The 120,558-nt window shown below is 39.9% G+C and overlaps 2 protein-coding genes across 5 annotated transcripts; one reads left to right on the top strand and one right to left on the bottom strand.

Moving 5' to 3' along the window:
• Positions 1 to 10,104: 10,104 nt before the first annotated feature.
• Positions 10,105 to 93,427, bottom strand: APLP2 (amyloid beta precursor like protein 2). 4 transcript variants are annotated; one of them, XM_033097342.1, is made up of 18 exons: positions 93,230 to 93,426; positions 45,420 to 45,593; positions 44,433 to 44,556; positions 33,572 to 33,684; positions 32,591 to 32,787; positions 31,960 to 32,204; positions 30,604 to 30,771; positions 27,385 to 27,515; positions 26,322 to 26,396; positions 24,628 to 24,786; positions 23,636 to 23,764; positions 20,614 to 20,713; positions 18,887 to 19,039; positions 17,339 to 17,374; positions 14,352 to 14,437; positions 13,214 to 13,288; positions 12,688 to 12,843; positions 10,105 to 11,552 (listed from the first exon to the last, which is right to left on the bottom strand). In XM_033097342.1, the coding sequence occupies exons 1-18, from the start codon at positions 93,323 to 93,325 to the stop codon at positions 11,451 to 11,453; spliced, it is 2,319 nt and encodes a 772-aa protein (XP_032953233.1). In that variant the 5' UTR covers positions 93,326 to 93,426; the 3' UTR covers positions 10,105 to 11,450. The 4 variants fall into 4 exon arrangements, with proteins under 4 accessions (XP_032953233.1, XP_032953235.1, XP_032953234.1 ...); XM_033097344.1 differs by lacking the exon at positions 30,604 to 30,771 and having other exon boundaries at positions 93,230 to 93,427; XM_033097343.1 differs by lacking the exon at positions 17,339 to 17,374 and having other exon boundaries at positions 93,230 to 93,425.
• Positions 93,428 to 115,296: 21,869 nt separating this feature from the next.
• LOC117017225 (plasminogen activator inhibitor 1 RNA-binding protein-like) lies at positions 115,297 to 117,387 on the top strand. The gene has a single exon (XM_033097190.1). It carries the CDS (start codon positions 115,311 to 115,313, stop codon positions 116,487 to 116,489), a length of 1,179 nt encoding a protein of 392 aa, XP_032953081.1. The 5' UTR covers positions 115,297 to 115,310; the 3' UTR covers positions 116,490 to 117,387.
• Positions 117,388 to 120,558: the final 3,171 nt, after the last annotated feature.

Below are 120,558 nucleotides of genomic sequence, written 5' to 3'. Positions count from 1 at the left end.
TTTGATGGAGAAACTAAGGCACAGAGCAGTTAAATAACTTCCCTCAAGGTCACCAGCTAGTAAGTGGTCAAATTAAAAAAAAGAACCAGGAAGGATGGTTTGGGAGCAGAGCCAGGAGTGCAGTTTCCAGGCTCTCGGCCTCACGTGGAAAGGTGCTGGCTCAGGTAGTAAATGGCCATCAACTGTGATTGGATGGCCATCAGCTGTGGCTAGTTGGCCATCAGCTGTAACCAGTGAGCCATTGGCCACTAATATAACTGTCATGGCTATGCTAGCAGGAAATGGGGGCTAGCAAGACGATGGTGGCTGGCAAGTGCGGATTGCAGTTAGCACGGCGGAGTGTGGATTGTGGATCTTGTGGCTCCTGCTTCCTGTGTCTCCAACCCAGCTGCCAGCGAGACTATAGTGGTATGACTCCCCTATCTATGGCTCTGTGGGTGTTCCTTTTTGGCCTCACCACATCCTGCATTCTTGTGTGGGGAGTGGGAGCTGAATCCCTGCATTACACATGGCACAGTGAGCAGGTATGTGCCGGCCAAAGCTCTCCGAAGGGCAGTGGAGCAGTTTGTGCGTGTGGACATTCAGTCTCAGGAAGCCCATGAGGAGCGGCGCCGGAAGCAGGAAATATGATCTGCCAGGGAGAAACATGACCCCTTGGTGAACTGATGGTCCTCTTGAGCCTCCGGATGGCACACCACCCTATTGGCCATAGCAGGCATCGCCTGCCTTTTGGCAATCCGCTGCTGCCATAGGCTCCTCGAGTTGTGGGTATCTTACACCAGGGCCCACCCACTCAGATACCTAGTGAGGCAAGCAAGATTCTGGCCAGGTAAGAGTGATGTCTGACTCTGGGCGGGAGGACATGTGGTCCCCACACAGTGTGTGGTACCCAGTAGCCACTGTTCTCAGGAGTTGGACCCCCGAGGAGGGGTGAGAAGACATGGATGGCTCTCCTGCCCACATAGAAAGGGTCCTGCAGGTTTTAACTGAGCAGTTGCCGGAGAAGGCGAGAAGCACAGCCAGCCGTGTGGGCTGGATGTTCCTCACCGCGTTGCGTCGTAGCACGGAGGAAGCGCTTACTGAAGCAGTCCAGGTATGGGACTTGCAGTCCCAGGGGGACACACTGGAAGCTTGGGTCTGTCTGTTAGAGGAGGAGCCCCACAGTGGAGACTCTGAGGCAGAGGTGGACGATGCAAGTGGAAGCAATGGAGCTCCCCACCTTCACACCCGGCCCATCGTGCAGCAAAAGGTAAAGCACGAGCAGCCTTTGGGCCCCAGGGGCATTACTGCCACCAACCCAGCAGTGACTGAGTTCACAACCTACACCCCTTATGCTCCCATTGAGTTGCAGGAGCTGTGGAGGCAGTGCCGACAGCGCCCTGGAGAGCCGCTCCCAGCTTGGCTACTATGTTTATGGGATGAGGGGGCAGACAGCATTCTCTGCTCCCCAGGAGAAATGGAAAAGCTAGCCTCTGTGACGGTGCATCCAATTACAGAACTGTCGTAGCTTAAGGCCAAGGCAATCACACTCTAATGGAGTGGCTCACCGCTGCGGTGAGCACAGTGTGGGGAGAGGCTGGCAAGCTGTCAGACACTGTGAGTAAATGGCAATCATATGCTGAACTTGCTGAAATCATCTGTGAAATGGGTATGAGACATGCTATGTTCAACCCTAATATGCGGGGTCTGAATGATGAGCGTTTTACAGCCAGCATAAGAGATCTGGTTTTGGATACTGCCCCTGCAAATGCTTTTGGATCCTTGGTTGCCATTCTTATGTCCTATGTGGGGCGGTGGATCCATGAAGTTAAACCATCGCCATGGCAACCCTGGGGGATGTTGAAAGCCTGCTGCAGGGGAAGTTAATACGCGAGGTCCAAGAAGCCAAGACCAGGAAACCCAAATCAGAAGCAAGGGGGCGAGGTCGTGAGGGTCAGAAAGTAAGGTGTACACAGATGTGGTATGATCTCGTGGCAGCAGGGGTTGATCGGGAAAAAATAGACTGACAACCCAATGCACTCTTGTTGGAACTTTGGAAACAGTTGTGTCCGGAACAGCAATTCCTGCGAAGCCTAAAGGAGAAGTCTGGGCAAGCTCGACCCGTGTCCCTCCAGGACGTCATGCAGCCACTTGAGGCCGACTCCTTTCAGCTTGATTAGGGGCGGGGCCAAGGTACCCGGTCAGAGGGGACGAGCAGGGACCCGAGGCCCCACGTGGAACTGTCCATACATTGGTCCCCTTCTAATGTGCAGAGGGTTTTGGCCCTAGTTGACACTGGCGCAGACTGCAGTCTTGTTTATGGGAACCCAGAACTGTTCCCCGGACCAGCAATCTGCATTGATGGCTACGGGGGAAAGACTGTGACTATAAAAGCTGTTTCCTTACCACTGGGTATAGGAAGGCTTCCCTCTCGTACCTACAAGGTTTATGTCTCCCCGGTTCCGGAGTGTATTCTAGGGGTGGACGTGCTACATGGCCTCAGCTTACAGACATCGGTAGGAGAGTTCCATCTCCGGATCCTGGTGGTGAAAGCGGTGACACGGGGGGCATGCTCACCACCCTCCTCAAGTGTTGCCACAGCCCTGGCGCGTGGTTACAGTGCGACAGTACCACCTGCCAGGAAGGCAGGAGGAGATTGGTCGTACAATATTGGAATTAGAGAAGGCACATATTATGAGGCCAATACATAGTCCCTTTAACTCCTCAGTATGGCCTGTCAAGAAGCCAGATGGGACCTGGCGAATGACTGTGGACTATAGGGAGTTAAATAAGGTGACGCCACCTTTGCACGCTGCAGTGACTTCCATTAACGATTTGATGGATCGTCTGACTGTCTGCCTGGGAACATATCACTATGTAGTGGACTTGGCCAATGCTTTTTTCTCCATTGACATTGCACCCGAGTGTCAAGAGCAGTTTGCTTTTACTTGGGATGGGCAGCAATGGACTTTTCAAGTCCTTCCACAAGGATACATGCACAGCCCCCTATCTGCCATGGGCTTGTAGCCCAGGACTTGGCACAGTGGGATCACCCGTCCTCTGTGGCCTTGTTTCATTATGTTGATGATATTTTATTAACATCTGATTCTCTTTCAGATTTAGAGCAAGCAGGTCCCTCTCTTCTCCGCCACCTGAAGTCATGTAGCTGGGCGGTGAATGAGGAAAAGGTCCAAAGCTCTGGCTTACCTGTCAAGTTTTTGGGTGTTGTGTGGTCGGGTAAGACAAAGGTCATACCTGAAGCTGTTATTGATAAGATACAAGCATTTCCCCAGCCAACCAAGGTCTCCCAACTGCAGACGTATTTCGGTCTGCTGGGGTATTGGTGGGTGTTTATACTCCATTTAGCATAGGTAACAAGGCCCTTGTATTCCATGGTAAAAAAGGGGGTCTCATGGGATTGGACAGAGGCTATAGAGCAAGCTTTGTTGCCACAGCTTGGCCATGTCCAGCTGATGAGGATCAGCCACATACAGTGGTCACTCTTACACAGCTGTGCGCCCTCTATGGGCGCCCCAAGTCATTGAAAGTGACGGGGTATTCATTTCACGGGGCAAGAAGTGCAGCGCTAGGCTGCCAGGATGGACATACAATGGTTGTTTCATACCCTGTACAAGCAGCTGGCATGATTGAACGCTACAACGGCCTTTTGAAGCAAGGCCTCCAGGTATCGAAACATCCTCCCACGATGAGTGACTGGGCCTCAGGTCTGTGCGACATCTTGAGAATCCTGAATGAGAGACCACGGAAGGGAGGGCCCGCACCAGTAGAGGCTCTGCTATATCGAACAGCAGCTCCCATTCAATTACAAGTTACCACAAGTGAGACTCTGTTAAAGCCAGGCCATGGCAGAAATGGAAACATTTTGCTGCCAGCACCCACATGCTTGAAAACAGGGGAACGGCAGCAATGGACTTGGCCCTGGTGGGTCAAAAGCCCCCACTGTTGCTGGTTGGGCCTGATAGCCCTATAGGGGGCTGGTTTGACCCATGATTTGCAAGTGACACCAGGGGTGGTGGCTGAGTGGCCACCGTAAGTGACTGCGGTATACAGAGGTCCCAATGCCAGGATGATTTTGTGGGAAACCTATGTGCTCTCACTATGGCCTATTATGGGTTCCCCTGTTCTGTTACATGTTGAAACTACACAAGCGACCCCAAGCACTGCCATAAAGGTCTGGTACTACAAACCGGGAAAGGTGCCAGTGGCAGCGACCCTCCTTTCCCAGGACAAAAAACTAGCATGTATCCTCCCAGATGGAAGGGATTTGCCATTGTTGGGTCCTAAGACTACTATTTCTTTCCGCCAGTAGGTGCCTATGGGCTAATACACTAGTGGATTGGGCCCGTACTTTTACTGGTGTGGCGAGTCAGTCATCTTGTCAGACCAGCACGGAACTGCCCATTAGTTCAGCCCCCAGGTTGCTGTGGAAAATTCGCCACTCCAGGTAGCAACGCCTGTATGGGTGGACATTGAGGAACACCACCTGGGACATTAAACTAGACTGAAACTTTTTCTAGTGAGCTGGGTTCCTGGCATGGGGCCTCTCGCAAAAGACGCTGGTTGCGTAGGGTGTGAGGCGAGACTCTGGAGGGGTGGAGTGTAGGGGGGTTTCCAGGCTCTCCACCTCATGTGGAAAGGTGCTGGCTTGGGCAGTAGATGGCCATCCGCTGTAACCAGTTAGCCACTAGACACTAATATAACTGCCGTGGCTATGCTACCAAGCATGGATTGCGGCTAGCAAGTGCAGTTAGCAAGAGGATTGTGGATTGTGGATCATGTTGATCCTACTGCCTGTCTCGCCCGGCCGCCAGTGATCTTGGGGTGCAGGAAGACCCTTCTTTGGGGTACAGTGGATGTTTGCTTTTGTGTCTCGACCAGCCACCATCGAGAATATAGTGGTATGAACCCCCATCCATGGCTCCGTTGTTCCGTTTTGGCCTCACCATATTCTGCGTTCTTGTGAGGGGAGCGGGAGCTGAGTGCCTGCGTTACAGTTTCATAATTCCCATTTACAACATTATAGCTGACTCTTAAATTTTATTCATATTTTATGGAAAATATATTATGAAAAATTTGGGACAATTTTAATACTGATGAACTGACTACTTTGGAGTAAAGAAGTATTTCCAGATAAGATTTTGAGGCTAGTTCACATGGATACCATAAATGCACAAAATGCTAAAAAATGTCTTTGATGAAGTTATTTTGACAAGAATTAGGAACATTTAATTTTTTTTCCCCTTCTCCCCCTTAATTCCCCCCCACTCCGGTTCAAGCCATTGTTTCTCAGTCTAGTTGTGTAGGACACAGCTCCCTGGCCCATGCTGGTGTTATGAGCCTTGCGCTCCCCGCGGCTGAGGCAGGTAGTTGCCAGTCATTGGTCGGCCACTTATAGCAGCTCACGGCAGCTCTTGCTGGCTGCTGGCAGCTCACACTGGCCGCCGGCCGCTCCTGGCAGCACATGGTAGCCCATGGCAGTACACAGCAGCCCAGCCAACCTCCGGCTGCTCATGGCAGCCCAGCTCCAGGGAGAGCTGTTGTTCACAATCTTAGTTATAGAGGGTGCAGCTCACTGGCCCATGTGGGAATCGAACCGGCGACCTCAGCGTTAGGAGGATGGCGCTCCAACTACCTGAGCCACCGGGCAGGCTCTAATATTTTTAGTAAGATTGTAAGTGACCAAGAAAACATTTTATACCACACGGAGATTCATCTGGTGACAGTATTTAAAGAGTTGTTGAGCTTAAAGATGTTACTCGTGTGTTTTTTATTTCAAGCCAAAAAAAAAAACAAAAAACAAAAAACACCTGTTCTGTTTTCTAAAGAAACGCATGTTATGGAGAAATTTTAAAACAAGTCTGGAAAGACTTCCATTTCTGGGTAATCTTGCTGTCAAAAGTGATGTCTCAACTGAAAGACCTATTTGTATATTTAAATTTAGAAGTAGAATTGGTAAAGACGATGGGAAATGTAGTATTGTACTATAATAGGCACAGCCAATAAGGCGCTTCTTCCGTTCCAGCCTGTTTTTGCAAGATGTCCCTTCTAGGTTTTTTTTTTAAACACCTTTATTGAGGTATAATTGACATATAAAACTGCACATATTGAAAGTGTACAATGTGACAAGTTTGACGAATATATACACCCATTAAACAATCACTACAATCAAGAACTCTTTCGGCTTTAATAGCCATTAAATACAATAATGAAACAAATAAACTTTAGAACCAGACTTTCTAACTGCTCTATTTCAGTGTTAAAACAGTTTAAAAAAAATAGTAAGTTATGGGGGAGCTTAACTCTCCACTCCGTATGTATAAGTGGCACATAGTGACCTCCTTCCAAAGAGGGAAGGGGGAGGAGGGGAAAGAACTTCACATTGGAGGGACTGAGAAACACTGCTTTCCCTCCCTTACTCCCTCAACTAAAGTCCATAAATTCATTCAGATTTCCTTAGTTTTCACTGATGTCTTTTATGTCCCAGAATACATTGTATTTAGTTGTGTCCCTTTAAGACCCTCTTGACTGTGGCAGTTTCTCCAACTTTCCTTGTTTTTGATGATTGTGACAGTTTAGAGGTACACTGGTTAGGTCTTTTGTAGGAGGCCCCTCTATTTGGGATTTGTCTGATGTTTTTCTCATAAGACCCTGGGGTTATGTGTTATTGGGGAGGAAGACACAGAGGTTAAAGTGCCATATTCACCACACCATATCAAGGGCACTTGGCTGTCACCATGACTTGTCACTGTGGATGCTGGCCTTGATCACCTGGCTGAGGCACTCTCTTTGCTTGTACTAAAACTAGTAATATTTTACTGGACCCCAGAGGCTTTGTACCCTTAATAAAATTTTTTGGGAAAAAAATTGTTTTATGCTTTCCAAGTGTCTATTTGATAGTGTATATATATATATATATATATATATATATATATATATATATATATATATATAATTTTAAAATAACTATGCACATAAGGTACAGACTAAAAATGTTTTATTGATGAAGGTGGCTGCTCTAATCAGAAAGAGCCACTGACCTCAATATTTTAAGTTCAACCAGACCTGAGTGAACTTGGCCAGAGAACTCCAGAAGACTCAAGAAAGTCATGCCCCATTCATTTCAAGGATTCTAGGGGAAAAAAATTAATTGATTATGTCTCCTGTCCCATTCTCTGGATACCGGGGCTACTCCACAGTGCAGGTGCACTAACAGTCTGCAACTGTTAAGGTCTGCTTGATACAAGTACCCAGAGGACAGACACCATCTCCCCTTTTTTCATAGTAGGTAACAAGGCAAGATACCATTCTCCTTGTTTTAAAAGTACTTAGTATCGGGCCGGCCCAGTGGCTCAGGCGGTTAGAGTTCTATGCTCCTAACTCCAAAGGCTGCTGGTTCGATTCCCACATGGGCAAGTGGGCTCTCAACCACAAGGTTGCTGGTTCGACTCCCACAAGGGATGGTGGGCTGCGCCCCCTGCAACTAGCAATGGCAACTGGACCTGGAGCTGAGCTGCGCCCTCCACAACTAAGACTGAAAGGACAACAACTTGACTTGGAAAAAAGTCCTGAAAGTACACACTGTTCCCCAATAAAGTCCTGTTCCCCTTCCCCAATAAAAACACTTAAAAAAGAAAAAAAGTGCTTAGTATCCTTAGTCCCAGAAAAAAGAACCTGTTGCACATAACAGACTTGGGCTCTATGCTGAACAGCGTGGGACTTTGTGGCCATGTTATAACTGTGAAATGAGACAAGCCATAGGGCCCCTCTAGTTCCTTCCATCCATTTTGTCCGTGTCCATCACTTCTAACAAGGAACGCAACACAGCAGGATCCATTAGAGGGACCCCTGGATCTCCCCAAATCTGAGGGACTCATCATATCCCAGTCTGAGTCTCCTAAAATATCAGTGTCACAGCAACTGAAACCGGGGCAGATTGCCAGACACCTGGTGCCGATTTATAACTGTGAGCAGACAGGGTGGTACGAGGACCTCGCACCCAAGTCAGCTGAGAGCTGTCATCATTTGAGACTGACAGCTAGGTAGGCAGGGCCACATTCCTGAGAGCACAGCTGAGTCACCAAGGCAGAAACCAGGAGCTAAGTTTCTTTCAATACCTGCTGAGGGGATGGGATGGAGCTGGTCTAGGGCGAGGCCCCCCGGCCAGTCCAAGGCTTACATAATTTCCATGACATTTTCTTTCAAAATGCAAACTATCTCTACAGAGCAACTACATCTACAGATCTGTGTCAACCCAGGGTGAGGGAGATACGGGAGCCTGGTTGCCATTACATTCAACTCTAACCCTGAATGTCTCTGTACTGACCCCATTTGGGTCATGAATGTGTAAACAGAAGCCACAGCAATTTCACCAGCCCCAAACTTCTCCCAGGCCCATCAACAGGAATGTCGGTAACAGACTCAAGTCCCAGTAGCTGACTGGCACCAGCTTGTGAGGTGACCCACTGTCTTCCACGACTGACATATACTGGACAAGGGACTGACTGTAACAGCTGGTTTGGATCTCTGCTCCATCCCTTTCCGTTAGACTAGGAAAACCTCAGCTTTCTGTCCAGTAATGCCCATGCTATAAAGGTTAAGACAACTAAATGAGACACTGCTTGTAAAGCAGCTAGCAGGCACTAAAATAAATAAGATAATGAATGCCAGATCCACACCTTTCCAGGGTCAATGGCAACACTCTTCCAAGCAGTGGCAGAAACTGGATTCAAAAAATAAAGTTTCATCTTTTCTATGACTGTTCTGGCCACGACTTGAATGGCCAATGCAGGAGGCAGAGGCAGATGGGGAAGTGCTCATCACTACAAAGAAACAGCCTGTTTAACTGGTTTGTTCCAAGGTGCTTCCTGGCCAGAGGCTCACAAAATGCGCACTCCCTATTCCAGTATCCAAGGAAGACACATCATACATGTACACACATATATGTATGTATGTGCAATGTTAATTGAGCCATACATGTAAACTGGCATTACATTAAATAAGAGTGATGACTCTGAGATTAGCCCAATTTTACTCTTATATATGTAGCCAGACATTAAAGATTTAGTCACCAGTGAAAACCTCCCCCAGAACAAAGTGGCTGTAAGCAGTTGACAGGTAAACAAACCACTTTCAATGAGAAAACATCGCCTCCTAGTGGCAGGTTGTTTAAGAAACTCAGAAATGGAGACTGCAAACATTTCTCTGAAAATTCAGCCACAAGCTCCCCTCATTGTTTCCAGTATCAAGAAGCAAAGTCTCATTAATAAATATTGGTAGCTTAAATTAAATTTTGCTAGACAAAAACTCGTGGCTGACTTTCCTTCTTATTTTATTTTTTAAGCTAACCTTGTACTTTCTTAAGTTTGATCAAACAAATGATGGCTATCCATTTACAGGAAACCAATAGCTCAAAAGGAAAACAGGTTATGTAGAGAAGGGAAGAAAACTAAAATGTTTCTTTTTTTTTTTTTCAAATTAAAGTTTATTGCGGTGACAACTGTTAGTAAAGTTACATAGACTTCAGGTGTACAATTCTGTAATACATTATCTATATCTCACATTGTGTGTTCACCACCCAGAGTCAGTTCTCTTTCTATCACCACATATTAGATGAAAACTAAAATTTCTAACGTAAAAACTCAGATTGGGTTTGCCATCATTAAAAAAGGGATGTTTAAAAAAAACAGTAAGATAAAGCAAGCAGCCCTTACAAAATTTAAAAACATGATTATAAAATTCACTAGAAATGCTGAAAGGTAAAGAAAAAGCAATCACTCAGATTACAGAATAAAACTAAAGAAAAAGAAGCCATTAGGGAGGTCCAAGGTCTAACCAATTATAATTTTAGAAAACATGCAAAATACAGTGGAGGAAAACATTAAAGACATAATGAAAGAATATTTCTCTCAGTTAATAGACACCTGCCTTCAGGTTGAAAGCACTTCCCCTGTTACTTTCATGGAATTCAAGCTCGAGTCCAACTTGTGTGAGCAGACTAATCCCCGCCTCTGCCAGCAGCTTGGCTACCCATCGTCCTGGACGTAGGAGGGTTGAAACCATCACCACTGAATAATAAACCAAGGCCAATAAAACAAGGAGTCTTGGTGGAAGTTAAAGTATTTATTGATGTGTTTAAATTCTGTACATTCTCCACAGATCAGATTAAGGAGTTTGTAGGTAAAGTTTATCTGTGCATAGTGGGAAGAGACATGGATAAGGGAAAGGAGGGGAGAAGGAAAAAAAAAAAGTCACAAGGAAATAGAAAAAAATACACCACAGGTTACCAGAACCTTCAGAATAATAAGAAACAGCTGTGAGCATCAATGCCAACTATACAAGCATTACAGAGACTCGTGTGAAGGAAACAAAATCTTCACCACTTCCCATGGTGTCTACTGACCATATCAGGTGTAACTGAGAATATTCTCCTTCCACAGAAAGCAAACCTCCCATGGTCTCTCCCCGGCCACTGGCCACCTGCAACTACAGTCTTCTCTGAGCGAACACCAACAAGGCTGGTGACGGGAGAGGGAGGGCAGAGTAGTCAAGGTACAAAGGGGGAGGGACAAGAATCAGTGCCTTCAGAGGGAAATGTCCAAAGAGGGAAAGACAGCACATTCGGACATTCCTTGGGAGGGAAGTGAGCTGTAAAAAGCTACGGTAAATAAACGGTGGACAATGAAGTTCATATACAAACTACAGGCTAATTTCTGTGGAAGAACTGGATTTAGAAGGAAAGCAGTAGTGGATGCCCTACTTTGTATACATTAGGCTTGCTTAAAGATGCTGGAACTCAAATGCTTTTAACCTCCTTGGTGACGGGACTTGTGTGGAGACACCAAGGTACCCAGCAGTGGAACACCAGACTCCAGAGATACCGGTCCTTTAAAATAATTTGGAGAGGGTATCAAGATGTGCTTCAATGGTCTTACAGTTCCCTATTTCATTTAGTTTCTCAGCAACTTTCTGAAAGCCCATTTTAAAAGGGAAGACCTTTAAAAAAAATAAAAACCAGGACAGTGAATGAGCCTTAAAGAGTTGATTTATACAATGCAACTGGAACGAACAACCTGCATATACAGTCTATCGTTGAAAATCAACATTTTCCATGTCTATAGAGAGCACGTGTGAAACAATACAATAGAAGTGGGATTCCTGATTAATTTAAAAACAGAAAACTACAGTCAAACATCTGCAATAGACCATTTTCTCATTTCATTTAAGGTTTATATATCATATATTGTTATATTAACATTTTTTTCACCCATTTAAAAGAATGGAAATTGTGATTCTACAGTAGTACTTTATAGTCTTAATGATCCAGGAGGTCTGAATGTAAGATGAAATCCTCTGGAAGTAATTGTTGGTCAGTAGTCGATCCCAAATGCTGGACCTCTCTGGCCCACCTGCACCATTGCGCTCCAACGGGGGGGCCACATGCCTTCTCCCACTTAAACCTGCATCTGCTCCAGGTATTTGTAGGTCGGGTTTTCATAACCATGGTTCTGCATCTTGTTCAGGTGACGCTCTTCGGGGGTGAGCATTGGGTCGACCTAGAGGAACAAAGACTAAGCATCACCTAAGAGCATTGGGTCAACCTAGAGGAACAAAGACTAAGGGGCACCAAAGAAAATGGCACAGGGTTCAGAAGACCTGAGCTGTTTGCTGTGCAATCACCTGGGGACCAAAACCAGCCCAGCTTCCCATTTCCACTGGGTGAACCAAATAAGAGCTGGTGGTGAGGACACAGGAGGACAAGAGAGAAAAGAGGAGGGTCCAAGAGGCAATGCTTCTGAAAGCTGGAGTCCTAAAAGCTTAGTCCAAGTCAGAGAAAACAGTGAACTGAATTTCCTAGAACCACAGTGACAAGCAAGTCCCAGCTACCTACCACCTGGGACAGCCTCGGCGAGCACCCTGTAAAACAAGGAGTGGGCCGGAGGCTCTATAGGGTCTTTTCTCGCTCTTGGAATTCTACAACTGGGTCTGTGTCCAGCGGAGATGAAACCAAATAACTAAGACATGCATCTAAACTAGTTTTCCAGTGCACGTTACATTCCTTATTGGATTCATTTTCTAGAATCAAGAGACTGGACATTTCCACCACCCATCAAAATACGAGTGAGAAGCAGTTCTAATTACAAATCAGCAAAAGATGAAACAGAAACAGCCTGCTCTGGCTCTTTCTAAATTTCTGTGGCTTTTTTCCCCATTAAAAAAGAAGAGTATTATTCCCAGTTCATCTTTTTAAAGCTTAATTCCCTCATACTCGCTACTGTTGCCTGACCTATCATATACCTGGTTTGTTCTTTATAAAACAAGTCAACAACAACAACAGAGTATTAAGAGTCCTTCATTCTCAAATATCGAACGTACCTAAAAAAGGGAAACACTAACGAAATAACTGGAGAGAACAGTTTTCATCCTCTGCAGCATAAAATGCTCTTAGTTTTCTCACATTCACAGTCAAAGCCCAAATTAATGCTGAAAGTTGGCAACAGCCCTTTGTCATGGGATCAACATCATTCAGTTGGAGCCGACTTCCATAACGTGACCTAACAATCCAGTGAGTAGTTTACGTGATGTGCAGCACCCAACAAGTACAGACATCTGAACTCCACAAAGCTCCAAACAGCAGACAGCAAGCCTTGCCAGTTCAGAGCCAAGTCGGAAAACGGCTCAGCTACTCACCTCCACGATGCCATGGCTGATGGTGCCGTACTGTCTCTTCCTCAGCATCACCAGGCTGATGACTATGACCGTAGCAATGGCCACCGCAATGACCAACAGGCCAATGAGGGCACTGCTGCTCAGACTGAAGTCCTCCCTCAGCTGCGCCACGGATTCCTAAAACAACAGGGCAGATGGGTGACAGTCCCAGTGACCATGGGCACAGCGTGAGAGATGGCAGCCAAGAGGAGAGCAAACTCAGTGAGAGCCACGCTCCTTTAGTGTGTCTCTAGAACCAACGGGAACCCCAAGAGCCTGCTTTCCAGGTAACCATCCACATGGGGAGAACTCCCACTTTTTCCAGTCTCCTTGGAGATTCTATTTTAGATTTCTTCTCCACAAGTATGGAAAAATGGGGATGAGGGCCCTTGATAAGCTAAGACACCGGGCATCTCTCCCATTTTCTACTTGAATGAGATGTCAGGAAAGAGAAATAGCTGAGATGGACATAAAAACCTGGCATTAGTTTCTGGAGTTAAACACATACCGGTTCTTCCTCGAGGCCTCCAACTCGCTCAGAATTGAAAATCATTTCCTTAACATCCAGCGTCTCATCAATGACCTGAAACAGTATGAAAATGTCAGTAACTGGGATGAAGGGGAAATGTAGTATGAACATTATTCCATTTACTATTTGGTAGAGGGAAGCAGATGTTACCTGATGGAAATATACTAATCCATCAGTTCTGTCACATTTATCTAAATCCTCTCACCAAACCCCTACATGAAGGACCAAGTGTGACTGGAAAACTATTATACAGCAGTTGGTCCTTTAAGGGCTTTCACCTCCTTTTTCCTACCGAAAACTGTTGTGGAGAGAAATTTCAGGACAGATTTCTAGGTTGAAATATCAAATTCAGGGAAGGATAATCCAGAAATTTAAGAGAAAATGCTAAAAGAATAGTTAATAGGTGGTATAAACCTAAGGCAGTATAAGGACCAAACCCAGCTCTACTCCATTTCCCCCCCTCCTTCTTCCGCCTCCCACCCCCCCGCCCCCCACCCCCGCTCCTCTTCAAGCCATTGTTTCTCAGTCTAGTGTGTAGGACACAGCTCCCTGGCCCTTGCTGGTATTAGGAGCCTTGCGCTCCCACCCCTCCCTCGCTAAGGAGGTCAGTCGGCGGCCGCTCACAGCACTCGGCAGCTCATGCCAACCTCCGGCTGCTCACGGCAGCCCAGCTCCAGGGAGACCCGTTGTTCACAGTCTTAGCTGTAGAGGGCAGTAGCTCACTAGCCCATGTGGGAATTGAACTGGCGACTTCGGCTTTAGGAGCACCGCGCTCCAACCACCTGAGCTATCAGGCTGGCCCTCTACTCCATTTTCATTATGAAATCTCTACTCACTTGAAAATGGCCTCTGATAGTTCATTCATCTCTTCAGTTGCAAATATATTTTCCCACAGTATAGTAATAATGAGCTACTGAAAAACAATTATTTATTCCTTCTCATACCCAGATGCTAAACAATACAGCAATCCCGTGGGAGCAGCTGGAGCCCACCCATCTTCTATCATATGGAAAATGAACACATGGTGGTTCATCTGGGAAGAATCTAAAACAATGTCACTTACTTTAATTATTCTCAAAATTAAAACAGGGCAGGGCAGAAGAGAGAAATGGCTCACCATATTTTCATCCACTTTATTCTTACTGTTAATCACTTTCTCCTCAGCACCAATCAGTCCTCCATCCTGCTCTCCTACTCCAGAGCCTGTGTGGAGAGAGATCATAGCTGAGTTTCCCAGGATGGGCTGACAACAGAAGCAGCAAACCCTCCTGAGGGCTGGGAGCCCCGCTGAATGCCTCCCCTTGTGACTCGATATGCTACTTGGTTCCCATTTTTGAGGACATACTATGCTCTATAAGGATGAATGAAACAGGCAATTTTCAGAGGGCCAATGGGAATAATGAAGAGAGAGTGCTTACTTGTATCCAACTTGGAAAGATGGAATACAAGCCTTTAGAAGAGAATGTTTATTGTAAGAGAAACAGAAGCTGAATCCAAAGGCATTCTAACATGGAACACATGGAGCACCCCACGAGACAGTACCGAGCACCTCCTACTATCCCACAACTCCCTCCTTCAACACCCGGGGTTCCCTCTGAATGGAACCACTGTTGTACCAGAAATGAATTTGCATGTTCGCCTCCAGCATCATATTTTGTCCCACAGGCAATTCTTTCTGCCTGAAATACCCTCCCTGACCTTAAACCCTTCCTATTTGTCCTTCAAGTTGTATCTGCTCTTAGGAGACAATCCCAGGTTATAGCACTTAAAATCTCCTGTGTCTCCAATAGGCTGTGATCCTCTCATGGCCTAGATTATACACAGTCACATCCTCAATGGTTATTAGTGAATGAACAGGAAGGAAGCATTCCACAAACAGGCGGAATCCTAACACCAGGGTGGAAGGTACCTTTCTATAAATGAAGCAAGAATAGCAACACTCTTCTTGCCAAGGTCAGACGTGGCCTGAGCCAACGTCACTTACGTGTGGCACTCCAAATGACAGTGTCTGAAGGTGCAGTGTGACTGAAGTCAGAAAAAACCCAGAAAGGAAAAGTGCGGAGCAATCCTCTTTATTTTTAGCTCCAAAGCATGTGATTTCTAGCTGTCCTAAGAGTTTCTTATTAATAGTAACATATACAGTGCTATATGAACGTCTATGATTGAAACCTTTATAAACAGCTCAACCTAACAGCATACTCGGCATTGTAAGGTGACCACCTGCAAGTGAGGACCATTCCAACATGAGTATATGCAAAGCACTGCTGTCCCTGTACTAGCCACAGGCAGGCAACGACACTGGGCCAGCCACAGCAAAGCTCTCCAGCGTACAACTAGACTCGTTCTTGATGGAGCAATTCATAACAACTACTGCAGTTGAACTTGCAGGCCAGCTAATGCAGTAGTAACTCATTAGAACGCAGCCAAAAATGGTGCATTTTTTCCCTAAAGCTTTCATTTTAAAGAAAAATCTCACAATTTAATTCTAGGGTCAGTTAAACCAGGACTGGCTTTTGTAGTCTCAAAATGACAATGAAACAGCAACACTGCACTTGAGCTATTTGAGAAAGGGGAACGGTGCTGCCGCAGCAAGGATGCTCATGCTCAAACCTAATCAACTCGAATTCTGAGCTCTGTCCGTCAATTTTGAGTTGTGTCCATCACTTTTTCTTAGGATCTCTTCCTCAAAATTTTAAAGGTCATAAGGACAGGATCCTATTTGAAAAATAATGTGGCACTGAACCCACTAATTTAAAGTCCTACTACCAGTCCAAGCTAGTCGAATACTTTTTTGGTGGTATACCCCACGTGTTTCTTAAACACTGACCAAAACCATTTTGGTTTTACAAAATGCATAAACAAGTTGACTATAATTAAAAGACCAAAAGTTAATGTTTAAATTATTCCAACTAATAACAGTTGATGTATGAGGGCAAAAGCCAGTTAACGTTCTAGAAAATTCATGTTGATCTAAAAGCATCTTAAGATGTGCTGTTCAGAGGCATGTTAACACACTGATGAAGAGGAATATCCCAGCAGAATAAAGTATTTACATAGAAGCGATTTTTAGAAGATTTAAATCACACTGTTACGTTCTGAGAATAAGCTGTGGCACAAACCACCAGCACATTCTCAGCCAGGGAACCCTAGTGGTCCATCCACAATCCATCTGCCAAAGCCAAAGGAGCAGGCTCATAGAACACACACTAAGAACACAAAACATTCTAACTGACTCAGTGACTCTAGCAATTGTGGACTACCCAACAACCTGGGGAAATCCAGCAGCCAACACTGGCATTTTATGTAACAGAAACAGCATGAGCTTTGAAGACAGAGGGAACTGGGTTCAAATTCTGGTTCCTCCACCTCTTAAATTCATGACTTTAAGCAAATCCTGTAATCTGTAAGACTTCTGCAACTGCTCAATCTATAAGAGAGCTAAAAATACAAACTACAGTGGGTTCAGAGGATTAAATGAGATCAAGTATACAAAACATTTAGCACAGTGCTTACATGTTACATTTTTCTGAAAATTGGAGATTCACTACAGCAAGAGTTCACTTGCCTCCACCTGTTTCATCCATCAGCTTCTAATATGTTTTGATTAATGCTGTAATTTAGGAGACATGAGACAACTGGCAACAGACAGTTGGGCACAGACAAAGGGCAAGGGATAGCTAAAAAGGGGAAAGATGTAAGTGGGAGGAGCAGAGAAAACAAGAGGTGAAAGAAAATGACTCTCCACCTGACCGTAAATTAAGCATATTTGTTCACATACTAGCAATTTTCAACCAATCTGTTTAAATTGGATATACTTTTAAAAATCTACCCAGATTGAAAGAATTTATGAAAAATCTATTTTGGTTACTCTGGTAGTCTCTGGACATCCAGAAGGAAAACTCAGGATGGCCACTGTGTAACCAATACCACTGACACTGGACTCTAGGTACTGAAGACAGGGCCACTCTGGCTCCACACACAGCCATGTCTGAAGAAATGAGGTGGAAAAATCGGTGATGTTATGAAACAGAACATGAGACTTCTGACACACTGGGGAAGTGACAGGAATGACGGTCTTTAAGGGAACATCTCTGACAAACCAACCTTTTTTCATTGGGTGGTACAACTCCGGCTGGGTGTCTAGCAGAAAGGAAAACAATAAAAACAAAATAGCACAAAAGGAGATTAAGAAAGAAAATGGCTACTTTCAAATGTCCTATCTTAGAATTTCTCCATAATGTGAACAAAAAGTATCCTTCCTTAAGAACCATGGCTGAGATATTCCATAAACAAACCAATGGTAAGAACTACAGCAAATGACCGGAAGGTAGGAGAGAAAGAAGTAGGTCTGTCTTGGGTATTTTGGGGGAAATTTTGTGAGATTCCCAAATTATTTAGTTTAGCCCACAAATTTCTTTTTCTTAAACAACAACAAAACCAAAAGTTAGTATCAATTGTGATTTTCTGTAAAGGAGACAAGTCCTAGTTCTGACAGGTCCAAATGCCCCGGGTCCCAAATAAGCTGTGTGGGCGTGGCCACTGTATAGCCCCCACGGAAGTGCAGGTTTTAGGAACACAGATAAACACTCTTTGTTTATCCACCTCTTTTCTCAGATTCTGTTGTATTATTGGAGGGTCAACTGTACTGAGTTGGTATTTCTGAGATAACTAGTTGAGAAGACATTTAAGGTCTGAAGGCTAAGCTGGATGCCCCCTTCTCCCCACCAGGTGCTTTTCTCAGGCCTTCATCCAGCACTAGGATATCTGGTCAGAGGTGAGGGACTGCCTAGGACTGTAGGACCAAACCAGCTTGGGTTCAAATCCTTACTCTCCACCTACAACCTACATGACCATGGGCAGATACTTCACCTCTTTCTGTCTGGGAACCCCCAAATGGAAATACTCCAGTAGAGAATTATTTTGAGGATTAAATGAGAGCATTCATGACCGATGCTTAGCTAAAGCTGGCATAGCTGTGGCCACTATTTTTTCCATCACCACCATCAGCAGCAACAGCAGCAGACAAATAAGTAGAATCTAATTCCACACCCTGGTATCAGGATACTGGTCTCAGCAGCTTGTTTGTTTCCAGTGCAGAAGCTTTTAGAGATCCCTCTAGACATCAAGAACGAGCAAGGAAATAGAAGAAAGCATGCGTGACTGGGAGGAGAAACAGCTTCTTATCCCCACCTCATATACCAGAGGTGTCACCTTGAGCGAGTCATGTCACCGCTGCCCTCTCCATTACCTACCTCCCAAGACTGTCATGAAAAGATAATGACATAATATAACATGAAAGTGCTATTTAAACTGTAAAATGACTTCCACATGTAAGGCATTACACACACTGGGGGAAGCTGATGGGACCAGGAAAATCAGTGGTATTTAAGCAAACCATCTATAAAATGGGAGAAATATTATTAACCTCATGGTGCTACTGAAACCAACTATCTGAAAGCACCCAGCATGGTGTCTACGCAGAGCAGGTGCTCAATGAGTTGAGCCTCCCTTTCTCTGCCTGTCTCTACGAGAAACACAGTCTCCCTAACACAACGCAGCTCAAAAATCTGACTTCAGTTTTCTAACTGTGTTCTTCTCCCCCCACACCCTCCACCCCCACTGCCAAGAAGTCGCACTGTCGATCATACACACCTTCATTCTCAGGTAAGGACGGGAAGGGATGGAAGGGGTGGAATGGCGGGATCTCGTCACTCTCTTCAGAGCTCACCCGGACGTCCACGGGGGTCTCTGAGATAGAAGACGTGAACTGGTCCATGTCTGCACGCTGTTCTTGAAGTAGCTCATCTGACAAAGACAGACATGGCAGGGAACCAGGTTTCCAGAAAGATCTAGTTTCTAGGCACAGGACTAACAGTCTGAACAAAGCTAATTCATGTCATCATAGAACGCGAGACCTGCCGAGGGGAGCATCTCTCCAGCTCACAACACAATCAACAACTCCCTCCCTCCTCCCGGAAATAGCTTCCCCAATTCTGTGGCATTGCAGAACCCCAGCACTGGGACCTCCAGGGCTCCAACCTGGGCACCCCTTTCTTCTCTATCAATTCATTCTGTTTAAGTTATTTCACCTAATGACACAGTTTTAAATACCACCCACATATGACTCCCAAACCTACTTGTACCTACTGCCCGACCTACGGCTCATCAATCTACTAGCCTACCTTACACCTCCACTTCGTATCCAACAGTAATTTCTGTTTAACGTGTGTAAAGGGAATGCTTTACCTCAGTAAAATTTGGCACCACCATCCACTCAATTGCTCACAATGAAAACCTGGGCATTCTTTTTTTTTGCGTTATCCTTGATACTTTTCTTTCCCTTACTCTACCATCCGACCCATGCATATCCTGTTCACCCTACTCTGAACCATTTCCTGAAGACCACCCCATCTCTGTCTCCTTTTTTTTACCATCTTAGTGCACACAACCACCCTTCTCCTGGACTTTTACAATCGCTTCCTGGGTGGTTTCCAATTTTAATCAACTCTCCACATAGCAGCCAATTATTTTTTCTTTAATTCACGTTCTTTTTAAAAAGCATAATCCAGATCTAGTCAGTCACTAGTTTAAAAGCCTCTAACAGCTTTCCATTATCCTGGAATAAAATACAAACTCCTTCATTTTGCTAAGAATTGCTTCTAACAAATTGGCCTCTGCCCACTTCCTTTGGCCTCATTTCTCCCGCTTTGATCTACTCCCATGTGCTGCCACCTGATTTAAACTTCAGGCCTCTGCAGTAGCCATGCCTATGCTAACAGTGTTTTATTCTCCTGTGGTCTCAGGTTACTATCCCTGAGACAGCCTCCCTGACCTCCCAGCCATTCTCCACAATCTCACCCTAGTTGCACCTCCCTACACAGCTCTCATCCCCTTGTAATACTTGTTTTGCTGTCTGTTTCTCTCCTACTAGGACATGCGCTCCAGGAGATACTGTCTGCATGTGCACCATTTTACTCTGTGACACAGAGCAGACACAATAAATACTTATTGAATAAACAAATATGATAGAGACTAGAAGAGGGAGAGGACGTGGCAATGTGTGTAAAATAAATGCCTTGAAATATATCAACAATCAAGGAGGGAAAGGGTAACAAGAGACTCCCCCAGTCCCTTGCAATTTCACAGCCTAGATTTTTCTTCCGGTAACAGAGTGAAGGTCAATGAAACTCAAGGCTCAGAGCCAGTACTTGACCTTGCCACATAAGCTCCAGTGAATTCCAGACTTCTGAAACGATGGTGTGCTAACACCCAACTTCATGGCATTGCTTGTGCTATTTCTCTAATCTAGCACAGCTGTCATTCTTGAGATTCAGCAAGAAGTCCCACCTGACCTCAACACAAACACAGTCAGCACCCACCAATTTCCTCTTGGATTTCTTGGGCTACATAAGGTACTTTGTAGAGCAGAGAGAGGCTTTGGTTCCTTCTTTCTTCAATCACGTGGAGATGAGTCATCACCTGGAAGTACAGTATGGCAGAGAGGCCTTGTCACCCAAACATCCGGCCAGGAGGGACATCCACACACACTTCTGCAAAGGCCAGCTGACAAGGTATGTATGCTCTCTACAATATCCAGCAAAGCTGCTGGTCAGAGGGAATGTATTAATCCCCAAACAATATTTATTGACCCCTAAAGTATAAGAATGTGTTCAGACTGTGCGATACCACTCAGTGACCTTAGAATTTATCCAAAGAGAACTCCAAGTTAAAAGAAAACTTTAAAATTTTCACAAGCCACTTGTTGATTTTTCATATGAGGAACTTACTAACTGTACTGAATGAGTTAAAAAGAACCCTAATTTGTATAATGCCAGGTACTCAATGTTTTTCTGAGTGAAAATGGGAACGAGTCGACCAATTTTTACCACTGGTCAGATCAGACGGGGTGAAAAAGGAATGATATCAAAGGCTAAAAAACAGATTCATGGATTTTGCTTAGTAAAGCAATTAACTAAAATGATTATCATGATGAATAAGAGAACTAGTTTATTCCTATTCAACTAAATTAGCTAATCTTTCAGGAATTTGCACTGAGATATAAATAAACCTGATATAAGGGGTGATAAAGGAAGACTTATCTACCACCTGTCTTCCACAGCTTACTACCTTTTCTAAATGAAAAGTTCCAAGGTTATTCACTTTAAAAAAAAGCCATGAAAGCCGGTCACTTACTTTTCAAGTTTTTCAGGGTGGAAATGAAAGGTGATTTGGGCTAACTTCCACCCAAATGGCACAGTGAGGCATATTGTAGCTCCCCCTAAGCTACTGTCCTGCCTGGTTACACTTGCAGTTGTCGAGCTCTCCCAACAGAGGGCGCTCTAAACCAATGGATTAATTATGTGGACTTGATGCCATTAACATGAAGGGTCAAAATGGAAAGAAAAAGTTAAATGGAAAGATGCTTTTATTGTAGATTGATGTCTCTCTGACCTTTAAAAGCAAGGATGAAGTAATTTAATTTTGTATTTGCCATTCTTTTAATCAAGTAAATTGATGGGAGAGCACGAGTGAGTGCCTCAGAGAAAAAATGCAAATGGAAATGAAAACATGGACCACCCACAGCCTCAGCATGTGTTGACACTGTTATACTTCTTCAGATGAATTAAGAAGCCATTTGCGAGAGGATGGCTCATAGACCCAATGAGGACACACAAACCACACGGTGGAATACTGGACGTTATATATATAGTGAACCCTTGAGCTGTATAGCATGAGGTAAAAAAGCACCACATCACTCACACCCAAGCCAAATATGCACATGTTGTAATAGGCTGAATATATTCAGGGCTCTCTAGAGTCCAGATAACAGAATGGGGGACAGATAACAGGTTAATGTAATTCAGTGGCCAAGCTTCACTAGAATTAAGGGGTCAGAGCAGACAGTAAGTATCACACAATAGAACTGGGTTCCTCCTGGCCCTGAGATTTTCTAAGGAGGGTTCTACTTGTGTGACCTAGTGTAGCACTCTGATCTTGCTTGTAGGTAACTCATTCTCTGCTTGTTAATTTAATATACTGATCAGGTCTCTCCTTTCCTTCTACTCTTAACCACACAGGACAGGCACCCCGCCCCCCCATAAAATACTATACAGTAGTCTAGTTTTTCATACACAAGGAAAAAATGATTACATTAAAAAAAAAATCAAGTAGACCTGAAAAACCTAACCTGTCAAGATGCATGCATTGTTCCACCTAAGCTTCCTGGGAGCCAATCTATGAGATTCTTGGCCTTTTCTCCTTCTCTTCTACTCCGTCTAGCTTAAAGGGAACCACCGAGCTCCAGGCCTATACCATATCCCTGCTGTGGTCCCAGATCCATCCCCTTTCTACATTCTTCCCACCCTGCAGGAGCCCGAGTTCTTTCATGTCTCCTAACATCCAAATGCTCAAGTGAACTCTGTGTGTTTAAGGACAGTTATTCTTCATCTTTATAATTAATTCTGCTTCTTAAGGGTACACAGGGATTGATTCAACTTTCTATCATGAGATGCTAGTGCAGAGTTTGGCAGGTCAACAGGAAGCACATAAACTTCTGCTCAACAAATGGAGCAACAATAACCTACTGCACTATCCCTAGACCCGTTAGGCAGATTTCCTTCCAATCATAATACAAAGCGACAAGAGGCCAGGAAGGGATGCTCCTGGGATGATGGGCAAGTACCCGCGCTTACAAGTGCCTCCCACACATCGTGGGTACTCAGTCAGCACAGTGCTGTATTTGTAACATGGGAGGAAACAAAGTAAGATCAGTTATATCGTTACGACGCCCTCTAGGAAAACTAACAGGCTGATTTATTAGACATCCTGATTCAAAAAGAAAGCTAGCAGTCCTGTAGGCAAGTTCATTTTCAATGAATACAAGACAGTAAAACTCAAGTGAATATATGGACAATATCGAATTAGAAAGAGGGTCCAGAAACAAACTTTTGTAGACTGTAAAGAAAAGCTAGAGCCAGCATAAGACAAAACCCAGGAATGTAAAAGTGTCTGTTTAAACAAAAACTATAATGTACAAAACAAAAGAAACCAATTTTTAAGATCTGCTTGATATATTTGCCAAAAAAAGATTTCAAATATTAATTCTGGTGGTACCCTAAATCAGAAGTAAACTGATAGAAAGAGACTTCAATTCAACATAATCATGCATTCCTGAACTTTCAGAAACTATTTAAGTAGAAAGTACTTAATATAAAAAAGTATGGAAAAGATATTTTAAAAATAGTAACTTTGCAGAAACCAAGTCTTGCCTAGGGTGTCTCTGGAAATCAAAAATCATTTTCTAAGGCCTGATGATATCAAGCACAACTATCAGTGCTGTCCAACTGTCAGTCAAAGCAGCCTCTCCCCACTAGAAACACTCTCCTACTATGCCTAGTGTACCTGGGATTTCATCTGGGCCGCCTTTTCGGGGTCGACAGCCAACACATGCTGGTAATGGCGGATGGTATGCAGGCGATCTTTGTTCTCAGCACGGACGTAACGCCGCAAGGCCTGGAGGATGCGATGAGGCTGCAAGAAAGAACAGTTGTTTTATACCCAAAGACCAGGGAACTGAAAACAGGCAGGAAAACAAAGCTATAAAGATTCACTTAAGAATGTAAAGCGCAGTGAGGCACAAGAATGAAAGCTGTGCTTTTAAAAGCTTTCGGCTTGTCAAGTACCAAGAAGCTACTTTTCTAAGAAAAGTACCAAAAGCTAAGTTCCAAAGTTATACTTGCTCCTTAACAAATAGTATTTTCCAGAACCTCTAGCCCACTGTCCTCTTCCAATGTGTACTCTGTCGTTGGCTCAGCCTCTAACACCTTAATTACAAGCTAGGCGGTCCCTGTGTCACCCAGAAAAGATTTTACTTGCTTACCTAAGAAGGATACAGATATTCTCCTTTTCAATACTTTTCGTCCTCCAAAGCAAGACAGGTTAGAATTAAGGGATAAAAACGTTTTGAGACCACCAGCACAAAAAGTTTTCTATATAAATTACTTTACCTCTTTCTTCATCATCTTATTTAGAATAGAAGTGGTTCAAAAGCCTTTGTCCATGGAAGGCATATTTTTATCTTTGAACCTAAGGCTGCCACAAAAATTCAGTAACTGGATAACTGCCAACCAATATCCTGAGGTTATGCTTTTTTGGTGTCAGAGACTTCCACGCCACAGGTGGCAACCGTAGGCGTAAGTATAATGCTAAGCTTACATAAGCAGATACTACAACAAATACCTTTTCCTCCTTCCTCTTTCCTTACCTCCAGCTTTGCCAGAATTTGTCATAAAAATGTCATTTTATTGACCTGTGTGTCATAACCAATGTTCTACACAAACACGACTTCAGGGCAGGCGACACTTCATCAGTGACATGCTCTCAAAATGACTCACCCGTGGCGGGTCAGACTGCAAGGCGGCCAGGTAGTTCTCCAGAGCCATTCGGCGGCGGTCGTTCAGCATCGCTTCCACTCGAGCCAAGTGGGTCTCCACCAGCTGCTGCTTCTCGCTGGCTGCTTCCTTCTCTAAAGCTTTCACCATAGCTTGGAAGTGCTAAACCCAGGAAGTAGGAACAAGATATATATAATTCATGGTACCTGGAGGAAGTCTAGGAAAACAACTTTAGAGCCCAATGCTGCCTGGGTACGCTGGTAACCAGTTCAAAGAGTGGAGCAAGGAGAAGATCTAAGTATTATATAAAGTAAGTCCTCACTTAACATCCTTGATCGCTTCTGTGACTTTAAGTGAAATGATGAATAACAAAACTAATTTTACCATAGGCTAATTGATATAAACAAGAGTTAAGTTGCTACAATGATATTGAATGAAAGGATGTGATTTGAGAACCTGGTGTACTTTATCTGATTTGTCAGGGTGAATTACTTCCTTGTCTAATGACAGCATGGTAAATCGAGTGTCAGAAGGACTCCTTAGCATTTCCATAAGTGACATTACTCGTTTCTCCACATACTCTACAAGAAAAGGAAGGCTGTTGCTTTTCACATTGTAGCAAGGTGCAGACCTCCAAATCCTGAAACCACAGCCTAATAGAAGATGTATTTTAAAACATATTCCAGGAATATGGTGGGTTCAGCTGACTCATTCACACTGAAGTCCTGAAGGGCAAGTTGTGATCTGTGAGGTGCCTGGCCACGTTTAAAGGTATAGGGATTTTTTTGTTTGTTTTGTTTTTTTTTTTAAATTTTACTGGGGAATATTGGGGAACAGTGTGTTTTTCCAGGACCCATCAGCTAAAAGTCAAGTCGTTGTTTTCAATCTTGCTGTAGAGGGTGCAGCTCACTGGCCCATGTGGGAATCGAACCAGCCAAGTTGGTGTTATCAGTACTGCGCTCCAATCACTGAGCCAACTGGCTGCCCCTAAAGATATAGGTTCAAGCTACTGAATTAATTTCCTAGCACAGGATGCACTGGCTGTCTAGAAATGAGCACTCGTAAATTTTCTAGGTGACTGATAAAAAGCTAAAGTGTTCTGATAAAGGTTATCATGAGAACAGAGATTTCAGCTAAACATAAACACCAACTGATTTAACATGTTTAAAAATTTTATGAAACCCAAATCTGTCTTGTGGATTACTATCCCTATTCCTATCAACACCCACTTCTATTCAAGGAGAATGCAGTTGCTGCTATGATTCTAAGGTTACACGCTTACAAAGTTAGAGATGAATTGGTACCAGAGAGCTTTATTTTCTGCCTTTGACTTTCCAATAAGTATGTAAAAAAGGAAGTCAGTGAGGCTAAAAAAACAAGTCGCAGCCTAAGAATGAAGATGACTGAGGACTTTTGCCAGGAAAGCAGAATTAACAAATGGAGCCCGGCTAAGGTTACTTCCTGGCATAAATTAGGTGTGCTCTGGTCCGGGATTTGTTTTCCATCTACCATAGGTGAGCTATTCTAGAGAACACCAGTTAGGGGGTGAAAAAAAAAAAAACAGGCCAGTTAAAACTTCCTTGTAACATAAGCTGTCGACTAAAAGGAGGTGTCAAACTCTAACTTCCTGGGACTCTGACTTTGACTGTACTTCAAAGGGTCAGGCTGGAGCTCTGTCCCTGGAGAATGCATCTTACCTGGATCAGAGTCTGCCTCTCTGCTTTAGGGAGGTTCTTTGCCTGAAGCTCAGCCTCTTCCCATTCCTTCTTTACCTAGAACAAAGGTCAAACCATTCTAACCAGAGAGTAATCTCTAAAACAGTCCCCCCATTTTCTAAAAACACTGCCAGGTCTTGAATCTAAAGTAGGAAACTGTGCAAAAGGAAATCACACATATGATCCCTTCATGAGCTCAGGGTTGTTTTATTCATAAAACTGTCGCCTCCTAAGAGCCTGGCCTCAAGTATCCTCAAACAGAGTCTCAATTCTCTGACCTCCTTGTGCTATAACCTTGGGTAGGTTGTTTAACAGTCTCTGTGCCTTATTCTTCTCACCAAAGAAAATGGGGGGGGGGTTAGTAAATACTTCTCAGAACTGATGTGGATAAACTACAATAATGAGCGTTTCCCAAAGTATAAACCCAGCACAGGTGATGTGTGCTATTTTACGTGGCACTCAAGACCTGGCAAGGAATTCTGTTTTTAATTTTCTTTTAACCCTTCTGAATAAGTCTAGGAGAAAGTTGCACTATAGTGCTCACGTTGTTCTAACACTTAACAGCCCTTTAAAAGAAAAGGACACATCCCTGAGACTCACAACCTTCACCAGGCAACAGGATCTAGCTAGACTATATTAATAATACATGTTTGCTTTCACTTAATATATTTTTATGGTTACTTTGTTCTAATGGTAAATGATACTAGCTTTCTGTTTACAACAGTGATATACAGTTTCCTTATTTAAAATAAAAACTTTTTAAAGCTAATTAATGGCAAAGAAAAACAACAAGAACATAATGGTTACTGGAAAAGTGTTCTGCAGAGTCTGGAACAGAGGGTAATTATGTTATCCTGGAGGTAGGAGTTGGGGGAGGGGCGGAAGCTACCCAGAAAGTAGCTCCCCTTATACGCTCACACCTCACCTGTCCTAGGTGACACGTTAGCATGACAATCTAGGGAGATGGTGTCCCTTTTCTTCAACTATGAAAACCACGTTACCCAATGCCAAACACCATGAAGATAAGGGAAGTGCATAGGTTTACCCGGTCCATCCGGTTGCGGTGCCGAATTTCTAGCTGCTCCTTAGCCTTCTGGAAGCGAGCATGCTCATTATCGTCTGCAGAGGTCTCGAAATACACATCGACATCATTGGTTGGCAGAGGAGTTGGGGGAACTGAAACAAAACGACAAAGGGTGTTCTCTTTGGGGTTCAGGCCCAATGTTGAAACTGCACTGTGCTTCAGGAAGAAAACCGAGCTCAGAACTGCAGAGCAGGCTAGTTTGTCTTGTATCACATTCAAAGTACAGGGTGCTCCTATCTGCCAAGGCCCGGCTCTGTTAGATACACTGGTCCATCTTCCTCACGTGATATTCATCCACCAGGCCAGTCCAGGCCCCCTGGTAACTGCGGCAGCAGCGAGACATCTACTTAGGACTCCAGGAGCAGAAATGGAAATCACTTCTTCTATACCATCCCTCAGTTCTTGAAGTCTTAAATCCTAAAAAATAACTACCTTATTGCTGTCACTGATAGCATCTGACCAGAGATGAGGGCTGAAATCAGACCTGTAGAGGCACTTCTACAAATCCTCCATTTTGAAAGGAATTTCAGTACTCAGTTCCTCCTTTCTTCTGGCTACTTTCAGGTCAGAACTTACTTTGGGGAACTGATTCAACTGAATGTTTTTTGTATATGATAGACTAGGTAGAGAAAGTCCAAACCGCTCTAGCTACAGTCGTTCAGTTTTCGGTTATCATTGAAGGACTCTTAGCCCCACCCCCAATAACAGAGAAACAGGGATAAAACTAAGTTGCAAGGACAAAGTTGCTATATTTGTTTGACAAGGATTTACCAGAGTGTGAAGATACCTTGGGATTTTCAATCCATGACATTCATTGGCTAACAGGCCATCACCCAGAGAACAAACCCATTAGAATAACCACTCCTCACTGATAGTCAAACATAGATTCTTATGGCTCCAAGCAAGGAAGTATCTGCACAATGGAGCTTAACCTCATCAAGGAAAGGACTGAGATGACAGGTTAACTTAGTCAACCTCTCAAGAAATATCTATGAAAATTTATTAGTCCAGTTCACTCGGGATTTCCCAAGCTAGGGAGGATGACATGCAACTTGCTGGCACAACTTGCTCTATCATGACGTAATGTTAGAGCTAAGTGCATAGCAAATGCCCACATTCAATGAATTTTAATTCAGATCCAGAATTGCGTCACTTTATGTAACTTTAAAACAACTGATTAACTGACGAATTTAACTACACATGCGCCAGCCACTCTAAAGTTTCCCATTAGAGCCTCTTTTATTTACTAAACCTATAAACTACAACTAAAATCTTCCAAAGAATATCTGGTTGCTATTATACGTACATTTAAATAGAATCTCAATAGCCAATTTGCAGATTAACTAAATTGAAATACATAGCTTCACAAACCACAATCCCCGTATACTCCAAAGTTCAGCTAGGAGAATTTCAAAGCACGGAAGTCCACCGTGACACTAAGCACATCGCCACAGGCATTGCACGTCTGCAGCTTAAAGGCTTATGTGTTGGAGACAGAGTCTTTGGTTCATATCACTAGGCTGGATGGATAAAGATAATACCAAACACAAGCTGCCTCCACCCCCTGGGAACAAAGGGGGAAAGAGGAAGTAGGCCTAGAAGTTTGGTTCTGAAGACCCGACGGGCTCAGACCTAGAACCACATCCCCTGTCCGTGTGAAAACAACCAGCTCATTCACCCATTTCATTCCCCTTCAAGGAGGAACACCAACTTGACCACGGGAACAGTGATGCTTCTGGGCTTTCAGAGCACTCCAGCCAGGGGCCCCACAAGTACGTGAACACATGCTGCTCCTTGGCACGCCTCCCCTACCGCAAATAATAGGAAACCACAATTCTGCGGACTCCATTAATGCTCTGAAGAACTGCCATTCCATAGTGTGTTGTGGCACTACCTTTCTGATCCTTTGGGAAAAGGACACCATCTGCATACTCAGCAAGATCTTCACAATCCGAGATTCCTCAGGCTTCGACACAAAACAAATGTCTTGTTGCCTCTTAATTTAAGTAATTTTATAAAGCAGGAAATACCACAACAATTTCTATCTCTACATCTTTCCTGAATAAAAAAGTTTCTGCCCAAGTTCCCTAAGAACTCATTTATTTTCCACCTTTCAGTCATCTCAAATCAAAACAGTCTTTTCACAAAGCAGCAGCTGGAGTGGAAGTGCTAAAAATATACCATATTATATTAAGATTTCAAAAATGTTTCGGTGCGGGGGAAGAAAGAGGGAACCATGAAGGTATCTGAATGAAAAGACATCAGAAGCTACAGCCAAATACCAGGAACAAGCAGCAACTCATTACTCTAATGCATTTCAGAATAGGAACCAAGAAAAGACTGCCTGGCTTGAAGATTTTCCAAACACATGGGTGGTATCAGCAAGGTAAGAGAAAGGGAGTCTTAAAAAAGAAAAGGGGTAACCATGGAGAAAAGCAAAACTTTTCCTATCTAAGTAAACCCAATTGAACTGAACCACTGAGTTTCCTTTGTGACCAAAGAACACACAAACTAAAATTCCTTCACTACCTAAAGCTCTGCATGAACCAGTGTTGCCAAAATATTGGAGAAACAGACTTACTACCACTTAGCTGCAGAGCTCACTCCCTAGAGTGCATAAAGCAAAATATTTCAGTATTTTGGACTCCCAAAAATATCCCCATTGCCACTGCTTTGGAGAGTGGGCATCATGGGGGTTAGAAACAGGTTAGTTCAAAGACGAGAATGAGAGGGAAAGCCCGGAAACAAGCCTATGCAGAACTCATGGTAGATCTGGTTACCCTTTCGTGCCTTTCAACTAAAGACAATCAAGGGCACGGCTTCCCAAACAACACAAAGCGCACTGGGAGCCTGCAGACTACACAGTGGGATGAGAAAGAACAGGACTCTGGGCACTCTGGGAGTACCAGGAAGGGAACACCACACCACCACCACCACCACCACCGCCACCACCGCCACCACCAGACCCACAGTGAGCACGGGACATGGAAAACTGAGCTTACAACTACCCACAGGAAAGCAAGTATAGATCTAGAAAGCACAAGATGAGGGAAAAACGACCGACAGCAAACACCTGAGTGGGCAGGGAGCACTACACAGATGCAGTCACGAGGACGGCTGGGAAAGACAGAACGCTGGACAGGACGATCTGCTGCACAGAGCCAGCGTGGTGGGACTTACTCATCGTTTTACACACAGCCATACAATAATCCTCAGACTCAAAATTGTTCCTGTTGCCTCCGCAGCCGCCATATATAAAGCGCACGCATTTTCCCTTGGAGAGGTCGAAGTACCAACGGGGCATCACGGCCCGGCAGGGCCCCGTCATCGCCTCCTGGGAGCAGACAGCTGTGTGGAAACGGTCAGAATGTCAGCAGGACAGAGGTAGCAGCTTCAAATGTTTCACAACACTACAGACTGCAAGGGCTGGGCCAGGTGAGGAGGAAGGACCGGGTGACACTTCACAACAGTGAAGGCTAAGGTTAGACAGAACCTGATTGCCCTGGCTGACTATCTCACCAGCTCGAGCCAGTCATTTCTGACGATGCATTCCTTTTCCATTTGGAGGCAATAGAGTCATTTATGAACTGAAAAAAACAATTTTGTGCTGTCTTCAGTCTAGATTGATGTATAGGTTGACATAGAGAATTTCCTTATTTCATAGCTCTGTGAGCCCCACATTTCTGACCAGTTAGGTGGAGATATGTGCCTGATTTGTCTGTCAGGGTGGGGTCAAGGCCCAAAGGAGACAATGCAGGTGAACAGGTTGCATCAGTAGTGATGACCATTGTAACCACTACTTAAGCACCTAGAAAGGATGAGTGCACGTTTTAAGTCCTCCAAGGCGAATCATAAACTTCTAGACTCACTAAGTAATTTCTCCCTAGTTGGTCCTAAATAATTCCTCAGATCTTAATTGGCTTCAAATATACAATCAGCAGGAGGCTCTGTGTAAATGGTTCTAGCACTGTCACAACCTTTTCTTAAAATTCACAAGATGAAAAAACTGTGGGTCCCAATTCCTTACCAATAGGCCATTAAATTCCACCCTCCCAGTTACAAACATCTTTCTAATGCATAAATAGGGCAGCCTACAAATTGGAACACACTCAGGAAAAGAAGAACCAAGAAAGTTATTTCCACTCCAGAAGGTAGGGGCTTTAGCAGTAAAGCCCCTTTAGAGGAGGCGGGGCTCCCCTTTGGGAGAGAACATTTTCAGGCTGAAGGTGGAAGAAGCCTGCCCCAGGGTAGACCATATGGTCTCTCGTACTCTCCAGTTAAGTCCTTACAATGCAAAAGACAGTTTTCTGATTCAATTCTGCATCTCTCCCTGGACGTGACAACTGGCAGACCCTGAGGTGGCCCAGCCGCCCACTGCCAAGCTGGCATCACCAGCGTGCTGGAGAGCTGACTTCCCCTTCAGTGCAAAGAGGCACCACCTCTCCTTCTGTGACTTACCTGTGATGAATGCAGTCCACAATTCTAAGTAAACAGTTACCGTACGGGTTTTACTGCCACCGCTCGACATCAGGTTACCTTTAACATCGTGAGTGATTTCCTTTTCTGAAATGGCCCCGTCGCTGCTGGGCTCTGTGGGGTTCTCTTCGGTGTAGTCATCTCCTTTAAAGGTGTCATAGTAGTAATCTCGATCTTCCACCACTTCCTCCCCTTCGTCGTCGTCCTTATCCTCGTCGTCGTCGTCATTATCCTCGTCGTCGTCATTATCCTCCTCCACAGCTGCTTCTGTGAAGTCTTCCAAATCTGCTTCGGTAGGAAACTCACTAAAGGTCACAATAAAAGAGGAAGGTTAGCCAATCCCTATGCACAAAGCACAACAATGATGCCCTTCCCTACTCTGAAACACAGAGAGAGACAGGAAGTAAGCGCAGCTCGCATTTAACTGCGCCACTAAGGCCCTCGGCCCAGCTACGTTAGCAAATAGGAAGAGTTAATGAACAGGGACACATGAACCTGTAGAAAATAATGTGGCCCAGAATAACGTAAAGCCAAAGCCACTGGTTCTCCCATGATTGGCTCCAGCTGGAATGAAATGCAGCTGGCTCAGCGCCAGCATAAACAAAGCAATGCCCACTGCATCCAGAAAGGAGAGGCCCGCAGCCCACAGCTACCAACAAAATAGCCTCACGGGCTCAGTACAAGAGTTCACCTTTTATAAATGTCGTAGTCTTCCTCTTCCTCCTCCTCATCTTCCTCCTCCTCATCTTCCTCCTCTTCTTTTGACACAGTAGATTCAATGGTCTTAGTCTGAGGGCAGCACACATATTCGGTGCCGTGGAACTGATCTACTCCGCAAGGGAGCAGCATGCCATAGCTATATAAGGTCATTCCCTGAGTCAGACAGGCCTAAAAGAAACCCACAGACCCACATCAGGACATACCCGATTCCCAGCTTCATCCAAAAGAAACCCTTTATCAAAACACTATGCAGTGCTTTCTCTGGTGGACACACAGATTTTCTGTCAAAAAGTTGTGATGTTATTACTTTAAGAAGATTGACAAATTTTGCTTAACTTGCAATGGGCAAACAACATTGCAGCCAAAAGTAATAAAAGCCCAAAGCTGGAAAAAATTAAGGGAAAGGGAGTTTCTTCTAGTAATTATCAACACCAGTTAGAGGTGGCCAGTCGTCACTTACATCCCAAACTTGTGGGGGGGACCACTGCTTCAGAAATTGACCAGCTGGACCACTGACTGGAGAACCGACTTAACTACAGAAGACAAGTGTTAAGAAAGTATGTTATTTCTCACCACTAGAAGAATGAAATGACATCTAATCCTGTCAGTGTATGTGTCCAGACACTGAGTTTCTGTAATTGGTCATTTCTTCCCTGAGGCCTGAGGGTTTAGGATGGCCTTCTTGGAAGCCCTGCTGACAGCACCCTTGCCTAACAATTTTTTTCATATCCTTAACTTTAGAGGCTGGATTGTCAACACCATACTTCTTACAAAAATATCTATTCTTCTCCCAGATTATTTTTAATTTAGAAGATACAATGATAAACTTTGAAGGGAGAAAGGGAAAAATAAAGAAAATTACTTTAAAATCGTGGTGAGATTTGGAGGAAAATGTTACTTTCTCTCCTAACAGAGAAAAACAACACTTGACTTTTTCCATCCATTCTTTTACCTCTTTGACTACTGTGTGCCAATGCTGATGATTCTCGCACACCTCCATCCGCTCTTTGTGGAAAAACTGGCACTTTTCTGGAACTAGCAGAACGTCACTTACAAATTCGCCCACTGGAAAAGAGAACCTTTGTCAGAAGCAAATCTGAATCAGAGTGAAAACGACCCTTACTGCAGATTATGACAGTTGCAGACAGGTGTACATAGGTTCAGCATCTGTCATCTGCAAAGGCCAATTGGATGTTAAAGCTCCAGGCAAGCAGCCACAAGAACTCAACTTTCCATTATAGCCACGATGCCTGGAACTTTCCTCCCTCTTCCCTGATTCCGCTCACAGTCCTGCTGCAGTGCTACCGCAGCACATGATGGGGGAGTAGGAATAGGATCCCCCCCATGACCTCCAAAACACACACAGACACTTTCCCCCCACCTCTGACTTCACATGCAACAATCCCAGCCTCTTACATCTCTATTTCTGCCCACAGTGGTGCTAATAACAAAATGCCCAGGAAACTAAGAATGGGTATTCTCTTAAACTACAGACAATCTTACTTTAGCCCTTTGTGTACCTAAAGACACCTAGCTCTAAGACCAACCATCATTGTAATGACTGATTCACATAATCATCAATGGAAAGCTAATTACAAAGGGAAACAAGTGATTTGGCAATGGAAAACTGGTGGACACGACCATAACCAGGTGACCAGCTTTATATCCCCAATCATGGACAAGGTGACATATACGATGTCCTAAGAAGAACGTATTACCTACAGTCTTTTTGCAAAAGTATATCAAATCATGATAATACAATAAGGCACAATAAGACAAATCATGGTAACACAATAATACAAATTCAAATTCAAGGATATTCGATTAAACAAATGACCTAGACTCTTTAAGAATATCACTGTCATGAAAGATTTTTTTAAAAAAATAAGGCTTAGGCACTGCTCTAGATCACATATAATGTGTGATCCCTTTTAAAACAAAGCTGTAAAGGACATTCCTTGGACATGTAGGGAAATTGTTCCAAGTATGATTGTGATTACCGTATCATAGTTATAGGAGAATGTCCTTGCTCTTAGGAAAAACAAGCTGTAGTGCCTGGAGGTGAACTATCATGATGTCTCAACTTACTTTCAAATAGTTCAACAACGAAAAGTATGTAAGACGTGCACACACACACGCATAGTGAGATGGATAAATAAGGCAAAATTGGAGAACCTATATAAAGGGTACAGAGGAATTCACTACTACATTTTTTTCTATAGGTCTAAAACTTTAAAAACAAAAATCTGGAGGAAAAATACACATAGCTGTTTAAAAAGAGAATCCTTATCTTTTAAAAAATATTTATAGGTAAAAAATGGTATCTGTGATTTGTTTCCAGATAAATCAATCAGGGGTAGATGGGAGCAGGACCATAGATAAAAAGTAGGAGTGGCTCATTAATGAATGAGTTACACACCTTGACAGCAAGGATGTGAGGATTAATGGTATTGTTTTCTATGTCCAGGTATGTTTGTAACTTCCATATGAAAAGCTACAAACTTACATATCCCCAGATTATCACCCAGAGATTCTGATTCAGTACGTCTAAGCTGGGACATAGTACTTTGCACTGAGCAAGCAAACACCCCAGGCGATTCTGGTGCATCACCGATATGCTCCCACAGGTTGTATGTGGGAGGAAAACCATGGGAAGGAGAGACATGTACTTAGCTCAGGGAGAGATGCAGTAAGTAGGGGCACGAGAAGGAAGCAGGCAAGCTAACTTCAGAGGTTTAAAAAAAAGGAAGTGTAGTAAGAAAGTCATCTGGCCTCAGAAAGGTCTTAGGGTTCTGAGCTAGTGTGAAATCTATGTAGACCCCCTCCTCAGCTTCGTCATCATTGCCTGCTCCTTCAGGACCTGTCGGCCTCATCTCCAGGCAGGAGAGGCCAGCCTTTCCACTACCCAAGTGGCAAGTAAAGGAAGTCCCTGATCTACTATAAGGGGAAGATATGCTCCTGACATTACAAGCTAGAGCAGTAAACACTGCCTCCCCATATTACACATGGGGAATGAGATTATTCATGGTAGTGAGATTTCACTGTTAGTATAGGGATTTCTGGGGCCAAACAGCTCAATTTGACACGAATGCAGGAACACAAAGGTAAGTTAGACCCATGTACACAAACTTTACCAATCAAACAGATTACAATCAAAGCTTAAAAAACCAAAAATCTCCTGGTAAACCAGGATTTGCCTCTACTGGGAGAGACACCCCTGATACTCAACGAAAGTAGAAATCACAAAAATTCTGCCATCCAACCACCCATTCTCATTGTTTAATGTGACTACTGTGTGTTGACGAGGTGATTTTTATATTTGTTAATTTATGACGAAAAGCAGCAAGAGGCAGTGTGTACGGAGTTAAATGCCGGGGTTCAGTCTCAGCACCATCATTACTAACAGAGTGGTCTTAGGCAAGTCACTTAACATTTCTGTGCCTTGGTTTCCTTATCCTGTTATGAGGGTGAAATGACAATATACACAACACGAGTACATGAAAAGCTTAGAGCAGAATCTGGTACACAGGAAGCACTGAGCACTACGTAAATGTCAGCTCTAAGTACTGATGTTAATGTTGTTCGTTTAAAGTCCTGAGTTGAGTAACTAGTCTTACACAAAGCAAACTATACAACGCACAGTTATTTTTTTAAAATCTATAGTTAGGCAACAGTTAATATAATTTGTAAAATCTCAATTTTATACATACAATTGCAACATCAGAAAAAATTAAAACACTGATTTCATTACTAGATATATATTCTACAGAAACAATAAAAAAGCTGAGTTTTTAAAAAATATAGCTGAATACTATATATCAGGTTAAAATGAATGAACTAAATCTACTTATATCACACCTTAGATAAGCCTCAAAATGATGTAAAGTAAAAGCAAGTTGTAAAGGTCAGATACAGTATACCATTAATGTAAGTTTTAAAACAAAAACAAATTGTTTATAGATGTAGTAAAAGTATAAAAATATGCATGAGAATGATACATGCTAACAATGGGGTAGTGGTTACCTCTAGAGGGAAGGAGGGAAGAGAGGAGGGGAAAGAGGTGGAATGATGAGACTTTGGAACATCTAAATCCTTTATTAAAAAATAAGATGGAAAATAAAGAAATTTAAAAAAAAATGATGGAGATAAACCAAACGGTTTATGGAGATGGCAAACTGTTGAAGAACTTAAATCAGAATGGTGAGTGCATGAGTGACCTTCAGATTGTTTTATCTTTTCAGCATGCTTGAAATATTTCAAAATCGAAAGTTTAAAATTAAACCTTTTTTTTTTCCTTTTTCAGGATTTTATTGGGGAACAGTGTGTACTTTCAGGACTTTTTTCCAAGTCAAGTTGTTGTCCTTTTCAATCTTAGTTGTGGAGGGTGACGTTCAGCTTCAAGTTGTTGTCCTTTCAGTCTTAGTTGTGGAGGGCACAGCTCAGCTCCAGGTCCAGTTGCCGTTGCTAGTTGCGGGAGGTACAGCCCACCATCCCTTGCCAGAGTCGAACCAGCAACCTTGTGGTTGAGAGACCACTGGCCCATGTGGGAATCGAACCGACAACCTTCGGAGTTAGGAGCATAGAGCTCCAAACTGCCTGAGCCACTGGGCCAGCCCAAAATTACAACTTTTTTAAAAACCAGGAATTTAATAATTAACTCCATGATTAACTGTGAAATGAAATGCCACCAATCTTTAGCTATTCCATGACTGACTTGATCTGTCTGACCTCTGAAATCCACAAAAGAATTTATACCACTGAATTTGAAAATAAACTATAAAAATAGAAAAACAAGAGTATTATGATTCAATTAATTCTAATTCTAAACATATATTCTAAGAAAATAAGCAAGTGAACAAAGATATTCATCAGTGTTAATATAAAAAAAAAACAGAACCAACTTAAATGTCCACTAATAGGGAATTAAATAATGGTACTTACGTACTGTGGAGTCATAAGAAATATGGTTTATGTCTATGTTTAAATTATTAAACAAAAGCGATAAACACACCCATGTCCCTAACTCCTCCTCCTCCTCCTTCAGCCTGGATAACTCCTGAAGTTTGTCTTTTATTCAAAGGTGTATGTATTCCTAAGAGGAGCACTAACAGATGCTCAATAAATGTCAACTTAAAAAGAAAAAAAAGCAATAAAAAGGAATGTGCATGATCCTATTTAGAAAAAAATGCATTGAAAGCACACACATTTCCTTCCACGTGTATCAAAAAGAAAAAAGTCTCATGTATACAACAAAACCTTAATCATGGTTAACTGAGTGCAGAAATTGGAAATGACTGTTTTTGCTTCCCTCCTCCCAACTTCTTTTATTGAAAAATAAACTTTTCAAGCAAGTAAACTAAAAGAGGAACACATGTCAATCCCAGCATCACTTCTGCATTTGCCACAATTATGTATCGGAAGCTCCTAGGGGAAAAAATGGCCTCGGCAGATCAGTATTACTCTATTTTAGAGAAGGACGCTGAAAATGGTATGGTCACACTTTAAAGGTTTATCCAAATTTCTAAGTCCTCAATTTAATCAGTGGAGTACAACAGATAATGGCCACAATTTCCCAAGTATATCCCAAATATAAAGTTATATTGTTTTTGCTATTTGATTGAACAAGCTGATCAACATATATGGCAACTGAGCAAAAACTGAGGAGCGTCCATGTAAGCTGCATTTATTGATTTATCGCCAATCTCTATCCATTCCCTGCGACTGTTTTTCTTTTATACCACCTCCCCATAGCAGGGCCATGGCAGACATCAGGTTTTCAGAATTGCTAGACTGTTTACCCAACAGGGGAAGCCCCCAACACCAACACTCACATTATTATAAATAAACCTACTTGCAAAAGTGCTCTCCGATTGCAAATGGTAAGACCAGGTTATGTGTGGGGCTCTTGGAAGCTGTAAGTAGGTGGGAGAAAGCCTTTCGTAATGAGAACAAACCACCCAAAGCAAGTTTTTCTGAGGTCTGGTGGCCCTCCCTAGCAGGTGTCTGAGATAAATAAGGCTCTGAGAAGTTAAAGACCCAGAATAATCCTCACAAGCAGGAACATACACCTGCACAGGTATCCACACTGGGAATAGGGTGAACTGCTGATGGACTATCATGAATTCAAAGGGCAAGATGACTTGCAAACGGACCCCTGCAGTGGTGTGCTGCTGAGATAGCAAGGTACAGCTGCTGAAGACTGCACCTCAAAGCTTTTGAGAATGAAAATTTCCTTTGGTTGTCTTCACACCACAGTAACACGACCTGTCCAAATCTTCTTCCAAAAATAACCAAACACAAAAACAGTCCTGGGCTTGCACAGCTCTCTTCTTTTAGTCCAGGATCCAGTCTATATATAAATGTCAGAGATGACTAACTCCTTCCCCTAAATACCAGCAGTTTTGCTTCTTCACACATCACCAACTCTATCCTTCTCAGATCGTCCTATTTATTTATTTAGATAAATTTTTACAGATGAACGGGAGGCAATTAGTAGTAACGTGAGATATAAAGGCTCATTTTGAGGAGAAAGGTGAACTGTAACTGCTCACCGAATACACCACGCATCAGTGAAGAGAGTCACATTGATGCGTAATTAAGCATGCTCTCAGAGGAGAGCAGAGTTGAATGACGCGAACACAGACATCTCCAGACAGTGCAACATCAGATTTGATGCAAACACTGCTAGCAACCTCAATTCATTCTCAAACTGCTTTCAAGCGTGCTAATCAAGACACATCCTTCCCCTCAACCTCGAAAAAACAACAAAAACAGTACCTGCGTACACAGATAAGGCCCCTGGAACATCCAAACCAATTCATAGAGGCACCCAACCAATACAGACACATCCTGTTTTCTCCCCAGCTCCCATCTTCTCACACTTCCGGCTTGCCTATGATTTGGGTTTGCTGGGCAGCAGTATTGAAAAGGGGTTTCAGGGATGAAGATAATTGCCTACTACCATCTCTTTCCCACAAGTATTCATTTTAATATGTATAAAAGGACTCACTATGGTTACTCTGATGAATAAAATGTATAGGACTCTCACTTTTTACTGCATTAACTTTAGTACAGTTTGTTATGTTAAAAGAATTGAGTATGGTTGCATAATTCAGTGAATGTACCATAAATCATTACACTGTATACTTTAAAATGGGTGAATTATATAGTATGTGAATTATATCTCAACATACCTAGTCACAAAGAGCAGAGACTGATTATTCACAGGGGATACTGAGAAAATTAAAAGTACATACTGAAGACACTGGAATTGGAGGTATCAACATGAGCTCATTGTTTTTAATAGATACATACAGAAATATAGACTTGTGTGTGACTGTAATATACACATACATGTGTTTCTTAGCTCTGTCTCCTGAGTGCGCCTAGAAGCACTAACATTGTAACAGCAGTAGGCAAACCTAATGCCCAGATCTTGGCAAATCTAAATACCCTCCCCCTTCATTTAGCGCAAATCTAAAGCCCTAAATGAAACCAGGGCTTCTTAGAGAAATGGTTGAATCCAGGGTTGGAGTAGGCAAAACACAGGACGAGCCTAGAGCAGGGGTGTCCAAACTGCGGCCCATGATCCATTGTTAATTGGCCCGCAGCAAATTCCAAAAACATATTTAGTTTACTTAAATAAACCAGGTGAGGCAATACGTACTTCACCTCGAGTGAGTGGCCCGGCTGTGTGGGTATTTTACCGCATATGGCCCTTGATGAAAAACGTTGAAAAAAGTTTGGACACCTCTGGCCTGGAGCATCTTTTTGTACCAGAAAGTAAGGAAGCTTTCAAAGAATGACAGGGACATAGTAAAAAGACACAAGAACTAGAATAAATGGGCTCCCACTGGCCCAATCCGAACAATGATCCCATAATGAAATAAATAAATGAATGCAGACAACATCTTAGCCAGGCGACAAACATTAACACCGGCAATAAAACAAACTGACACCATGCAACTCCTAATACCATATGAGGCAGCGAGAACACTGCTGTGACAGTACTCTGAAAAATGCATAATAGAAAGGATCATAAGACAAACTCAAACTGCAAGGCATTCTACAATGTAACTGGCTTGTACTCTGTAAAAATGTCAAGGTCATGAAAGACAAGGAAAGGCTTTGGAAAGAAATAAAAGCAACATGAGATCCTGAATTAGATTCTAGTGCTATTGGAACAACAGGCGAAACTTGAACAGGGCCTGTAGATTAGATATTGGATAGATAATTTCCTGATTTTGATGACTGCACTATGGTTATATGGAAGAATGTCCTTGTTTTTAGAAAATACAGTCAAGTATTAAGGGATAAAAGGACATCCTGGCCGGCCCGTTAGCTCAGTTGGTTGAAGTGCCATGCTCTTAACAACAAGGTTGCCAGTTCCATCCCCACATGGGCCACTGTGAGCTGCGCCCTCCACAACTAGATTGAAACAACTACTTGACTTGGAGCTAATGGGTCCTGGAAAAACACACTTAAAATAAATAAAAATTAAAGAGAAAAAAAAAAAGGCATCCTGTCTGCAACTTAAATGATTGAAAAAAAACAAAACAAAAAATTAGTGTGTGTGTGTGTGTGGGGGGGGGATGATAAGAATAATTTTACCATTATTAACCAAATGTCAACAATTAGGAAATCTGAAGGGTATACAAAAGCTCTTTGTACATTTTTGCAACCATTCTGTAAACCTGAAGTTATTTTAAAATTAATATTTCTAATTTAAAAAGGCAAAAGTAACTCTAAAAGACCATCACCAAAAGGCTTTCTAAAGAATCTATGGTAAAAAAGGAGGTGGTGCTTGCTGATTATTAACCAATGTTAGTTCTACCTGGGTACTCTACGTGGAGGTGGGGTGAGGACAGCAGGAGACATTATTAAATGACGACAAGGAAGAATTAGCAATATTGTTTCCTACGACCTCCTTTAAACTCCAGTCAGCTGGTCCCTCACTACCTTAGGCTCAGGCAAACTGTATTCATTTCAAAACACAGTTTTTAGGGTAGCTCTACTCACCGGTTAAGAAACTGTTTAAATGGATACTGGTGTAAACACAAGTAATTGTCTGAATTAAGCAACATCAAAGACTGTATAATAAAGAAAGACTGCTTTCTTTATTCAGTGACCACAATGCAAAGAAGTTACCGAATGGTTTATGGTCAAACTGTCTTTTATGCATTTAGTTAATGACAGTATCATTTCATTGTCTGGTTCTGTAACACACTGATAAATTCAAACTATAGCATTTGGAGAATAAAGTAAAATAAAATTGTTGTGTACTAGCTATGGTTGCAGTCTTGTCTTGTAATTATCATTAAGAGTGTATTCTATATTCTAGGCACTGTCATGATGCTGAGCGGACAAAAGACTAAAGCAGGTTCCTTGTTTTCAAGGCATTTACAACACAGTTGGAGAAAGATACATAAACTATCTTTTACATAAACTGAAAGAGACATCACTGTCCAGTGACAGGTGTAATGGCAACAACAAGAATTTCAGAAATCTAGATATCTAGATAGAAAATACAACCAGGAGGAAAGCTTCCTTTAAAAGAGGCATCCCCTGAGATAAGTCTTATAGGGAGAACTCCCCAAGAAAAGTAAGTAGAAGCAAGTCATTCTAAACAATGAGAACCGGATGGTAAGTGACCAGGAGCCCTGAGACGAATCTAAAGCACAGAGTGGGAGGGTGTGGGGGACTCAGTTGAGGTAAGCAAGGACCACTTTATGGAGTTTTTTTAACCCATGCTAAGCAGCTTAATTAAGCATTAGTTTTTAGGTGAAGAAGACCTACAAAAGGGTTTTACGTTCAGGAGAAACAATTCAACCTTCATTTTAGATCAGAGGGCAATAGCCTGGACAACAGCACTGAGAAACATGCATAGAGGCCGTTGTCACAACCTAGGCAGGACAAGATGGAAGGCTGAACTAGAGAAGTGGGAATCAGATGGAGGAGGATCTAAGCCACTGGTTCCCAAACTTTCTAGCCACAGCACCCTGAGTATCTCAGTAATTTTTTCACAGCACCCCCAGACCAAAAGAATACCCCCAAATTAAGTAGTTAGGTCCAACAATGTAACAAGTACTTATGTCCTAACAACTTCGTGCCTCCCGGTCCCTGTGTTATTCCCCCGACGTTGCAATTGATTGAACACCATCACCTGTATTTCTTCTACAGCGATTTTGTGTGATGCTGGCTTTTCATCTCAGGAACCACTAAAATACAGCTCCAAAAAGATATGTGGCCATAGAAAGGAATGAAATGATGTGGTGTTGAAACTGTGAATACCTCAGCTAGCAGTTCACAGGACGTCTGACAGATGTTTCCCTTGAAAATCAAAAATATCCCACGATGTCCCTGTGTGTTTGCTGCAATGTCCTGGAGTGCTTCAGTGCAGTGTGGGAACCACGGATATAAGCCATATTTAAGAGGTAAGAATCAGGCTGGCTTGAAAACTGAGTGGATGTGTAGAGACAAAGGTCTCCCAGATCTCGAGCTCAGAGTTCTGGGTGGGTAGTGGAACCAGCAAGAGACAAACACACAGAAGGGGGCAGACCAGGCTGCAAAGTCTTTAGGGATAACAGTGCAAAGGGAAGAAATGATTCCAAATACTGTTTATCTACAAATATTCAGGAATATTCTCGCTTCGTTTAATTTGAGAATTTTATAGAGAATGAATGACACCTCATACACCGAGATTTCTTTGAGCCAAATAGGAAGAACATCCTTAAACCACATCACACAAAATTTTACCAAGTCTTGTACCGCCATCGCATGGTGCTTCAATTTTAAAGTAAATGAAGGTGAGCTCATGTAGTGTCTCTCTCTACCCCTTTTAAAACAAAGTAATTGCTACATATTTTAAGTACTGTTATTCAGGTGCTGACTCTTCCTGTTATTTTGCTACATGTAAGGATGAGAAAAGCAATGTACTCCATTTTAGGAAAGGTTTTAATGAAGCGAAGGAGAGGAATAAGTTAAATTCATGGCTAAAATTAAGTACATCCATAGAACTACCCAGGATGTCTATGTTAATGCCGTATCCATATCAATCCTATCACGGATCATCTAAAATAAACTGTTTTTTGCCTTTTTAAGTTTCTATGACCAAATCTGTTCCTGAAGCACCCAGACTACAGATATGTGAGTATGCTTCAGATGTGTCAGTGATGAGTGGTTAGGATGAATACATTACCTAAAAGCATTTGAAGCAACAACTCTGTTCTGGGTAATAAAATGTTACAGTTTTACTCAAGTTGGCTCTGACTGTTAACAGCAACCACACAGAGTCCTAACACCCTTGCCAGCCCTCAGAATGGAAGGCAGCACCGGGCCTGGCCTGGGCATGCCCAAATGTCCACAGGCAGCCAAGTGACTTCTGAAAACTACCACAAGTTTCGTCTGGTTAACAAGACAGGATTTCGGTACCTTGCAAAATGTGGGTAGGATGAGATGGGGGAACAGAAGATTCTATTCCTTGGGCTGCTTCAGTACCACTCCACTGTGACTGTAAAGCAGTACTTTCAGAGTCTCCCTGGGAGGCAAAGCTGGGCTACTCTGAGGGCAGCACTCTCAGTCAGTGCCATGGAAAAGACTCATCCTTAAAAGACAGAAGGATGCTCACAGTGGCAGACGGAGAGTTAGCGACCATCGAACACAAGTCAACAACCGGTAACAGGAAGCAGCAAACATTCAAGAGAAAGCCCCACAACACACTCCTGCAGCTTCCGAACGGATGTAGGTATTTCACTGTGAGTCAAGAGGAAGTGAAATTTAAAAACGAGGGACCCCACCTCGTGAGAAGTACCCACCAAGACACTTGAAAGGGATCACAATGTGGCTTTTGCACTGCTTTTTGTCCCTCCGACACCAATTATCCACACTGACTGGCTGGTTGGCTTCCATCACATTATTGATCTGGAGCTCTGGATACATCTGCAAGGGAAAGAGCACATTCACAATTAAATGGCTTGGTCCAGAACATATGGACATTCACTCGCACGTGAGGATGAGCATCTATGCTCAACTCAGCGTCACCATTATCCTATATAAATCTCAGGTTCCACTCTGCTGCCCCTGGCTCCAGATAAACTCCTCAAGTAAGAAGATAATGTAAAGATTAGTTTTCTTGTGACAGGCAGATTTCTGACTACCTCTAATGCATTTTCTTAAAGAAAGAAAGGAATCTTTAAGGACATAGAAAAGCTGTAAGCTTTTAGCTCAATAAATCTATTATGTAGCAAGGCCACTTGTAGGGTACAGGTAAGTAGCTGAATTCATGAACTAAAACACGTTAGAGGCAACTCTATGGAAACGTCTGTTAATGAAATTATAGAATAATGCTTCAACCCTGGCCCACAATGCTAGACTTGGTTATGTAAGAAGTTTGCACATTTTATATCTTTTTCAAGGTCACGTTTTGACCCCAACCAAGTTAATCTGACCTGACATGATTACTTACAGCAAGTGGAAAACACAAGCATACACATGACATGTTTTGCTTCACATCTTCCCATAGTAAGTGGGAAGCCAAGAGAACCAGGCTGCACTTCTGCGGTGCGTGTCAGGCTTCTGCAGTATTCCTTCTTGAAAGAACTGAAGTCCACAGCACACACAGGCACAGCCTTTGAGAAGTCCTAATCATACCATACACTTAGAAACAAAAGGCCCCGTGTGCCAGTCACTAGCAACTTGGTCTTCGGTCAAGAGAAGAATGACAGAATATCCATTTCGAAGGTAAACAGGTTCAAATTTGACCCAGAAAAAAAGCAGTTTTAACTTTCTGGTAACACTCTTACCTCCTGACAGTACTGAAGAACTTCTTCTTTTGTTCCAAAGCAGCTCTTCGTGCCTGTTGGGTCAGGTTCCCATTTCCCAGTCTGAATGTTCACATGCATATTTAACTTCCCACAAAACATTGCAATCTGAGGCTCAGCAACAGCAAATCCTGTTCCAGCATTGGCTGCAAGAGCCTACCAATGGGGAAGAAAAAAACAGGTTTACTCCAAAAAGGCTGGCACAAGGGCACAGGCATTCAGAGGTTTGTGACAGTAGAACTGATCTTCAAAAAAATCTTCACTGTTTACTATTTTTCTCTTCATAAACAAATCCTTCTCCTAGACGGTAGGCCAGAATAAAAATGACCTTTGGACATATAGGATCAAAGTGAAAGGGCAATGGGAAATCTAATTCCTACTCCCCATCTGGATACTTCCAGCTTGGGAACCTATAATCCAACTATGGTCTCTTCTAATACAAGCAAATCTACTTTCCATTCCTTAATATATCAAACCACAAAAGTATAGGATGGGCAAAGTTCCAGAGAATGATCCCTACTCATTCACACAACAAAATTTTATTGAGTAACTACTATTATGCAAAGCAACAAGCTAAATACACAAGGGTAAGGAAAATGTTATGGCCCCTGCACTCATGGGGCTTATGGTCATTGCAAGAGACAATATTCACACCAAAAAAGTATGATCACATTTCCAGACACCTTAAGAAGGAAAAGAACACAGCAGTGAAGAAGCATATAAAAAGAGACTCTGCCTTAGGCTTGGTAAGATGATCAAGGAAGCTTCCAGAAGAGAATGGCATTTGCGTAGAGCTTTGAGCATTATGTGGAAAGAAGGTGGATAGAGAAGGGGAGGAAAGGCATGCAGTGACAAGACTAGACAGTCTGCACACCAAGAAAGGATTTTGATCTTTATCACTGGAAGTGTGAAGAGGTTTAAAGCCCAAAGCTAATATTTTCAAAATGTAGCTCTTATGCTTTCTCTAGTTTCAGGGTAAACAGACTGACTGCAGGGGAATGGCTCAGGAAGCTGGAGTTGCAGAGTCCTAGAGAGAGATACTGGTAGCTTGGGCTAAGGCAGGGTGGGTGATGAGGAAGATGTCACGTCTGGCTTTGATGATGTCAGTCATGGAAACAGAACACTGAAAGGGATTTCATGAACAATTTTATTTCGTGTTAGGTAAAAATAATCAATGCACAGTATGTCTTTGACTAGTATTCGCTTCTTTGAGAAAAACTGTAGCTATTAACAGGTCACAAGTTACAGGTGAGAACTAATATCTAGGCATGATGACAGTAAGGCTCCCGCAGGGTGTCTTACACTAGAAAAAACACAGGCATCCCCGCATCCAGAAATATGCCAACACATGGTTGCATCCACAGGGGAGTTTTGTGGTCTGCCCTAATGTAAAAGTTCTTTCAAAATAAAAATTAAACAGCTTTTTTTTTTTTAAATGTTAAAACTTGGGGGGGAGGCAGGGTTCGATTGTGTGGTCTCTTATATTGTTCTTTTTAAAAAGAGCAATGAACATAAAATGGTTTTCCTATGCCAGCAAGAGTAGATTTAACTTAAAATATATGGGTTCTAAGCAACTCTTATTGATCTATGCTGATGGCCAACACAGATATGAATGATCCTTCCAATCAGGAGGCTACATTTGATTTTGAAATGCATTATGATCCTTTTCCTGGGCAAATGTACCACCTACACAGGTTTTGTTTTGAAACTTATAAAAATTAGCCTGCTTTCTACTAGTACAAGAGAAGGAAGCATAAACACTTGTTGGATAGCTGGGAGAAAACTAATTTGGAAGTAAAATGCTGCCTAGATCAATCCAGGCTGAAAAACACCAATTAAATCCAATGAGGAGAATAATTAGCAACTTTATTAACTAGAATCGATTGTAGCCCTGCTGTAATAGCAATAATCATTTATTAAAGTAAAAGGCAGATTCTAAGCCTTCAGTATAACTGCACATGAAGCTACAGATTGGGGTGAAATCCTGTCTCCCCCAAAGTAAGAAAAAAACATTTAAAGGTATCTTCGGAAAGGAACACACACTTGTTTATAGGTAGTAGTCTAACGGTGTTTCAGCAAAAGGCAAGAGGATGCTCAAGACCACTATGTTAACTCTCACAACGACATGAAGACATGAGCCAAGATGCCTCCTGTGTCGGCCATTCTTCTTTTGGGAGCCGTATCTAAGTATCATGGCTAGAAACTCTGGCTATGATACGGAGGAAAACAGGCATTCATAGAATGGGTACACAGAGAGACAAAGGCAAGGAAACCGCAGGGACATTTTTGTGTATTGAAACCAGTGCTCTCCCCAAATTCTTTCCTTCCTACTTCAAAAGCCCAGACAGAAGTAAATGAGGAAAATGCAGGAAGACATGATAAATACGTAAGCAAGAAAGCTGAATTTACAGGTCAGAAAGGAAGTGTTTCCTAAACCAGCTACATGTGAACTAAGACAGTCAAATCTGAAAGATGCTGAGCAGTATTTCCTAAATTCTCTGTGGCCTTGTATTATTTTAACATTAAAGGCTGCCCTTACACAGTAGAATTTCAGGTGTGGTGTTTAATTTTTCAGAAGCACGGGGGGGGGGGGGGGAGGAGGATGGGGACATTTTACTTCTTAAATTCCAAAAAATGAATACAGGTAGGGCACAGGGTCAGTAAGTTATGTGAGGTCACTCAAGCCACAGCTGTGGAGTGCTCAAAACTGCACAGGCAGCCATTTATCAGCACCAAAGATTATGTTCCACATGTTACTCATTATGGCTGTTGGCTAAAAGACCACAGAGCTCCAACTGTATAAATGTTCAGTTTATGGGTGAACCACTGAGGTCAATACAGCCGTGGTAAGTGCACTTGATCTCTGTGCCGAGATGGTCAGCGTTACCTTCCCTAAAGAGAATCTAAAATACCAGAGGTTAAAGCAACAGGAAGAGGCCACTAAGCGGCGGCGGACAGCTCCTCACATCAGTTACCACCAAGAAAAAGGCGAGTAGCTGGAATCGTTCCAGACAGCTCATGTGCGATAGTGATTCACTTCTGAGTTCAGAAAGATTAATCCTTGTGGTCATAAAAGACTCTCAAGAAGGTATCATCTGAAACATAAAAAGCCTCTGCGGACCATGTCTAGGAACCAACTAATCAAACATACCCCAACCTTATCTAGAGTACAACAGGATCTTTTTTCCTGTTATGTTTGTACTGCTTTACTTTGAAAATGCTCTTATTTAATGTGCTCTCCATTCTCTTAAGCAGACACTCTGCCTTGATCCATTACATCAATGTATAAATCAATCTGTTTGCTAACGGAACATGCTACAAATGGGATTTCACTGCCAACTCAGCATTTCTGATATCCTGTGAACCTGGAGTCCGCTCTGAAAGAAAATGAATGCCCCATGCTTTGGCACTGAAGCCAGTCCTTGTGATCTATGCGCATGCAGCGCTTTGAAGGCTTTGAAAACAAATTGCATCGACTGCTTTTCCAGCCCAGTGCTTCCATTTTACTTAATATTAATAATTCATTCTTAATAAGAAATTCCATCTCATTAATTTGGCTCTAAGAAGAGTTTAGCTATCTAAGGACAAATTCAACTTGGTAAAAAGTGCTTCTAGTAACTTGGTTGAAAACCTGAAATGGCTTAAAGCAATAAATAGATATCTCTCTGAACCTAACCCAGGCCCTTTAATCCTCACCGAGAGACAACTCCTGGGCCCACCTAAGCCCTAGCTCCTTTCACAAAGCCACTCTGGCCCAATGCAGCCTCCAATCCAAGTAAACATGTAGGCCCGTTACTCCTTCCTCACTGAAGCTACTGCCCCAGAATCGAACCTGGCTCCAGAGTTTGTGAAAGTGTCTGCAGGGGAGGGAGCTGCTTCCAAAGAGGATTTTACCCTATTACTAAGTGAATCCTGTTTCCTTGGATAGGAAGGTGCTGCATTACAGCCACTCAACTGCCCAAGCTTCATGCTGGGCAGGCAAGTTAACCCAGTTCTAGTTCTAATAAACACTGAACCAGCAGCTAGTTACCTCCTGAACGGCAGAGATATCGGAAGACAACAGCACTCTTATTCAAAGACCCTTTTTAAAAACTGTCAAGTCTGTAAAATGACAACCTATTAATGGATGTAAAAACCCTCTATACTAATGCATGCCTGTTTGTTCAAAGTGCTAAATGCTACTTCACAATTCATAAATTCAAATGACTTCTGTGTCCACAAACCTGCACCTAAGGTTTACTTGACTGAACCAAGTTTTAAAAATCCATAGTTTCACAGTAGCTCCCCCCAAGGTATTTATTAACTACGAAAGGTAGGACAAATTATTTCACAGTGAAGGCACCCACATTACCCTCACCAGGAAAAAGACATGTAAGAGTACCGATGGGGAAGGACCGAGCGACTATTACAGGCCGGAAAAGGCTAAGGAGAAATGACGAGTAAATGCAAAGTGGGGGCCTGGGGACAAGATCGTGGAACAGGAGAAGGACATTAATGGGAAAACTGGCTCAATTATTGGAATAAGGTCTGCAAATCCATTAATAGTGCTGTACCAATGTTAATTCCCCCAGTTTTGATACCTGCACTGTGGTTATATCAGATGTTAATATTAAGGAAGGAGGTCTACGGGTATGGGGAACTCTCTGTAGTAGTTTTGCAACTTTTTTTTAAACTCTATAATTAGTTCAAAATAAAGTGGTTTTGGTTTTTAATCCTGTTCATTACCTGCCTTAATTTCAATTGTGATTGCATGGTTCCAATCTGTCAAAAAGAGAAGACACTCTTTTAGGTAGGGCAACTAGTAAGTATCATCAAAGCAGGCCCAATACATGAAAAACTTACTATTTATTCTGAACACGTGGGTATGCATCGTAATGTAGTAAAACCCCCTGTGCACAAATATTACATTTGTTATCTCTCCAATGGAATGACTATAGCAATTCTGCCCAGAGTCTAAGATAAAAGAAAGTCCAGTCCACTTTTGTTACTGTCAAAGCGTGACTATAGTTTGGATGGAGGCTTTAGAGCAGGGGTGTCAAACTTTTTTCAACGGTTTTCACCAAGGGCCATATGGGGTAAAATACACAAACAGCCGGTCCATTCACTCGAGGTGAAGTACGCATTACCTCACCTGGTTTATTTAAGTAAACTGAATATATTTTTGGAATTTGCTGCGGGCCAATTAACAATGGATTGCGGGCCGCGGCTGGCCTGCGCAGTGTTGACACCCCTGCTTTAGAGTATCTTCATCAACAGTACAAAAGTGAAGCTTTCAATTTTAAAAAGTCCAAGCTTCAAACATTTCAAATCACTATCATGATTATTAAACATTTCCCAGTTTTAACAGCAAACAGAAAACCTGTCCTTAAAAGCGAGTTTGCATTACACCAGTTGAAAATCCTTGGTCTTTTTTTACATTTGAACTTAATTCTGACTAGAAGCTGGTGAATTGGGTTTAGGAGGGAAAAAACTCCAAATGTAAATAGGCCATTATCCTTCCACTGACATATACCAGCTGTTAGGTATTATTTTCATAGGCAGTAATTTATACAAATAATCCCTACTAGTATTAGAGCTCTAAATATTAAAGTATAAATGAGGTATCATTTTCAAGACTGGAAACAGTTTAGACTGTCTCCAAGGCTTTTTATACGGGTAGGATCGTGGTAATTTGTCCATCTGGATTACACTGGTAAGGATCCAAGCACCAATATTTAAGACGGGTCTTTCTGTATGTGTGTCCAAGATGACAGCAGGAAGTCTTTTGTAAATGAAGTTATTAAAAATACATAAAATACTTTTATGTAAAAAAAAAAAAAGATGCAGAACAGTGTTTATGGACTAAAATTCTCAAGTGAACAGCTTCTTTACTGGCTCATATCTTTCCAATTTCCCACAAGAAAATAGGAATTCTAAGAAACTGATTTCCACAGGTATGCAGACACTAGGGATATGCCTTGTCCAATCACTGGTCTTCTGCTCATTTCACTCCAGACCTCAGAGGAAGAGCAAGATGCTAACAGCATGGGCGTTAAGAGGCAGACAAACTGTGACTGAGTTCCAGCCCCATCGCTGACTAGCTTGCCACCTTTGGCAGGTCACCTAACCAATCTGGACCTCCGTTTCCTCACCTATAAAATGATGACAATAGTAACTGCACACCACAGTGTTGTTTTGAGGTTTAAATGAGTTAACACGTGTAAAGTGCTTGACATAGTGCTCGTTACATCGAAGTTCTTCAAGTGTTGGTGGCTATTATTACCAGGCTTTAAATTTCTTTGTCTGCAAAACAGGGCTACTAACATACATATTCCTCTCGGGCTTGTTCTGGGGATTAAATTACAATAATGCACTAAGCATAATGCTGGCCTCAGAGCAAGCACTCAGATGGTAGCATCATTATCACAGGGCTGGCTCCTAAAGATTTAATTCTCTGGCTACAATTACAAAGAACTGGGGCTTAAATCATGGGCACACAGGGAAAAACATGAAATCCTCACGTGACCAGTCATCCTCCCCAAATCCAGGATGGCATGAAATGGGCTTAGAAGACTGCACTTTTTTTCTTTTTTTTGCCTATTAAATTGGACATGCCTAAAGCAGGCTGCAATAATACTCTGTATTTTATTTTGTGGGAATTCAGTCACCAAATGCTTACATGAACAATTTAATACTGCCCTACTATTTAAAGGAAAATCACCGGGAGCTGCTGGCTTCCTGGCTCTGGTCCGGCTTCCGTCTGGCACGGAAGTGAGTGCAACATGAATCTGCAGTTACTACTGAGACACTGTTATGATCAAAAGAGCACTATGTACGTTATTTCTCTAAATGCATTTTCCTGAGGGATACTCCCCTACTTACTAGCTATGCAACCTCCTGGAAGTTATTTACTCACTCTCTCAACATTAGTTGTCGCTTGTGTGCAACATAAATATGGCACTACCCAAACTTTACCTATTACAATAAATGACACCCACAATATTAACTTTGTATTTTGGTTCACATAATACCAGATAGAACTCTCCTTTCCTAAAACTCCTGATGCCTGAGAAACACGGCTTAGAAACAAAAAGACAACATCCTCACTGAATAAGAATCTGCAAGATTCCAAAGCTAAGCAGTAACATGTCATACTTTGAAGGCCTGCTAACTGCTGGTCAGAGAGCCAAGAGGCTTAAACATTAATATAGGATGATCTCAATGGTGTGAACTTGGGCTTAACCTTTGAACTCACTGGCCAGTATCACGTAGGCAGTTATTTACTAAGGGTGTGCTAAATAGTGTGTGCAAGGTTATGGGGAATGTATAGAGATATGTTTCCTAAATCTTCAAAAGGTGAAATGATTCCAGTAACAAACAAACACCCAGAAGTACTACTACTAAATATTAATCGTTAAATACCTTCATTCTAAATCATTTTTACTGATTTGCAGAAGACAGAAATAATTCAAATGATGGGAGGTTTTCTGCAGAATATCCAAGCACAAACCTGGCCATAGTCTCAGAAATTATAAGCATACTTCTGGTTGATCCGAAGCTCTATGATATTGCATTTAGTATTTGAAATGCAGTGTCACAATCCTTAAATACTAGGTATTTCTTTACCATATTTCATGTACTTGAAATGTAATAATTTACACCTTTTAAAGAAGTATTCTATTCTTCAGATAGATCCATTTCACTAAAATAAATATTCAATCTAGTGATTTTTACCAAGGTTAAGGTGGGAAAGTATCCAACACATCCACTTTGGCTGAAATGTTGACTTCAAGATGCTACAACCACAAACATGAAAGGCCAATGTCAGAACTCTGACATTTATTCCACTGGATCTCTTTACCTCTAATATATCCAGGAAAAGAAAACAAATCCATGCAGCTGAAAATATTCATGTTTTAGTATGTAGGATGGTTTTTACTACTGTTTTAAAGCAAGGGTTCCCTAACACTCACTAGGGGGCTAATCAGGTCTACAACAGATTTTAAGTGACCTGAAAAATAAGAAAAGTCTAGAGTGCACATGTATGTGCACACATGGCTATGAGTGTCAGGGTATAGAGCCGCTAACTGTTCTCTCGAGAAATGACTGTCCTGAATTCTAAGATTACTTTCTTTCCACCTTTTGTTTTAAAATATTTTTCATAAAACGATGGCAAAAGTAAGTAGGTAGTCTTTTTAAAAAATATTCTGTAATATTAAGAATTGACAACCTTATCTATCTAAAAAATTTTTCTTAGTGTTTATAGCCCATGAAAACCTTTATTTATAAGGGTCTGTGATGCCGAAAGGCAAGAAAGGGCAAAAATTCTTAGGTGAATAATCCTTATCTCTGTTTATAAATAGAAAATAAGACAATTTGCCAAAATGACTTTCACAGAGCAGGGAGAGGCAAATTCACATTTTAAAATACAAACAGCAATTTCCATATGCTATTCTGCTAAACATTTTACTATGTTTACTAGGTACAAGCAATATTCAGATACCAATCTTGATGTAACGACTCACTTTTAATTTCTAATATCCATTAAAACAACTGTGAAGGTAACAAAAATATGAAAGCGTTCCACCCTCTCCAAGTTCAAAGCAAGTCAAAAGGCATCTTTCCTATGATTTATGAAGCATTTAAATTTGAAAGTAAACAGAGGCTGTAGTATCAACTCACACCAGATCTGCTTGCAGACAATAATTCTTCCGGTCTGGGACCCACGCCCATGTGCATTATTGTAATTATCAGCAATTTAAAAAAATAAAGTAATAAAGCCAGTTTGAGCCTTTAGTTAGTATGTTTACTGCAAGCTGCCACGGCCATTAATTAGCCTTCCTGGGTTCAAGCCACCTAACTACTAAATAAGCACATAAAAGAGAGCAAAAAAAGTAAAAAGAATGAATAAAAAGAACGTAAACGTGTGAGCGCGCGCTCACACAGACACACACACACACACACACACACACACACACACACAGTGGGAAGTATAACAGCACTATTGTTCTCCTTGTCAGGTGGGCCTCTGGGGAGCTGTGCCCACACTCCTGCCCTCCATGATCCGTTCTCCCCACAGCATTCTAAATCATCTTAGAACACATCACTCTTTGGTTCCAAGAGATCCCCACTCTTTAACAGGACTCCTGCCGCACCCCATCACCCAACCTGTGCTCAGCACCACCCTCTTTGTGTCCCTGTGTCCACACACCAGCCAGGGTCTTTCTAGCCTCAAGGCTCTCCACCTGGAACTCCCTTCCCCTGTTCTTCCCTAAGCAGGTACATTCTCACCTTTCAAGACTCTCAAAGGTCAAATGTGCATCCTCTGAGCGGCCTTCCTGAGGACAGTCCCCAACCCATTGCTGTTTTACTTCCCCCTCAAGCAATCTGAAACTACTTGTTCACTCACCTGCGCTTTCCAACTCCCTCCATGAGAATGTAAGTCCCTAAGGGGAGACCCTCATGTTTTTCTAACCACAGTATCTGGAAACAGCACCCAGAATATACAGGGAATCATTTCCACTAAAGTGACCGTCCGACTCTAAAGCCTGTGTTCCTCCTGGTTTTTATCAAGACATTTAGTTAAAGTAGCATCAATTAGCAGGTATCACTCAGCGGCAATTTCTAAATGATTAACACTGTGCTAGTCTTCATATAACTAGATCGATAATGAGTGACAAATTAAAAAGGAACTTATGCAGTATGGAAAGTTTTTATTTTCATTTATTTCGGTATTTTTTTGCCAAGTGAACCCACGTAAACAGCTTGAAAAGCCACATAACACAAGGCTCTTGGAGGAGGAGCAGTCCTCCAGCCCAGGTGAGCACACTTGTCAAGGGAGCACCACTTCTGGCCCTTTCATATGCTATCTACCTCCACATTTCGAAACATGCTGTATTTCTGTATCTTTTCAGTCCAGACATTATCAACTTCCTATTAGAAAAGGATTTAACTCTTAAACCACAATACCCTATGTTCATCCGCCCACTTCCTCTTGCTCCAATTTACATTATTATAACATAAAAATGTACTGATTACAGTGCCTTTCTTAGGAATCTACAAGGTCTGACAATTAAGTTTGCGAACTCATCCTAGAAAAAGTGCTACATACCTCATTGCTGAATAGCACTACAGTCACCTTCCAAGTACTCCCCTTGGGAAGTTATGCACTGACACCAGCGCCTAGTCCACCCTTCAAAGCAATTTTGGAACGCTTTTTCTGGAATGGCCCTCAGAGATGCAGTCGTATTACCCTTGATGTCCTGAATATCATCAACATGTCTTCCTTTCAATATTTCCTTTGTTTTCAGGTAAAGAAAGAGGTCACTGGGGACCAAATCAGGTGAGTAGGGAGGGTGTTCCAATACAGTTATTTGTTTACTGGCTAAAAACTCCCTTACAGACAGTGTCATGTGAGCTGCTGCATTGTCGTGATGCAAGAGCCATGAATTGTTGGCGAAAAGTTCAGGTCATCTAACTTTTTCACGCAGCCTTTTCAGCACTTCCAAATAGTCAACTTGGGTAACTGTTTGTTCAAGCGGTACAAATTCATAATGAATAATCTCTCTGGTATCAAAAAAGGTTAGCAATGTCGTCGTAACAAGTTCGTGAACTTAATTGTCAGACCTTGTCTTTTCCCATTTTGAGTCCACAACTGAGTCTTTGCTTGGTTTCACAAGTACTGATCATTAACACTCAAGACTGTCAAAAAGATCTGTGAGGTTCCTTTCAATGCAGTCATATGTGTTAGGTAATCTAACAGTTTCGATTCCTTCTTTTCTCCCTCAACCCACCATTTTCCTGCTTCACCTACACAGAGGCTTGAGCACAGTGATCATTCCTGGGACTTTGATTATAACCATCCTGAAAATTCCTTCAACTTTTCTCCTGTTTTCTGACCCAAGACCTTCCTCTTTCTTGACTCACTGCCAATTTTAGTGGCTTACATCTTCCTGAGAAAAGATATGTGAATAGTTAAGTTTCAAACATGACAGATTCTCAAAACAAGTTTCTATTTTATGCACAGAGTTTATTGGTAATTTGGTTAAGCACTAAATTGTAAGCTGGACAAAATTTTCCCTCAGAATTCAAGATATGGAGATACAGTCTTCTAGCTTCCAGCACTGCTGCTGATAAATCTAAGGCCCATTGATCCCTGATTTCTAATCCTTTAGTTCTGTTTTCCCCCCCATATGGAAGTAAATTCTAAGATCTTACAATTTCCGGCATTCTGAAATTTGAATATAAGGTGCCTTACTCTGGGTTTTTGTCATGTGCGTACCTAAGCTCTCAGTGGGGCCACATCAACCTGGACACACTCAGTCGTGTGTTTCCTCTGTTCTCGGTATGAAACTTTTATCAACTGCATCTTGGGGACCTCCTATATCTATCAATCCTCTCTCTCTCTTATCTTTTCTAGTTTCTTTTCATTCCCTCTTTCAGAAAGATTTCTATATTTTTAAATTTCTGGTGTCATGTTTCTAATCTCCAAGAACTCTACCTTGTTATCTGAGAGCCACATTTTATTGTGAACTATTATTTCACTGATGCAGTACCTTCTCCTCTTTGAGGGATATATCAAAAACTTATCTGAACTTATTTATCTGTTCCTTGCATTGTCTTCAAGTTGCCTTTCCCCCATCTGTTTTGTTCTTGTTCATGTTCAAGGCGTTCCTGAAATAGCTGGTGATGCTAAACCACCTAATCCATTAACTACGACTAAAAAGGGGACACTGAAAAGCTGGTTAGAAGTTTTCTGTACATGGATTTGTCAACGAGTGACTCTCATTCCCCTCCCCAGAGAAGAATCCTACACCCAGACTGGGGCCCATGAGCCTGGCTGTCAGGGACCTGAGGGCCTAGTTAGGGAGATTTTCACCTCTCACTGCCTCATCTTCTGCTGGGCCTGCCATTGGGAGTAAATCTTAAGTCTTCCTGGGGTGAAGAGTGGGGGAGGGGTGTTGAGGGGATCATCACTCACATTTAGTTTAAACCCCTTCCCTGTTACTGGCCTTACCCACTCAGAGCCCTGATGCTTTCCATCCTTCATTTAAGTTCTGCGCTGCAAATTAGTTTGCTTTTAGTTACCTTTTCCCTCTGCATATAGCTGTCAGCTTTTTCTGGTCTACTAGCTCACTTACTCAGATCTATCTGCTTTCCATCTTCAAGATTCTTGTGGCCATCTTTCCTTCTCTCCTCTTCTCTGTATTTGTTAGTTTATTCATATGTTAAATGGATGGAAAACAAAGCAGCATTCTCTCATCAGGACAGAGCTAGGACAACGAGAATCCTATGCCTGCATCGTTTGAGGTGCAACAATTCAAAGCTACTATGAATATATTTGAAAACTAGAGATGGAAAAGTATTAACAAGATCACAAGCTTTTATTTTTTATTATTTAAACATAATGCCACTTAAGAAAATAAAATTGTTATTTTTACTCAGATTATTTCATTCTATCACTTTACAATTATGTTACAGTCAACATGCTAGTCACTGGGCATTATGGGTTAAATTGTGTGCCCCCAAAATTCGTATGTTGAAGCCCTAAACCCCACTACCACCAAATGTGACCCCATTTAGAAATAAGGTCATCACAGATGTAATTATTTAAGATGAGGTTATATTGGAGTAGGGTGGGCCCATAATCCAGTATGACTGGTATCCCTATAAAAACGAGAAATGTGAAGACAGACACACACACACAGGGAGACCACCACATGAAAACTGGAGTTAAGAAACTACCAAAAGCCAAGAAACTTCCAGTAGCTAAGAGAGGCCTGGAACAGATCCTTCTTTAGCACCTTCAGAGAGAGCATGGCCCTACTAACACCTTGATATTGGACTTGTAGCCTCCAGAACAGAACAGGAAGACAATAAATTTCTGTTGCTTGAGTCACTCAGTTGGTGGCACTTCATTACAGCAGCCCTAGCAAATGAATATACAGGGTAAACTAGTAAGACTCAATGTATATATTGGGGGAGCTCATAGTCTTTAGAGACAGGATCCAGACATAGAGAAACCCAGAACTACAGTAAAACACATACATTATGAATGAGAGGTGCGGAAGTGAAAACTGAGAGCACTGTAAGCTGAGAAGAGCTACAACAGAGGTAGGCACAGGGCTTAGCACAGAAGAGAAACAACTATGGGGCGAGGTTCAGGACAAAGTCTTCATGACCTCTTCTCCACAGAAACTGTGCTTGGGCTCTCTTCCCGCATGAGTTATGTATGACCTTGCTAGGCATATTTTTTGGGGGGGGCAATTATGGAGAGACAAGGAGGCCAGTTAGGAAGGCAATGAATTCATCCAGGAGAAAGGTGATGAAGAAAAAGGCATCAGTGGGAAAAGGACAGACTGGAGAGATGCTGATAGGATTTGTACAGGGGACAAGAAAGGTCACAGTGATTCCAACTTTCTAATTCTGACAACTAGGGGAGTAGTGGAATTAACAACCAGCAGAGAAACTGCAGAGGATTGGTAGGGAGGGGACAGGGGATGGGAGATGGACAGATTTCAGATTTGGATGCGGTGTATTTGAAGTACTCAAAGGTTACCCAAGTGGCAATAGTGGGGGTTACTAGACAAAAACTGGCAAGTAATCTGGGCTGGAATGATGAATTTGCACTTCAATGACAGGCTGAACCAATTTTAAACCCAGAGATTAGGTAGGATCACCCGGGGAGACTGCAGATGAAAAGGAGAAAACAGAACCATAAGAAATATCAACATTTAATGGGCATCTAGAAGGAAAGTCCTTGACGGGAGGGAGAAGAACCAGGAAAGGTGAATCAGAAGCCACTGAAAGTCAGCCCAAGATTTCAGTGGTTATAAGAGCTCTAGTCACTTCAAGGTGGAGGGAGTGACATAAACAAGACCTTGTGAGCCCAAGGAGGCACATGAGACGTAAGGAAATATAGTCTGTGTAAACAAAGAATGTAAGTCTACTTTTCCAACTGTCTATTTTATGAAATCTAAATAACAGGTATTTCCTATGAAGACTAGCATCCAAACTGAGATGTAGCTGTAAATATAAAACATATGCAGAACTTCAAAGACTTAGTATGCAAATTTTTTAAAAGTAAAATATCTCATTAATTTTATTACATGTCAGCTTTATAAATGACTATCCATGCTAAAATAATATCTCATCAGCTATACTGGGTTAAATAAAATATACTGTTAAAACTAATTTCACCTATTTCTGCTTTTTAAAAAAATGTCAATTAGGAAAATTTACATTACACATATGCCTTGTATTTATTTCTATTGTACAGTGCTGTGTTAAACATTCAGTTAACATTATGCTATGAAAGACGTAATCTGAATGACTTTTCTTCTTTCACCTGTAGATTCCATTTAAATACACTTTCCTTTCTTCCATTATGAAGGCTAGCTAGAGTTTCTGTTAATTTCAAGAATGGGGTACTTGCATGGCTCCTTGAGAAATCCTCAAGCTGCCAAGAGTTAAATAGGTAACAGCCACAAAGCTTCTCTGAAGAGGCCAGGCTAGTTCAAGAGACAAGTGGTTACAAGTAAAATAACGAACAGAAATTAGACAGGAAAAGGGATTTCAAGACATTTCTTCTTAAAAGGGATTTTCTATGGGTTATATGTAAGTGGGTCAAGTGCCAAGAGCCAAATGTCTTATTTTATTCAGTTGCTGGGACACACACACAAACACACACACTATGCTCTCCTCCATCCCCCCGACTCTTTAGATCTACATATGTGTATGTCTGGTTGAAACAAACCAACCCTCTCCCAAGCTTCAACCACAGAACAAAATCCAAACGTCTTCCAAAGATAAAAACAAAAACAAAAAACCCAGAACAGATAAAGCATATATGATATGATGTTCGTATCACACAGGAATTGCTGATTTAATTATTTTTGTTTTAAGTCAATAAACATTTGTAAGGGCCTTATGAGAGTAGGCTCCTCAGATAAACAAAATGAATGAGTCACAAGTCCTCAACTGTGTGGAGGCTTGGCCTGGTAGGGGAAGACAGCATGTAAACAAAACAATGCTAATAAAAATGGAAAGATTCTCAAACTCTTGTCATATAAGAGATGCCCAGTCACATCTGACCGTTTCCTAAATGGCAGCCAAAACTTAAGCCCCAATCAAAGGTACAATGATGGTATCCATTTTCTATAGGCATAATATTATAAATCGGGAGTCTGTTCCTAAACAAACATGAAAATAAAGAGAAAAAAGAGCAGACACTAATGTTGTTATAAACTTAAGTATATCAATCATGAAAGTTCTTTTCAATTGTTTCCTTTATGGGTGAGAGTGGTTGAAGCTTCTTAAAATATTTAAATCTCATGAAGTACAGAAAGAAGATGACTTCTTTCCCTTGAAAACTTCCTGGAGCAAGCATTAGTATCTTCCGCTGCTCTCAGCACCTTGTGTTTCCTTCAAGTTTGCATGCCTGGATGATTTTCATGGCCAATTCATTGTAGTACCTGAATGCCTCAGTCATGTCAAGGAGGGAGCCAGGCATTCTCCCAAAGACACATGTTCAGTGACCTCTTATTCCCAATTTCAGCTAATTTTTCTGGAAAACTTTGCGATGTTTCTGTACCAGTGCTTGTAGCCTTCCCCTGAACCATGATTTTCTTAAAATCCATCTAATCTATTTTTTTTTAATAGAACAATCAATTAAACCATCCTTTCCTTGTGCTAAAACTTTCTTCCTTTGATGATTTACAGACATTGTGCAGACCAAGTTTAATCAATTATTCTGTATAACATGTTAATCTGAATTCAGGCACTCCTTAAAAGCAAATCAATAAAAGGCAGATGAGATGAGAGCATGGCAACCATCAGCAAATTCCAAACTATTATATTTTGAAAGAAAAAATGACAACCATCTTACTAAATTGATTTTATATATTTTATAATTAAAAATTCCCAAATGGTCTTTATTCTTCATTTTAATATATCATTAAAATACACAACCATACATATGTACGTGTATATATATATGTGTTTGTGTGTGTGTGTGTGTATATATATATGTATATATATATATAGAAGACTTTTTCTTGAAAATTTCCTAGAGCAAGCATTAGTATCTTTTGTCTGTGTGTATGTGTATATATGTGTTTATGTGTATATATATGTAATATATATTTTATATACATATTATATATATACATGTATATATTTTAATACATTTTCTTCATTTCTTAAAATGTGTATATATATTTTTTGGCACCCTCTGTATATATGTGTGAAAACTGTATTAAAATTGTAATACTCAATATATATCAATAACAAAAGATGAACACAAGTCATGTGTATACACTTTTTTGGCAACCCCAGTACATATATGTGTATGTGTATATGTATATGTGTACACAAGTACACACACACAAATTCAGTAATTCTTAAAAATTCACCCCATGAGAATTGAATATGGTTTGAGAACACCAACAACCAAACCCGTTAATAAAAAATTAGCTCTACTAAAAGCAAAGTGTTTAAAGTCCTTGGTAGCAGATTACCCTCTAAATGATGTATCAACAGACACATTGTAGGGAAAAAGGAGAAATTATTTCTGCCAGTATACATATACAGTGACTTTATAGAAAACAAAAAAGCACTGTGGTATTCAAGCATTGTGGTAAATTTCAACAGCTATGAGAACCTGTGAAGCACACACATTTTGTTTAGAAAAATCCCTCCTTGCTTTTCTTTTAAATAGTCTTACAAAGTCATTAGAACTAGTTCACCTTGAACCCTTCAAAGACTGGCAGGTCAAACAGCTACTTAGGTCTACCGTGTTTCCCCGAAAATAAGACCTAGCTGGACCATCAGCTCTAATGCAAAAATTAATATAATATCCAGTCTTATTACTATAAGACCCGGTCTTATTTTATAAGTAATGTAAGATATAGTATAGTATATATAACATAATGTAATATAATATAAGACCGGGTCTTATATTAATTTTTGCTCCAAAAGACGCATTAGAGCTCATGGTCCGGCTGGGTCTTCTTTTCGGGAGAGTATTAATATAATACTATCTGGCCACTTACTACCAAGCCAACTTTGGGCAATTCACGTTGGCTTTGTATTAGAATGATTCTCCTTCACCCTCCTCATCTCTTGGGACAGCTATTAACAAGCTCAATGGAAACACTTTTCTAACTTATTTCTAACACTTATTGCCAGGATGAAAACAACTGTTCATATTAGGTTAAAGTGACTTCTTTGGCCCTGTGGAAAAACTGGTTTCAAACATTTCCAAACACATGTTTAAGACTAACAGGTACCTACATAACATCACAAAAGCTTTATCTTAGTCTCAGTAATATTTAACATGATAATATTATATTTTACTTGGCCAACAATGAACTTTTCCTATGCTGGTATAAAATGATCTAATCTAATCTATGTTTGTATAAGACACTCTACCTTTCTGATCACTTCTTTGTCTCTTTACTCTCTTCCAGACATTTTTTCCATATAACTCCAAAATGTCCCAAATACTGATGTGATATCCAAAAGAAATTTACCTTCACAATTACCAAGTAGAAAGAATGCTAAAAATGGTGTATCTATAACTTGATCTTCATGATAAAGTTTACTGAAGCAACCTTCATTATTACCTCAAACTTGACTAGGAGTTTATATTTTATTTTATTTTCTTCAGCTTTTCAGAGACAGACATAGATGCTGCTTACAGAATTATCAGATCACCACAGGGACATTTTAATAACTATCCATTCATCCAAAGGGATCAGTACTGGTGCAATATGCCTTCCACCATTCTGTGACAAGTTCAGTTTCTTCACTGACTACATATTCACATGTAAAACCACATATAATGTCTCAGCTTGTCTGGGAGCTTATCAGGTTTGAGTCTGTGCTTTGCATTTAATCTTTTAAAATCAATACTTAAAACATTTTAATCTGCTTTTAATCTGTCCTGACTAGTTCCAGTGTTTAAAATCAACACTAGCCAACGTTCAGTCTCAAAAACTTGTATCAATTCGCAAGATTAATCTTTCAAAATAATAGCCCAGAAGAGTATTTTATTAATATAGATCCTGTGGAAGCTAATCAAGATTCAAATAATCATTTTCTTAAGAGTTGCCATGGTGGGGGAACAGTTTCTATAAAGAAGAACATTTCATAGAGCATTAAGCAGAAATCCTCTTCAAAACGGGATGGGGCCAGGGCAGAATCTAACCAGCCAATCAAAAAACATTAAGTTATGAGATGTGGTTTTTAGTTCACTTGAAATATGCCATGAATAATAAATATTTATTACAAGAGGTGATTTCAAGCCAACTTTCTCTTTCTCCTCTTTTCAACAAAGGCTGAAACTGTAACAGGAGCATACAGGGGTATAAAACAAAAATGGCAACAGGAGCATACAGAGGTATAAAACAAAAATGGCAACCCACATTCAACCTCCCTCAAGGAGACCAAAGTCTCTGACAACTAAAGGGGCCTGCTGCTACTTCAGTATTACTGCCAGATCTTCCAATTTCTTCAAAAAAGTGGAAAGGAATTTATATATTAAAATGCATGTCATTTGGAAATGGTGATGTTTAATTTAAATTTAAAATACAATGAAGCCATACAATGGTGAGAGCATGCAAGGTTTTCAATCTCTGCTTTAGTTTATGTACCAAGCATCAGTTAGGAGGGATGGCAGTTAATTTTAAAAGTGTAAAATTCATCAAACACCTAACACCCAGAAGTCATAGTACAAACTAAAATTAATCATATTCTGTCAATTTTAAGAAATTTGATTACAATAATTTACTTTAAAGACCTAAATGGTATTTGAAGATTGGAAGACTTAACATTATTACAATGACAATATGAGACAAAGCAATATGCTAATTCAATGCAATACTCATAAAAATCTCAAAAGCACCTTTCACAGAAATTTTAAAAACCATCCTAAAATTCACGTGAAATCTCACAATCTTGAAAAAGAACAAAGTTGGAAGATTCACACTTCTTGATTTCAAAACTTATCACAAAGCTACAGTGATCAAAACAGTGTTACTGGCATAAAAAACACATACAATAAAACATACATATAGGACATCTCAGAAATAAAGTCTCACATGTATATAGTAAAATGATTTTTGATAAGGGTGCCAAAACCGTTCAACAGGAAAAGGAAAGTCTTTTCAACAAATATTGCTGTTAAAACTGGATAATCACCTGCAAAAAATGAAGTCGGACCCTTATGTTAAATCATACACAAAAATTAACTCAAAGTGAACCACAGATCTAAACCTAAGAACTGCAGAGATCAAACTCCTTCTACTATAGAAGAAAACAAAGAAAAGTCTCCATGACATCTGATTTGGAATTAATGTCTTAGATATGACACCAAAAGCACAGTCAACAAAAGAAAAATAGCTAAATTGGACTTCATCAATTAAAAACCTATGTGCATCAAAGGATACTATCAAGGGAGTGAAGCCAACCCACAGGATGGGTGGAAATATTTGCAAATCATGTATCTGATAAGGGATCAATATCCAGAATATATAAAGAACTCCTACAACTGAACAACCACCCTCACAAAAACTCTATTCAAAAATGGGCAAAGACTTGAATAGACACTCCTCCAAAGAAGATATACAAATGGTCAACATGAAAGATGCTCAGCATCACTAATCATTATGCAAATGCAAATCAAAACCACAATGAGATACCATGTCACACCCACACTAGGACGATGGATGGATGGATGGATGGATGGATGAATGGATGAAAAGAAGGAAGGAAGAAAGGAAGGGAAAAAGAAAGGAAGGAAACAGTGTTGGCGAGGATGTGGAGAAACTGGAACCTTTGCACATTGATAGTGAGAATTAAAAGGGTACAGTCACTATGGAAAACAGTTTGGCAGTTCTCAAAAAGTTAATCATGTTATTACCATACGATCCAGCAATTCCACTTTTCACTACATACCCAAAGGAACTGGAAGAAGGAACTCAAACAGATACATACATGTCCAACAATGTTCACAGTAGTATTCTTCACGATAGACAAAAGGTGGAAACATCCCAAATGTCCATTAACAGATGAATGGATAAACAAAATGTGGAACATATACACACAATGGAATGTTATTCAGCTTTAAAAAAAGGGAAAACATTCTGATACATGAATCTTGAAAACATGCTAGGCAAAATAAGCCAAACACAAAAGGACAAACATTGTGTGTTTCTCCTTACACGAGGTATCTGGAACAGACAAATTCACTGAGAGGTTTCCATAGGCTGAGAGGGAAGAGGACAGGGAGTTATTTTTTAATGGGTACAACGTTTCCATTTTAAATGATGAAAAATTCTGGGAATGGAGAGTTGATGGTTGCATGACATTGTGAATGTACTTAATGACACTGAACTGCACACTTAAAAATGGTTAAAATGTTTATTTTTGTGTGTGTATATTTTATCACACACACACACACACACACACACACAAATCTATGGAATTTGAGTTGTACAATTTAGAGAAATTTATATCTCGTGGCTGACAACGTAAACCGTCTGGAAGTAAACACTATAAAAAAAGGTTTAAAAAAACATAAGCTAAAGTAATTTATTTTAAATGACTAGAGAAGTGTTGACTATCATTTTTCCAACAATAGAAAAGGTTTCTTTCATTTATCATTTTAGGAACCTTATGTTGCCATCAGCTAGTTATTAGTCCTGTACAATGCCTTGCTTAGAGCAATCTAATAAATGTGTCTATGATGATGACTATGAAGAACTTCAAATAAACCAATTACCACAGAAAATCTTCAACTTTTAAACAAGTTATATCCAAGGGTTCTTTTAAATGTCAACTTAAGATACAGCAAATGGATACAAAAGGTATAGCCATTAATATCGTTTACATTAGAGAAAAATTAAAACATAAATATCGAATGATAAAGGAATGAATTAAATATAGAACAGGAAGACCCTTGCTCTTACATATAATGTATTCCAGAAAAGATGAACAAGTTTAAAGATACGCATGGTATTTAGGGGTTCTGCTACTAGAAAGATAATAATTTGTAGAAATCTCAACTATTCCTAGTGTTTTAGGGGAAAAAAATCCTCGAAAACTTAATGCTACTACTTTATAAACATTCCTTAACTTTTCCTACATAATTGAGCCCACTGCATATTCACCCAAATTTAAAGACTCTCAACCTAGAAAGCACTAAATAAGCACTAACTCCATCAAAATATATGCTTCAAATCAATAAAATAAGCACTTTTCCCATTTTTTCACCATTATTACAAAATAAAGGCAAAATGCAATCAAATATTCAAATTAGTTTCAATGCTGCTGGCAAATATCCAACCACTAGGTAGGCAGCACCCTTATGCACGAACTCAAAATATGCATCAACTTAAGTAACTCCAAATTTAGTGCATGGAAGGCAACTTAGAGTGGTACATATTGCACATTTAAAAATGCAGGGAGTGGAGGAGGACGGGTGGCTCAGTTGGTTAGAGCGTGAGCTCTGGGCTGCCGGTTCGATTCCCACATGGGCCAGCGAGCTGCACCCTCCGCAACTAGAATGAAGTCAATGAGTTGCCGCTCAGCTCCCGGGTGGCCAGATGGCTCGGATGGAGGGTGGGCTCTCAACCACAGGGTTGCCGGTTCGACTCCCACCAAGGGATGGTGGGCTGCACCCCCTAACTATGGCAACTGGACCTGGAGCTGAGCTGCACCCTCCACAACTGTGATTGAAAAGACAACAAACAACTTGACTTGGAAGAGTCCCAGAAGTACACACTGTTCCCCAATCAAGTCTTGTTCCCCCTCCTCAATAAAATCTAAAAAACAAAAAGTGCAGGGAAAGGCCGGCCCGGTGGCTGAGGTGTCTGGAGCGCCATGCTCCTAATGCCATGATCGCCGGTTCGATTCCCACATGGGCCAGTGAGCTGCGCCCTCTACAGTTAAGACTGTGGAACAACAGCTCTCCCTGGAGCTGGACTGCCGTGAGCAATGGGAGGTTGGCCTAAGGACTACGGTGGGCTACCTGTGAGCAGCTGTGAGCAGCTGACCAACTGCCTGGGGTGGGGTGGGGTGGGGGGCGTAAGGCTCATAACACCAGCATGGGCCACGTAGCTGTCTCCTAGACTGAGAAACAACGTCTTGAACCGGAGGAGGCAGGGAAGGCGGAAGAAGGGGGAAAAAGATAAAAATAAATACGTAAATAAATAAAAATCCAAGGAATTCAAAAGCCCCAAACCATAAACGGCGACTGAACTAAAAGTGATGCTGTAAAATACTTAATGGCTTGGAAAGTTATTCAATATGTCAAACAGGAGGTGGATGATAGGTTATAAACACATCAAGGGAAATTCACTCTTTAAAAAAAATAAAGATGTACAGAACACAAAATTAGAAAAATAAAAAAAATTACTTACCTGGATAGTAAATTAGTTAATTTCTTTTTTGAGGGGGGGCACTATACTTTTATTTTTCTAGCTTTTTCACAATGACCTCATACTTCTTTAATACATGATACACACCATAATAATTTATAAAGAGTCAGTTTAGAATCTCATGGTCACTTTTAATGCAAGATTATAAGAAGTACCAAAGAGGTCCCTTAGATTATACACGTTCAAGTCATAATGTACAATTACTGTAAATCTAAACCCCATGACGTGATAGTGGGTTGGTAGTGAACACTGAGAAACAACCTCAGAAGAGTTTTCTCTTTCCTTTCTAATTACTAAGAATCAACTGCAAATGTTTGCTTAAATATTGACTGGTAACCTTCTCCACAGACCTTTGGTGCCCCCATGCCATCCTAGGATATCTCTTCCCCAGGCATCTGACTCAGGCCACTTGGTCTACCAGTGAGTATAAACTTGAAAGTCAGTTCATCACATACTGACCTGTGACTTTGGTCAAGTTACTTTATCTGTACATGCCCCAGTTCCTACATCTATAAAACAAGGATAACCATAGTTCCTGTTTAAGGCTTCAATGAATACATGGAGAAAACTATACATAGTAATTGTACCATAAATATAACTTATTATATTCCAACCACCACAGACTCTTCCTCTGTTGCTGCTTGTCTATTCTTCCTTAATTACTTAGTCACTAGGCTTTCTCTATAAACTCTTAGTAAATATCTAATTTCGAGGAAACCAGCTTCCAATTACAGCCAACTAGGTAATTTAGACCGACTCTCCTAATAAGGACAACTAGAAAAGCAATACAAAATACTTTAAAAGCAAGTGCTTAAAGGCAGTAGGAATCTTAAAAGACAGTGAAAATTTACTAGGTCAGTGCACAGGGGTGGATGGAAGCCCAAGAAGGTGAGTACAGCATGCAGGGCTTTTTTCCTTCTGATGCTGAAAGATTCTGAAGAGAAGAGCTTAACTACTGCTTTTGATAGCATGGAAAGACTAAAGGAAAAGGGACTGGAGTCAGGGTGGGAAGGAGCAGATAAAGGAACATACTTGTTTGGAAAGGATATCCCAAAGCAGGCTGAACTTAGAAGGGTAACCCAGAAATTGACAGGACTTCACAGAGACTGCAGCTCAGCTTCCAATCCTCTCAATCCATGAAATGAGAACGAGATCCTGGATTACTAGTGTCTTCAAGCTCCAGGTCTTCAAGCAAAGCATATGCTCTCTAGAGCATAACACTGGCCTAGGCCTCAAATTAATCTTTAAGCATCTGTGTAAATAAAATGTCTGGCACAAAATAAAAAATAACTTGACAAACATAAAGACAAAATAACATGAATTAAAACCAGTTGAAACAGACAATAGAAAAAGACCCACAGGAGGACCAGAGACTGAAATTCAGACAGACTTCAAGCATGCTTATCATGTCCAAGGACATAAAAGACAAAAATCAAGAATTTTAAATGCGATCTAGAAACAACTGTAAAAGCCAATTTTAAATTAAAAAATTGAAAACTACAATAACTGAAATTAAGAATTCAATGCATAGAGTACATCGTGGATTAGTTATAGCTGAAGAAATTATTAGTAAGCACAAAGACAGGTCAAAAGAAAACCTACCAAATGAGACATGGAGAGACAGAGAGGATACAGTGACAATGTCTAAGATGTTTGTTTTTGGAGTCCCAGAGAAAAAGAGAATTAGGCAGAAGCAACATTTAAACAGATACTTAAATAGACAATAGCTGAGAATTTTTCTAAAACAACACCAAACTACAGATTCAAGGAGCTCTACAAGCAGCATACAGTTGATCAATGAACACAGGTTTGAACTGCATGGATCCATTTATACGTGGATTTTTTTCAATAAATACCTGTATTGTTCTCAATCCATGGCTGGGAGTCCATGAATATAGAGGGCCAACTGTGCACTGATCTACATCATTTCATATAGGGATTTCAGTATGCATAGTGGTCCTGGAAACCAATCCCCCATGGATACTGAGGGTACTTAAAAGTTTTGGGGGAGTTAAAAGCTGTATGTGGATTTTGGGCTGCATGGGGTGGGGGTGCCAACACCCCTAACCATGTTGTTCAGGGTCAACACCGCTAACCCCCATGTTTTTCAAGGTCAACGTTTTTTTTTTAATCCATATCTAGCTATACAACAGTAAAATTACTGAAAACCAGATTCAAAGAGAAAAAGCTTAAAAGTAGCCAGAGAGAAGGGACACGTTACCTCTAAAGGAGCAACAATTACAGTGTTATTGATAACATTCAACATAACAATATGGATAACATTAAATACAAGCAATAAAGATCTTTAAAATGATGGAAGAAATTCTATTCCCAATGAACTTATCTTACAAGAAAGACAGTGAAACAAAATGTCCCCAAACACCCTACCCTTAAGAAAATTCTGAAGAGCGTTTTGGAAGACAAAAAATTACCCCAGAAAGGTCAAAAATACAAGAGGCCTGAAGAATAACAAAGAGAATATGTAAATCTAAATGAGAGACTCTCAATCTCATTGAAAATTTGACTTCCCCGGGGAGTTTATAAGAAATAGTCATGCACTGCTTAACAATGGGGATCAGGTCAAGAAGGGTGTGTTAAACAATTTTGCCGATGTGTGAACATCCTGCATGGAGTGCACTTACACAAACCCAGATGGCACAGCCCACTACTACACACCTACGCTGTATGGTACAGCCTATTGCTCCTAGTCTACAAGCCTATGTAGTATGTTACTGTACTGAAAACAGGCAATTGTAACAATTGTAAGTTGTTACATAATTCTAAGTACACTACTTTTATAGGCCTGGCAGTGCAGCAGGTTTGTTTACCCCAACATCACCACAAACAAGTGAGTAATGCATTGCACTATTAGGACCTGGTCCCCAGGAAGGTGTCTGAGGTCCTGGGGGAGGTATGTGCCTTCCTGTTTGCAGGCAGCTGGCTCCTCTCCAACTTCACCGAGAGCCATGTGCAGTGTGGAAGGGACTGATGGAGGACAAGGGGGAGGGAGAGGGAAGAAGGAGGGAGGGAGAAGAGGTGGGTCCTACAGGCAGGATGCATACCAGGCAGCAGGCCACCTCAAAGACACTCTGGATCCCACTGGTGTTACAATGTTAGGACAGCTACATCACCAAGCGATAGGAATTTTTCAGCTCTATTATAATCTTATGGGATTACAACGGTTATCAACCAAAACGTCGTTATGTGACTGTATGCCTGACCCTCTCCCCAAGAGACCCAAAAGTAATTTGACTGAATTGAAATCCAGGCATCCGTGTTTTGTCAAAGTTCCCCAGATGATACCAGTGTGCCTCCAGAGGTGATAACCACTGATTTAAATTCATGTGACTGTATAAAACATAGCTACTATAACGTCTCCTGGGGTTTAAAGTGAAGTTAACATATATGACAACAGTGGCAAAAGTATTGAAAAGGGAGTTAAATAGATTTCAAGTGTCGTAAGGTCTTTCAATTGTCCAGGAAAAGGGTAAAAATACCAATATACTTAAGACATTCGTAAGTGCAAGTTATTGAAATGTCTAAAATAACCACTAGAGGAATTTACACACACACACACACACACACACACACACACGAGGTCTAAAAATTAAGTTCATGAACTCAACCTAGACAAAGTGCTCCATACCTCACTGCTGAATACCACCACAGTCACCTTCCAAGTACTCCCCTTGGGAAGCTATGGACTGACACCAGTGCCTAGTCCACGCTTCAAACCAATTTTGGAATTCTTTTTCTGGAATGACCATCAGAGATGTACTCATATTACCCTTGATGTCCTGAATGGCATCAAAATGTGTTCCTTTCAGTATTTCCTTTATCTTCTAAAGAAAGAAGTCATTGGGGGCCAGATCAGGTGATGGAGGATGTTCCAATATAGTTATTTGTTTACTGGCTAAAAACTCCCTCACAGACAGTGCCGTGTGAGCTGGTGCATTGTCATGATGCAAGAGCCATGAATCGTTGGTGAAAAGTTCAGGTTGTCTAACTTTTTCACACAGCCTTTTCAGCACTTCCAGTTAAACTTGGTTAACTGTTTGTCCAGTTGGTACGAATTCATAATTAATAATCCCTCTGATAGCAAAAAAGATTAGTAACATCGTTGCAACAAGTTTGCAAACTTAATTGTCAGACCTTGTGTGTGTGTGTGTGTGTATCCCCAAGGAATAAGAGGAATAAAATAATAACCACTACCAAAGGAGTTATGTAAAGAGACAAGCACAACCTAAGCATCAACCAATTGTTGGATGAAATGGGTAAAGAAAATATGGTATATATACACACATACACATATACATATACAGAATGGAATACTATTCAGCCATTAAAAAAAAACCCTGCCATTTGCAACAATATGGATGGACCTTGCAGGCATTATGCTAAGTGAAATAAATCAGATATAGAAAGATCAACACTGTATACTCTCATTTGTATGTAGAATCTTAAAAACACCAAACAGACACAGAGAACAGATTGATGGTTGCCAGAGATGGGAGATGGAGGTTGACAAAATGCGTGAAGGGGGGCAAAAGATACAAACTTCCAGTCATAAATAAGTTCTGGGGATGTAACATATAGCATAGTGACTACAGTTAATACTACTGCATTGTAAATTTGAAAATTGCTGAGAGTAAATCTTAAAAATTTTCATAAGAAAAAAAATGTAACTGTGTGGTGATGGATATTAACTACCGTGTTTCCCCGAAAATAAGACCAGATCTTATAATTTTTGCTCCAAAAAACGCATTAGGGCTTATGTTCAGGGGATGTCATGCTGAAAAATCATGCTAGGGCTTATTTTCCGGTTAGGTCTTAATTTCGGGGAAACAGAACAGATTTTATTGGGGTGATCATTTCACAACATATACAAATATCAAATCATTAAGCGGTATCTCTAAAAGTAATGTTATGTCAATTATATTTCAATTCAAGAAAAAGCAACAAAACTGGCAGAACTAACAAAAAGCCCTAAAGAAGGTAAATGAAATCTCAAGTACCTTAGCAATCACATTAAATAAATGTAAATGGACCAAATATTGCAGTTAAAAGGCCAATATTGTCTGCTAAATTAACAACCAAAAAAACCCAACCATAAACACATTTAAAACATAAAGACAGAAATATTACACAAAGTACTAATAAAGACAACTATAAAGAGGGAAACTATATGAGAGGTTCAATACTTCCAGAAGAGAGAGCAATTTTAAATTTGTATGCACCTAATAACACAGCCACAAAATAAGGATAGCAAAAATTGTTAGAACTACAAAAAGAAAAAAGACACAGTGGGAGATTTTTAACATACCTTTCTCAGTAACTCAAAGAAAAAAAGGAAATTTTAAAATCATTAAGAACAGGCCATAAGCTGAGGTCATTGGATCTGAAATATTTACAGTGGATAGAAAACTGTTTCAGCAATACAAACAATTAAGTGTGTTGTTGTGGGTGATGGTGCGATTCGTAAAACATGTCTCCTGATATCCTATATAACAAACAAATGTCCATCTGAGTAGGTACCATTTTTGACAACTATGCAGTCACAGTTATGAGTGGTAGAGAGCCAAATACTCTTGGACTTTTTGATACTACAGGACAAGAGTATTATGACAGATTACGACCACTGAGTTACCCACAAACAAATGTATTTCTAGTCTGTTTTTCAGTGGTCTCTCCATCCTCATGTGAAAATGTGAAAGAAAAGTGGGTGCCTGAGGTAACTCAACACTACCCAAAGACTCCTTTCTTGCTTGTTGGGACCCAAATTGATCTAAGAGATGACGCCTCTACAACTGAGAAACTTGCCAAGAACAAACAGAAACCTGTCACTCCAGAGACTGCTAAAAAGCTGGCTGGGGACATGAAGGCTGTAAAGTATATGGAGTGTTCTGCACTCATACAGAAAGGCCTAAAAATGTACTTGACGAAGCAATACTGGCTGCCCTAGAGCCTCCAAACCAAGGAAGAGTCACAGGTGTGTACTGCTACGAACATCTCTTCAGAGTCCTTTCTGCACACCTGGTGTTGACATCATACTAAAAGCAATGTTTAAATCAAACTAAAGATTAAAAATTAAAATTTGTTTTTGCAATAATGACAAATGCCCTGCACCTACCGTCATGCACTCATGTGAGACGAGGCCCATATGTATGGCTCCTTCCCCCCGCCATACTAGTTCATTTTAAGTAATTGTGTATTGTCACAAAAGTGACCAGTATTAGTTTTTGTTTTGTTGTTTCAATTTTTTATTGTTGCTTTTTGTTTAAAAGCAAGGCATGCTTGTGATGACTCTGTAACAGACTTATTTGGGCTGTTGAAGCTGCTCCCCGGTTCCACTCTGGAGAGTAATTTGGGACATCTAGTGTTTTGTTTTTTTGTGGGGTGGGGAGTGTGTGTGGGGTTTGTTTTTATTTAGTCATTTTTTAAAAAAAATTCACTAACCATTAGATAGCCCCTTAAGGAGAGGAGGATGGAGTGATTCCACATTCCACTTCCTAGGTCTAGTTTTAAAAAAAAAAGTCACAATGGAAAATCTATTTTTTTATTTGAATGATAATGAAAATATTACATATCAAAACTTGTATGTTATTTAAGGATATGAATTTACAACTAGTAGACAAATTTCTGGAGATCTAATGCACTGCATAGTGAGTATAGTAAACAATACTGTATTATAAACTTCAAAGCTGCTAAGAGACTAGGTCTGAATTGTTCTCACCACAAAAAAGAAATGACACTTACGGGAAGTGATCTGGTATTAGCAAAGAGTATGGAGTAAACATATTGCAACACATAAATGTGTCAAATCAACACACTGTACAACTTAAAACTTATAAAATGTTATGTTAATTATAACTCAATTTTTAAGAAATAAATAGAAAGCTTTAAAAAAATCTTATTAACTGCAGCCAAAGCCCTACTGAGAGCAAATTTCATAGCTTTGGGTAAATATATTAGTAAACAAGGGTGAAAAAAGTTGAATTAAAGCAGTCATCTCAAATTGTTAGAAAAAGAACAAATCAATGAAAAGTAGAAAGGAGGAAATAATGAGAAAGAAATAAAATGTAAAATAAACAATAAAGAAGATCAACAAAATGCAAAGTTGATTATTTAAAAAGACTGTTAGGAGGTCCAAGATGGCGGCAGCGCCGGAGGATGCTGAACTGAACCCCTCCCATAAGCAAACTCAAATATACACGTACCGTGTTTCCCCGAAAATAAGACCTAGATGGACAACCAGCTCTATTGCACCTTTTGGGGTAAAAATTAATATAAGACCCAATCTTATTTTACTATTATATAAAACCGGGTCTTTATAATATAATACAATGTAATATATACCTGGTCTTATTTTACTATAAGACCGAGTCTTATATAACATAATAAAATATATGACTGGGTCTTATATTAATTTTTGCTCCAAAAGACTCATTAGAGCTGATTGTCCACCTAGGTTTTATTTTCGGGGAAACACGGCATATATAGAGCAATTACTCCTGTGAGAAAACTGAGGGCCAAATGAACAGCTTCTGGAAAACAAACGAGAAAAAACAATTAGAGAAGGTGGGAAACTGCAGGAACTCTCCTGCAGCTGTGGAAACTCTCCAGGAGGAGCCAGTGAGCACCACTGCTCCCTCCACTTCGAGCACTATGCAATTTGCGAGCACTGTGTAATTTGTATGCTTTGGAACTTCCTGCACGGTAAACTGGAGGGCAATTCCGAGCTACAATGCCCAGAACCTTTTTCCTCCTAACAAAGGGAGCAAACAGGGTATGGGTGTGGGGGGAGGGGTAAGGGACTAAGAGGTACAAATTGGCAGCTACAAAATAGTCATGGGGATGTAAAGTAGAGCATGGGGAATATAGTTAGCAGTATTATAATAACTATGCATGGTGTCAGATGGGAACTGGATTTATTGGGTGATAACTTCGTAAGTTTATAAATGCCCAATCACTGTGTTGTACACCTAGACCTGATATAATATTGTGTGTCAACTGTAATTGAAAAGTTACCAAAAATTTTTAAAGAGAGCAAACAGGAAAAGCAGGGACCTGGACTTCCTACCCAGAGCTGCTTTGGCTCAATAGGCCCGTGTCACGGACAGCTTAGGCACCCACTCAGGCCCTACCAGCCGGCCGAAATCACCGGGCACACACTGCCTACACAGAGATTGTTTCTACACAAAGCCACTTTTTTAAGACTGGAAGAGACAGCTGTTTTATCTAATTGACATAAACAAACATAGAAAATTAACCAAAATAAAAAGACAGACAAAAATCTCAAATGATGGGCCAGCCCGGTGGCTCAGGTGGTTAGAGCTCTATGCTCCTAACTCCGAAGGCTGCCGGTTCGATTCCCACATGGGCCAGTGGGCTTTCAACCACAAGGCTGCCAGTTCAATTCCTCGAGTCCTGCAAGGGATGGTGGGAGTGCCCCCTGCAACTAAGACTGAACACAGCACCTTGAGCTGAGCTGCTACTGAGCTCCCGGATGGCTTAGTTGGTTGGAGCACATCCTCTCAACCACAAGGCTGCCAGTTCGATTCCTCAATTCCCACAAGGGATGGTGGGCTGCGCCCCCTGCAACTAGCAACCGCAACTGGACCTGGAGCTGAGCTGTGCCCTCCGTAAGTAAGACTGAAAGGACAACAACTTGAAGCTGAATGGCACCCTCCACAACTAAGATTGAAAGGACAACAACTTGACTTGGAAAAAAGTCCTGGAATTACACACTGTTCCCCAATAAAGTCCTGTTCTCCTTCCCCAATAAAATCTTTAAAAAAAAAAAAAAAAAAAACTCAAATGAAAGAACAAGAAAAGTCCCCAGGGGGCAAAAAACCCTAAGGAAATAGATAAGTAATGAGCCTGATAAAGAATTCAAAACAATGGTCAAAGGGTGCACATCATACTTGAGAGTGCAATAGAGGAACTCAGAGAGAGAACTTCAACTAAGTTAAGAAAATATTTAAGAAGAAACAAACATACCGGAAGAATGCAATAACTGCAATGAAAAATACATTAGAAGGAATCAATTGCACATTAGCTAATATAGAAGATCAGATCAGTGAACTGGAAGACTAGTGGAAATCAACCAATCAGAACAGCAAAAAGAAAAAATAATTTAAATAAATGAGGATAGTTTAAGGGATGTCTGGTATAATATCAAGCACTCAAACATTCACATTACAGGATTCCAGAAGGAAAAGAAAGAAACAAAAACTTTATTTAAATAAATAATGGCTAAAAACTCTCCTAACCTGGGAAAGGAAACAGACTTCCAGTTCCAGGAAGCACAGAGTTCCCAAAACGATGAACTCAAAGAGACCCAAACCAAGACATATTGTAATTAAAAGTTAAAGAGACAAAAGTTAAAGAGGCAAAAGTTAAAGAGACAATCCTGAAGGAAGCAAGAGGAAAACAATGAGTCACATACAAACAAAGCCCCATAAGGTTATCATCTGATTTCTCATCAGCAACTTTGCAAGCAAGAAAGTGGCAGGACATCTTTAAAGTACTTAAAGAAAGGAACCTACAATCTAGAATAATTTACCCAGCGAGATTACTAATCAGAATTGAGGAGAGAGAAAATGTATTCTGGGTAAGCAAAAACTAAATGACTGCATCGCCATTAAGCCAATTTTACCAGAAATGTTAAAGGGTCTTCTTTAAGCAGAAAAGGAAAGGCCATAACCAGAAATAATAAGAAAAAAAAATCTCACAGGTAACACCAAATATTTAACGCAGCAAACAAACATTTAAAAAGCTAGTATGAAGGTCAAAAAAAAAAATATCAAACTCAACTCAAAGTACAAGGGGGGGGTTAGGAGATACACAAGACAAAAAGATCTAAAACATGACATCAAAACCAAAGTGTGGATGGGGGAGTAAAAATGTAGTCCTTACATAACATATTCAACATTAAATAAATGTCTGTCAGTTTAAAATAGACTGCTATAAACAATGGTATGCATAAACCTCATGGCAACCAAAACCAAAAACCTACAAAATATACACACAAAAGAAAGAGGAACTCAAACAAAACACTAAAGAAAACCGGCAAACCACAAGGGAAGAGTTCAAGAGAAGAATAAAGGAACAAAGAATATAACAATAGTTAACAGAATGGCAATATCTACATACTTATCAATAAATGTAAATGAATTAAATGCTCCAATAATAAGACATAGGGTGACTGAATGGATTAAAAAATATGACCCCCATCCATATTCTGCTTATAAGAGATTCACTTCAAATCAAAAGACTGAAAGTAAACAAATGCAAAAAGATATTCCATGAAAATAGAAATGAAAAGAAACCACCTGGGGTAACATACTCATGTCACATAAAATACTTTAAAAAAAAAATAAGACATTATATAATTATAAAGGGCGTCAATCCAAGAAAATGATACAAAAATTTTTGTAAGTATCTGTATACCCAACATACTGTGTTTCCCCGAAAATGAGACCTAGCCGGACAATCAGCTCTAATGCGTCTTCTCGAGCAAAAATTAATATAAGACCCGGTATTATATTATTATTATATTATATTATATTATATTATATTATATTATATTATATTATATTATATTATATTATATTATATTATAAGACCCAGTCTTACAGTAAAAGAAGACCGGGTCTTACATTAATTTTTGCTCCAAAAGACACATTAGAGCTGACTGACTGGCTATTTTCGGAGAAACACAGTAGGTGCACCTGAGTATATAAAGCAAGTATTAACGGCCATAAAGTGAGAAATTCACAGTTAATACAATAATAGTAGATTTTAATATCCCACTCACATCAATGGATAGATCATGCAGACAGAAAATTAAGGAATAGGCATTAGACCACATCTAGTTATAGACATTTTTGAAACATTTCATCCAAAAACTGCGGAATACACATTTTTTTAACTGCACATGGAATATTCTCCAGGATAGATCACATATTGGGCCACAAAATAAGCCTCAATAAATTCAAGAAGACTGAAATCACATCAATCATCTTTTCTGACCACAACAGTATGAAACTAAAAATCAACTAAAGGAAGAAAACTGGAAAAAACACAAACACATGGAGACTAAACAACATGCTACTAAACAACCAATGGATCAAAGAGGAAATCAAACAGGAAATCAAAAACTCTCTTGGAACAAATGAAAATGAAAACATATCTTTTCAAAATGTCTAGGATGCAGCAAAAGCAGTCCTAAGAGATAAGTTCATGGTTATAAAGGCCTACCTCAAGAAGGAAGAAAAATCCCAAATAAACACTAACTCTACATCGAAATGAAAGGAAAATAAAAAAGAACAAACAAAACTCAAAATAGAGAGAACAAAGGAAACAGGTTAAGATCAGAGCAGAAATAAAGTTCAATGAAACTAAACGTTAGTTCTTGAAAAAGATAAAATTGACAAACCTTTACCCAAACTCACCAAGAAAAAAAGCCTACCCTGTTTTATGATTAAATAAAATCATAAATGAAAGAGAAGTTACAATAAAAACCACAGAAATACAAAGCATCATTTAAAAAAGCTATGAACAATTATACACCAACATATTTGGCAATTTGGAAGAAATGGATTAGTTTCTAGGAAGATATAACCTTCCAAGGCTGAACTAGAAAGAAATACAAAATTTAAACACACCAAATACTAGCAATGACATTGAAGCAGTAATCAAAAAACTCCCAACAAATAAAAGTTCTCGACCAGACGGCTTCACAGGTGAATTCAACAAAACATTCAAAGAATTACCGTGTTTCTCTGAAAATAAGACATAGCCAGACAATCAACTCTAATGCATCTTTTGGAGCAAAAATTACTATAAGACCTTGTGGGGACAGAGTCCCAGAGAGCAGTTTCCAGGCTCTCGGCGTCGTGTGGAAAGGTGCTGACTCGGGTAGCAGATGGCCTTCAGCTGTGGCTAATTGACCATCAGCTGTAACCAGTTAGCCAATTAGCCACTGATGTAACTGCTGCGGCTGCGTTGGTTGGTCAGTCGGTCAGTTGGCAGGCAGAGGAGCGGACAGCAGGTTGCAGGTCGTGTGGATCCAGGCTCCAGTGAAACTATAGTGCTGCCAGTTAGACGATAGTGGTATGACTCCCCTATCTATGGCTCCATGGGTATTCCTTTTTGGCCTAGACATATCCTGCATTCTTATGTGGGGAGTGGGACAGGAGGCCCCGCAGGCTGCCCCGCACGACAAACAGTGCAGCGAGCAGGGTCTCCCGCACAACAGACCCAGTCTTATAGTGTATTATATAAGATCGGTCTTATAGTAAAATAAGACCGGGTATTATACTATATTATGTTACATTATATTATGTCATGTTATATTATATTATATCTCATTTTACTGTAACACCGGGTCTTATATTAATTTTTGCTCCGAAAGACGCATTAGAGGGCCAGCCCGGTGGCTCAGGCGGTTGGAGTTCTGTGCTCATAATGCCGAAAGCTGCCAATTCGATTCCCACATGGGCCAGTGGGCTCTCAACCACAAGGTTGCCGGTTCGATTCCTTGACTCCCGCAAGGGATGGTGGGCTGCACCCCCTGCAACTAAGATTGAACACGGCACCTTGAGCTGAGCTGCCGCTGAGCTTCCAGATGGCTCAGTGGGTTGGAGCGCGTCCTTTCAACCACAAGGTTGCCAGTTCAACTCCCACAAGGGATGGTGGGCTGTGCCCCCTGCAACAAGGGCAATTGGACCTGGAGCTGAACTGCGCCCTCCACAACTAAGATTGAAAGGACAACAACTTGACTAGTAAAAAGTCCTGGAAGTACACACTGTTCCCCAATAAACTCCTGTTCCCCTTCCCAATAAAAATCTTTAAAAAAAAAAAAAAAAAAAGACGCTTTGGAGCTGATTGCCCAGCTAGGTCTTATTTTTGGGGAAACAGGGTATACTACAAAGCTACAATAATCAAAACAATGTGGTACTGGCATAAAAACAGACACATAGATCAATGAAACAGAATAGAGAACCCAGAAATAAACCCACATCTATATGATCAACTAATATATCACAAAGGAAACGAGAATAAAGAGTCTCTTCAATAAATGGTGTTGGGAAAACTGGATAGGTATGTGCAAAAGAATGAAAATGGTTCACTTTCTTACACCATATACAAGGATAAACTCAAAATGGATTAAAGACTTAAGTGTAAGACCTGAAACCATAAAACTCCTAGAAGAAAACATAGGCAGTAAACTCTTTGACATCACCCTTAGTAATATTTTTTGGATATGTCTCCTCAGACAGGAGAAGTTAGAAAAACTAAACTAATGAGACTACATCAAACTAAAACGTTTTTGTACAGCGGAGGAAACCATCAACAAAAGAACCTACTGAATGGGAGAAAATATTTGCCAATGATACATCATCCAATAAGGGGTCAATATCCAAAATATAAAAGGAACTTATACACCAACACCAGAAAAAAAAAATCTGATTAAAAAATGGTCAGAGGAACTACAGAGGCATTTCTCCAAAGAAGACACAGATGGCCAACAGATACAGGTGTATGAAGAGATGCTCAACATCACTGATCATCAGGGAAATGCAAATTCAAATAATAAGGTATCACCTTGCACCTGTCAGAATAACTATCTTTAATAAATCAACAAATAACAAGTGCTGAGAAGGATATAGAGAAAGGAGAACTCTCGTGCACTGTTGGTGGGATTGTAAATTAATGCAGCTAGTATAGAAAACAGTATGGAGACTCCTCAAAAAATTAAAAACAGAGCTGCCTTTTGATCCAACAATTCCACTTCTGGTTATTTACCCAAAGAAAACAAAAACACTAATGTGAAAAGATATATGTAACTCTATGTTCTGCAGCATTACTAGTTCATAGCCCAGATATGAAAGCAACCTTGATGCCCATCAATAGATGAATGGATAAAAATATGGGGTGTGTACACAAACACACACACATACACACAATACAGTACAATTCAGCAATAAAAAAAGAATGAAATCTTGCCATTTGTGACAACATGGATAGACCTACATGGTATTACGCTAAGTGAAATAAGTCAGACAGAGAAAGACAAATACCGCATGATTTCACTTATATGTGGAATCTAAAAAGACAAAACAAATGATCACAAAACAGAAACAGACCCCTATATAGACACACAGAACAAGGTGATGGTTGCCAAAGGGGAGGAGGAAAATAAGAAGAAAAGACTATTAACACCTTGCTGATTAAAAAAGACAAAAATAACCAAAGTCAGGAATGAAAAGGGGGACATCACGGCAGATTCTACTAACATTACAAAGACAATAAACATATTATAAACAACTTCAATCAAATAGTCAATTTAAATAGTCCGATGAAATAAATTACAAGAGAAACTTAACCAAACTTACATAAGAAGGTATGAATAATCCCACAATTAGTAAGTAAATTTAATCTATAATTAGAAACCTTACCAAAGAAAACTCCAGATGGCTTCACTGTTAAGTTTTTACCAAACATTTAAGGAAAAGATAAAATATTCCAGAGAATTGACAAATGATTGTTAGATTTATCATGCTGATCATTTAGAATATTTATAAATGCTAAATAACTATGCTATACACCTGAAACTCTATGTCTACAATACTTGAATAAAAGAAGTAAAAAGTATTCCAGAAAATACAAAAAGAGGCAATGCCCCTCCAACTCCTTTTGATACATATATTATAAAAGAGAAAAATTATAGGTCAAACCCACTTTTGAGCACAAAAGCAAAAATTCTGAACAAAAATTTAACCAATAGTGAACACACAATGTGATATATAGATGATGTATTACAGAATTGTACACCCGAAATCTATATAACTTTACTAACAATAGTCACCCCAATAAACTTTAAATTAAAAAATTAACAAACCAAATCCAAAAAAACAAACAAACTAAGTTTGGTTTATTTCAGGAATGCAAAGTTGTTTTCATATTTTTAAAATTAATATATTTCACACTATCAAAATTAAAGAGAATGGGGGAGGAGGGTTATCACTTTGTGAGGGGTGTAAATGTCTATTACATTGTTTTGTACACCTGAAACTAACTTTAAAAGAATTTAAAGAGAAAAACCATATGATCATCTTAAGAGTTGGAAAAAAAAAGTACTTCCAAAAAATTCAGCATTTATTCATGACAAGAATCTTCCAGGAACTTAGAATAAAAGAGCTCTTCCTTAATCTGATAAAGGGTAAGGCATCTACAGGACACCTACAAGTATCACATGAATAGTGAAATACAGTTTTCCTCTGAGATCAGGAGTTAAGACAAAGATACAACCAGCTAATACCACTTCTCTTGAATATTTTACGAGAGTCCTAGCAAATGCAGCAAAGAAAAATAAATAAAAACCACAAGGGTTGGAAGGAAAAAGAAAAACCTCACACTTCACAGAAATTTTCAAAATTACTGATAAATTATTAGAATTATACACAAGCTTAACTACCGGATACAAGGTCAATTTGGAAATATCAACAGCATTTCTATATCCATAACAAAATGACAACCAATAAGTTTTTTAAAGATGCCATTTTCAACAGCATTTTAAAAAATCAAATGTCTATTAAAAAATCTAACACCACATGTACAAGATCTCCATGCAGAAAGTTATAAAAATATTGAGGGTAATTAGAGAGGACCCAAATAATGGTATAAACCATGTTTCTAGATTGGAAGACTCAATATTTGAAAAATGTAAATTTTCTCCAAATAAACTACAGGCTCAACGCAATCCCAATCAAAATTGCAACAAGTGGTTGCTTTGGGTCAAATGTGGCAAGTATATATGGAAAGAAAAGGGTTAAGGGATAGTCAAGACACTACTGAAGACAACCAAGGACTTGCTCTAGTAGATATAAAACCACATAATCATTAAGACAATGCGGACTTTTACTAGGATAAAAAACAACAACAATGGATTGAGAGACCAGAAACACACTCACCCATATAGATAATATAGATATTATTATCTATATTATCCATATAGATAATATTATCCATATAGGTAACAACAAAGGTGTCATGGAAGAAAAGAAGAGAAAGAGAGAATGACTGTGGGGACAGAGTCCCAGAGAGCAAGACGTTCTCGGCCTCACGCAGAAAGGTGCTGGCTCCGGTAGTAGATGGCCATCAGCTGTGACTGGGTGGCCATCAGCTGTAACCAGTTAGCCAATTAACCACTGATATAACTGCCATGACTGCGTTGGTTGGTTGGTTGGCAGGCAGAGAAGCAGATGGCAGGTTGTGGATCAGGTGGATCCTACTTCCTGTGTCTCGACCGGCCACCAGAGAGACTGGGGTGCAGGAAGACCCCCTGTTGGGGTACTGACGGATATTTGCTTCCTGTATCTCCAACCCAGCCACCAGCGAGAATACAGTGGTATGACTCCCCTATCTATGGCTCCGTTGATGTTCCTTTTTGGCCTCACCATATCCTGCATTCTTATGCGGGGAGCGGGACCAGAGTCCCTGCATGACAACGACCTTGACAACAAATGGTGCAAGCTGGATAACCATATGGTATAGACTAGATATTCATATGGAAAAGATAAAAATTAAAAGACTGATACTTCATAACTACACACAAATCTGTTCCAGGTTAACTGTAGCTCTAAATGAGACGGGGCAAAACAAAGCTCCTAATCCACAAAACAGAAGAATAACTGTTATATCCTCAGGGTAGGAAAAGACTTCTCAAACAGGACACAAAAGCACCTACCATCATTTTAAATAATTTTAATAGTTTTAGGAGAGAAAACTGATAAATTAGACATTAAAATCAAGAACTTCTTCAAAAAAACATTATTAAGAGTGAAAAGGCAAGCCACAGAGAGAACAGCATTATCTCAATAACCTCAAACTGGAAAACACACCAAATGTCCATCAACAGAACAAATTGTGGTTTCTCCATACAATGGAATACTACATAGCAAAGGAAACAAATGAACCACAGCTACACTCAACAATACAAATGACTCTCAAAAACATGTTTAGTAAAAGGGGCCAAACTGTATTTCAGTAAAAATACAAACTGAAGGATTTCATTTACACAAAGCTAGAGAACAGGAGAAATTAAACTATAGTGTTTAAGAATGAATTTGGGCAGTAAAACTACAAAGAAAAGCAAGAAGTAATTATATACAATAAAAATCCAGGTAACAGTGACTGGGGGTGGTGTGTATTTCTTGACCTTGGCGGTGGTTACACAAATATCTGATTTATAAAAACACACTGAGCTATATATTTTTTTCTTTTGTGTACTTTTAAATTTTAAAAACTCAAAAATACTCAAGGGCATCTAATGTTGGGTAGGGAGGGCTGCAATGGTGCCTTGTATGCTTGGCACCTTCAGAAATATGGGGCTATCTTTACTTACAGTTCCAGTATCTTAAGCACACTTACCTTCTAAAATCATTATAAAAAACTGTGAAACAATTGAACACATTGCCCTGATAAACAAATATTGATTAGAACTCTAAGAGCCAGAGCAAGTTTCTTTGGAATCCAAAGAGATGAAAGGGGTCTGTCTCTCTCAGCATGAAAACATGAATGGAAATGCTAAATTCCCAACTCAAAATTAAGAGTTACTTCTGGAAAGGAAGGTTAATGAGATAGGGAAAAGTTTGAAGGCCTTTCTATTGTAATGTTTATATTTCAGTTCTTCCAAAAAAAAAAAAAAAGGCTAAGGCAAACGTGATAAAATTTACCAAAATGAGGTGGTGGATACATGAGTATCTCTTATATGTTTACTATACTATGTTGGAAATATTCATAATTAAAGGAAGTAAAATAAAAGAAGGTCCTATACTCTTTTATCAGCTCATTTTCCAGGTAAAAATTCTGCTTCAGCCTAAGCAAATCATCTCTTCAGCCTTCCAGAGACAAAGTACAAAATATTCTAAAATATTTGCTCTTTACCACCTCCACTAAATTACTCGTTTTCTTCTTCTCTAGGCCAAATATTTACCTTATAGTTCATCCAATTTCATGTCAAATTTTTCATATACTTCACCATGCCAGCCATTTTATTCTGGATGGCAATATCCCTCAAAATGAAGAACCACGATCCTAATAATTGCACTGCATGAGAGGTTCCTCCCATCTCATTTTCGCCAGCCAACTTTTAACTCATGGATAATTCTGGTAAGAATAAATCAGTTCTTTCTCTTTCCAGCTTGTCTGGCTATTATATAACCTCCCAAATGGAGAATGCCCCTGTACCAGACATTGGGTTATTATCTGCCGAACATCCATAGCGCTCTTTTCCAACAGAACCCAACCTGAAGTCTAAGCTGATCAGGGAGGGACCATTCCCCTGCCTATGTCTTGTTTGGCTAGAAGCATCTGATACAATTCTGTCTGATAAGACTCGAGGTGTCTTGTGCTGGTTGGGTTTGAGAAAGGTTTCTTTACTCTTAAAAGGAGATATACAAGAAAAGATAGTTTCTTCTTCCCCTGGAGTTATCACATCAGAGCATGTCCTCTGAAACTACACCACCATGCTGCAACCACCAGGCAACAGGCTGAGGAAGGCGCAGTACAAAGAGGGTGCTGAGCTGCTCAATTACCCGACCCTCCAGGTACCCCACTCCAAATTCTGATTATCTTTTTTCTGGACTACAGTCTTATCCCAGTCATACTGGTTACTGAGTCAACCTTTTTCTAATGTTTTCTGGTGCCAGCAGCCTCTTCTCTTCCAAATAATCCCATATCCTGATTTTCGTTTGTTTGTTTCAGGTGTACAAAACAACGTAATAGACATTTACACCCCTCACAAAGTGATAACTCCCTCCCCCAACCTACTACCCCTCTGATATCATATACAGCTGTTACAACTCCATTGACTCTATTCCCTATGCTGTACTCCACATCCTGTGACTATATATATGTGTATATACACATACACATATATATACACATACATATATATGTATATATAAAATTATATATATACATCTACATCATCCCTGAAGTGGTCTCCCTAACAAGACCATCTGACCCCCTACAAAATCTTTACAACATTACTGATTATGTTCCCCAAACTGTATTTCATATCGTCGTGGCTATATTGTGATTACTAATTTGTACTTTTTGTGTCCTGTTTGAGAAGTCTTTTCCTACCCTGAGAATATAACAGTTATTCTTGAGGAATATTGGGGAACAGTGTGTTTCCCCAGGGCCCATCAGCTCCATGTTGTTGTCCTTCAATCTAGTTGTGGAGGGCGCAGCTCAGCTCCAAGTCGTTGCAGTTTTCAATCTTTAGTTGCAGGGGGCGTGGACCACCATCCCATGCGGGAACTGAACCGGCAACCTTGTTGTTGAGAGCTCCCGCTCTAACCAGCTGAGCCAACCGGCCACCCCACTAATTTGTACTTTCTAATCCCTTTACCTTCTCCCCCAGTCCTAACCCCCTCCCACCTAGCAACCCTCAGTTTTTCTTTTCCCTATATCTCTGAGACTTATTTCTGTTTTGTTTATTCATTTATTCTGTTCTTTAGATTCCACATGTAAATGAGATCAGTATTTGTCTTTCTCTGACTTATTTCACTTAGCATAATATTCTCTAGGTCCATCCATGTCACTGCAAAGGGCATATTTCATTCTTCTTTATGGCCGAGTAATACTCCATTGCATAAATGAAGTACCAGTTTCTTTATCCAATAGTCTACCATATCCTGATTTTTATAAGCCTCCCCACAGGGGGTCACATTTTCTTAAATTTTTTGTCAGAATACAAAGATAAAACAAGCTGACTATTAAAAAATAAAAAAGAACTTACATATTATATTAAAAGGCATTAAAAGTTTTTAAAAGTCCATAGAAAATGTAAAAACACAAAGTCATCTGTAATTATATCCATCAAACAACTGTTAGCAGTTTGGTATATTATGTTGTAGCTTCTATGAAATTAGTTTCTTTTAAGGAAAATATTCCTGTCAGGGTTTTCTGGTAGTGAGGAAGATACATGCATGAAAAGAAAACTGCAATCAAAAGGGAAACATTATGAAACACCCTGATAGAGGAAAGAAAGAGCAACAGATGTAGAATAGCACATACTGATTCATACCCTCGGCACTGATGCATGACTTTAAACCCTTGACCTCTAAAGACCTCTAAAGTAGGTAGGGATAAGAATACCTACTTCACCAGACTGTTTGGGAACTTATATAAGATAATGTACCCAAATGAGTTCTGTTGGGACTTTTTTGTTTGCTGGAGTTATGTTTTGTTTTTCTCCACTTGAATATAAGAATCACCTGGGAGCATTTGAAAATGAGAATCCCATATGTACTCGATGAGAATCTCTGGGAGTGGGGCCTGGAAATCACATGCAAGTACATTTAGTAGAGTAAAAAGCACTACGCATTATTTGTTTTTAGCACTATACTGTTTAGAGTCTAACACCAGTAGGATGAATAACAAATAAAAACTCGTATTTTAAAAAGATTACAGTTACGTTTAAAAAGAACTCATTTACAAAGACTTCATGATACTACTTATGTAAGAAAAATTCTCTTAACAAAAGTAATTATTGTTATATTTGATACAAAGGATTGGAACTCATTTTTACTTGAATGCGCCTCCATGGTTCGACTTCTATCCCAGGCCATAAATCAACTACAATAAATTTAATTAAAACATCAGAGTAATCTAGTTTATCTCACAAAAAAAAAAACTCATGAAAATTGCATTGTGGGCGATTTCAAATTCTCTCAAATGGCCCCCTCCACAGAAACTACAATTACTGTACAAATATTTAACTCTTTTTTTAAAACTTTTATTAATTTTAAGTGTGTTTTTCCAGGACCCATCAGCTCCAAGTCTAGTTGTGGAGGGCGCAGCTCATAGTGGCACATGTGGGGATCAAACTGACACCTTGTTTTTAAGAGCACTGTGCTCTAACCAAACTAAGCTAACCAGCCGGCCCATATTTATCCCTATGTTTCATCACACAGAAAACTTTTATTTTCTTTCAGTAGTTCATTTTAAGACAATTCAAAATAATTGTTAGATGCCAGCTTCAATATGCAATCTATGCCACTTTTATAAAATGCATTACTGATTGATCTATAAGGATATACATCACCAAAATGTTTCCATTGAGGTTTCCTTGTATAATATGATTTCAGATTACCTTTCATTCCTTGTGTTTACATGTATTTTTTATTTTTACAATGAACATGTACTACCTATATAGTATTTCTTCTATTATTTAAAAAGAAAATGCAAAAGCCCGGGCCGGCCTGGTGGCTCAGGCGGTTGGAGCTCCGTGCTCCTAATGCCAAAGGCTGCCGGTTTGATTTCCACATGGGCCAGTGGTCTCTCAACCACAAGGTTACCAGTTCAACTCCCGCAAGGGATGGTGGGCTGCGCCCCCTGCAACTATTAACGGCAACTGCACCTGGACCTGGAGCTGAGCTGCGCCCTCCACAACCAAAATTGAAAGGATAACTTGACCTGGTAAAAGTCCTGGAAGTACACACTGTTCCCCAATAAAGTCCTCTAATAAAGTCCTGTTCCCCTTCCCCAATAAAATCTTAAAAAAAAAAAAAAATGTAGAAGCCCAAGAATTCAGTAAGGGTAAATAACATAAAGAATCTTAAAAGATTTTCCAAAGTCAAACAATATCATGTTGCCTGACAACATATAAGTTTAAAAATCTGATTTTTATATTTGGAAATAATTAATAACCCTTCACATATTACTGCCAAGAATTCCAAGCTCTTCAGCTTTAAAAATAACTATGTTTTGAAATGCTATAAAAGATATTACCAGGTCAGCAGACAAACTGGAATATAGACAGTATTTGATTTGATCATTCTATCACCATTATATTTTCTTAGGTTGATAACTGTACTAAGGTTATGTAAAACAATGTCCTTGGTTCTTAAGAAACACTGGTACACACCATTCTTAAGAAATACTCATACACACTGAAGTTTTCAGGGGTAAAGGGGCATGATGTCTGCAACTTACTTTCAAATAGCTCAGCAAAAAATGCATAATAATAGAACGAATAACAACGCAAATGCTAAACAGGGGAAATGTTAACTGGTGAATCTGGGTAAAGGGTATGAGTTGTTTGTACAATATTTGCAATTTTTTGTAAGCTTAAAATTTTTTCTAACTGAAATTTTTAATTGAAAAAAGTAACAAAACAAAAAAATAACATTTAAGATTGTGCTAAAAAAAACTCTTAAGATCATGCTGGACAAACTTCAAGCAAGACTTTACTGGGGGAAAAAGTACTAATAAAAATACTCATGCAGAACCAACTTCAAGCAAGACATTAAATTAGCACCGTCCTGTAGAAATATAGTATGAGCCATATATGTAGTATTTCCTAGTAGCCACATTAAAAAATTAAAATAAACAAGTAAAGCTAATTTTAATATTTCACTTTGCCAATGTCTAAAATATTATTTCAATGTAATCAATGTAAAAATTATTGAGATAATTTACATTTTTTCCATACTAAGTCTTTGAAATCTGGTGTGCATTTTACATTTACAGTACATCTCCATGCAGACGCTAACTATTCATAGGAAATACTTTATCTGCATTTAGATTTCATAAAATGTAGTTAAAAAAGTGGATTCACATAACCAAGTTGTTTCAAACATAGAAGTTTTCCAATCACCAATTTGAATATCAGTTTTTAAACGTAAATTAAAATTAAATACAAGGAAAAATTTATTCCCCAGTCACAATGTCCACACTGCAAGTTCAGAAGCCACATGTGGCTACATTACGGGGTAGCACAGCTTTAGGTGATGAAACAAATTCCCTCTATTAAAGGAAGACCTGATTTATAAAACTTAGTTTATCATATTTATCAAGAGACTTTTAAGAGTTATGATAAAATAATGACTGATACGCCTATCAGAACCAGACATTCCCTATACCAACACTCAAAAATACCAACACAAAGCCTTCTTTATCCTCTGCGGCAGGTGTCATATTTTGAGTTTCCTGAAATTGGCTATTAAATGGCCCACTTATTTTTAAATGTGGGAGAAAGAACTCAAGTTCTGGCTCTCAGAAGCTTCAATGTCCACTGTACAGAGTACAGAGTTTCAGCACAAACACTGTCTGAGAATCCCAAATGGGAGCATGCACACTACAGGACTTGTCCCGGATTTAAAAGAGGAAGTGACCCTGAGTACAGAGGTGGTTTTTCTTTTTAAACAGGTGTAAGAGATTAATTCAGTCAACACCAAGCAACACTAAAGATTCGCCAATCAATAATTCTGTGCCAAGCAACTTGATCAGGGATTTGGCTAGAATCCCTTTGGCTAATCTCAATGAGGACCTTTCCAAAGACATCCCAATTTAGGCCATTCTCATCTAAATTAAGGCTTAGGCAGTCCTTTGCCTGACAACAACAAATAAAGAAAAAATATATACATGCGAATTTTGCCTGCTTGACAAAGGAAAAAATATTTGAAAGATAATTTAGTGTGGGCAAAAGCATAGTTCCAAAAAATAGAAGTTAACCAGAAAATAGCATTTAAAAACCATTTTAGGGAAATGTCTAATTCCTACTTTCTGTCTAGCCAGACTTGTCCACTGAACAATGTTGTGGGTAACATCACATTTAATCCACAACAACTAATGCTGATATTGGTAGCCCTTCTTTCCTTGCAGATATACAAGTGTTAATATTCTGCTTCAACTTGAACGGAAGATGTTTTTTATAATTGATTAATCCTTTATTGTGAATTCACTAGTGCCTGAAGTTACTCATACCCCTGGGAAAGTGAGGTTAAAGAGTGTGAACAATGGTTTTCGACACCCTGCGCCAAATCTTAAGGTCTATATTCTATATAAAATCCTTCTTTACCTTCCCCTCCCATCCCAGTGTTCTAGCTTGATTTCAAGGGACATATTGGGAATCACAGATATAAATCTAACCATTGTGTGGAAGCTAAAATAATCATAATCTAAAAAAGCATTTGTATATAAACATTAACAATTTCTATTTAAAATTTAACTTCCTTTTTCCCCGTAAAGACTCATAAAACTTTAAGCAGAATGAATACAAACGTTTTGGGCCATTTCAGTGGAAAAGGTTTGTTTTTTATTAATTTTACCCGTGGAAATACTTAAACATTCTGTAGCAGAACACATTCTAACTTGGGGGTTTTTATTAAAAAGTTCTGTCAATGACCACGTAATCAAATCCAGTTCACTTCTCTCTGAAATTAGCGCACTACGCAAAATCAACTGTAATTGTAAAAATAGTGGAGGGAAAAGAAATCAACGACACCACCAGAAACCCACATTCCAGTCCAATAGTTCAAGTACTATCTGAAGAAGGCAGGTAAAAACAAAGATCCCGGTCTCCCCAGAAACAAAAAGGTTTCTGTGAAGTGGCGTCGTCCAGATACGCCGCAGAAGCCACACGGACCTCAGCGACCCGCCTGTTCCCGCGGCCTCAACTCCACAGAATCCTCCATGAATCCAGGCCACTTAACCGCCTCGCAGCACAAAGATGTTTACAGGGTTATAAGATACAGAATTACTTAAATTCTTACACCAAAAAAGTAGGATTACACAAAGGAGTTTTTACCTTCCTTACTCGCGGAAACTCACTCTAAAAGGGAGCAACACGGACATCAGAGGGGTTTCCCGTTTATTAGACTCAGGTAAACAGCTATATGTAACAATTCCTCTCTAAGGCCTGGTGCCGGCGCGGTGGACCTCCTGGAGAGGGAGCCAGGCGCGCAGGAAGCAGACACACCCGCGGCCGGTGCAGGAGCGTTCTCACCGTGCAGCCCAAGCGCACTCGCTCGACACTGCCGCACTTCCACGGGCCAACCCGGGAAGCTGCATCCTACAGCGGAACCCACCTCGCCAACAAAGGCTGCATCTGCCGCTTCCCGGGAGGAAGACCACCACCGTCCGGGGGGAGCGCGCTGCCCCCTCGGCCCCGGGCCGCCCCCGAGGTCCAGGACTGCGGACCAAGGTTCGCACAGTCCCGGGGGAGGGCGCGGTGGGCTTCTGGGACGCGCGGGGTCCCCCAAGAAGATTGTGGCGCCACGGGAGGCATAGGGGCAGGGACCGCCGGGGCGGTCCGCCGCCCCCCGCAGCCCGGATGCCTTTCATTTGGCCTCTGCGGCGGCGGAGGCAGCCCGACCTCCAGCGCTAAGCACTGCGCCAAGCAGGGGCGGGGGAAGGAGCGCCAGACCCGCCGCAGCGCCGGACCACCACCTCTGCCACGTGCCCACCCCCAGCCTGGCCAGTCCTGGACCCCGCGGTGCTACCGCCTCTCCGCAGGCCGCGCTCCCACGGCGGGCGAAGGAGACTACGCTCGGGCGCTCGCCCGCTCCCCACCTCGATGTAGCCGGCTAGTGCCGCGGCGGGTACCGTGAGCCCGAGCAGCAGCAGGACCAGGAACCTGCCCGTGGCCGCGGTCCCGGTCACCGCCATCCCTCGCCGGGTAGCTCTGACGCTCCGCTCTCACGCTCACACACAGGTACTAAAGAGCTTCCCCACCGCGACCCAGAAGCATCTGAAGCCCGTTCGCCGCCGCCCCGGGGGTTTTACACCAACCGGAACTGACTTCACAAAACCACGCCTTCCTTCTCCACCGCCCAATACCGTCCCAAAGAACTGCGCCAAGACACTGCCCCTTGTTCAGCTCTGACCCAATCAGGACACCAAATAGGCTGCCACTCCCACCCGCCCCAGCCGCGCGGCCCCCCCGCCAGGCCCCGCCCCCAGGTCGCTGATGGCCCCGCCCCCGCCAGACTCGGCTGCGAAGCTCAGGGGTGTGAGCGGATTGGGCTCGCGGTCTGCCTGGGCCCTAATGGGGGCTTTCTCCAACCTTCAGCACCCGCGTGGTTATCGGTCTGCGCTGCGTTAGTCCGTGTGCCTGCAGCCTTCTGATACGGGCATGCCTCGCTACCCCCCACCCTGCGGGGTATTTTTCAGATTTCTTTGGGTACCTCCCTCTTTTTGGTTCTGAAAAATGGTTTTATTAAAAACAGGATTAAAAAAACAGGCTGAATTTTTCCCAGTCCTGGCAGGTTTACCGAAGGCCCTCCCCCGAAGCAGGGCAAGGGTAAATGAGGCAGTTTCCTCCTCTCCCGACCCCTGCGCAGGGCGCGCCCCTTTCCAGCGCGCGACTAACCGGGAGGCGGCTTCGCCCTTTCCTCGCGGCTGTACCAGGCGGTGTTTTCCAGGCTTTTGACCTCTGTTCCTTAGGCCCTATCCTTACCCTTCCTTCCCAGCGGCCACTTGAGCCAGAGTTAGCTGCCTCCCACTGGAGACCAGTGGTGCAAGGAACACGTTTGACCTTAAAGCCCAGGTCCCTTTCCTGAGTATAGAAAAGATCGTTTTTCTTTCATCTTCAGGTTTAAGATCACTAGCAAGAGACCTGCTTCTCTGTACCTTCTTGCTCTACTGCATTTCCACTTCAACTGGGAAAACGTTCTTCTGCCCTATTTCACAACTGGCACGGCTTCACCACGGCTTTGTTTTCTTTCAATAGCCGTGTGATTTATATCCCACCCTCTGTATAGTCCTTGCTAGTCCCTTTAGGTTCAACCAAATAAATAGAGAACAGGGTGTCTACCTCAGGAAACAGTAAAAAGGAAGAGATGGTGTCCACAAATTAAACAGAGTGGAGCAATGAGAAGAACGCTGGATTTTCCAGCCTTTCTGCATGACATGCACAGTTCCTGGTGTATTAACAGACTCTGCCCCATTCCCTAAAGACAACCCACACCTTTCCATCAAGGAGCCTTCCCTAGGCCTGCAATATCCGCTCTTCACCGTCTATCTACCTGTTGAAAGTATTTGCATTCTTCCTCTGCTCGATTGGATGTAATGTCATTCTCTCCTGAATCCCCAGAGTGCTGTTTCCCATTATAGCACTTGCTCCCCTAGTTATTTCCATACCTCTCTTATGCCACTGACAAGACTTCAGTATGTCATAGTGCAGTGTCACTGAAACCAATTATGCTGGGTTCCAGTCCTAGTTCTGGAAATATTGCTGTGGACTGAACCCAAAGTTTATATACGTTGAAGCCCTAACCCCTACTGTGATGGTATTTGGAGATGGGGCCTTTGGGAGGTAATTAGAATTCGATAAGGCCCTGAGGGTGGGGCCCTCATGATGGGATTAGTCTCCTTATAAGAAGAGACCAGAGAGCTTGCTTCTTCTTTTCACCCTCCCCTCAACCTTCTCACCCTCATATGAAGAGATAGTGAGAAGGAGGCCAAGAAGAGAGCTCTCATCAAAGAATCAAATCCAGCACCATGATCTTGGACTTCCCAGCTTCCACAACTGCGGGAAATAAATTCCTGTTGTTTAAGCCACCCAGCCTGTAGTAATCCCTTATGGTAGCTGGAGCTGATTAGTACAGCTGTGTAACTATGGGCACACCCTTCATCATTTGGGCTCTCTTTCCTTCTCTGTCAAGTGTGGACATTAAAAACCTGTCTCACTTCACCAATTTGTGTAATTCCACGAAGACTGAATGTACAATAGTGAAAATCATTAAGAAACTTTAAGGGGTGAAAGGAGAGTGAAGCAACCTGTTACCGAATGCAAGTTTCTATGAAAGTTATGTGTGGAAACAATATCAAGTGACTGCGCAAGTCCCAGTTCTGTTGTGGAGCCTTGGGTGAATCTTATAGTACCTCTGGGGCCTGTTTCCCTGCCCACAAAATCAGGGACTGAAACTCAGGGATCTCTAAATTCTTATAAATCTAAATGCCAATAAAATGAAACAAGTGAAATTACCTGAGTTCAGGGCAGTGGCTTCACTATTCAGGCTTCTGGGGCTGTCTGTTCAAGACTGAGTTCTAATATCATGGGATGTGACAAGGAAATATAGAAAAGTGATTTAGGGAGTGTGCAATTTAAAATTAGTTAGGTCCTGAAAGAAGTTTATTTGCATTTTCTGGTCACGGAAGGATCATTAATAAGAGTTTATTGCCCCGTTCATCAATGTTCTTGACTTTAAAATGTTACCCTATTTTTATTACATGTCACTGACAGGCCCATACCTAGTCTTGCAGTTCTCAAACAATAATTTTTCATCTTAAATATGCTCATATCACTTACCAAGTCATATGAAGAATATTGTGCTTTCATTATATCACCTTTTGGGCATAAAAGTAAAAGGTCCTAAAATAACCTCCTATTTTCTTCTATCTTCTTAAGAATCAGACTTTCTCCTAAGAGTTCTCTTCCATGTACACTTAAGATGTGTGCATTTCATTGTTGGGGGGAAAAGTAAAGTTTATGTCCCTAAATGTATACTTGTATGAATAGCATGCACTCATTCATTTGACACTTAGTTATCCAACATCTATTCAAGTGAGGTAAACCAGGCTAGGGTAGTTGCTCCCAAATCAAGATGCTTTTCTAAATCAACTAAGAAGTTTTACGAAAAGGCAAATTCCTAAGCCCCTACCTCAGAAATTCTGAATCACTAAGGCTAAGCTGACATAAAGGAATCAGTTTTGCTAAAGCTCTCCAGGGAATTCTAATCCACTAATACTTTTGAGAGTATGATTTTTTTTTTTTTTTACTGGGGAATAGTGAGTTTCTCCAGGGCCCATAAGCTCCAAGTTGTCCTTCAATCTAGTTGTGGAGCGCAGAGCTCAGCACCAAGTTCAGTCGCCGTTTTCAATCTTTAGTTGCACGGGGCACAGCCCACCGTCCCATGTGGGAATTGAACCCGCAACCTTGTTGTTGAGCGCTCTCGCTCTAACCAACTGAGCCGTCCGGCCGCCCTGAGAGTTTGATTCTTGAATATCATGGACCAGTTTTTTTAAAAAATGGTTTAATTGGAGTTGCTAATTTTAAATTACCAATGTTATCGTTTTCCAAATAAAACATTACATTAAGACACAACTATGTATTATCACCACTGTTTCATTAAAGAAAGAACATTTAACCAAAAAAAAAAGTAAAAATGGTCATAATTTTAAAATTTAATAGCTGGATACAATGTGATTTTTTTTTGACCACTCAATACATTGCCTTTGTTTGTTTCATTACGAATCAGAATGGTGAACACTTTATCCTGGAACAGTCCCGGTCTAACACAGGTGTTGTAACATTACAGTACAGGAAATAAATATGAATTGGTTATATACCTTGGTCGTGGCCTATAACAGGTAGTCTTTAAATATGCCATACCTAGAATGCATCCCCCTCCAAATCCACCCCCACCCCATTCACAATGAATTCAGTATTTAAGATTTGGTTCAAGTGTCACCTGCTCATGGAAGTTTTCTGCTCTTCCCCTTCTTCTCCAAGATTGAGTTGGTGCACCTCCTTTGTGCTCCCCCAAATATTCTGTATATACCTCTGACACACTATTTGTAAAATAAATATTAATCATTTGCTTTCTTTACTGTCTCCTTAATTACACCATGAGTCCCTTGAGGAGAGGAACCATGTTTTGTTCATCTCTTTCCCTTCACAATCCAGCATACTAGTTGTACTTAATAGGCATTCAAAAAATATTTGCTGGACGAACACATAGTTAAATGAGCTCTACAGTCTGGCAGAGAGGATAAAACTGTGCATATATAAATATAGTTCTAGGTGGAAAGTCATATATGGCCTAAGAGGAGAGCAACCTAAGTTTTTTAGGGAATGAAGAGGAGGAGGAAGCTGGTTACATCTGGCTGAGGATATGAGGCAAGGATAACAGAAATTATATCTGAGGTTTCCTAGGAATATACACACAGCAGTGCATATATAGTATCGAGAGACGACAAGAAGCATAGAAGGACAATGTGAGCAGAAGCATAGCACTGGAAAAACATAAGGCAGGTAAGAGAAAATGTCAATATTTTACTTAATTGAAGCACAGTGTAATAAATAGCAAAGATAGGATGGTAGGTACTATCACTGCCTAAAAAGATACTGAGGAGCCATAGTAATTTTTGAACAAAGATATAACTAGAATTGGCTTTTAGGCAAATTAAGTGTGACATCTATATAAGGAATAAACTAGAGCCTAGAGGCAAGGAGGCCAGCTAGGAGCCTTTTGCAATATCGGGGACAGAGTACACATGAGTAGAACTAAGAGAGGTGCAGTGGGATTGGAAAGGAGACAGATGCAAAAGGTAAGTTATTGGCCCCAGGAGCCAGTAAAACAGAAGGGGAGGAGGAATAAAAAGAACCTTAAGTGTCCAAACATAATGCCTGGGAGAATATGATAATGACAATGTCATTGGCAGAAATGAGAAGACTATGGAGATGGGGGAAGAGCTGAGATGATGAAATGCCAGCAAAATCTCCAGCATGAGGTGAATAGCAATTATTTTGAAAAAAGCTCAGAGAGAGCTTGGAATTAGAATTAGAATTTGGGAAGTCATTTAGCCAAAAGTTACTAGTTAACTCCATGAGATAGCCAAATGGGGACAGCAGCAAGAGAGGTAGAAAGAAACCCAGAAGGATACATTGCTTTTCTATTTAAGCAATGCTTGTCATCACAGCATAGAGTTAAAAGCTAGAAAAGACCAAGTTGGATGAGGACTAAGAAAGGGACACTGAACTTGGAGACCATTGAACTTAGTCATTGGTCATTTCTCTGTAAGGAAAACACCTTTCCTTGCAGTAAGTAAAGGTTTAAGTTGCTCCTGAGGGAGAGCTAACAAGTACAGTTGTCTCTTCTGTTTCCTGTTGAAAGAGCTAACTAGTAGAGTAGCTCTTATGAGGTATGGGTGGAGAGTTGTGTTATTGTTGCTGTGTGTCATTGATAAGAAGGCATTGGGAGGAAGGGAGAAACTGAAAATGCAAGACAGACCATTGAGATTTGTAAGATGAGTAGTATCTTCATTTTAAAGATGAGGAAACTGAGGCTCAGAGAGGTTAAATAATTTGCCCACAGCCGAAACCAGTAACCAGCAGAGAAGGAAATTGAATCTTGGTTTGTGTGACTCAAAGACGTAAGGTCTTCTATTCACATGATGCTCACCAGCTCCATACCAGATGTCAGAAAGTATTAGTCTAATAAATCCCTCAGTGGAGACATGGAAAATGTATCAATGACTGGCTATTATTTTTGCTTGCATTTTTAAAGTGGCTTTGTGATATTCTGTAAAATCACATTTTATAGAGATGCCACTCTATAAAAATGTTACTCAAAGAGTTAGAAAGTTACCTAGTTGTTCCAAATTTCTCTTCTGCTTAGATGGCTGCCGTGTTCCCTCTGTCACTGATGCTGAACAGGTGAATCACTTCTGTGAAGGACATTGGGCTTGAAGCAGAACAGGTTTAACCTCATATGATGTACACCTTTACCACATGACTAGATAATTAAGATTTAAATATTTTAATTTAGAAAGTCTTTCTTTCTACCTCCTACTGGTCTAGACTAAAACAAGGATCTGGTTTCCAAACAAGTCAAATAGACAAAAAGGTCAAGTACTTAAAATCAAGACAGATTCAATACCCAAATTCAATAATGCCAGAGAAGGGTCTAGACATAGTAAAGAATCTGGCCCTAAAGTACACCTGTAAATATCTTTTGTTTCCAAAAATAATATTGATTTAGCTGATTACAATCTGGGTATGTAGGTGTGTCTGAAATATAATGCTTACAAAATAATTTTGAACACACTACGCATATACTAAGTTTTGTTTTCCTGGTAAACTCGTTTACAGGCTTAAAGTAAAGAAGGTTTGTAAGACCTAAAACTTATACACTCTTCGGTGCCCTTATAAAGACACACAATGTAAAATTGTTAAGGTCCCTTCCAAGGCGCTGGAGGAGACTGAAGCAAAAGAGTGGCCCCGAAGCTTAATCTTTATTAGCTCTGAGAAAAGCTGCCTCTGGCTGTAAATCACTTTTAGAGGAGTTGTTATTTCATGTGACCCTGTTTATTTACCTACTTTCATTTGTTGTCCCTGAGTGTTTATTTGAAAGAAACCATCCCTTCCCTTGTACTTGGTCTGTTTTGCCTCTGTGCTACGGCTATTTTCTCAGCTGTCCAGAATGATGCCACATTTTTTAGCGCTCTCATTTGGTGCTTCTTTGAATGATTTCTTTTGCCTTCAGTGCAGAAAACAGAAAATGATGATAAAAACCTCAGTGTTGGGAATAACTTGCACTCAAACTTCTTACTCTTGGTGATTTCATCATGGTACTTACTTTTCAGGAAAGCTGATGTGAAATTACTCAGCTTGAGAAGCCCCAAATCAAAGAGTTTGAAGATATTTGTCATCTTTCTATCTTGTGCAGAAGTCCTTCCTAAAACATCCATAATGGAAGGGCGGAGAAATTCATAGCTCTATGATCAGAAATTTTGTCTTTTTATTGAGCTAATCTTCATCACATATTTGAAGATTGTTGTCATATCCCATTCAGCCCTCCCCATTCTCAAAGTGTTTTTTTTAATGTAAACAGACTCGTTTCTATAATCATTTTACTTGTGACATTGTTTCTAGACCTTCTTACTATCTATGTGCATCTGTATATATTCCAATTTACCTCTAAAAATTTGTATTTTTAGAGGTAAATAAAAAGCACAATATTTCACATGCTATATGGAGTACAATGGCCTTTTTCTGGACAGTGTATGTTTTATTAATACAACCTAACATTTCCTGATGAGACATCAATGCCTAAGTCACATAATGATTCATTCAATAGATACTTATTACAGCATGCCATGTGCTTTACTTGGGATATAAAGTGAAATATGATGTGCTTCTTATTCTCAATTTGATTAATAAATAAAGGATCTTTTTGTTCAAGTGTTATGATAACAGGGAAAATTTCCCAAAGGAGAAGATGCTTTAACTGCGTTTGAAACTATAGGAGTCACATGGACAAAGAAGGTGGCTATGGTTAGCAGATGTCAGCCAAGTAGAGGAATCAGTCTGAGTGTGGACAGGGCAGCACGAAGCAGCGTGACACCATTTAGGAATGACAGAGAGAAGAGAGACCATGAGAAATAAAGGTACTGAGCTTAAGATTTTAAACTTTATCTTGACAGCTATGGGGAACTACTAAATGATAGTCAGATTTGCATCTTAGAATGATAACTCTGTCAGCAGCAGGACAGAGTCAGAATGGGCCAGACCAGGATACTGTGAAAATAATCCAGAGGAGACATAGTGAGAACCTGGACCAGGTCAGAGGAAATAGAAACGCAGAGGAGAGTGACATAGGGGTTAGAAACTGCCCCACTTGATGGCCTGAGAGACACAGAAGAAATGCACATTGTAGACAAGGTAGGGAGTGGTAGCAGATAACATAGCGGTTAAACAGGGACTTTAGATTCAGATGAATTTCAGGTTGTGTGACCTTAAATGATTTAATTTCATCAAACCTTAACATTCTCTTTGCAAAATAAGACAATATCACCTTTTCGGCAGGGATCTTATACAGACCAAACAATGGATAAAGTGCTTACACGTTTTATCCAGTGCATACTGCATAGCAAGTGCTTGATACAGTAGTAGATAATTGTGGTTAGTTGTTTATGGTGATGGTGATTATGCTGGTGCAATTTAGCAAGATAGAGAATTCAGCAGGAAGAGCAAGTTTGTGGAAGAGACAATGATATTATAAGAGGAGTTCATATTTGTATAGTGCTTTTCAATTTTCAAATTTCTTTGGTATCCATTATCTCATTTCATGTTCAAAAGAACTCTGTAAGAGTTATTTATTTCATTGCTAGGACTCCATTTTAGGAAAATAATCCAAAATGAGAATAAATAGTGGAAAATGTCTATGAGATATGGTAAATTTTTTAAAAAGCAGAATGCAAAATTGTATATATAATTTCAATTGCACATTTAAAGTAGCCTAGAAGAAAAAAACCAACACATGAATTTTTTCTGGATGGTTGGATTGTAAATGATTGTTTTATTCTTCTTAATATATTTCGGTGCTTTTCTAATTTTCTATAATGGATATGAATTACTTTTATAATGGAGGGAGGAATGGTACACTCCTCTTTTGTTTTTCTTTGTCTTATTAACAATGCCTTGTTAAATAGATAGCTTAGTTGTTAGTATTATCTCCGTTTTATAATACTAACACTTCTATTGATAATAATAACTATAACTAACACTTAGAAAGTACTTACTATGCGCCAGCCATTGTCCTAAGTATCTTAATAGGTATTAGGTTTAGGTATGAGTTTAGAGTTTATTAGAATTGTCTCATTTTTATGTATTTGGCTGTAAATAACAGAAATGTGAAATTAGCTTAAATAAAAATGGCATTTATTGGCTTACATAACTAGAAAAATGTAGAGGTGAAGGGGTAGAGAGCAGGCATGGTTCCAATCAGGACTTCCACACACATCTCTGTGATTCTCCTGGTCCTCATGTGGCAGCTTCATCCACAGGCTAACAATGAGTTCTGCAACAGTTTCAGATCCTACACTAATTCAACACAGGAAATGGTTCAGAAGAAAAGACAGCTCCCGCCCCAGCCTTCCAAGCAAGAGTCCTGAGAGTCTCTGGTTGAAAAATTTAGGTCACATACCCATTCCTGAATCAATAACTGAGAGATGGGGTGGGAGGAGGGGCAAAAATACAATCTGCTGAGTGTCTTAAGTCAACCAGGACCTCCCAAGGATATAGAGGTGAGGGAAGTGTGAGGGAGGGGTGGTAACTGAAAATCAAATAGGAAGGGAGAATTGGGGAAAGGATGTTAGGTAGGAAATAGACAATGTCAGTGACTATATTTCTCAACATTCATTTTAGTTTGGATCTTACTGCCAGGAAAACTTCATCTTTCCCCCTTCCAAAATGTCTTTCCTGGGATCCTTATTTTGGTACTCCATTTATTATTCTATGCATCATCAAATATATGTTGTTTAGATAGTCTATGAAACCGCACAGCTTTAAATTACTTGGAAACCTTTGAGTTGAAGGTGAGATGTAGAAAAAGCTAATATAACATACTCTTCTTCTTTGACTTATTGACAGTGTTTGTTTGTTTGTTGTTTTAATTAAAAAATGTCAGCTATCTCAGGCAGAGCCTCACAGAGTAAGAGGGGTTTGATGGAACCCCAAGGTCTGTTCCTGTTTTTTTGTTTGTTGTTGTTTTGTTCTGTTTTTATTTTTTAATATATAACAGCTCTATTGAGAGGTAGTATACATACCATACAATTCACCGATTTAAAGTGTATATAACTCAATGGTTTTTAGTACATTCACAGAGTGGTGCAACAATTGCCAATTTTAGAACATTTTCATTACATCAAAAAGAAACATTGAACCCATTGGTAGTCAGTCTCCATTCCCTCCGCCTCCCTCCCCCAAGCTTTAGGCAACCACTAAGTTACTTTCTGTATCTATGGATTGAACTTTTAATATAAATGGAGTCATAAAATATGTAGTCCTTTGATGACTGGCTTCTTTCACTAAACATATTTTCAAGGTTCAACTATGTTACAGCATGTATCAGTACTTCATTCCTTTTTATTGTTATATAATATTTCATTATATATATATATATATATATATATACACACACATATATATATGTATATATATATATACCACATCTCATTTAACCATTCATCAGTTGATGGATATTTAGGTTGTTTCTACTTTTTGGCTCTTATGAGTGATGTGTTTATGGATATTTGTGTACAAGTTTTTGTGTGGACATATGTTTTAATTTCTCTTCGGTATATATCTAAAAGTAGAATTTCTGGGTCATATGGTAGTTCTCTGTTTTGTAGGTCTTAATCAGAGCCCATAAAATACTACTTTAAGGTAACCAAACTCAAAAGAGATTGCTATGTAGAACTAAAAATACATCAATCGACAATGGGGTTACAGATTTCAAGAGACCAGAATATTCATACTAACTTTTGGGGACTATCCTTTTCGATGTCAGGTATATAAGAAACTGAAAATTACTTCATTTAATTTTTAATTTAATACAACTGTCTAAGGCTTAGTGAGATTAGATCATTTTTTCCAGGTTTCATAGAAATTAGGTGAAAACAATAGGATTTGAACCCAGATCTTCCTCTTTCTAGACCTGTCTCTCTTATCCCTTTTGCCATGATAATCGGATCTATCTGAATGAATATTTCCATTCACTGACTGCAGATGGAAACTTCCAGAAAGGAAGTTTAGGAAAGCAATGTACATTTTTATATATTTTTTTGTTTTTCAAGAATGAATAACAATAGGAAATTGTTATACATACAAATAATATCATTTATATTGTTATTATTAAATGTATAAAATAGTCAAAATGCCGACTTTTGTTTTTTTGTGGATTTCTGACACATTTTGAAAAAAATGACTTGAAATCAATTAATGCAGTGAAAGAGTTAAGCACTAGATTAGACACATACTCCTTAAACACCATCAAATATCTCAGTGCTCATTTGTTAGAAATGAGTATTTCCTGTATTTGCATCCACAATTATATTCCCTCTGCAGGTAGCTATTTGAAATAAGCATATGCTAACTCTCAGTGGCTTTACTCTCAAAAGGTGACCTGATATCCAAATTCTGGAGGCACCTTGATGTGGCTTTCTTTCTACTGACTTTTGTTCCTAATCGCATTTTCTGGCACACCTCCTTAAAAGCATAGTCAGCAGCATTCAAGCAGCTCCTGGATTCCTGCCCTACAGGGACGTTTGATGATGACTGTACTATTTTGAGATAAAAAAGGTTCTGCATCCAGCAGTCCAGAAACATATTCTAAATCAGTCTTAAAACCCCTCATTACATTTTACATGATGAAGGCTGCTGAAGACTTGAGTTGTTTCCAGATACACTATTGTAAATCATGTCTCACTCCTTTTTGGGATGGGCTGCAGACCATACAAGGGAGCTATTCACTGTGTGGTGACTAACCCCACTGTCATATCTTCAGATGTTGCTAATCTTGGAATGGCCAGATTTGCTCCAGATCTTTACAGAAAACCAGGGTTGTACCATCTGTACTTTGCTGGTATTCACACACTAAATTACATAGCCATGATAAAATATTATGAAATGAAGATTCATCTTGAGAAGTTTTGTTAAATTTGTTAGATGTGGTGTGGTGATGTGAGAAAAAAATTTTTTCCTTTGAAATGCATACTGAAGAGTATCCAGGGATAAAACTGAAAAGTAAAAGGTTGCCCCTAAAAGAAGAGCCTGTGAGAAGCAGACAGAATTGAATATTTGATACAAATACAGTTGATCCTTTAACAATGCGGGTGGGGAGAACAGTTAGGGGTGCAGACGCCCAAAAATCCATGAACAGCATTTGACTCCCCAAAAACTTAGCTACTAATAGACTGCTGTTGACCAGAAGCATTATCAAGAACATAAACAGTCCACTAACACATATTTCGTATATTACATGTGTTATATACTGTATTCTTACAATAAAGTAAGCTAGAGAAAAGAAAATGTTATTAAGAAACCATAAGGAAGAGAAGATACATTTACAGTATTTATTGAAAAATTCCACATATAAGTGGACCCGCACAGTTCAAAACTGTGTTGTTCAAGGGTCAACTGTAATTTTAAAGTGCATAACTATTACTTGAATCATTGAGATTTGACTATGTGTGCAACCTTTCAGATCTGATAGAAATTATGTACACTGAAGTGCATAGAGAACAGTAAAGATAAATTATGAGGCAAATGTATCAACTGACATGTTTGATGAGGATAAGTGATACGTGAATACCAGAAGATCAAGTTAACATCACCAAATAAAAAGATTGTAACAGTTTCAAGTCGTAAAGACTGATGTATGGGGCAATAACCCATCCTTGCAAGAGAAGTTATTCTGTAGTGGTTGTTTTTAATCTTTTGCTTTTGGCTGCTGCCCTAGATAAATTAAGGTTGAAGCTTTCAGGATCTATGAGGTTGAATTTACAGTGACAAACGGTGCAGATAGGTCTAAGGATTTGTGCCTTCAATGATAGGTTTTCTATATAATTTCTCATCGTGCCATTTTGCTTAGTTCTTTATATAAAATAAAAAAAAACTGGGATGTTCAATCCTGAGTTCTGTTTTATCTATCACTCAGCTATGTTATAAGTCAATTCTGATTTGAGTTCAGAAGTATCTGATGAAAACCAAACAAGTGAGCTCTCAGCCACGTATCTAACTTTATGTGTTATCCGTGACCACTTATTACTCAAACTGCTACCCCCATTTTTAGCCATTCCCTTGAGGAAATGCAAGGAAGTATTTTTTAAAAAGTCAGTTTTTCCCCTGGTTGAGAAATTCTGCCAAAAGGAGACCTGGGAGTGAGAAAAGAGAAGGGACAGGTAAGATATAGAGAAAATCATGGTGAGACAATTAGTTAAAGTGAATTTTGGGGTTTGTTTAAGTTCCACTTTGTATCAAAAACTAATGTAGTACCATTTGGCTTGGGTATGAATATGCTTAGTAAATACCTCAAAACTTCCTTAGATTTAGTAACAATTTTTGCCTGCCACTAAGTCACTTTGAATTATTGAGCATTAATCAACATTAAGGGAAACTAGACATTCTCAAGCAATTGCTGACACCTTAAACACTAACAGCCTATAGTTACCAAATTCCTGAGCCAAAGATATTTTATATTTGTGTGGTGATAGTATTTTCTAAAGCTAAAATTAAGACATATGATCAGATAATGAGATGAAATATTTTAAATCAGACTAGCCACCATACTACTTAACAGTTAAACTAGTATTTTTCCATTCTATACCCTGTTCATAATTGCTTTCATTGTTGTGTATTGGCCAACCTTCACCTTAATCAAACCCTTTCATTCGGGTAGAAACCAACACAAAGAACATGTATTAAAGGGGGGGGGGGGAAATGTGGAGAAATAAATAGTGTAAAATAACTGGAAATCATGGTGCTTAGATATTAATTTTCTTCAGTAATGTTAGGTCATTATTTTTATTAAAATTTATTTGTTAGAACAGTTGTTAGGCCATTTTTAAAAACTAGTTTACAACTGTGGCACATCTGATTTGCAAGAACAAAAGAGAGAAAAGCAATCCTGCTATATTCCGCATTGGGAAGATTATTCTTAGAGTATTGTATACAATTTTGGTTTCCCTAATTGTAGAGAGGTGTGCACAACTTGGGAATAGTCCCCAAAAATCAACCAAACTTTCAGAGGCTAGAAAATAATCCATATGGAATTTATCTTCCAGTTATACTCACACAAATGGGAAATAATGAATGTTCATGTTTATCCATCACAACATTATTTATAATGACAAAAGACTGGAATCCACCTAAAAGTTGATCAACATGAGACTGGTTAGGGGAATTACAGTGCAGCTATGCAATGGAATTGATGGAAGCTATAAAAAAGATTGAGGAAACTGTATTGTGTTAGGGAAAGATCTCCAAGACATATTGTTAAGTGAAACAAGTTCAAAACAGTGTATGGAGTATGCTGGCATCATATTAAAAAGTAAAATAAAGGATGATATATGTTTATATCTGCCTGTGTCTGATAAAAATAATCTCTGGAAGAATACACAAGAAATCAGTTAGGGTGATTACTTATAAAGGTCAGGTGGGAAGTGAAATGAATGGGAGATGGAGAAGCAAAGAGACTTTATGTTATAGCTTTTTATACTTTTAGATTCTTGCAAATGTGTTACTTACTAAAATACTAAATAGATAATTTTAAACAAACAGCAAAAATTAAAAGAAATAATACAAAAAATCATGAGAGGGATGAAGCATCCACATTTATGAAGAGCCCCAAGTAATACATCTTATCTAAATATCTCCATAATCAGTATAAATTACCATATGGTTAACTCGATTGCAAAGACAAACAATGAATGAATTGATTGTGCCATAATATAGTTCACTCATGATTCAAAGACATGGCCCTAATTCACAAAAGAGAAGATTGAATTAGTAACTGATTTTTTTTCCAAAATGATAAAGAATTAGTCAATGAAAGAATAATACAATTCACTATTCCCTGGATCTAATGATGTTTATAAAGCACTTTCCCATTTGCAAACTGCTTTCACATGTATTTTCTCATTTGATCCACCTTTACAAAAACATTATGTGGTATGTAGGACAGAAATGTCTATTTTTCATTTTATAAATACAAATAAGAAATCGGAATAAAGAGAAGATGAACACTTGCAGATTTTCTCCGCCAACAGGACAAGATATTTGCAATTGGAACTAGCTTGAAAAATGAGGAATTATATGATCACTTGCCTTGCCAAGTCACTGGACCCCTTAGAAATGCTTATAGCTTTAAAATTCTTCTACTGCTTTTTGCCCAGAGTCATTTCTCAATTATTTATTTTCCTTTGTTCTGGTGCAGAGATTTAGCCAAATTTCTGACTTATCTCATTTCTTCACAGTAAAAGGCATAGAAAATCTCTTTATTTTCCATCCATTCCATGTTAAATTGTGATGTAATAATTATGGAAGAGAGCTTGTGAGACGACAGGTTCCTGGGACCTCTTGCCAAAGGTTCTGAGTCATGGAATCTTAGGTGGAGTCTAGGGATCCGCTTTTTTTTTTTTTTGTAAGCATATGACTATCCTCATACAGGTGGTCTGAGCATTGTCCTAAATAATATGTTCCACAGCAAGTGACTAGTTACTTGTAACTCAGTGTGACTAATTAAAATCAGTCAGGTTTTCTTTCCAAGATCATTATTGTTTCTGCAAAGTGACAAAGGCATGGAGCTAGAAGTAATGATTAGCCTCTAGTGAGTTGAAAAGAAAGCTGTGGTGACAGCACAAGTGCTAATATTTGCCTAGCGTTCAGGAAAAGACTTACAAAATTAACTCAAAACTCATCAGATTTATTTCCTTTACTTCTGGAAATCTGAAAGTATGAGATTGAACTCATCTTGGAGGGTCTGAGCAAGCTGCCTATTTGCTTCTGAGGAGAATTTTAAGTGTTGATGATGTCTATTAAAGACCTAAGTGGTTTGAGATTTGGTTACCCTGGTGACTGCCTCTCTCTCTCTGCAGCGCTGCAGCAGTTTGAGATCTGGTAGAGCACATCAACTTACAGGTTCCAAATTCCATCTAGAGGAGAGGGAAATGAAAACCACCAAGGACTCATCATGGAGCACCCTGTGTACAGAACTTCCTCCCCACTGCAATCCTGGTGAAGCTCCAGTTTGGCTTTCTTCAGAGTTTGGACCAACATTTATCTTTCTTCAGCTGGCTTCTCCATAAGAGAGAATTTCATGAAAGCTGCTTTAAAATTATTTAAAGTAGTTTAATGCCTTAAGCACACATTTGTCATTGGCTTAAGACTTTTATAGTTTTAAATAACTTTCTGAATGTTTTTAACTTTGTACTCATGCCCCAAGGCAATTATTACAAAGGACATACTTTTATTAATTGAAATAATAAATACTTTATAGGTGCTCTAATAAAGTGTGGTGATTTAACGTTTAAATAGTATATCGACTCATTCTAGAACAGCCATAGAGCACATTTCTGTAAAAGCCAAATGGAAAAATGCAGAGAGAGAATAAACCCAATGAAAAATTAAATAATGGTGCACTAGGTGAGATCACAGAAACAATAGAGAGCATTGTAGGAAAAAATTTCCTCGTGAGTTTTGGAAAGACATATTCACCAGGAATTTCATTTGCTAACTATTTTTCTTTGATTCAAAAATTAGCAAGTGTTAGCTTATCTTGTTGCCCTGTCGGTAGAGTATGTCCTCTATGTAAATAAGAGTCATTCTGAGCTGTAACCACTTACTGACCTTATGAAGTCACTGAATATATATTGGCCAATTTCTCCACACTCGGCCTCTGTTAGTTGACAATTAGTCTGATTTCCAAGAAGGGAATAGATAGATACAGCAACTATAAGCTTGTCTAAGGATAAAACTGGATTCCTATTACATTTGCTTCAAATCCTTTTAAACTCTCCTTCACAAATAAAATAGCAAGGAGCCTTAGAAGGGTAGATCTACTTATGTCTCTTGGTGAGATCTTGATTTGAAAATCTTGTAACAGCTGAAAGATGTTGGCCAGGACAGAAGCCTGAGAGGCTTGCTAGAAACAACAGTCTCTAAGGAAGAGGGAAGAGGGCTCTCATTAGTTAGCTTTATCTTCCTCATTCATGTATTACCCTGTTTCCTCACCCTGAGTTGCACACACAGACATTTTTCAACGTTAGGAAGATGAAAGTAGGCAATCTGGAAAGTGCAGGAAACAACCATAGCTGCTGCCATGTAATTCCAGACCAGCGTTATCCAACAGCTCTTTCTGAGATACACTCATGTTCTACCTCTGTGCTGTCCAACATAGAAGTTACTGAGCACTTGGAAATATGCCTAGTGTGAGTGAGGAACTGAATTTTAATTTTTTTTAGTTTTAATAAATGTAAATGTAGCCGCATGTGACTTGTGGCTACTATATTGGACAGTGCAATTTTAGACTTACGGGTGGCTTTTTCAGATAATAGAGGGCAAATCCAGATTTCTTGACAGGTTGAGTTGAAATCTTTACCTTGACCAACTCCTGAGTTTGAACCCAAACTAAAAGAAAAAGGTAGTTAAAAAGTGAAAAGGTAGTGAGAAAAAAAATTCTGTTATTGAGACAGAAGGAGAAAACACATACAATTAATTCTAAACCAAGTAGAAATGATAGAAAAGAAAAATGTAGTTGATCACCTGAACATTTGGTATCTATATGATGCTGAAAAACAATTTTGCTTTGTATTTTTTTGAAACTGAATGAAGTGAATGAGCAGATAAATTTGGCATTATATAACATGGTGAAATACAAATGAAAAACAAACACCAGGCAGGCCTAAGTGGATGTGGATTAAATTAAATATTTACACTCTACACAACAGAGCTTTTGTAAAGGGCAATTTTATAAACCAGAAACTTTAATAACAAAAGGGTGGTGGGAATGGTTTTATTTTGTATAAGACCTGCTGTTTGACACCTAGGCCAAAGGCCAGCTGCCAGCAGGTGCCTTAGATATCACAAAATAAAATGATCCAGTTGTGTTTATCTGTATTAGTGTGTATAAGAGAATAAAAAGATGGGTGGTACATAAACCAATCAATGTTGATAGTAGTTGTTTTAGTTAGGTTTTGTTGTTGTCATTGCCTTTATCCTTTCTGTTTTCTCCAGATTTTCAGCATTGAAAACATTACATTTTTTTTCAAAACAGAAAAGCATAGAGAATAACATAGGAAACATTCATGTGCCTACCACCCAGATTGAACAGTTGTTCATAAGTTGTTATATTTGCTTTGATTATTTCTTTAAAAAAAAACAAGAAAGAAATAACTACAGCTGAAGCCCCTATGTACCTTTCCCCTTTGGCAAGTCCCGTTGTCCCTTTGGCATAAGTTTCATGTGTTTTTCCACACATTTGAAGTGCTTTTCCTACACTTGTATATATTCATGAACAACATATAGCACTATTTTAGTGTTCTAAAATTCACAATGTTTTCCAGAGAAGACATACAAAAAGCCTATAGGGACATGAAAAGATGTTCAACATCATTAATCATTAGGAAAATGCAAATCCAAATCACAATTTGATATCATCCTACACCTGTTAGAATGGCTCTTGTCAAAAAGACAAGAGATAACAAGTGTTGGTAAGACTGTGGAGAAAAGGGAATCCTGTGCACTATTGGTGAGGATGTGCACTGGTGCGGTCACTATGGAAAACAGTACGGAACTTCCTCAAAAATTAAGAATAGAAATATGATATCATTCAGCAATTCTACTTCTGGGTGTGTATCTAAAGAAAAAGAAGTCACTATCTCAAAGAGATATCAGCACGCCCATGTTTATTGTAGCATTTCCCACAAATAATCAAGACATGGGAGCAACTGAACTGTCCATCCATAGATGACTGGATCAAGAAAATGTGATATATAGATACAATGGAATATTAATCCTGCCTTTTGTGACAACATGGATAGACTTTGAGGGCATTATGTTAAGTGAAATAAGTCAGACAGATAAGGACAAATACTATATGATCTCCCTTCTATGTGGAATCTAAAAAATCCTGAACTCAGAAGCAGAGAGTAGATTGGTGGCTTCCAGGGACTGAGTGGTGGGGGAGTGGAATGTTGGTCAAAGGGTACAAACTTCCAGTTATAAGATGAATAAGTTCTGAGGATCTAAGGTACAGCATGGTGACCGTAGTTAACAATACTGTAGTTCATACTTGCAAGTTGCTAAAAGAGTAGATCTTAAGTGTTCTCACCACAAAATCAAATGGGATCACTGCACTGTACACCTGAAGCTGAACAATAATGAATGTCAACTATAATTGTATATATAGATGTGTATGTATATGTATGTATATACTTACAAGAAGCGGAGTACAGCATTAGGAATAGAGACAGTGGAAATGTAATGGCTCTGTGGGATGTCAGAGGGATAGTGGATGGGGGGAGGGGGGTTCACACAGTTTGAGGGATATAAATGATAAACGTCTAAGTATTACTTTGTCTTGTGCACCTGAAACTAATAAAAAAAAAAAAGGTAATTATAAGGTGATGGAGATGTTAACTGATCCAACTGTAGGGTTATGCGAGCATATTTCACAATACATAAGTGTAACAAATCATCACTTTGTACACCTTACACTTACACAATGTTGTTGTATGTTGTATGTTCAAGGACTTGCCCAAGGCTAAATAGGTAACAAGGAAGAACCTGAAATCAAACTCTGGCCATTGCACACAGGAGTTTCTGTACCACAACACTTTCCCTCCTGTGGTGCCTTGGGAAGCTCAAGCAGTGCAGAGTGCTGGGCAGAATTCTCCCTTGCTGACAAGGGAAAGGCAAGAAATGAGAAATCAGTAAGGGAAAAGAAAAATAGAGCAAGTGAGAAAAATAGTCATTTTTGGTCAGGTATGTAGTGTTACTAACTTTTGCCCTGGATGTCCATCACTTGCAAAAGACAGACCAAAGTTTATGAAGATTGAGAGGAGAAGCAGCTTAGATATCATTCCACCGCACTTTCAGTGCCTGTTAGAAACCCTAGGGTTGGAGGGTAGGGCTGAAGGCAACTCTTTATTTCCCCCTAGAGCAGTATTTTCCAAACTATAGGAGGTTCTAAGGATATTTTCAGATGTCCCAGTATAGGCATTTGTTGGATGAAGAGATCTTTTTAAGTTGTTTTTATCCTTCTCTACCTGGTGTGTTGAGCAGTCTGAACCAAGTGGAGTACAAGCATAAAATGTTTTCTTTTTTACCTTTTGCCATGCTCAATGAAATCCCCTTTTCCCTTTTTTTTCAGGAAAGAAAGGAAAGGGGGAAAATGTCTCTTCCCTACTAAGTGATGTCTGATCCTCTCTTGGCAGCATTGCTTCTCTGGCTAAAACGTATTGATTATTGACATTCCCTTGTTCCAGGCATCCAAATTCTGATTCTCACATTAGCGTGACAGTGAGTTCTTCAGTGGGCCTTGCATAGTTCCCTGACATCAGACGGTCACTCTGGCTTGACCACTTCAGCTGTCCCTCAGCTCACTTTCCCAGGGGTCATGGCTAGAGATGCAATCAGACTCCTCCAAGGCCTCTGTCTCTGCACCCCCTGCTGGGTTAGCAGCTCCAAATTGGGAGACTGATTCAACTTCCAGTGAGGAGAGATGCCATCTTTCTCACTATTGTGTGATCTCTGTTAGTGTTCTCTCTGTCTCCTCACTGCCTCAGGCCAAATCACACTACCTCACACCAGACCAAGTCTGAGGAATCAGGCCTGATGATTTCCCCAGCCCCTCTCCAGGCCTCTGCTTTTAGGGACTTAAGGGGGCATAATGAAGGAAGCATAAAGTAGCAGGAGCAGGCTCAGCTGCCTCCTGATAAGCCCTAAGAAGGTATCCAACCTCGATTGTTTTCAACTCTCTATACATGGTGGGGCACAAAAAACCTTTTTTGTTCTCAGCCTGAGATCTCAGTCACTGGTTCTGATTACATCAAAGAGAAATTCTCCTCCATTCTAGTATGCCTAAGTCACCTCTCTACCATTTTTAGTTTCCTTTTTCAAGCAGAGAGAGCAAGCCTTCTTCAGGCAATGGCTGCCTACAGACTACAATCATTTGGCTTTCCTTGTATTTATTTTCACAATATATTTTGTTTGTGACAAATGATACTGGTTTTCCATTTACCATAGTGATATAAGGTTTTGTTTTTAAATAAACTTGTGTAAGTTGTTTAAAGTAATTTTGTTTTAAAGAAAAATATTTGGTTGATAATTGTACAGATGGTAAGTGGATATGGAAAAGTAGTGAAATTGGCATTTGAAAGACTAAAGTTTGTGAAACTTAGAAATGTGCTTTAGAAATAAGAGTTAAATTATAATAAAACATCAGAAGGAGAAATTAAAAAAACAATCCCATTTACAATTGCTTCAAAGACTACAAAATACCTGGGAATAAATTTAACCAAATAAGTCAAAGATCTGTACTCAGAAAATTATAAGACACTGAAGAAAGAAATGAAAGAAGATAGAAATAGATGAAAACACATATCATGTTCATGGATAGGAAGAATTAATATAGTTAAAATGTCCATACTGCCTAAGGCAATATACATATTCAACACAATTCCTATCAAACTCCCAAGGACATTTTTCACAGAAATAGAACATATAATCCTAAAATTTATATGGAATCCTTAAAAGACCCCAGATAGCCTCAGCAATCCTGAGAAATAAGAACAAAGTGGGAGGTATAACAATACCTGACTTCAAATTATACTACAAGGCTACAGTAATCAAAATAGCATGGTACTGGCATGAAAACAGAAACATAGATCAATGGAACAGAATAGAGAGTCCAGCAATAAGTCCATGCCTATATGGCCATTTAATCTATGACAATGGAAGCAAGAATGTACGATGGGGTAAAGACAGTCTATTCAATAAATGGTGCTGGGAAACCTGGACAGACACATGCAGAATAATGAGGCTGGACCACCTCCTTACACCATATACAAACATAAATTCAAAATTGCTTAAAGAATTAAATGTAAGATCTGAAATCATAAAATTCCTAGAAGAAAATATAGGAAGAAACTTTACAGACATTACCCCGAGTAAGATTTTTACTGATATATCCCCTCACACAAGGGAAGTAAGAGAAAAAATAAACATGTGGGATTACATCAAACTAAAAAGTCTTTTCACAGCAAAGGAAACCATCAATAAAACAAAAAGGGATCCTACTGAATGGGAAAAGATATTTGCCAATGACGTATCCGATAAGGGGTTAATATCACAAATTTATAAAAAACTCACTCAACTCAACTCAACTCCAAAAAAACAAACAACCCAATTAAAAAATGGGCAGAGGACATGAAGAGACATTTTTCTAAAAGGGACATACAGATGGCAAACAGACATATGAAAAAATGCTCAACCTCGATCTTGTGGGAAGAGCTGAAGCAGGCGCTCTTGGCTTGGCCGGGCCGCTGCAATCCCTGGAGGAACGCGCCGCGCCGCCGAGCCACCATCATGCCTGGGCATTTACAGGAAGGCTTCGGCTGCGTGGTCACCAACCGATTCGACCAGTTATTTGACGACGAATCGGACCCGTTGGAGGTGTTGAAGGCAGCAGAGAACAAGAAAAAAGAAGCCGGCGGGGGCGGCGTTGGGGGCCCTGGGGCCAAGAGCGCTGCTCAGGCCGCAGCTCAGACCAACTCCAATGCGGCAGGCAAACAGCTGCGTAAAGAATCTCAGAAAGATCGCAAGAACCCGTTGCTGCCCAACGTTGGCGTGGTTGACAAGAAAGAGGAGACGCAGCCGCCAGTAGCGCTTAAGAAAGAAGGAATAAGACGTGTTGGAAAAAGACCTGATCAACAACTTCAGGGTAATGGGAAAATAATTGATAGGAGACCAGAAAGGCGACCACCTCGTGAACGACGATTTGAAAAGCCACTTGAAGAAAAGGGTGAAGGAGGAGACTTTTCAGTTGATAGACCGATTATTGACCGGCCTATCCGAGGCCGTGGTGGTCTTGGAAGAGGTCGAGGAGGCCGTGGACGTGGAATGGGCCGAGGAGATGGATTTGATTCTCGTGGCAAACGTGAATTTGATAGGCATAGTGGAAGTGATAGATCTTCTTTTTCACATTACAGTGGCCTGAAGCATGAGGACAAACGTGGAGGTAGCGGATCTCACAACTGGGGAACTGTCAAAGATGAATTAACTGACTTAGAGCAATCAAATGTGACTGAGGAAACACCTGAAGGTGAAGAACATCCAGTTGCAGACGCTGAAAATAAGGAGAATGAAGTTGAAGAAGTAAAGGAAGAGGGTCCAAAAGAAATGACTTTGGATGAATGGAAGGCTATTCAGAATAAGGACCGAGCAAAAGTAGAATTTAATATCCGAAAACCAAACGAAGGTGCTGATGGGCAATGGAAGAAGGGATTTGTTCTTCATAAGTCGAAGGGTGAAGAGGCTCATGCTGAAGATTCGGTTATGGATCATCATTTCCGGAAGCCAGCAAATGATATAACGTCTCAGCTGGAGATCAATTTTGGAGACCTTGGCCGCCCAGGACGTGGTGGCAGGGGAGGACGAGGTGGCCGTGGGCGTGGTGGCCGTCCAAACCGTGGCAGCAGGACTGACAAGTCAAGTGCTTCTGCTCCTGATGTAGATGATCCAGAGGCATTCCCAGCTCTGGCTTAACTGGATGCCATAAAACAACCCTGGTTCCTTTGTGGACCCTCCTCTCTGAGGTTTTGCATGCTTAAGGATCCCAAACGACTAAGAAATTAAAAAAAAAAAAAAGACTGTCATTCATACCTTTCACACCTACAGACTGAATTTTATCTGTTTTGAAAATGAACTTCTCTAGGTACACAGAAGTAACAATATGGTAGTCAGTTTTGTATTTAGAAATGTATTGGTAGCAGGGATGTTTTCATAATTTTCAGAGATTATGCATTCTTCATGAATATTTTGTATTGCTGCTTGCAAACATGCATTTCCAAACTTGAAATATAGGTGTGAACAGTGTGTACCAGTTTAAAGCTTTCACTTCATTTGTGTTTTTTAATTAAGGATTTAGATGTTCCCCCAATTACCGACCGGTTTTAAATACTGGACATATCAGTTTTAATACCTGCTTTGCATTTTCACACATGGTTAACTGGGACATGAAAACTTTGTCAAATTTTATGCTGTGTGGAATAGTAACTACTTTGTGTATTTTAACTTAGTTTTAATATTTTCATTTCTGGGAAAAAATCTTTTCACTTCTCATGATAGTTACATGCTAAATCTTTATATACAGAAATACCAGACTTGAAAAAATTCAAAGCCCATTGGTTTATTAACCCTTGCTCCTGCATGGTTCATTGGGTTCCAATTATAATTGATTCACAATTTCAAAATGTGTGACTTTCCCACTTTAAAAACCAAATTAGACCCTTACTGGTGAAAGTTGTTTAAGCTACTTATTGTTGATAGACACATCCTGTTAGGTGAAGTAGTTTTATGGGTGTTGGGCTTTTCCCACTCCAATAGAGTGGGTGGAACAAAGTTGATTTGGCTAATGCATAATGAAATTTCAACTGTATGGCAAGTTGGTATGACTTGTGTGTGTGAAAGGTCCCAGATCAAAATTGTACACCCATAATCAACAATCCTTTAACCCTTCCTTGTTCTAAAGAAACCAAAGGGCACTGGTTAGTATGGTAAGATGGGGGAGTATATTACTTTTTGGAATTTGGAAAGCAGACAGCTTTAGTCGATCAGATTGGAACAGCAGCACTATCCGTGAAATATAAACCAAAAAATCCTGTTCTTGAATTTCCTATATTGCTATTAATTTTGTCCTGAGTTGATAGATACTGTTCCACAGAAGGTGGTATCTTTTATCTCTTCTCCATTAGAAAATTAGGTTAATAATGGATTACTGAACTGGAACATCACCACTTAGTTAGTAAAACATGGAGAGAATGATTAATAAACAGGTTTTCTACGATCCTTTTTTTAAGTCTTCTGACACATTGTTAAAGCAGGAAAGGAATTTTATTTATAGTTTTAAAAACTTTTTTTGTCACTCGTTAATTTTCAGTTATTTTCTACCAATGTATGGTAATGTCCAGTTTTTAAAATACTGAAGATCTTAAATCATAAAATGTCTGCTGTTTAGCTGATTGGTTCTACCATACACTGAGAGAAGTTGCACAGTACGAAAGTTAATTCATTTGGGTTACTAGTTACCTACCAGTTTGACATCTTAGGAAGGAGGTAATGGTTTTTAATGATGGATAAACGTGCTGGTGTTTTGGATCTTATGCTGAGTGTGTTCTGGTGCTAATGTCTAATACAGTTTTATATTTACAAACATACCTTCTACCCAGAGGCAAGTATTAATTTAGTCCATATGGACTATTGACCCCTCGAGATTGCAGCATACGTACTCCTAAGTCAGTGTGTTTAGACTTTAGAGTATCTTAACTCATTTCTGGACATGTAATATGTTTATAAACCTCTTGGTTTCTAGCAACATATAGAATCACCTGTTATTAAAAACACTTCAAGTTCTACTCTCTGTCAGCCATTGCTGACATTCTGTCACTAGAGAATACACGGCAATATCTGATATGTTGCAAGCTTTCAAGGTAGCCTGAACTTTAAAAAGTTGGTCCATTAGTTGTATCTGGTGGATGTAATTTGCCTCCTAGTACACTCTGTGTCAAGAGCTAAAACTGTGAACCTAACTTTCTTTTATTGGTGGGTAATAAAGATTTTATTTTCATGCTCACTTCTTAAAAGTCATAAAAAAATCAAATAGGAGCCCATTTATCGTCATGTGTTTTCTGACCTGTTTGTGCATCCCTAAGATAATGCTCATATTTTGTCCCCTTATGCTTAGATTTTGTTTATGTGGGGTTTTTTGTTAAACCAGGCTGTCTTAATGACATTTGGGAGGGATACCTGTTTTAAGGAGTACTATAGTAGGAGCATTCTTATAAAATTAATTTCGAGGACTGACGGAACAATTGGCATTTCTCTTAGCAGATCACATATTTAAGTGTGAAGATTAATCATACTGAATGCCACTCTTTGGAGGGGCCACTTTTTCTTTCATACTCTAAAGAAAACTTAATTGATAGAGATCCCTAAATTGTAATGGTGGCTAATTTAATTCTTTAGTGAACTTTTACCTTGATGCTTTTAAATGGGAATTATGTTCGAGTTGATATTAAGATATTTTCAGCTTCTACTGAAATGATTGGGATATGGTTCCTTTTTTTAGTTAAATACTATTTTGAGAGTGGAGTTAAAAATGTATCGCTAGGTACTATACATCTAGTTACTTAGTTTTATTTTAAAGGTGGAAGCAGAACACATCTCCAGGGTTGTAAATGTATTTGAGGCTTATTTTTTGCTATGGGTTAAGTACTCATTCTGATTGTGTTATTTTTTTGCTAGAGATGATTGCACTGAAATAGAAAAATGCTATACTATTAGAAAATTGCATACAAAGTCTATTGTATGTTGGATTTAAAAAAATCTTTAAGAGCACACACACGAGTTGATTATTCAGTTTCTTTTCAATATGTTTGATTGACTTTCTCAAATCAGGTCATATTTGACCATTGTAAAGATTGGTGGTTATTTTATCTATCAGTTCATCCTGTGTTTTAGTATCAAATAGATAATATTGCCTGATTTGTTCAGTCATCATTTAACCAAGAGTTACTGGGAGCCTGTTACATACTAAGCACTGTGCTAAGTAGGAGAAATATTAAGCTGCATGAGATGGGCCTTCCTTTCAAGTAGATCATTTTCTAATGATCATAAAACCAAATGATTTTACAACATGAGGTTAGGAATGGAGATGAACACAAAATTTAAAAGAAACTTAATGGAGAAATGTGAAGGTGGTAGACCTGAAAGATTTTGACTTGAAGGTAAGATTGTATCAGGTATCTTAATGGACATCTATCCCGACATTGAAGTTACTGGCATAACATTTTACAGCTCTCAGGTGCACGCAGTTCTACTTTCTAAAGAAAGTAAATCAGTGTTAGAAAATAGATTCTAATCCAAACATTTGTAATGCTACTGAAATTAACATGTAAACAACTTTAGTGTCTGAACATTTATAAACCAGATCATTTCCAAGTAACTAGAGAAAGCCCAGAACTTGATTACCAGTTTGCTTTGTAGAGTGTATCTAGTAACAAGGCAATAAAATGATATCTAATCAAACTTGCAAAAAAAAAAAAAAAATGCTCAACCTCACTAACCACCAGAGAAATACAAATAAAAACCACAATGAGATACCACCTCACCCCAGTCAAAAAGGCTATCATCAATAAATCAACAAACAACAAGTGCTGATGAGGATGTGGAGAAAAGGGAACGCTTGTGCACTGTTGGTGGGATTGCAGATTGGTGCAGCCACTATGGAAAACAGTATGGAGATATCTGAAAAATCTGAAAATGGAACTACCTTATGATCCAGCAATTCCACTCCTAGATATCTATCCAGAGAAATCCAAAACTCTAATTCAAAAAAATGTATGCTTTCCTATGTTTATTGCAGCACTATACACAATAGCCAAGACATGGAAACAACCGAAATGCCCATCGGTAGACGACTGGATTACAAAACTGTGGTAAATTTATACAATGGAGTATTACGCAGCCATAAAGAAGAAAGAAATCTTACCATTGGCAACAACATGGATGGACCTAGAGAACATTATGTTAAGTGAAATAAGTCAGACAGAGAAAG

This window comes from Rhinolophus ferrumequinum, chromosome 25 (genome assembly GCF_004115265.2).
Source record: "Rhinolophus ferrumequinum isolate MPI-CBG mRhiFer1 chromosome 25, mRhiFer1_v1.p, whole genome shotgun sequence".
In the NCBI taxonomy this organism is placed as follows: Eukaryota; Metazoa; Chordata; class Mammalia; order Chiroptera; family Rhinolophidae; genus Rhinolophus; species Rhinolophus ferrumequinum.
The sequence above is the reverse complement of the archived record's forward strand: the minus strand, read 5'-3'. Positions and strand labels throughout refer to the sequence as shown.

Bases quoted from the DNA above. Each gene is read 5' to 3' on its own strand.
- APLP2 (XM_033097342.1), bottom strand. From the start codon at position 93,325: ATGGCGGTGACCGGGACCGCGGCCACGGGCAGGTTCCTGGTCCTGCTG. The intron at 27,516-30,603 runs GTAAGTCCCACC...GTTTTGTTTCAG, and splicing joins GGCTGTGTGTAAAACGATGA to TTCCCCCAACTCCTCTGCCA. The intron at 23,765-24,627 runs GTGAGTCATTTT...TCTTTCTTGCAG, and splicing joins TGCAGTCTGACCCGCCACGG to CCTCATCGCATCCTCCAGGC.
- LOC117017225 (XM_033097190.1), top strand. From the start codon at position 115,311: ATGCCTGGGCATTTACAGGAAGGCTTCGGCTGCGTGGTCACCAACCGA.